Source organism: Aquarana catesbeiana, linkage group LG10 (assembly GCF_042186555.1).
Source record: "Aquarana catesbeiana isolate 2022-GZ linkage group LG10, ASM4218655v1, whole genome shotgun sequence".
NCBI classification, from domain to species: Eukaryota; Metazoa; Chordata; class Amphibia; order Anura; family Ranidae; genus Aquarana; species Aquarana catesbeiana.
Genome location: NC_133333.1, coordinates 12,210,061 through 12,354,239, shown reverse-complemented (window position 1 = coordinate 12,354,239; position 144,179 = coordinate 12,210,061). Strand labels below are relative to the sequence as shown.

The 144,179-nt window shown below is 43.1% G+C and overlaps 5 protein-coding genes and 2 pseudogenes across 6 annotated transcripts; 6 read left to right on the top strand and 1 right to left on the bottom strand.

Moving 5' to 3' along the window:
* Window positions 1-2,872: 2,872 nt before the first annotated feature.
* LOC141110339 (uncharacterized) lies at window positions 2,873-21,532 on the top strand. Of its 2 annotated transcripts, none has more exons than XM_073601636.1 (5): window positions 2,873-3,014; window positions 6,621-6,699; window positions 13,981-14,352; window positions 15,765-16,040; window positions 17,736-21,532. In XM_073601636.1, the coding sequence occupies exons 2-5, from the start codon at window positions 6,669-6,671 to the stop codon at window positions 17,900-17,902; spliced, it is 846 nt and encodes a 281-aa protein (XP_073457737.1). In that variant the 5' UTR covers window positions 2,873-3,014; window positions 6,621-6,668; the 3' UTR covers window positions 17,903-21,532. The 2 variants fall into 2 exon arrangements, with proteins under 2 accessions (XP_073457737.1, XP_073457738.1); XM_073601637.1 differs by lacking the exon at window positions 2,873-3,014 and adding an exon at window positions 4,198-4,333.
* Window positions 21,533-33,591: 12,059 nt separating this feature from the next.
* LOC141111526 (U2 spliceosomal RNA) lies at window positions 33,592-33,765 on the top strand (annotated as a pseudogene).
* Window positions 33,766-45,674: 11,909 nt separating this feature from the next.
* LOC141110338 (serine protease inhibitor swm-1-like) lies at window positions 45,675-52,182 on the top strand. The gene is made up of 4 exons (XM_073601635.1): window positions 45,675-45,815; window positions 45,949-46,026; window positions 48,929-48,952; window positions 51,423-52,182. Exons 2-4 carry the CDS (start codon window positions 45,987-45,989, stop codon window positions 51,821-51,823), a joined length of 465 nt encoding a protein of 154 aa, XP_073457736.1. The 5' UTR covers window positions 45,675-45,815; window positions 45,949-45,986; the 3' UTR covers window positions 51,824-52,182.
* A 3,188-nt stretch (window positions 52,183-55,370) lies between these two features.
* On the top strand, window positions 55,371-62,636 carry LOC141111482 (beta-1,3-galactosyltransferase 2-like; annotated as a pseudogene).
* Window positions 62,637-70,292: 7,656 nt separating this feature from the next.
* LOC141110337 (uncharacterized) lies at window positions 70,293-92,952 on the bottom strand. Its single transcript, XM_073601634.1, has 7 exons — window positions 92,929-92,952; window positions 91,084-91,134; window positions 82,038-82,516; window positions 81,805-81,873; window positions 75,617-75,889; window positions 75,149-75,350; window positions 70,293-72,070 (listed from the first exon to the last, which is right to left on the bottom strand). The coding sequence occupies exons 2-7, from the start codon at window positions 91,122-91,124 to the stop codon at window positions 71,959-71,961; spliced, it is 1,176 nt and encodes a 391-aa protein (XP_073457735.1). The 5' UTR covers window positions 91,125-91,134; window positions 92,929-92,952; the 3' UTR covers window positions 70,293-71,958.
* A 9,069-nt stretch (window positions 92,953-102,021) lies between these two features.
* Window positions 102,022-125,130, top strand: CASP9 (caspase 9). The gene is made up of 9 exons (XM_073601633.1): window positions 102,022-102,283; window positions 107,853-108,093; window positions 110,968-111,008; window positions 114,411-114,587; window positions 114,823-114,912; window positions 116,824-116,971; window positions 118,253-118,432; window positions 118,590-118,699; window positions 121,148-125,130. Exons 1-9 carry the CDS (start codon window positions 102,152-102,154, stop codon window positions 121,238-121,240), a joined length of 1,212 nt encoding a protein of 403 aa, XP_073457734.1. The 5' UTR covers window positions 102,022-102,151; the 3' UTR covers window positions 121,241-125,130.
* A 6,877-nt stretch (window positions 125,131-132,007) lies between these two features.
* Window positions 132,008-142,437, top strand: LOC141111480 (chymotrypsin-C-like; the record flags this gene model as incomplete). Its single annotated transcript, XM_073603772.1, has 7 exons — window positions 132,008-132,211; window positions 134,428-134,528; window positions 135,063-135,188; window positions 137,291-137,427; window positions 139,508-139,653; window positions 140,568-140,720; window positions 142,314-142,437. Coding segments are annotated over 7 exons (885 nt in total), but the record flags the coding sequence as incomplete, so codon positions are not given.
* Window positions 142,438-144,179: the final 1,742 nt, after the last annotated feature.

The following is a 144,179-nucleotide window of genomic DNA, read 5'->3' as shown; positions in this document are numbered from 1 at the left end:
TGAGCTCTATACAGTATAGCCTGTGCAGACAGCAAAGCTGTAGGAGAGGCTCAGAGATTCCACCCTCTACAGGCAGAAAATGACAGGAGGGGGCGGAGACAAGACCAGTCACCCTGCACAAGGAGAGATAGCAGAGCAGTGGGAGGGGCCCAACAGGCTCCACCCACTACAAGCTGCCTGCAGAAAACTGCTGGAGGGGGCGGAGATAACACCAGTCACCCTGCACAAAGAGATAGCAGAGCAGTGGGAGGGGCCAACAGGCTCCACCCATTACAGGCTGCCTGCAAAAAAACTGTTAGAGGGGGCGGAGACAAGACCAGTCACCCTGCACAAGGAGAGAGAGCAGAGCTGTGGGAGGGGCCCATCAGGCTCCACCCATTACAGGCTGCCTGCAGAAAACGGCTGGAGGGGGCGGAGATAAGACCAGTCACTCTGCACAAGGAGAGAGAGCAGAGCAGTGGGAGGAGCCCAGCAGGCTCCACCCACTACAGGCTGCCTGCAGAAAACTGCTGGAGGGGGCGGAGACAAGACCAGTCACCCTGCACAAGGAGAGAGAGCAGAGCTGTGGGAGGGGCCCAGCAGGCTCCTCCCATTACAGGCTGCCTGCAGAAAACTACTGGAGGGGGCGTAGACAAGACCAGTCACCCTGCACAAGGAGAGAGAGCAGAGCTGTGGGAGGGGCCCAGCAGGCCCCTCCCATTACAGGCTGCCTGCAGAAAACTACTGGAGGGGGCGTAGACAAGACCAGTCACTCTGCACAAGGAGAGAGAGCAGAGCTGTGGGAGGGGCTCATCAGGCTCCACCCATTACAGGCTGCCTGCAGAAAACTGCTGGAGGGGGCGGAGACAAGACCAGTCACCCTGCACAAGGAGAGAGGACAGCAGTGATCAGTCTTTATTACAGGAAGTCTCACACTGGATTACTGCACAGATCTGGAAGAAATACACATAACCAATGGATGTAGACCATATTTAGTTATCCCCGAGTTCAGTTAATGCTTTAAAGGGTAACTCCACTTTTGTATGAAAAAAATAGCAAATAAAAAAAAATATAGCGTATATAATCTCTTTACAAGTCATATTGTAATTGAATGTTATTAAAAATTCCCTTTCCTTTTCAATCTGCAGCTGCTGTAATTTTATGTAAAATGCAATATGGCCACCTGGAGGCGCTCTGTACACAGATGATGTACAGAGCCCCCCACAGAAATGTCATTTCCTGCTTGTGTGATTGGCTCACTGATTTTCCCAGAAGTCTGCACCAAGATACAAGTCAGATTTTGGGCATCCCCTGCAACAAAAATGTCATTTTTGGTGAGACACTCCCAAAGGGAAATCATGTCTAAAGTGACGCAGACCCTTCCACTCTCCTCATTAGAGGAATTGATTACTGATTGATAATTATAAAGTCACTCCCATTTACATTCACTGTGCACATGAATACAGAGAAACAAACGGCTATTTCTTCAGAATAACAAAAGATAGGAATCTGCTACAAAGTTTGTTACAATCCACACAATGTACAGAGATCACCCAGAGGGAAGAGGGGTTTTTTTCTCAGCAAAAGTGGATTTAGACTGGCCATACATTATACAATTTTCCTTCAGATGTACCAAAACCATGTAATATGAGGTCAGACCTAAACCCTTTCATGCCTAAGTCTATTTCTGACATTTGGTGTTTACAAGTTAAAATCCGTATTTTTTGCTAGAAAATTACTTAGAACCCCCAAACATTATATATATATATATATATATATATATATATATATATATATATATATATATATATTTTTTTTTTTTAGCAAAGAATCGAGAGAATAAAATGGCGATTGTTGCAATATTTTATGTCACACGGTATTTGTGTTTTTAACGCAACTTTTTGGGAAAAGGGAAACTTTCATGAATTTAAAAAAATCAAAACAGTAAAGTTAACCCAATTTTTTTGTATAATGTGAAAGATGATGTTACGCCGAGTAAATAGATACCAAACATGTCACGCTTTATAATTGCACGCACTCGTGGAATGGCGACAAACTACGGTACCTAAAAATCTCCATAGGCGACGCTTTAAATTTTTTTTTACGGTTACCAGGTTAGAGTTACAGAGGAGGTCTAGTGCTAGAATTATTGCTCTGAAGATCATGGCGATACCTCACAAGTGTGATTTGAACACCGTCTACATATGCGGGCATGACTTCCGCATGCGTTTTCTTTGCTGCGCGAGCTCGCGGGGACAGGGGCGCTTTAAACGTTTTTTTTTTCTTATTTTTTTTTTTTTCTTTTTATATTATTATATTGTGTTTTGAAACAAAATTGTTGACTTTTATTGCTGTCACAAGTAATGTAAACATCCCTTGTGATAGTAATAGGTGGTGACAGGTCCTCTTTATGGAGGGATCGGGGGGTCTAAAAGACCTCCAATCCCTCCTTTACACTTCACAGTATTCAGATCGCTGAAAATGGCGACTCTGAATATTGTATTTTTTTTTAAATCCGGCGCCATTGGCAGCCGGGTAAACCGGAAGTGACGCTGTGACGTCGCTTCCGTGTTTACATTCAGGAGACTGGAACGAAGCCGTTTAAAGTTTCATTCCAGTCTGTGGCTAGACACCGGAAGTGCCGGATGGCGGATCGGGTCTCTCAGTGGGACGGGAGACCCGGTCACATCGGCGAATGGCGACAGGATGTCCCCCCCCTGCTCCTCTGGGATAACAATCGAGCGGCTTTTAGCCGCATCGGTTGTTATCCCTGGAAAGCCGATCGCCCGCTCTAAAAAAAACGGTACCGGGAAGTGATTTTTACTTAACAGCTACATTGGTAAAATCAGTTCTGGTCAGTGAGAGCGTGGAAGAAAACATTCAATTGTTTTACAGCTCTGTTACTCTGCCTAGAAACTAAAATACCCGTCTGAAGTACGACTTCCTCTGCCGCTCTGCCGACGTGACAGACCTTAGATGTATTTCACTACAACAAAACACAACGTATAAGAAAGACTCCTCTCCGACCTGCTCAGGTAAGACCATGTTTGATTATTCCTCTTCTCCATCCCCGGAATTTATACATTGTTTCTTTGCTGTAGAAGAAGAATCACAATGTTCAAATTGGGGTCTATTTATCACTCAGGATTTAGAGATCCATCAACCAAGATTCACCCAATATTTTATTAGAACACGTGTGAATCTTTGGGTAAACACATTAATAAAACAGACCCCTAATAAAAAAAAAAATTTAAGAAAAGAGGGTGAAAATAGGCGCAGCACCGGAGTCTTTAAATGCAACGGGCTTAGCACAAAAGATAGGGATAGTTTTTGCAGCCCATATATCACCCTATAAGACCTGATTTACACCTATGCATTTTTAGTGCTTTTTGCATTTTGCAGATTTTGCTCTGCAGAACGTGTTCCACAGGAAACCATGCTAAATGGACTGTAGTGCAAATCTGCAAAATGCAAAAAGCACTAAAAATGCCATAGGTGTGAATCAGGGCTAATGAAGGAGTGAAATGACTTAAACACTATAATTTGTCATATTTTATATATATACTTTTTCAATTTACATAATATTATATATATAGTTACATAGTTAGTAAGGTTGAATAAAGACACCAGTCCATCCAGTTCAACCTGAGTGAGTGTCTACAACCCTGACCCTTGTTCCTAACCCTGTACATTGCACACTCACATCAGTCCCTACCCTCAATCAAAGGTCCCCATTCATATACTAGGGCCAATTTTGGACAGAAGCCAATTAACCTACCAGCATGTCTTTGGAGTGTGGGAGGAAACCGGAGTACCCGGAGGAAACCCACGCAGGCACAGGGAAAACATGCAAACTCCAGGCAGGTAGTGTCGTGGTTGGGATTTGAACCAGCGACCCTTTTTACTGCTAGGCGAGAGTGCTAACCACTGCACCACTGTGCCGCCCATTATATTATATATACTGTTGCAGTAGAATGAATATATATATATATATATATTTTTATATATTTACATATATATATATTTATTTACACATATATATATATATATATATATATATATATATATATATATATATATATATATATATATATATATATATATTTCATTTTTTGATTATAGGGTGAAAAAATATTTGTTTTAAATAAAAAAAAAGTCTGTCTGTCTCTGTCTCTGTCTGTCTCTGTCTGTCTCTGTCTGTCTGTCTGTCGCCCCATCGCTACTCGAACCGTGGATGGGTCCAAAAGCTGTGCCACCAATTACGTTCCTGACCAAAACAGCTCATTACGCCTACTGACCAGACCAACATCTGAAGTCTTTGGAGGAAAAGGCCCTGGCTGGGTGTTAGCCACAAGTGTGTAAACTCGTGCAGCTGGTAGGCGTGTACAGTACTTTGCGTGGTGGTGGATTCACTGTGTTCACATTTTAAAGTCACAAGATTTTTACTGAACCTTTGGCTGCCCATCCGTCTTCCATTGAAGGAACCACTAGAATCTTCAATAGTCATTGGAGGACTTTACATAAATCACATATTTCACAGTTTGGGGCTTCCTTAAACATTTTTTCACTTCTCGTTTATTTATTTATTATTTTTTGGTTTTTGTTCACATATTTGGGTAACATGTCACTTTAAAGAGGAAGTAAACCCTTGATGGGTGTTACTTCCTCTTTGTTTCCCTGCAAAGGTAAAGCATAATGGGCTACCATACATCACATAGTAGCCCATTATGTGTCACTTACCTGACACAGGAGCCTGCGATGTCACCGCTGTCCCCTCTGCTACGGAGCGTCCATCTTCTTTCCGGGTAGCCGATGACGTCACTCCTGCGCATGCGCATGGGAGCCGCCACTAACGGCATATCGCCATTAGCAGCGGCATGCTCAGTGCGCCGTAGACAGCGGTGCCTGTCTTTCTGCAAATATCTCCTAAACCGTGTAGGTTTAGGAGATATTTCTTGGACCTACAGGTAAGCCTTAATCTAGGCTTACCTGTAGGTCAAAGTGGTCTGTAAGGGTTTACTTGGGTGGACTTGGGTATAGGAGCTTCTTCTGTAAAGGGGGACACTAATGTGATGGGTGGGACTCTGAAGTGATGGGTGGACTTGGGTATAGGAGCCTCTTCTGTAAAGGGGGACACTAATGTGATGGGCGGGACTCTGAAGTGGTGGGCGGACTTGGGTATAGGAGCCTCTGATGTAAAGGGGGGCACTAATGTGATGGGCAGGACTCTGAAGTGATGGGTGGACTTGGGTATAGGAGCTTCTTCTGTAAAGGGGGACACTAATGTGATGGGCGGGACTCTGAAGTGATGGGTGGACTTGGGTATAGGAGCCTCTTCTGTAAAGGGGGACACTAATGTGATGGGCAGGACTCTGAAGTGATGGGTGGACTTGGGTATAGGAGCTTCTTCTGTAAAGAGGGACACTAATGTGATGGGCGGGACTCTGAAGTGATGGGTGGACTTGGGTATAGGAGCCTCTTCTGTAAAGGGGGACACTAATGTGATGGGCGGGACTCTGAAGTGGTGGGCGGACTTGGGTATAGGAGCCTCTGATGTAAAGGGGGGCACTAATGTGATGGGTGTGGACTCTGAAGTGATGGGTGGACTTGGCTATAGGAGCCTCTTCTGTAAAGGGGGACACTAATGTGATGGGCGGGACTCTGAAGTGATGGGTGGACTTGTGTATAGAAGCCTCTGATGTAAAGGGGGACACTAATGTGATGGGTGTGGACTCTGAAGTGATGGGCGGACTTGGGTATAGGAGCTTCTTCTGTAAAGGGGGACACTAATGTGATGGGCGGGACTCTGAAGTGATGGGTGGACTTGGGTATAGGAGCCTCTTCTGTAAAGGGGGACACTAATGTGATGGGCGGGACTCTGAAGTGGTGGGCGGACTTGGGTATAGGAGCCTCTGATGTAAAGGGGGGCACTAATGTGATGGGTGTGGACTCTGAAGTGATGGGTGGACTTGGCTATAGGAGCCTCTTCTGTAAAGGGGGACACTAATGTGATGGGCGGTACTCTGAAGTGATGGGTGGACTTGTGTATAGAAGCCTCTGATGTAAAGGGGGACACTAATGTGATGGGTGTGGACTCTGAAGTGATGGGCGGACTTGGATATAGGAGCCTCTTCTGTAAAGGGGGACACTAATGTGATGGGTGTGGACTCTGAAGTGATGGGCGGACCTGGGTATAGGAGCCTCTTCTGTAAAGGGGGACACTAATGTGATGGGTGTGGACTCTGAAGTGATGGATGGACTTGGATATAGGAACCTCTGATGTAAAGGGGGACACTATGATGAGGGACTCTGTGAAGTTAATGTCATCAAGGTGGTTGTGTCCATCATCCCAGGCTCAGGTTTCCCGTTGTTGAGGGACATTTACATTTCAGACTGGGGGGGAAGAGGGGGGCTCCAGATTTTAGATATTTTTAAGTGCGGTGAGATCCGGTCACATGACTCCGCTCACAAGATCCAAAAAGATTTAATGATATAAATAATACAGACTTGCAGTAATTGTGTCTTTTTATCTGCCTGAGGATCACCTCGACCTTGTATGGTGCAGAGATGTGTCCTCCTCCTCCTCTTCTGTGGTCACCACAATACGAGTCTTTGTATCATTTCTCTCTCTTCCTCCACAGATCTCGTGATTCTAGGAAAGGAGAGACCACAGGAAGAGGGTTCTGATCATGGCCGCTCTGTTTCTAATTCTAGCGTTCTGTAAGTATCACCTGCGCCGCGGTTTCCACGCAGTGATTTCTCAGCCAAAACCTTTATTTTACTGTAAAGCCCAAACTTCAGTAAAAAATATTTTTTGTTATTTTTTTAAAGAGGGGGGGGACAGAGCCCCCGTTGTTGGGATCTCTGGAGAGAGTTGGGCTCACTTCCCTTTTTTTGCAGGCAGCCTGTAATGGGCGGAGCCTGCTGAACCCCTCCCACTTCTCTGCTTTCCGCACAGGCTATGATGATGTCACTGCTACTTTTACAAGGTAATGTCTGGGTTTGCAAATGCTTATGTTGCACACGAAGTGGATTTATATCTTTTGGGGCTATTAAGGAGTACACTGTATTGTCAAAAGTATTGGGACGCCTGCCTTTACACACACATGAACTTTAATGGCATCCCAGTCTTAGTCCGTAGGGTTCAATATTGAGTTGGCCCACCCTTTGCAGCTATAACAGCTTCCACTCTTCTGGGAAGGTCGTCCACAAGGTTTAGGAGTGTGTCTAGGGGAATGTTTGACCATTCTTCCAGAAGAGCATTTGTGAGGTCAGGCACTGATGTTGGACAAGAAGGCCTGGCTCGCAGTCTCCGTTCTAATTCATCCCAAAGGTGTTCTATCGGGTTGAGGTCAGGACTCTGACCTCCCACCGGGAGACCCGAGCAACCAGCTAGTGGACCGGACAGCCGAGCCAAGCCTGGATCAGCTTTGATCGGCTATTCCTGATAGTTAGCCGGAAGCGATGACATGACATCACTTTTTCTGTTTACTCTTAAACGATTGGCGCCATTTATTAAAAACCGAAAACATTCAAAAACGCTGATCTCGATGTTTTGAATACTTTTAAGCGGAGAGGAGGGATTTGTGGTCTTATAGATCCCAGATCTCTCCAAAAAAGAGTACCTGTCACATTTTTTTTTTTTTGCTGTCAGAAAGGATGTTTATATTCCTGTGACAGCAATGAAGGGGTTAAAAAAAGCAACATTATAAAAATGTAAAAAAAATAAATAAATAAAATAAATGAATTTAGGGGTACTTTAATTTTTTTTTTAATTATTAATTATTTTTTTTTACACTGTTGCTTTTAATTTTTTTTTTTTTTTTATCACTTTTATTGCTGTCACAAGGAATGTAAACATTCCTTGTGACAGCAATAGGCATGCTCCCATGCTCGTGTGCATAGGCAAACGAGCGGGACGGTCCCGCACGCGCGCACACAGAGATCCTCCCACACATGTGAGGAATGTCAGATTATCGGTAGTAATTTTAGCGCCAGACCTCCTCTGTAAATCTAAAGTGGTAACCTGTAAAGGCTGTTCGAGCATCGCCAATGCATAGTGTAAAGGAAATTTGTAAGTTCTGTATATAATTGTATTCTATTTTGTATGTATTGCACACTGCCCTCACTGTGCACACGGCACTAATAGTGTTTTCATTACATGTTTTTTCGAGACCTGATTAGAATTAGCCTGCCTATGTTACGCCCCTTGTTACCATAGAGTACAATTGTAATATTAATGTGATACCTACGTAATCGTGTATAAAAACCTTCAATTGCGTCATAATAAAGCAGAACAGTTATTTGGAAAGATGATGAGTGTATCTTTTGTGTCTGTTGCCTACTGCAGTAGTTATTATTAATTTGGAACCACTAATCAATATGAGGATAGGAGTTGCCTATCTATAAACTCCCAGGTCAATAGTAAAATTGACATTGTTTGTTGCCGTTGCACAGGCGTGCGCAATTTTAAAGTCTGATATGTTTGGTGTCTATTTACTCGGCGTAACATCATCTTTTATATTTTACAAAAACAATTGGGTTATGAATTGTGTTTTTTTTTTTGCATTAAAATTCAAAAAAGTATTTTTTCCCACAAAATTGCATTTGCGCAAACACCGCGTGACATAAAAAATGGCAAAACCCACCAATTAATTCTCCAGGGCCTCTGCTTTAAAAAATATATATCTATATATATATATTTATAGATATATATTTATATATATAGATATATATATATATATATATATCTATATATATACCAAACCCACCCATTTATTCTCTAGGGTCTCTGCTTTAAAAAAAAAATATATATATATATATATATATATATATATACAATGTTTGGGGGTTCTAAGAAATTTTCTGGCAAAAAAAAAAATACTGATTGTTTCTGGTGAACAAAAAGTGCCAGAAAAGGCCTGGACTGGAGATGGTTATTGGTTAATAATAATAATAATAATTATTATTATTATATCCCCATTGGGGAGATTTGCCCCTCACTTTCTGTGTGGACACCCCAATAAGGACACACAACAATAATAACCTCACAGACAATCTAATGCGCATTGAATCTTAGACCTGGTGGATGATTTGTAGCTACTAAAGAGCAGGGACTCATAAATTGGTCCCTCATATAATATATGAAACTTTCCAAAATCGTGATGGGCAGCTCTCGGCTGTAGCCACATAATGTATTTATAACACCGTCCATCAACTAAAATGAAACTGACTGCCTGCCTGTGGAGAGGGGGAGGGGGTATTTTCACTCCGCGTGACCACATCCTAGCTACTCTACGTGACACATTCTGATGTGTTGTTTTCTCCACTGCTCACGCTATCATTTACAGCTAGCCGCAGAAGATTTTTCTTTTTTCAAAAACATTTTAAAAAAAATGTGTCTTTGCAAAGCCAGAGTTTACCTTGCTCTGCAGACCCACCACCACCGCCGGGCCAGGGTTGTGGGGAAGAGGCCTTTGCCCTTATCAGTCATGGGGCAAGGTGCTTTGCCAGGAGAGGGAAACCCATGTCAATGGCATGTATCCTGGTATAGTTCAGGGGAGGGGGGAGCACACTTGCTGTCCTCTCTTTTCTATGCCAGCCAGGCTGCATGCTTAGATAAGGGTCTGGTGTGGATTTGGGGGGGGGGACTCCATACTTTTTTGCGTGGTGCTCTCTGCCTAAAGGGTCTGGTATTTGAGGGGGGACCATATTCTTGTTTTTTTTGGGTGAGGTCCAGCGGCGGCCGGTAATATTTTTTTGGTGGGGGGCGGCAAACATTTTCCTACCCCCGGTCGGTCGGTCACCCGGCCACAACACTTAACCCAGGCTTAGCTTCCGGGCAACCGGCTTCCCCTGTGTCTCCTCTCCTCGCTATCTTCCCGTGCGTCTCCTCCCTCCTCCTCCCAGCGGCCAGCGTAGCTTCCCTCTGGGTGACCGGCTAGCTTCCCGTGCGTCTCCTCCTGGAGGCCAGCATAGCTTCCCTTTGGGCGACCGGCTATCTTCCTGTGCGTCTCCTTCCTCCTCCTCCTCCTGGCGGCCAGCGTAGCTTCAATCTGGGCAACCGGCTATCTTACCGTGTGTTTCCTCTCCTCACGTCTCCTCCCTCCTCCTCCCGACAGCCAGTGTAGCTACCCTCCGGGGGACCGGCTAGCTTCCCGTGCGTCTCCTCCTCCCGGCGACCAGCGTAGTCCTTTCGGGCAGTTGGGAAGCTTCCTGATTGGCCAGAAAGGAGAATTAGTGTGACACTAGCGAATATTCATTCGCTAGTGTCACACAACTGGGTGGGCTCAGAGCGCAGTGCTCTATGCCCCGAGCCTTAGGCTCTAATCACGTGCTTAAACCCCCCCACCATTGGAATCCATGCGTCCGGCACCCTGCATGTAGATTAGGGGGCCGGACACATGGATAGGGGGGGCGGCACCTGTTCACCCCTAATGGACGGGACGCCTTTGGTGAGGTCCCTATTAAAATACTTACCTCGCCCTAATAAGGATAATGGTCTGGCATGGACTCACACCTAAAGGTCCCCCCTTACAATTCATAGCAGACCCTCATCTAGGATAAAGGTCTGGAATGGATGTGGAGGGGAATCTCCCATCTGGTTTGCTTACAAACTGAACAAAGCGACCAGAAAATGTCATTTAGCAGCCAGAAATTAAAATTGTACTTTTTCTTTGTACATTTTTTTTTTTTGCATACATCATACAGATGTGCCATTTTATAGGCAGGTTTAAGGTATCCCCTATGCATGTTGAAAAAATTGTGTATTATTAATGTTGCCGATATATGAACAATATTTCTAAATGTTTTTTTTTTTACTTGGTACACAAAAAAGCCGGATGGGAAATGTCATTTAGTTATTTTTTATAAATGTTATTACATCATACAGGTGCTCCACTTCATAATCAGGTTTGGGTCATCCTCTAAGCATATTATTTATTTGGGCATTATTAATATTGCCCTTTAAGCCCTGATAAAAGAACTGCTACTCCTTCCAGGACAATGCCCAACTTCCCATGCCGTTTTTTTGATGTGGGATCACATAAAAAAAAAAAAAAACAAGCTGGCAAGAAAATGTGATTTAGTGGCAATTTTTTTTTAATCTATTTTTAAAAATTTTTTATAATTGCCATTTTTTCTGTATTCCATTATACAGTTGCACCACTTCACATATAGCTTTAGGACATCCCCTCAGCATAATAATTAAAGGAACGGGCTGATTTAACATTCTAATAAAATAACTGCTCCCAGCATTGGTACAGTTCTCCCCAGGACAGTGCCCGACTCCCCATGCACTTTGCTTGGTTTGTGGTGTCCCTGTTTTTTTATTTTTTTACATAAAAAAGCAGGCTGGGAAATGTCATTAAGTGCCATTTTTTTTTCTTTATATTTGTCATTTTTGTTGTACTACATCATAAAGGTGTGTCACTTCATAGGACGGTTTCGGGCATCCCCTGTTTTTTAAGGGAATTTTGCATTTTTAATACTGCCCTTTAAGCCCTGAAAAAAGAACTGCTCCTTATATTGGTACATTTCCTCCCAGGGCAGTGCCCAACTCCCCATGCCCTTTGTTTGATTTGTAGAGTATCCATGCCATTTTTTTTTACAAAAAAAAAACAAGCCGACAGGAAAATGTCATTTAGCGACAAATGGATTTTTTTTTTCTTTGTAAAATTCTTGCTGTAGTACATGGTGCAGATGTGCCATTTCACAGGCAGGTTTAGGGCATCCCCCGAGCATGGTATTTAAAGTAATTGGGCATTTTTAATGTTACCCTTTAAGCCTTATTTAATAGGCTGCTCCTCCACTGAATTGTTTTTTTTTTTTTATTGGCACATGTACACCAAGGCAGCAATTAGCTCCCCATGTCCTTTGTTTGATTCGTGGGGTCCCTGTGCAATTTTTTCTACATAAAAAAAAACAAGCCGGCAGGGAAATGTCATTTACTGGCCTTTTTTTTCTTTATTAATGTCATTTTTTTTCTGTATTCCATCATACAGTTGCACCACATCACATACAGGTTTGGGGCATCCCCTCAGCATAATAATTAAAGGAATTGGGCCGATTTAACATTCTAACAAAATAACTGCTCCCAGAGTTGGTACATGCCCCCCCCCCCCCCCTTTGTTTGATTTGTGGGGTCCCTGTGTAATTTTTTCTACATAAAAAAAAAAAAACAAGCCAGCAGGGAAATGTCATTTAGTGGCCATTTTTTTTCTTTATTAATGTCATTTTTGCTGTATTACATCATACAGGTACACCACTTTAAAGTCAGGTTTAGGTCATCTTTTAAGCATGTTATTTATTTGGGCATTTTTAACATTGCCCTTTAAGCCCTGATTAAAAAGAACTGTTACCGCTACCTGACAGTGCCCAGCTTCCCATGTCATTTGATTCATGGGGTCCTTGTGTCGTTTTTTTATGTAAAAAAAAAAAAAAAAAAAGCTGGCAGGGAAATGTCATTTAGTGTCTTTTTTTAATTTCTTTAATTTATTTTTTTACCGTTGTCATTTTTTTTTCTGTATTACATTATACAGGTGCACCACTTCACATACAGGTTTAGGGCATCTCCTAAGCATAATATTTAAAGGAATTTGACTTTTTATTGTTGTCCTTTAAATCCTAATAAAAGAGCAGCTCCCAGCATTGGTACATGCTCCCCCAGGGCAGTGCCCGGCTCCCCCTTGCTTGAATTGTGGGGTCCCTGTGCCATTTTCTACATAAAAAAACAAGCTGGCATAGAAATGTCATTTAGTGTCAAATGGTATTTTTTTTCTTTGTAACTATTATTAGACATGTGCACAGCCAAAAAATTCGTTCATTTTCGTTTTCGTTTCATTTGTTTTTTTTTTTTTTTTCGTTTTTCAGGTCATTCATTATGATCGCAATTCATAAATTCGTACATTCGTAAATTCGTACATTCGTAAATTCGTACATTTATTCATTCGTACATTTGTAAATTCGAAATTTCAAAATCCAAAAACCCGAAAATTCGAAAATCTGAAATAGTAACTAACTATTAAATTATAGGTATTGTAATTTCAAATTTGGCTGTCAGTGAATGTAACAAATATGAATTTATCCCAAGTTACGAATTATCCGAAATAACGAATGCTGCATCTAAACAAATGGAACGGAACAAATTAATAATAAATAATAATAATAAAAAGTTTTTATTATTATTATCGTTATTTATTATTATTAATTCATGACGTTCCATTCGTTTGGATACGGCATTCGTTATTTCGGATCATTCGTAACCTTAAATTTGTATGTGTTACGTTCACTAACAGCCAAATTTGAAAGGAAATTACAATACCTATAATTTAATAGTTACTAGTAATAGTAGTTAAGTTATTATTAGTTCATTATTATTTCAGATTTCAGATTTCCGAATTTACAAATTTACGAATTCATTAATTTACTAATGTCCGAATGTACAAATTTACGAATGTATGAATTTACAAATTTTTCAAATTTACGAATATTCGGAAAAATTCGTTAAACGGGTTTTCGTTAATTCGGATATTTCCGAATTAACGAATTTGTCGAAATTAGTTAAAAAACAAATTTGGAACGAAGCGAATTGCACATGCCTAACTACCGGTATTACTTTTGCTGTAGGTTTGGGGAATCCGCCAAGCATGTTATTTAAAGGAATCTGGCATTGTCAGTGTTGGCTTTTAAGCCCCATTAAAAGGGGTTCTCCCCCCCACTGAACAGTATTTAAAAAAAAAAGTTCCATCGGTACACGGAGCCACCCAGCTCGCCCCACTTTCTTTGACAACCCCTCGTTTATCAGCCTTGAAACTGGAAGGAATTAATTTATTAAAAGTGTAGCCACAGGGACAGGAAGTGAGAAGAATCGAATTTCCTGTCTACGTGGCAACGTTCCACTTTGTTGACTTCAATAATTACGGCTGATCTCTCTACTTTTTGTCCCAAGTTTTAATAGGTTTTGGAGTTCTTATCTTAATACACATTTTTCTACCATTGCAGGCACCAGAAGCTGCGCCGTAACCCTACCACAGCCCGCAGCTATAGCGGCCGAGGTTGGCTCCTCCGTGAATTTAAGTTGCGAATTTAGGCCGGGAACGGAGCGAGTGAGTGAGAAGAACCTCTACTGGTACATGCCGGGGCCCCAGGAAGACAGTGAATGGTTTGTGTTTCCCCATGTCGCCACGGAAATCCCCAACAACATCTGCAAAAACTGTGTATGGCGAACCAACCAGAACAACGACACGGATATGTCACTGACCATCGCTGATGTCAGACTGCTGTATACGGGCACATACGTATGTCACATGTCAGTGCGTGTTAACGGCAAGAAAAAGACCGTGTCCGGGAACGGTACCTACCTACTTGTACACAGTAAGCAAATACATGAACCGTGCCACGTATAGATTATATTGTAAACTGCAGGCATTTGAGGGCCCATTCACATTGTTAGCCAAGCTAAGCCTAGCTGGGACTTTGGTGTCTTCAGGTTGAACCAGAAGGGCAAGGCCTCTCAACAGGGGTCTCCTCCAGCAGGCTGGACTCTGTAACATGTACTGCAAGCTGTTCCTGCTGCACAGGCTTCAGACTATTTATAGGTTCTTCCCCACCTTCTGGGCCCGCTTCCCAAAGGATTGGCTGAAGTCCCCATAAATATTCAAGCTGTAGCCTCTACCCTCCCTCCCACTATGTTCCGGAAATCTCTAGAAGACAGGGAGAAGAAGCAGAGCAGCAGCCTGTGAAATCTTAAGCAGCCTCAACTAATAGAGCCCTGCTCCTCTGGTTACCAAAATTAAATTTACCTAGCAACCAAACTAAATCTAGGAGGGTGCTACAAGTAGATAGATAGATAGATAGATAGATAGATAGATAGATAGATAGATAGATAGATAGATAGATAGATAGATAGATAGATAGATAGATAGATAGATAGATAGAAGGTGTTGCTAGTAGACATGTGCAATTTGTTTTGTTCCGAATTCGTTCTTTAACGAATTTAAACAAATTCGTTAATTTGGACATATCCGGATTAACGAAAACCCGTTTAACAAATTATTCTGAATATTTATAAATTCATAAATTGGAAAATTTGTAAATCCGTAAATTCATTAATTCGTATATTTGAAAATTCGGGAATTAGAAAATCTGAAATAATAACTACTGTAGCTAATAATAACTTAACTATTACTAACTATTAAATTAGAGGTATTGGAATTTCCTTTTAAATGTGGCTGTGAGTGAACGTAACGAATACGAATTTATCCGAAGTTACCAATTATCCGAAATAACAAATTCCTTATCTAAATGAATGGAACGTAATGAATTATTAATAATAAATAACAATAATAGATTAATTTGTTCTGTTCCATTTGTTTCGATGCGGCATTCTTTATTTATAACAATTCGTAACTTCAGATAAATTTGTATTTGTTACGTTCACTAACAGCCAAATTTGTAAGGACATTCGAATACCCATAATTTAATAGTTAGGCATTATTAGTTAGTTTGTTATTCTTTAGAATTTTCTAATCTTCTTTCTTATTTTCAGATTTTCAAATTTATGAATTAAAGAATTTTCGAATTAATGAATTTTCGAATTAATGAATTAATGAATTTTCAAATTTTTGAATTTACGCATTTATGATAGATTAGATAGATAGATAGATAGATAGATAGATAGATAGATAGATAGATAGATAGATAGATAGATAGATAGATAGATAATTATAAAGACAGATCAGTTGATACTGATTATTTTCCTTTATCTTTTTTTTCTTCTAATGAAGGATCTCTGGATACATCCATCAATGTCACCACCAATAGTATCCTCTGTAGAAGTGAAGTACAAGAAGTGGAGAATGTATCTCTGATCTGGGACTATGAAGGGGGACGGATGGAGAATCTCACTTATCATCGAGCACTGAAGAGTTCCTATGAGATCAGCACTGAGCTCCATATTGGAAAGATCGAGTGCCGGGACCGGGAGAATGTGACCGCCGTTTGTTTACTCCAATACATGGGCAACACCCTGACTAACCGGAGTATAGAGTTCCCTTGTCCAGGTAAGCCCAGGTCCGGTGAAAGTGCCCAGGTTTCCTCCCAGATATGACTCTGTGTTATATAGATAGATAGAGAAAATTTCTTTATCTATCGAAATAACGAAATAACGAATGCCGTATCTAAACAAATGGAATGGAACAAATTAATGCTAAATAATAATAATAATAAAAAGTTTTTATTAACCGCTTGCCGACCGGCTCACGCCGATATACGTCGGCAGAAGGGCACGTACAGGCAGATTAACGTACCTGTACGTTGCCCTTTGAGAAGCGGCTTGCGGGCGCGCCCGCCCACCGCGATCTACGTCTCACGGAGAGGAAGAACGGTGATGTAAACAAGGCATTTCCTCCGTTCTGCCTCGAGACACTGATCACAGCTCCCTGTAATCGGGAGCAGTGATCGCTGTCATGTGTATAGTAGCCCCTCCCCCTCACATTTAGAATCACTCCCTAGGACACACTTAACCCCTACAGCGCCCCCTCCTGTTTAACCCCTTCACTGCTGGTCACATTTACACAGTAATCAATGTATTTTTAATCGCACTGATCGCTGTATAAATGTGAATGGTCCCAAAATAGCGCCAAAAGTGTCCGACGTGTCCGCTATAATGTCGCAGTCACGATAAAAATTGCTGATCGCCGCCATTACAAGTTAAAAAAATATATATATATATTAATAAAAATGCCTTAAAACTATCCCCTATTTTGTAGATGCTTTAACTTTTGCACAAACCAATCAATATACGCTTATTGCGATTTTTTTTTTTTTTTTTACCAAAAATATGTAGAAGAATACGTATCGGCCTAAACTGAGGAAAAAACATGTTTTTTTATATATTTTTTGGGGGATATTTATTATAGCAAAAAGTAAAAAATAATGCGTTTTTTTTCTCAAAATTGTCGCTATTTATTTGTTTATAGCGCAAACAATAAAAACTGCAGAGGTGATCAAATACCACCAAAAGAAAGCTCTATTTGTGGGGAAAAAAAGGGCATCAATTTTTTTTGGGAGCCACGTCGCACGACCGCGCAAATTGTCAGCTAAAGCAACGCAGTGCCGAATCGCAAAAAGGGCTCTGGTTTTTGGCCAGCGAAATGGTCCGGGGCTGAAGTGGTTAATATTATTGTTATTTATTATTCGTTTAGATGCAGCATTCGTTATTTATGATAATTCGTAACTTCAGATAAATTCGTATTCGTTACGTTTACTAACAGCTAAACTTGAAAGGGAATTCCAATCCATATAATTTAATATTCAGTAATAGTTAGGTCATTATTAGTTAGTTATTATTTAAGATTTTGGAATTTTCAGGGTTTTCGGATTGCCCAATTTCGAATTTACGAAATTTCAGAATTTACGAACTTTTTGAATATTCGGAAAAATCAGTTAAATGGGTTTTCGTTAATTCGAATATTTCTGAATTAACGAATTTGTCATAAAAAACGAATTGCACATAATATTCACACGGTTAACAAAGAACATGCTGATAGGAGGAGAATGCAGAAAGATTACCTAATCAGGCTGCTGCTAATCCATCACTGTCCAATCACTGTCCAGGGGAAGGATGTTACCTAGGTGTGTTGCTTTTCTGCGGTAGTGAAAAGTCGGGTCCCCAGAAATTAAACATTTTGGCAGCTCATAGTATAGAGGCAATAGACAGTTTTGGGTTCAATCTGCAATAATAATATCTTTTTCAGGTCGCGGGATGATGTCACAGCCTGTATTCCTCTATGTCATGCTCTTGGCAAGTTCACTGCTAATACTACTACTCGTCATCCTGGTGTCCTGTGTGAGGAAAAGGAGGAGGAGGAGGAGGAGTGAAGAATCGGACATTGTGTACACCAACATAGAAAACAACAAGTGACATAATGAAACCTCAATGAGAGTTAATATTTAAAGTGGCATTGATGCAAAAAAGAAAACGCAAAGCTATTCGCGCAGTGGAACTGCATGTACATTCGTTCTGTGTGAACTAACCAGCTGTTGTGAGAATGGGGCGAAATCGAATGTTCTTAGGCCTTTTTTTAGCCGAATGTTCCTCAGATATTTGGGGGCAGTGATAAAGATAGGTTCATTCATAATGGACATAGAGTGAGTCTGGGTTTACATCTAGGCGGGCTGCGCTTGATGCGTTTTTCCGGCGCATTTTGCATTTTTAAACCCACGTTTTTGATGCATTTTTGCATGCAGCTTTCATGCATTTTGCTTTTTGCACTTTTTTTGTTCTCTTTAACTAGTTGCCACCCGCCCACCGATAAAATGATGGTAGGGCGGCTCTCGTTCTGGGATGACGTCATATGACAGCGTCCCAGAATAGGCGCTCTCGCACGGCCACGGGGGGCACGCGGCGCGGCGATTGCCCCGTGCCATGTTGCTAGGACATGGCGCGCTGCTGATCTCTGTAAAGAGCCACGTCCGCGGCTCTCTAACCATGTGATCGGCTGTGTCCAATCACAGCCGGTCACATGTAAACACGGAGATGGCGGTAATCGGCGCTCCTCACCTCACACTGACAGAGTGTGTGGCGAGGAGAGAAATCAGCGGCATCTCCATGCAGGGGGACATCTACACATGTAATCAGGGCACTGATTACAATATAGTGTCAACAGTGTCACCAATTAGTGCCCACCATTGCCTACCAGTGGCAGCAATCAGTGCCCACCAGTGGCAGCAATCAGTGCCCACCACTGCCCACAAGTGAGACCAATCAGTGCCCATTAGCGATGCCAGTCAGTACTGGCTATCAGTGCCGCCTATCAGTGTTGCCCATCAATGCCCATCACTGCTGTCGATCAATGCCCATCAGTGTCACCCATCAGTGCCACCCATCAATGCCCATCAGTGCCCATCAGTATCGCCTGTCCGTGCCCGCCGATCAATGCCCAACAGTGCCGTCTATCAGTGCCCACCAGTGCCGCCTATTAGTGCCCATCAGTGCCACCTAACAGTGCCCATCAGTGCCGCCTAACAGTGCTCATCAGTGCCGCCTATTAGTGCCCATCAGTGCCACCTAACAGTGCCCATCAGTGCCGCCTATCAGTGCTCATCAGTGCCACATATCAGTGCCACCTATCAGTGCCCATAAGTGCAGCATTTTAGTGCCTCCTCATCAGTGCCACCTCATCAGTGCCCACCAGTTCAGCCTATCAGTGCCCATCAGTGCCGCCTCATCAGCGCACATCAGTGAAGGAGAAAAATTACAAAATTTACTGACAGAAACTAAGTAAAAAAAATGTTTTTTTCAAAATTTTTGGACTTTTTTGTTTTAATAAAAAATAAAATACCCAGCAGTGATTAAATACCACCAAAAGAAAGCTCTATTTGTGTGAAGAAAATGATAAAAAATGTGTTTGGGTACAGTGTAGCACGACCGCGCAATTGTCATTGAAAGTGCGACAGCGCTGAAAGCTGAAAAATGGCCTGGGCAGGAAGGGGGGTGTAAGTGCCCGGTAGGCAAGTGGTTAAACGCGTTGTATATTAGCTGGTTGCTAAGGAGTGGCCCGGGAAGCCGGCCACCATGTCCTTAACAACCGATCAGGTATCAGCTGTCAGCAGGGTTCCCCGCTGACAGCTGAATGTAAAAAATAAAAAAAGAAATTGCCTGCAAAATAAAATCACAAAAAAAATGGCGTAGGGACCCCCCAATCCATACCAGGAAAAGCCCCCCTGCCCGAAAGCCCCCCCCATATGTCCCCTTCATTTTCTAATCTGCTGGGCTGCATGCTTGGATAAGGGTCTGGTATGAATTTGGGGGGGGGCGCCACACTTTTTTTGTTTTTTTTTGATGTGCGGATCCCCTCGTAATCCATACCAGACCCGAAGGGCTTGATATGGATTGGGGGGGGGGGGAATCCCACGTTATTTTTTTCAGATTTTTTTTATCAGGGCATATAGTTTAGCCTCAGGGTATATAGCTCAGCCTCAGGGTATACAGCTTAGCCTCAGTGTATATAGCTCAGCCTCAGGGTATACAGCACAGCCTCAGGGTATATAGCTCAGCCTCAGGGTACACAGTGCAGCTTCAGGGTATATAGCTCAGGGTATATAGCTCAGCCTCAGGGTATATAGCTCAGCCTCAGGGTATACAGTGCAGCCTCAGGGTATATAGCTCACCCTCAGGGTATATAGCTCAGCCTCAGGGTATACAGCACAGCTTCAGGGTATATAGCTCAGGGTATACAGCGCAGCCTCAGGGTATACAGCGCAGCCTGAGGGTATACAGCTCAGTGTTAAAATAGCAAAAATGTATTTGCTATGGTCACGCAATTGGGTGGGATCGTGGCGCAGAGCCCACCCTATTTTGAAGCCTTTTAGAGCCTCTTGCTCTAATCAAGTGCTTAAAAAAAAAACATCCCCGCCCACCCCCGCCATTGGAGTCCATGCACCCGGTGTCCCGAAAGGGTCCGAGCGCATGGTTGGGGGGGGCGGCGCCCGTGCGCCCACAATGCAGGGGCATACCATTGATTGCTCTTCTGGTGAATGAGCCCAGGAGCCACAAACATTTTGTTACTGTGGCCAGGGAAGTAGCTGATCATATACGACCTTTCTCATAGACCCATGATATCTCTTTAAAGAGAACCTGTCATGCCCATTATGTTATCACATAGGATAGGGTCTTTACACTAAATCAGTAAAAAAAAATAAAAAATGTTTCCAGCCCCCCCACACACACACACACAAGGGTAGGTGCACACATTGAGTGTTCCTGCATATGAATCCGACAATTGAACTACACATAGCAGCTATCTCTATGCATGCTGTGTGGGCAATAGAGTGAGGGCAATATTTCTAGACCACCATTCACTGTTTTTTTATACTGATGACCTGTGAGGGCTTTTAAATCGCCACCTATGGGCCACTTTGGGTACATTTTTTTTGTTGCTGTTTCAATGCTTGAGTGTTTGCTATCTAATTACTTGACACAACCTCATCTTTTATATTATATCAAAAAATTGGGTATTATATTATTTAACAACTAATATTAACTTTAGCATAGTTTCTACTCAAAATACGGGTTTGATAAACCGTTGTGTTAATATTGTGTGACATAAAAAATTGGAACCTCCACCATTTTATTCTCCAGGGTCTCTGCTTCCTTAGAATATATAATATTTCGGGGGTTTTAATCTGCAGGCCTAAACATGTATTTAAATATGTGTACAAAAAAAAATGGCTCTGGCAGCGATAGGGCTAAAACCTGATGAACTGTAGATAAAGAGTAAAGCCTCGTACACACGATCGGATTGTTGGCCAACAAAACCGCAGACTTTTGTCTGAAGGACCCAAACTTGTTTTGCATACACAGGGGCACACAATTGTTGGCCAACAAATACGAACGTAGTGACGTTATTTTTTTGGTGGAATAATAATGATTTGATTTGGTATATTTTCTATATTTTTGGATGCACTTTTTGGTTAAGTTCTATTGGCAGATATCATGTCTAATTTTATTTGTTTTCTTTTTTTAATGCACAATAAAAAAAATTGTGGAGAATACTTGGCTATGTGTTTTACTTCAAATGACAGTTTGGGAGTCGGCAGTTACATTTTATAAAATACAATGTAAAATTAATAAGGGACACCAACATAGTTGTATCTTTGATCTTAAAAACTACGGGATAATGGTGTTGTGGTAACTTGCCCAAATAAAAAAATTTAAAAAAGCATAATAATATTATTCTTGATATCACTAGAAAAAAAAAGCCTTTGAAAATTAGTTTGCAATAACTCCATCAATATCACCAGCAAAGCAGCTTCATTATTATCCCATTAAAGAAGAAGAGAATTGTGCGCTGCATTTGGAGATGTCACAATTTGCCGCGTTGCGAATGTTAATTCTCCATTATGAACGCTAGTTTACAAGACCGGCCGCTTAAGGCTCCCCCCTGCTCATGCGTGTTTGGTACTTTGGACTTTTGTCCGACTGACTTGTGTACACACGCTCGGAAAATCCGACAACAGACATTTGTTTGCGGGAAAATTTGAAAACATGCTAGCCAACATTTGTCCGCGGAAAATCTGACAACAATTGTCCGATGGAGCGTACACATGGTCGGATTTTCCACCAACAGCCTGTCATCGAACATTTCCCTGACAGAAAGTCCGATCGTGTGGCTTAATGGTTTCATTGTTTTTGTCCTGTTTAAATTTACATTAAAATTAAGTTTCTGATACAAAGTGTGGCGATTATTTTTTTTTTTTTACAAATGAAAAAAAGGATTTTTACATTTTGTGGGTTTTTTAATGTATCACTACAAAAAAAAGAAAAGAAAAGGAAAAATGGAAGAAAAATTTTATGTGAATATTTAAAAAATAAAATAGAAATAAAGGTATTTTATTTTATTTATATAAAAGAGGTATTATAGCTCGGGGAAAAGAGGGGTAAGGATCAAAAGTTTATCTTTGGACAGTATAAACAAGGACACCTCCCACTCTACTTCCCCTAGCCAATCACATCTTGGTATTGAAAAAAGTAAAACGTGGTAAAGTGGGCACTGCCTATTGGCTATGGAAGTTGTCCATCATCTAGGTCTTCTCAGGGTCCATTTTCACAGTGCTCTTCCTGGTCTCATCTGTATCTTCTTATGGTCATTTTGGCATGCCAATGTTTCTTCCTAGCAATGTGGGTACTGCCTATTGGCTATGGAAGTTGCCCATCATCTGGGTCTTCTCAGGGTCCTTTTTGCAGTGCTCTTCCTGGTCATATGGGCACTGCCTATTGGTTATGGAAGATATCCATCATCTGGGTCTTCTTATGGTCCATTTTGGCATGCCCATGTTTCTTCCTAGTAATGTGGGTACTGCCTATTGGCTATGGAAGTTGCCCATCATCTGGGTTTTCTCAGGTTCCTCTTGGCAGTGCTCTTCCTGGTCACATGGGCACTGCCTATTGGTTATGGAAGTTATCCATCATCTGGGTCTTCTCTGGGTCCTTTTTGCAGTGCTCTTCCTGGTCACATTGGCACTGCCTATTGGTTATGGAAGTTATCCATCATCTGGGTCTTCTCTGGGTCCTTTTTGCAGTGCTCTTCCTGGTCACATGGGCACTGCCTATTGGTTATGAAAGTTATCCATCAGCTGGGTCTTCTTATGGTCCATTTTGGCATGCCCATGTTTCTTCCTAGTAACGTGGGTACTGCCTATTGGCTATGGAAGTTGCCCATCATCTGAGTCTTCTCAGGGTCCTTTTTGCAGTGCTCTTCCTGGTCATATGGGCACTGCCTATTGGCTATGGATGTTGCCCATCATCTGGGTTTTCTCAGAGTCCTCTTGGCGGTGCCCATGTCTCTTCCTAGAAACATAGGCACTGCCTATTGGCTACTGAAGTTGTGAATCATGTGAGTCTTGTCAGGGTCCTTTTTGCAGTGCCCATGTCTTTTTCTGGTAACATGTGCCCTGCCTTTTGGCTACAGAAGTTTTCCATCATCTAGGTCTTCTCATGGTCCATTTTGCAGTGCCCATGTTTCTTCCTGGTAACATGGACATTGCCTATTGGCTATATAAGTAGTCCACCATCTTGGTCTTCTCAGGGTCCTTTTTGCAGTACCCATATCCCTTCCTAGTAACATGGGCACTGCCTATTGGCCGTGCAAGTTGTCCATCATCTTGATGTTCTCAGGGTCCGGTTCACAGTGCCCATATCACTTCTTTGCAACATGGACACTGCCTGTTGGCTATGGAAGTTGTCCATCATCTTCTCAGTGGTCTTTAGTCCTTAGGGAACTGGTGCTGTGACATCACGGAACGGATAGCCAGTAACAAGACCAGGCTGGACAACAGCAGAGACCAGCAAAGAAATCATTAGGTTTTATCTTTTTTCATCTGTCTGTAATTCAGCTTTAAAAATTGCACAAATACATCTAAGAATCTAGTGTTTGAGAAATCCCACCGGAAACTAGTTTGCTTGTGATAATAATAATAATTATGACACATTTTGTGATGGAGCCTCCTAGGCAGGAGTATAAGAGTAGCAACAGTTTAAAATGTATGCTCCTTCCCTGAATTATAATACATAATAGTATCATCTAATAATAGCATAATAATCGGGAAAACTAGTTCCGGTCCACCATGCTGCAGGTCATAAGTACATCCAGTAGGGCGATGCCTGATACTGGTTTCCAGTAAATGCTTTAGGCTAATTCAAGACAACATTTATATTATTGGTGTGCACAGTGCTGTTAATGCAACATGATTTCAGTATTCTAAAGTCTTATCTGTACGAGATGAAAGCTAGCTTGTGATATAGCTGATTGCATATTGGCTTGGTTCTCACTGCAGAATGACACTAGATGGCCAAAAAGATTGGACGCTGAGACGTTCTAAAGTGGTGGAGCCTTCACCACATCTGCTGCTGGTGGTTCCCACAATAGAATGAGAACAGAATGCCAGAAGCATAGTGGAATAAATGAACATGGGATGGTAGGGGCAAAGATGGATCTAGAAGGGCAGGGTGGGAGAAATGAGAGAGGGAAGGTCAGGAGCAGTGTGTTAGCGATGAGCATGGTAAAGTAGAATGGGAGAGATGAGAGGTGGACAGGAGCAGAGATGGGTAGAAGGGTAACAGCAGATTGCAGGGTATGAACATGGGTGGACAGGAGCAGAGATGGGTAGGAGGGCAGGAGTAAAACAGGAGAGGTGAGAGCAGGAGGACAGAAGGAGAGATGTGTAAGAGAGCAGGAGGACAGGAGCAGAGATGAGTAAGAGAGCAGGAGGACAGGAGCAGAGGTAAGTAGGAGGGCAGTAGCTGAATGGGAGAGATGAGCTTGGGAGGATAGGGGCAGTGATAGGTGGGAAGGTAGGAGCAGAGTGGGAGAAATGAGCGGGGGAGGACAGGGGTAGAGATGGTTGTAGAAGGGCAAGAGTAGAGTCGTAGAGTGGGAGAGATGAGTACAGGAGGACAGGAACAGAGATAGGTAGGAGGGCAGGAGTAAAGTAGGAGAGGTGAGAGAAGGAGGATAGGAGCAGAGATGAGTAGGAGGGTAGGAGGACAGGAGCAGAGATAGTTTGAAGGGTAGGAGGACAAGAGCAGAGATTGGTAGGAGGGCAGGTAAAGACGTCCCCTCACCTCTGGCCACATACTCGGGGACGGCTCGGCTGAACTCAGAAAGCCTCGGAAAGGCTCAGGAACATTTTTTGTAAACCTTTAGTAGATATAACAAAAAAACACCCTCTGATGTATGTAAGAACACCTGAGGTTACTAATTTTAGTTCAGTATTGGTTGTGCAATCTTGATGTACGAGGACATTTATTAAATGGGTGTGCTTTACCGAGAACGTGCTAATTACTATTACTATTGGCTCCTATAAATGGCATACAGCTGAGCCCATTCCAGTAACCGGGATACAGAAATCACTCCACAGTCCACACCTGCAGATCAACCAGGTAACATTTCTCATAATATCAGTGATGTTCCATTGCTATAGAATATTTAAGGTTAGGTGGGGCTGAGATGGAGTTTTGACCTTGCCTTTTGTTGACCGTCTCTTCATCTTTCCTCTGTGTTTTATTTTAGGTGACCTTTTGGTGGCCAGATTGGACGTTTTTTTAATCAAACATGGCGTCCTTCAGCCTCGCAGTTGTCTTTGTGGTGGCAGGTACGTTTTTCGTTTCTTTTTCAAAATTCAGGAGTTCAACTCCAAATGGGAACCACCCAACTTCTCCTCATAATAAAATTCTATCTAAAGCCTTCTTCATATTTTTTGAATACTGCAGGAAAATATAATATCAAGCTGGCACTGACACATGTCCATTGAACTTTTAATTAAAATTTAAAAAAATGTGTTTTTCTAAATTTGTTTCCATTTAAAATAAGTATAAGTAAAAGGTTATATTTAAATAATAATATATCTAGAACAGGACACCCACATTTACCCATCAAATGCTCAGGTTTTGGTTTCCTGCTTTGCAGAAGTACACAGTGGTTATGCTCTACCGCTCCTTCTCACATTACGAGTCTACGCGGGGTTGCCAACCTCACACAACATTTTTTACTGACAAAACATGGGCAATTTACTGGTGGAGCACATTTTTTTTACTGCCAACCTGAGAAATTTTAGAACTCCTATTGAAAACTAACACAGTGGATATCGCCGGAGGTCGGACTTCTGGGGGTACTAAATGATATCATTCCTCGCACTCATGTTAGGATGTTGATACGTATTTTATTGTTTTATGCACGTAAGACAATTTTATTGCATTGGAAAGATACTGAACCCCCTTCAGCCCAAGCCTTCTTCCGTATTGTTCATGGGACTCTCCCAAAATTTAAGTTGATATACAAGAGTAGGGCATGCCCTAAGAAGTTCACCAAGATCTGGCAGCCATGGCTGGATGTTTCAAAGGACTTCTGGGGGGATGTCCTCTCCTCGCAGTTATCTCAGTGAGGAGGCGAGGGGATATGTTCTTAGCAAACAGTTGTGTGTATGGGTGTGTGTATGAATGGTGCGACGTTGTTCTGGTTGGGATATTACTGTTTTATACAGCTGTGCTACTTCATGAGTTCTGCTATATCATCATGGATCTAAATACCTATGACATACATGTATGTAGAGCAGTCTGTATTATTGGTTCTTTTATTATTTCATCGTTTCTGTATGATTTTCATTGTAAAAATCCAAAAATAAACACCTTTAAAAAAAAAAAAAACACAGTGGATATCGGAACAGTATAAACATGATATGGAAATACTGAGAATACCTAGAACAAAGTCATTTGCTTGATTTACACTTAAAAAAGTCAACATAGCATGAAATTATCAGCCCCTGATATTTACTGGCAGTTGTAAAAAAATCACAGATCTTTACAAACTGTCAGTAAATTTACTGGCGGTTGGTAACCCTGAAGTCTAGGGATCAGCGGACTCATTGAAAACAATGCACCCCCCATGGGGCTGATGTCTTATTTCATCAGCTGTTAAAAAGTTTGGGTAGCTCACCTGATGTGGTCATTAGAAAGGGCCCACAACATCTCCGTGCTGAGTTCCTGGGTCTGTACACCTGTTGTGCGCATTATGAGGGGTTCCCACCATCCCTGTGCTGTGCCCATTATGAGGGGTTCCCACCATCCCTGTGCTGAGTTCCCGGGTCTGTACACCTTCTGTGCCCATTATGAGGGATTCCACCATCCCTGTGCTCAGTTCCCGGGTCTGTACACCTTCTGTACCCATTATGAGGGGTTCCCACCATCCCTGTGCTGAGTTCCCAGGTCTGTACACCCGCTGTGCCCATTATGAGGGATTCCACCATCCCTGCTGATTTTTTAACATTATATTTTATTATGAAGAATGTAACAGGATCATCTAAGACACACACAAAAGTGGGCTGTAACACACATAATTCCCAGGTGGACAGGAATTGGAGATTCAGGAATTATGGCAAGGAGACCTTGATGTTGGAGCATCCAAGACATATAAGAAATTAGGCCAGGGTGGTCTTAGCCCACCAGGCTCCATCTATAGCTAACATATCACTTTTGTTGGGACTACCCATATATTAAATAAGAATATTTAGTAAAATTAGTAATAATAACAAATATTTATAAATATATAATAGAAAAAAAATGTGTTTGAATAATACTAATAATATTAATAACAATAATAAAAATACAAATAATGACTTAAAATTATAAATGAACACCTTTAAAATAATAATTATTATTATTATTGTTGTTGTTGTTGTTATTATTATTATATTTACATATTGATAGTGAGGTAGTTATAAGAACATATGGAGAGGTTTTTGAGAATAACTTGAGCGCAAACCTGAGGGAGATGTGTGCAAAATTATCAATAGGTCAAACAGTTCTATTAATTAATATTCTTGAATTTCTAAATAAAGGGAGCCAAATGGACCACAATGCAGATCAAGTTCTTCAGATTTAAACCATTAGATTTTTTTTGTAGGCTTGATAGAAAACTTTACAATAAATTGGCCTTCTGGCTGAGTAGAGTAATGAGATGGTGGGAAGCAAAGGGGAGCAAAGTTTTTTTTTTTTTCTTCTGATAAATTTGAAGTAGTCTAAGCTAGGCAAGGAGACCTTGATGTTGGAGCATCCAAGACATATAAGAAGTCAGGGGCGGTCTTGGCCCACCAGGCTCTATCTATAGCTAACATGTCGCTTTTGTTGGGCCTACCCATATATTAAATACGCTTATTTAGTTCATTATCTAAACTAGTAATAATAAAATATATTTATAAATATATAATAAAAATAAATGTAATTAATACTAACTTATTAATACTAATAATAATAACAAAAATAATAATAATAATGACTTAAAATTATTAAATAAAAACCTTTAAAATAATATTAATACATATTGTTATTATTAAGATTAATAATAATAATGAATGCTTATTATTATTATTATTGTTATTATTATTATTGTTGTTGTTTTTATGGTGTTATTTTTATTACATTATTTCCCACATTTACATTTTGATGGTGAGATAGTTATAAAAACATATGGAGAGGTTTTTGAGAATAACTTGAGTGCAGACTTGAGGCAGATGTGCCTAAAATAATCAATAGGCCATACCAAATTCTATTAATAAATATTTTTTAATTTCTAAGGGGGGGCAAATTTATGCAGATTAAGTTCCTCGGATTTAAACCATTTTTTTTTTTTTTTTTTTTTTTTGTGGGCTTGATAGAAAATCTTGCAATAAATTGTCCCTCTAGAGTAATAAGATGGTGGGCAGCAAAGGGGAGCAAAGAATTTTTTTTTTCTTCTGATAAATTTGAATTAGTCTAAGCTAGGCAAGGAGACCTTAATGTTGGAGCAACCCAGACATGTAAGAAGTCAGGGGCAGTCTTGGCCCACCAGGCTCCATCTATAGTTTAACATATCACTTTTGTTGAGCATACCCATATATTAAATAAGATTATTTTCTTTAATATTTAAATTAGTAATAATAACAAATATTTATAAATATATAATATAAATAAATGTGAATAATATTAATAATATTAATAACAATAATAAAAATAAAAATAATGACTTGAAATTCTAAATAAACACCTTTATTATTATTATTATTATTATTATTATTATTATTATTATACACGATTTATATAGCGCCAATGCAGCGCTTTACAATGTAGAGGGGGAAACGGCACAATTACAGTACAGTTCAATACAGAAGGGACAGGAGGGCCCGGCTCGTAGAGCTTACATTCTAAAGGGAGGGGGTGATGGTACAAAAGGTAATAGATGCGGGGAATGATTTGATGGGGGGTGGCTCGGGGACAGTTGTTAGGTGGGTGTGGGATAGGCTTCCCTGAATAAATTAGTTTTCAGCGATCTCCTAAAGGTTGACAGGTTAGGGGCTGATCGGACATACCGGGGCAGGAAATTCCAGAGGATGGGAGAGGCTCTGGAGAAGTCCTGAAGGTGAGCATGAGAGGAGGTAACAAGGGAGCAGGAGGTCCTGGGAGGAGTGGAGGGGACGATTTGGGCGATATCTGCAGATGAGATTGGTAATGTAGCTGGGGGCGATGTTGTGGATGGCCTTGTATGTTGTGGTTGGCATTTCGAATTTTATACGGTGGGGGAGGGGAAGTCAGTGAAGAGATTGGCAGAGAGGAGCAGCAGTCATGGATCGGTTAGTGAGGTGTATTAGTCTAGCAGCAGAACTCATAGTAGACTGAAGGGGGGATAGCCTGCTTAAGGGTAAGCCATTAAGGAGAGAGTTGCAGTAGTCAAGGTGGGAAATAATCAAGGAGTGAATAAGTTGCTTTGTGGTGTCATTAGTCAGGAAGGGTCGAATTCTGGAGATGTTGCGAAGGTTAAAGCGGCAGGATTTAGCCAGTGATTGGATGTGGGGGCTGAAGGAGAGGTCAGAGTCAAGGATTACACCCAGCACCCTGGCATGTGTGGAGGGACCAATGGTTGTGCTGTTGATCATAATGGTAAAGTCATGGGGGGAGGGGACCGGGAAGGAGGAAATATTACAAGCTCAGTTTTAGAAAGATTGAGTTTGAGAAAGTGGTCCATACCGATATGTCATTCTGTAAGTTTGAGATGCGTGAGGAGAAGGGGGGGTGAGTTGAGAAGTGGAGAGATAGATCTGGGTGTCATCGGCGTAGAGTTGATATTGGAAGCCATGGGAGGTTATCAACTGGCCCAGGGAAGAGGTATAGAGCAAGAATAGGAGGGGCCCAAGAACAGAGCCTTGGTGTACCCCAACAGAGAGAGGAAGAGGAGCAGAGGAGATGGAGTTGTAGGTGACACTGAAAGTGCGCTGAGATAGGTAGGAGGAGAACCAGGATAAAGCAGAATCACAGAGGCCAAGGGAGTGTAGTTTGCTGAGGAGGAGCAGGTGGTCAAGTGTGTCGAAGGCAGCAAAGAGGTCTAAGAGTATGAGTATGGAGTAATGGCCATTGGTTTTAGCAGTTAGTAGGTCATTGGTGAGTTTTAGGGCAGTTTCAGTGGAATGTTGTGGATGGAAGCCGGACTGTAGGTGGGTCGAGAAGGTTGTCCATGAGGTAGCGACTCATTCGGTCATGGACAAGGCATTCGATGAGCTTGGAGGCAAATGGGAGCAGGGAGATGGGTCTTAAGTTATTCAAACAGGTGGGGTCTAGTAAGGGTTTTTTAAGCATGGGAGTAACCAGTGCATGTTTGAGCAGGGAAGGAAAGGTACCGGAGGAGAGGGAGAGGTTGAAGATATGGAGTTGGGGTGTTTAGGATAGAGTGGGAAGGTGGTCGCAGTAATTGTGAGGGGACAGGGTCCAAGGGAAAGGAGGTGAGGTGGGCCATGGAGAGGAGTTTATCAACTTCATCGGTGGTAACTGGGCAGAAGGAGGAGAGTATTGAGTGCGGTGTTGGACCTGATGTGTTGGGTAGGGGAGGAAGTTGAATGCTGGAGATCTCCTTGCAAATCATGTCGATTTTGCTTTTGAAATGGTTGAGCGGTAAGCAAGTTTATGGCTGGGGGCAGTGGGGGCTGAAGTAAGAAATTAATGGTAGAAAAGAGTTGACGAGGTTTGGATGAGAGGGTTTTGATGAGAGTGTTGTAGTAGGTGTGTTTAGCAGTGTGGAGGCAGGAGTTGTATTTGGGAAGGACAGATTTGTAGAGAGTAAAGTCTTGCAGGGACTTAGATTTTCGCCATGCTCGCTCAAGAGCACGGCTGCGTCTCTTGAGACTTCTGGTGTCGTCTGTTTGCCAGGGTTGTGGCAGATGGGGTCTGGTTCTGCGTGTAGAAAGAGGAGCAATTACGTCTAGGGAGGATGACAGCGTGTTGTTGTAGATGGAAGTGGTTAGGTCTGGGCAGGACAGGGGTGCGATTTTGTCGTAAAGGCCATCAGTAGCAGAATGAAGAAGGGAATAGTTGAGGTTGCGGGGGTTTCTGCAGGTTAGTGGTTTGTGGGTTGGTAGCATGGGAGGTAGGAGACAAGGAGAGTGTGAAACAGATAAGGTTGTGATCAGAGAGAGGAAGGGGGGGAGTTAGAGAGGTTGCAGCGATGGGAGAATATGAGGTCGAGAGTATTGCCGTTGGAGTGAGTGGTGGTTTGTGTCCATTGTGTTAGGTTAAAAAGAGGAGGTTAGGTTGAGCAGTTGAGAAGTGGTTGCAGTATTAACATTGATTGGAATGTTAAAGTCACCTAGGATGATGGCAGGTACTTCAGAGGGGAGAAAGTAGGGTAGCCATGCAGAGAAGTCATCCAGAAAGCGTGACACTGGTCCAGAAGGCGATAAATGACCGCGACCCTCAGACAAGCTGGAGAGAAAAAAAAAAACGTTTAAAATATTATTATTAATAACTTTTATTTGTGAGCATTACAAAAAAAAGAATAAATATAATAAATAAAGTTGTAAATTAAAAAAAAAAAAAGTTTATTTGAGGATGGACACTTTCACATGTATAGCTAAAGAAAGTTAGACCGTTGATTCTTTTTAATCTGCAATAGAAAATGTCACAGCGGCTGCAGCTATTAATGTGTTTCTGTTTCTCTTACAGCCCTCCACATTCAGACTATTACAGGTGAGTGACATGTTACCATTGGTCCAATTCACAACACTAATGCATTTAAAAAAAAAAAGTTTTATGACTTATATTGAGTTGAAAACCAAATATAATATGCAAAATATGATTGCCACATCAACACACATGTACTGTGTGAATATATATATATATATATATATATATATATATATATTAAAATATATATTAAAAAATATATATCTAGATATTAAAAAATATAGATAGATAGATAGATAGATAGATAGATAGATAGATAGATAGATAGATAGATAGATAGATAGATAGATAGATAGATAGATAGATAGATAGATAGATTCAACCTTACCAACTATTTAACTATGTAATTTATTGTATTTTTCTTTTTTTCTATTTGTTGAACTAGATGGACTTCTCCTGTATATATCATCAATAATTATAATGAACCAAAGTAACATTTTTTTCTTTCTGTTTATTTTTGTTATTAAACAGGTGTAGGTGTATGTCCAAAACACAGCCACTATAAAGAGGTGGAAGGATGTGAGATAAGATGTGACCGTTTGCTGGCTCCCATTATGCCTTTAGATTGTCTTGAAACTAAGAAGCACAGGGACTGCCGGTGTAATGACGGATTACTCCCGCAGAGCGGCACCTATGGCTTAACCGTCGTCTGCGTTAGTCCACAAGAATGCCAAGCCAACTGCAGCGCCAACATGCACTACGAGCCCTTCGGATCCCCCTGCCAGGCCACCTGTAATCAACCAACAGTTCCTGAACCCTGCCAATTTCCAGGAGGCCCGAGGTGTGTCTGTAATAACGGGTACATCATGGATCAGAACCAGCAGTACAAATGTGTGAAGCCCAATGAGTGTTCACCCGTGCATAAACCTTAGACCATTTATGGATCTTCTTACTATCCACTAATTCATCTCTAAAGGAAGTCATCATGGGCACAGGAAGTGAGAAAAAAATCTCTCTAGCATGGACAAAACAGCAAAATGAACACACCTTTTCAGTAGAGTGATGGAAAGGTTAATCTGCTTATATTGTGCCATATTTGTTTCTTTCCTGCACCCCCAACCCCTCCACATCATCAACTTAATAAAATGTTTTTAATTAAAACCTTTCCGTTTCCATTGCCTACGTTATTTTGAACCCAGCGATGTCATCATTGGCCCTCCATGCCTCTCTATCCAATGCAGACAGATCGTGGCTGGTAGGAGAAGCTGACGGGGGGCTGTACATAGCTTTGTAAAAAACATCACAACACCCCGCCTTAGTACTTTGCTCAAGGGCCCTCAGTTCTGATGCAAGCAGTGAGCTGGTTCTTGGGAGCAGTAATGCAAAAATGAAAATGCCTTGATTGGTGGATGTCATTGTGGAAGAGTGGGCGTCTAGCACCCCTAGAGGCAGTTGAAAAGCCAGTTCTCGTGCAGGGGGCCTACTGTAGGCACGAGAAGTTGGATTGTCTCTTCCTGGTAGCTGGAGTACTCATCACTCTATTGCAACCTCTGGGTCCTGCAAAGATTGAGAAAGGCCATGTGGCCCAAGACAGCAGAAACTTTACAGTCATTGGATGGTTCACCTGGTTTATCGCTTCTCAGCCTTTTGACTAAGATCAAGTGTAGTGTCTGTTCTTATCAGTTTTAGAAAGGGAAAACGCAGTGCCTCCTATGGCCAGGGGAGGGGCCTGACGCAATAAGGTGGGAACGGTGGAAGGTCCTAAGTATAAAATTGATGCGCTTTAAATAAATAGTGCACAATATGCTGCTGCGACTAAGCTTAAATCCAGGAAAAAAATGCATACATGTGAATAAAATAGATAAATAATTATGGTGGTAATACATGTGTTAAAATTGCCAAAATAAATCTTCAAATTGGTGATGTGACGGTTAATATAAATAAAATAATAATGACACTCTGAGTACAATGTCCAGGCAGAGATAAATAGTGGGGGAAAGTAAAAATAATTAAACAGTTCCTTCCCTTAATCCAGATTGATTGACTCACTGGGTTAGATCGTTTGTATCAGGATATTTAGTTTTTCTTGCATCCCACTTTAGCCATAATACTGCTGGTGATTCGGCTCTCAGGATAAAGGTTTTATGCAAAGCAAGCAAAGAAAAAATAGATCATTGTGCAGTGAACTTACTAGATAGTACACAAGCAAAACAGGGACAAGAAATACACTCACAAACTCCAGGTCTATTAGAAGCATTCAAATATTCAGATTGCAGTCAGCTGCTGTGGACGAGGCTTCCCATAGAGAAACCGCTGCTGTTAACCTTCAGGTGTATTGCAGCACTGAACGTCTTAAGCTCCTCCCACGCGTTGCATCACTGACACGTGACTTTCTCAAGGATCCTTGAGAAAGTCACGTGTCAGTGATGTAATGTGTGGGAGGAGCTTAGCACGATTCAAATATGCAGATTGCAGTCAGCTGCTGTGGACGAGGCTTCCCATAGAGAAACCGCTGCTGTTAACCTTCAGGTGTATTGCAGCACTGAAGCACTCAACCAGGAGTGTGAAACGCGTCAGATGAGTCTGTACATTCTGCCAGATTGTCTTGTATTTTTGATGATCCAATTTTTATAATAAAGACATTTTTTTAACTTCATCCGGTGTGCGGCATCCAGATTCTCCCGTTTAAAGCTTTGCTCTACCTTGCATTTAGCCAGCACCTGGGACTCTTCACCTGGGATTCACATTAATCACACACCTGGGTTTGGATCTACCTGAGTGGTGAAACACTTTCTTTGTTTCGATGCCAATACTTTCGGTCAAGTACTCGCTGATACTGAGTAACGATACTTTGGGGTAAAGACTGGGTCTTTATTTTCTATTACTGTTCAGAAGTTGACATAGAAGTACTTTGTTTACTTTTGGACATTAACTTGACCTATCCAGAATGCTGATCAACTCCCTTGAATCTTAAGGGAACAGACTGCACTGTGGGAAGCCTATAAAAGGGATGGGAGCGGCCATCTTAGGTCTCTTGCACACGCATGGCCAGCCTGGGAGGACCTGTGTGAAGTCTCCAGCACAGCGCGGCCTACCTCCACGGAGCAGTGATCCGAGCAGCGGCACTGTGATTCACCAGAGAGCTGGACTGACAGCGGGGCAAGACTGGAAAGGAGTCTGAGGAACCTGTCCGAGACATCTGGGGGTTCCGGACCGTTTTATAGTGTGGAGCGGAGCAGAGCAGCAGTGCCAGCCGGCCAGGGACAGAACCCTGAACATCTGTACGGAGTCCTCTGACAACACTGTCCTGGTTGGGTGAGAGGGCTGTTGCCCGCAAGTTCCTTGATGCACTTTTATACATACGTGTACACAAGGCAGAGTTGCTGGGACCCTTAGTTCCACAAGCAGATTCAAGAGGATTTAGTACTGAATCTCTAACATTAAAGTTAGTTAAAGTGCCACAACACCAGAGCCTGGTCTTCATCTTCTTAGTATACTTTGATGAGGAGTCATTAATCCTTGGATTACAAAATTACCTTGTTTGCTAGCAGAAGAAAAGAAGATAAAGAAAGTCTGTTCAGTAACACAAGGCCTTGTGTCCCCTCACCATATTGGGATAGTGTGATATTATTAGAGGGAGTTTCCAAATTGTGGTATTATACTTAGTCAAGTTATCATTTGGTTTAGTATAGTCAATACGCGCGCAGGAAATAGGACAGTGCTCAGAGTGAGATAGATTCACTCTGACGGTTATCCTATTCGCTTTCTATATAATTCATACGTTACTTCAGACATTTTTATACCTGAATTATATTCTTGTAATATAAAGTTAAGTTGACTATCAGACTATGTTGGTCTGATGGTACAACTATTGTAATACACCCCTTTAAAGTAATTACAGTAAACAAAGATTTACTTAAGTATAACTGTGTGGGTGTTATTTTCTTTGTATCCTCAAGCAAGTGAAGATCCAGGTAAAGACAAACAGGTATACTATATTGTGCACTGTGAATTTGTTTCAAGGTTTTGTGGTTATCGCACACTATTACACATGATGGAACCCGAAGTGTCAGAGGTAAGGGTAGCTCCAAGGGTCTGGGATGGCCAGTGGGAAAACGAACAAATTAGCAGCTCCTATGGGGCTAGTGCGCTACATTGGTAACATGAGCACTCCACTACCTATTGGCTACTGTAGTTGTACAGAATCTGGGTCTTCTCAGGGTCCTTCTTGCAGTGCCATTGTCTCTTCCTGGTAACATGGGCACTGCATATTGACTACTGACGTTGTCCATCACCTGGGTCTTCTCAGGGTCCTTTTTGCAGTTCCCAGATCACTTGTTGGTAACATGGGCACTGCCTATTGGCTACTGAAGTTGTCCATCATCTGGGTCTTCTCAGAGTCCATTTTACAGTGCCCATATCTTTTCTTGGTACCATGGGCGCTGCCTATTGGCTACTGAAGTTATACATAATCTGGGTCTTCTCAGGATCCTTTTTGCAGTATATTTGTCTCTTCCGGGTAACATGGGCACTCCACTACCTATTGGCTACTGTAGCTGTCCATCATCTGGATCATCCCAGGGTCCTTCTTGCAGTGCCATTGCCTCTTCCTGGTAATATGAGCACTGCCTATTGACTACTGAGGTTGTCCTTCATCTGGGTCTTCTCAGGGTCCTTTTTGCAGTTCCCATATCTCTTCTTGGCAACATGGGTACTGCCTATTGGCTACTGAAGTTGTCCATCATCTGGGTCTTCTCACAGTCCATTTTACAGTGCCCATATCTCCTTTTTGTAACATGGGCAGTACCTGTTGGCTATGAAAGTTGTCCATCATCTGAGTCATCTCAGGGGTCTTTAGTCTTTAAGGACTGGTGCTGTGACATCATGGATGGCCAGTAACAAGACCAGTCTGGACAATAGCAGAGACCAACATAAGGAAGACCCTGTTCAGGATCAACCAACGGAAGGCTACTGGCCCTGATGACATACCTGGATGTGTGCTGAGAGACTGTGCTGTACAGCTGACAGATGTCCTTACAGATATCTTTAAAATTTCGTTAAGCCAGGCGGTTGTCCCTATGTGTCTTAAATCCACCATCATAATTCCAGTACCAAAGAAGACACCTGTGTCTGGTTGAATGACTATCGTCCTATAGCACTAACTCCAATAATGATGAAGTGCTTTGAGAGGTTAGTCATGCATCACATTAAGTTCAGTCTTTCAAACACGCTGGACCCATATCAGTTTGTATACTGTCCAAACTGTTCCACGGACTATGCAGTATCTTCTACTCTTCACTTGGCCCTTAGCCACTTAGAACAGAAAGACTCTTATGTTAGAATGCTGTTCATTGACTTTAGCTCAGCATTTAATACAATAATTCCTCAGCAACTTATCACTAAATTGAACTCGCTGGGCCTCAACCTGCCCCTCTGTAATTGGATCCTAGACTTTTTAACCGGAAGACCTAAGTCAGTCCGTGTTGGCTGCAGCACATCGAGCACTACCACACTGAGCACTACCACACTGAGCACTACCACACCGAGCACTACCACACCGAGCACTACCACACTGAGCACGGGTGCCCCACAGGGATGTGTGCTCAGTCCGCTGCTCTTCACACTGCTGACCCACCACTGTACTGCCAAGTTCAGCTCCAACCATATCATCATGTTTGCGGATGACACAACTGTGGTGGGTCTCAACAGCAACAATGATGAAACACTCTACAGAGGGGAAGTGGAACAAGTGGTTAAGTGGTGTAGTACAAACAACCTGTTCCTTAATGCAAGCAAAACAAAGGAGGTTGTGATGGATTTCAGGAGAAATTCTGTTGATCACTCCCCCACTGACCTTCAACAGCCTGACTGTGGAGAGAGCAAGCAGTATTAAATTCCTGGGAGTGCACATCTCAGAGGATCTTACCTGGACAACCAACATCACGTCACTAACCAAGAAGGCACAACAGTGCCTATATTTTCTCCGCCGCCTTAAAAAAGCCAGTCTCCCCCCACTCATCCTTACTACATTTTATAGGGGAACCATTGAATGCGTGCTGACCAGCTGCATCATTGTCTGGTATGGGAACTGCAGTTCCGCTGACCGCAAGACCCTGCAGCGGCTAGTGAAGACGGCTGAAAAGATTATTGATGTCTCTCTCTCCTCCATCCTGGACATTTTCCATACACGATGCTCCAGAAAAGCTACCAGTATCGTGAGGGATCCTACTCATCCCTCCAACAGTCTCTTTCAGCTCTTGCCATCAGGTAGATCAGTGGTCATCAACCCCTGTCCTCAGGGCCCACTAACAGGCCAGGTTTTATGTACTACCTTGGGGGAGATGCAGACTAGAATACTGCAATCACTGAGCAGCAAATGATATCACTTGTGATGTATTTCAGTTATCTTGCAAACCTGGCCTGTTAGTGGGCCCTGAGGACAGGAGTTGATGACCACTGAGGTAGAAGGTACTGGGGTATCCAAACCAGGACTGTCAGACTGTTCAACAGTTCCCCCCCCCCCAGCTGTGAGAGCCTTCAACTCCAATCCTCTTTGAAACCTCTTCTATTCCTCTATATTACTCTTGAATATGCACTAGATACCATAGGCGTGCGCAAGGGGTGTGCCAGGTGTGCCTGGGCACACCCTAATCCTGGAGTTGGCAACCCATCAATTGTGGGCAGGTGATAGGTAAGCCACGATCCTTACTTGCCGACTCCCAGAATCTGGACAGGATAGGCGGCTGGAGTGGAAATTAAGGGACCAATCTGTATTTTCTTCTGCAGCAGCTGAAAGTAGGCTTCTCCTCCTCTTCCTCTCGCCGATATTCAGCTGCCACGGGAGGAAAATAGAGGGGATTGGTAGGTACCAATGTATGCCACCCCTATTGTCCCAGTTCCTTTTCTTTCTCCTCCCCCATTGTTTTAGGATGACGAGTGGGGAAGAGGCTGGTTAATATGTCATAAAGGCATATGTGTTGGAGCTTTGAGGTGCACACCCTAATACAATAGGCTGTGCACACCTATGCTAGACACTTTTATAAACACTTGCTGCTACAAAGACTTTTGGAAACATATAGTATATGTACAGTTACGTAGTTCCAAGATGTGTATTCCTCACTGTGTTTTTATTCTTTGTACATCTAGTATAATTATGTTTAATTTGTATGTAGCACCGTGGCCTTGTGAGATACGATATTTTGTTCTACTGTATGTTCTGAATCTTACGTGTATTGGAATGACAATAAGGCTTGACTTGACTTGACTTGACCAGCAAAGAAATCATTCATTTTACCTTTTATATCTGTCTGTATTTTAGCCTATCCATTATATGTGTATCAAATAATAACAAGCACATCAAATAATTGAAAGGTGCATCAATCATAAACATATATAATTAAACTCCTCTACATATCCCAATAAGTGTAATGATCCTAATGGTGCTTTCAATTATATAAATAGCAGTGGAGTAGATACACATATATTACATACAGTGACTATACAATGAATAAATAAATTGCAACTTTTTAATTGTCCTTCAAAATTAATCCAAGTTGTGATGCAGTCCAAAAGGTGAATCAATTACTCTCCACTTGAATGTGCCAATCTTTCAGTGAGTCCCACCACCATTCAAACAATGTGCTCACCTCACCATTTGACCTCTCATATCAGGTTAAATCACGCTTTCCTCTACTATGGGACACAAGAGACTGGGCTCCTCTGCACTCCTCCTACTCCTCCTGAGCAACTTCTGGTATACTGGATCTGGTCCTGTCATTCACGTGTGTGGCCCTTTAAATCCACGGCTCCATAACTCTATGCAAACTCATACAAGAAAAGGGCATCTTCATGGGGTAGCCTACTTTACAAACCACTGGCAAAAGGCGGGTCCGATCCATTCTCTTGCATGAACACCACAGTCCGTCCATATCTCTATTTTGTAGGATTTCTTAAAAGTGGAAGTAGCTTTGTAGCCAACTTAAGCACATATAATGGTCTTCCTTCATATGAAGTTCCAATTGAAACCATGTGATCAAGGTTTGAGCGAGATCTATTCATGTGGTGCCTCCATTTCTCAATCTCTTCCAGTGTATGATAGTCTCCATAGTCATACTTTAACCTCTTGCTTACTGGGCACCTAAACCCCCCTCCTGCCCAGACCAATTTTCAGCTTTTTGCGCTGTCACTCTTTGAATACAACATTGTACACATACAACATTGTACACATATGTCATTTTTATCATTTTTTTCCCCACAAATAGAGCTTTCTTTTGGTGGTATCTGATCACCTCTGGGTTTTTTATTTTTTTGTTAAAAAAATTTTTAAATGACCGAATTAAAAAAAAACAAAACAAAACCGTTTCATATTTTTTTAATAAATTTTGCAAACAGGTCATTTTTCTCCTTCATTTATGTACGCTGATGAGGCCGCATTGATGGGCACTGATAAGGCGACACTGATGGGCACCGATAGGCCTCACTGATGGGCGCCGATAGGCTGCATTGATGGACACTGATAAGGCGACACTGATGGGCACTGATAAGGCTACACTCATGAGAACTGATAAGGCGGCACTGATGGGCACCAATAGGCGGCACTGGTGGGCACTGATAGGCGGCACTGGTGGGCACTGATAGGTGGCATTGGTGGGCACTGAGAGGTGGCACTGATGGGTGGCACTGATGGGCGGCACTGAAGGGCATTGATAGGTGGCACTGATAGGTGGCACTGATAGCTGTCACTGATGGGCACTGATGAGTGGCAGCGATGGGCACTGATTGGCACTGGTATGTGACACTGATAGGCAGCACTGCTAGGTGGCACTGATAAGGCACTGATGGGCACCACTGGTGGACATTAATAGGTGGCACTTGTGGACACTGATAGGTGGCCCTGATTTCTGGCACTTACCTATTGTGGGCACTGTGGACCCTGATTGGTGGGCACTAATTTGTGGCACTGGCAGGCGGTACTAGTGGGCACATGAGGCACTTCCTTTTCGGGATCGATGTCCCTGCAAACAGAAGTCGGTGATCGGCTTTCTTTCTCCTCACTCTATCAGCGTGAGAAGAAAAAAAAAAACAATTACCGATCCTCTGTTTACATCATGTGATCAGCTGTCATTGGCTGACAGCTGATCACGTGGTAAGGAGCCGGGATCGGCCAAACAAAAAAAAAGCTACAATTTTGAAAAAATTTTAAAATTTTTGCTATAATAAATATCCCCCAAAAATATATAAAAAAACATTTTTTTCCTCAGTTTAGGCCAATACGTATTCTTCTAAATCGCAATAAGCGTATATTGATTGGTTTGCGCAAAAGTTATAGCGTCTACAAAATATGAGATAGTTTTATGGCATTTTTAATAATAATTTTTTTTTTTTAGTAATGGCGGCGATCTGCGATTTTTATCATGACTGCGACATTATGGCGGACACATCGGACACTTCAGACACCATTTTGGGACCATTGTCATTTATACAGCGATCAGTGCTATAAAAATGCACTGATTACTGTATAAATGACACTGGCAGGGAAGGGGTTAAACACTAGGGGGGGCGATCAAGGGGTTAAGTGTGTCCTAGGGAGTGATTCTAACTGTGGGGAGGATGGGCTACCACTGACATGACAGCGATCACTGCTCCCAATGACAGGGAGCAGTAGATCTCTGTCATTACACAAGGCAGAACAGGGAAATGCCTTGTGGAATCTCCCCATTCTTCCTCTCCACACCGCAGTCGCGGGCTGCTGGAGAACATCGAGTTCCAGGGACCCGCGGGCATGCTTCCTCTGCAATAGTGCAGTCCCGCTATAAGTTGCTGATCGCCGCCATTGCTAGTAAAAAAAAAAAAATTAAACAAAAAAACAAATGAAAAAAAAAAAAATATCCCACAGTTTGTAGACGGTATAACTTTTGTGCAAACCAATCAATATACGCTTACTGAGATTTTTTTTTCTTTCAAAAAACATGTAGCAGAATACATATTGGCCTAAATAGATGAAGAAATTAGATTTTTTTTTTTTGGATATATTTTATAACAGAAAGTAAAAAATATTGTCTTTTTTTTATTTTGTTTTTTTTGTTTATAGCGCAAAAAAGAAAAACCAGAGGTGATCAAATACCACCAAAAGAAAGCTCTATTTGTGGGGAAAAAAAGGACATAATTTTTTTGGGGGGGTACAGTGTCGCATGACTGCGCAATTGTCAGTTAAAGTAACGCAGTGTCGTATCCCAAAAAAAAGGCCTGGTCATGAATGGGGGTAAATCTTCCAGAGCTGAAGTGGTTAAATTGTCTAGTAGTTGAGCTTTAAAGTGGTTGTAAAGGCAGAAGGTGCATTAAGATAAAAAGCCTTCTGTGTGTAGCAGCCCCCCCCCCCCCCCCATACTTCCCTAAGCCCCCTCTCTATCCAGCGATGTCCTCCGGGACTCTCCCTCCTGATTGGCACCATTGTCTCCCTACTGCTGTCAATCAAACTCAGTTAGCCAATCAGGAGAAAGAGAGGGGGGGGCGGGAACGAACCACCGCTGTGTCTGAATGGATACACGGAGCTGCAGCTGGGCTCAGCTGTTTGCTGTGGGGGGGCACTCAATAAGAGGGAGGGGCCAGGAGTGCCGAAGGGGGACCCCGAGAAGAGGTGGATCTGGAATACTCTGTGCAAAACCACTTCACGGAGCCGGTAAGTATAACCTGGTTGGTAATTTAATAGAAAAAAAACTGAGACTTTATAATTGCTTTATTAATTACATAAATACATGTAAGATTCCAGTTTTTAGAAATCCCGCCGGAAACTAGTTTGTTTCTAATGACAATAACAATTGTGACACATTTTGTGATGGAGCCTCCTAGGCAGGAGTATACGAATAGCAACCTAATAATATCATCTAATTATAATATAATAACGGAGAGAACTAGTTCTAGACACATGGCCTGACCATGCTGCAGGTCATTAAGTTGGGCGATGCCAGATACTGGTTTCCAGTAGATGCTTCGGGATAAATCAGGAGGACAATATGTATAATAATGGCGTGCAAATTGCTAAATCAACAAGACTTCAGGTTTCTAAAGATCTCTCTGTACAAGGTGAAAGCTAACTGGTTGATACACCTGATTTCATCTCGGTTTGGTTCTCACCACAAAGTGACCCCCAATGCAACCAATAAGATCGGTTGGGGGTTTATGATGCTTCGCAAGAGAGAGGGTCGAAAAAGGGAAAATGCCATCACTGCTTATTTAGCTGATCATCTGCTTCTGGTGGTTTCCACACCACTGGTCAGTGGCGGCTGGTGCTTAAAATTTTTTTTTTGGGGGAAGGGGGGGGGGGGGGGGCGCAAACAAACTGAAAAATTCTGAAATAAAAACCCATCAATTGCAGCCTCACTGTGCTATCAATCAAAGCCACTGTGCCCATCAATTGCCGCCACTGTACCATCAAATGCATCCACTGTGCCCATCAATTTCCGCCAATGTGCCCATCAAACGCAGCCACTGTGCCCATCAAACGCAGCCACTGTGCCATCAAATGCAGCCACTGTGCCCCATAAAATGCAGCCACTGTGCCCCATCAATTGCCGCCACTGTGCCCATCAATTGCCGCCACTGTGCCCATCAAACGCAGTCACTGTGCCATAAAATGCAGCCACTGTGCCCCATAAAATGCCGCCACTGTGCCCATCAATTGCCACCACTGTTTCCCATCAATTGACGCCACTGTGCCCCATCAATTGCCACCACTGTGCCCATCAAATGCTCCCACTGTGCCCATCAATTGCCGCCACTGTGCCCATCAATTGCCGCCACTGTGCCCATCAATTGCCGCCACTGTGCCCATCAAACACAGCCACTGTGTCCCATAAAATGCCGCCACTGTGCTCATCAATTGCCGCCACTGTGCCCATCAATTGCCGCCACTGTGCCCATCAATTGCCGCCACTGTGCACATCAATTGCTGCCACTGTGCCCATCAATTGCCACCACTGTACCATCAAATGCAGCCACTGTGCCCCATAAAATGCAGCCACTGTGCCCATCAATTTCTGCCACTGTGCCCATCAAACGCAGCCACTGTGCCCCATCAAACGCAGCCACTGTGCCATCAAATGCAGCCACTGTGCCCCATAAAATGCAGCCACTGTGCCCCATCAATTGCCGCCACTGTGCCCATCAATTGGCCGCCACTGTGCCCATCAATTGCCGCCACTGTGCCCATCAAACGCAGCCACTGTGCCCCATCAAACGCAGCCACTGTGCTATCAAATGTAGCCACTGTGCACCATAAAATGCAGCCACTGTGCCCCATCAATTGCCGCCACTGTGCCCATCAATTGCCACCACTGTGCCCATCAATTGCTCTCATTGTGCCCATCAATTGCCGCCACTGTGCACATCAATTGCCGCCACTGTGCCCATCAAACGCAGCCACTGTGCCATCAAATGCAGCCACTGTGCCCCAAAAAATGCAGCCACTGTGCCCCATAAAATGCCGCCACTGTGTCCATCAATTGCCGCCACTGTGCCCATCAATTGCTCCCACTGTGCCCCATCAAACGCAGCCACTGTGCCATATCAAATGTTGCCAGTGTCCCCCCCCGCCGGCCCGCCGTCTGCACTTACCTCTCTCAGTGGGACAGCTCCTTGATGTCTTCTCCCATCTTCTCTTCCCATCCTCTGCTATGATTGGACACCTGGCGTCCAATCACAGCACCTGTCATTTCAGCCGATCAGGTGAAGGTTAACAGATCCGAGCACCTGATTGGCGGTGAGGCAGTTTAGTGTTAGGAAAGCGAATATTCATTCGCTTTTCTAACACACAGCTGAGTGACCTGCCAGCGCCCAGCATGGTGCACGCAGATCACCTTTTTTTACGCCTATTAGAGCCTATGGCTCTAATCAGGTGCTTCAAAAACACTCCCCGCCGCGCCACCCTGTGCCCAAAAAGGGGCCGGGCACCTGAATAGGGGGTGGCAGCGGCGGCCATGGATAGATTCATGCAATGCATGAATCTATCTATTGGTGGTAGGGGGGTGGCAGGAGAGAGGGGGCGGCGCCCGTGCGCCCTTATGGATGCACCGCCACGGCTACTGGTTGTCAACTGTTGAGCAGTGGCAATGGTATCTCTACAACAGGGGCAGTAGGTACCATTGGGGCAGAGATGAGAATGGAAGGCCAGGAGCAGGGTGGCAGAAATGAACGTAGAATGGCAGGAGCAGTGATGGTTCTAGTAGGGCAGAGGCAAGGCAGGAAAGATGAGAATGGAAAGATCAGGAGGAGGATGGAAGAGATAAGCATAGGAGGGTAGAGTGGGTGAGATGGAAGGGGCGGCATAAGAACTGAGTGGAAGAGATCAGCATGGTTGGACAGAATGGAAGAGATGAGTGTTGGAGGACTCGAGTAGAGATGGGTAGAAGGGCAGGAGTAGGTGGGAAGAGATCAGCATGGGCGGACAGAATGGAAGAGATGAGTGTTGGAGGACTCGAGTAGAGATGGGTAGAAGGGCGGGAGTAGGTGGGAAGAGATCAGCATGGGCAGACAGAATGGAAGAGATGAATGTTGGAGGACTCGAGTAGAGATGGGTAGAAGGGCGGGAGTAGGTGGGAAGAGATCAGCATGGGCGGACAGAATGGAAGAGATGAATGTTGGAGGACTCGTAGGACTAGTAACTAGAACATCTGCGGTTATTAATTTTAGGGCAGAACTGGTTTTGCAATCCTTCAAGGAACAGGGAATGTATTAGCTGGGTGTGTTTTAGGGAGAAGGTACTAATTATTACTACTCTTGACTCCTATAAATGGCATACAGCTGAGCCCATTTCACTAACTAGGACTCAGAGATCCCTCCACATCTGCATTCTAACCAGGTAACATTTCACATAATATCAGCGATGTTCCATTGTTATATACGGTAATAATTCAGGTTATGGGTTTTTTTACTTTACCTTATGTTGACTATCCTCATCCTCATCTTCCCTCTGTGTTTTATTTTATTTAAAGTGACTTATTGAAGGCCAGATTGGACATTTCCATCAAACATGGTGTCCTTCAGCCTTGCCGTTTTCTTTGTGGTAGCAGGTAAGTTTTTTTTAGTTCTTTTTCAAAAATCAGTAATTCAACTTCAGATGGGAATCAGGACCCAAATCTCCTCATTATTGAATTACATATAAAGCCTTTTTTATGTTTTTGAATACAGCAGGATTTTATTGCAATTTTCCTTTACTTCCTGCCCCAGAGACACAACAGAATATCAAGCTGGTCACACACGTGGCCATTGAACTTTTCTTTTCATTTTTCTTTGTTTTTTTTTTGTTTTTTTTTTTATTTATTTTGTTTTTCTTTGTTTTTTTTGTATTTTTTTTTTATGTGCTGTTACTTTCTGCCCTGAAGAACCAACAGAATATCACGCTGGTCACGCCACGTGGCCATTGAACTTTTAATTTCATTTTTCTTTTGTTTTTTGTTTTTTTATTTCATTTTTCTTAGGTTTTTTTTTTTTTTCTCTTTTTTTTGTTGTGTTACTTTCTGCCCCAGAGACACAACAGAATATCAAGCTGGTCACGCATGTGGCCATTGAACTTTTAATTTCATTTTTCTTTTGTTTTTTGTTTTTTTATTTCATTTTTCTTAGGTTTTTTTTTTTTTTCTCTTTTTTTTTGTGTTACTTTCTGCCCCAGAGACACAACAGAATATCAAGCTGGTCACGCATGTGGCCATTGAACTTTTAATTTCATTTTTCTTTGGTTTTTGTTTTTATATTTAGTTTTTTGGGGTTTTTTTTCCCCCTTTTTTTGTTGTGTTACTTTCTGCCTCAGAGACACAACAGAATATCAAACTGCTCACACATGTGGCCATTGAACTTTTCATTTTATTTTTATTAGTTTTTTTATTATTTAGTTTTTTCTTTTTTTTTTTCTTTGTTATTTCCTGCCCCAGAGACACAACAGAATATCAAGTTGATCACACATGTACCCATTGAACATTTCATTTATTTTTTCTTATTTAATTTTTCAGTTAAATTCGTTTTTTTTTGTTTTAGAGTACAAAAGTAAGGTTATTTATCATTTATAAATAAGTAAATAAGATTATTATAATTATTATTATTACTATTATTATTTACTATCTATAGCTAACATGTCACTTTTGGTGGCCCATATATTAATAGGATGATTTACTTTTTTATAATTTCATTATTGTTTATCATCTATAGCTAACATGCAACTTTTAGTGTCTTACCCATATATTATTAAATATAATTTACTTTAATATTATTATTATTATTATTATTATTATTATTATTATTATTATTAATCATTTATAGCTAACATGTCATTTTTTGGTGGGCTTACCCATATATTAATAAGATTATTTACTTCATCGTTGTTATTATTGATATTGTGATTATCATTAATATTATTTATCATCTATAGCTAACATGTCAGTTTTGGTGTCTTACCCATATATTATTAAAGATTGTTTTTATTAGAATTATTATTATTACTATTTGTATTTACAGCAAATACATTTTGTTGGTGAGGTGGTTATAAGAGCATATGGAGAGATCTTTGAAACGTACTTGACTGCAGACTTGAGATTTGCCTAAAATTAATCAATAAGTTGTGCAGTTTTATCAATAGATATTCTAGATTTTCTAAAATAAGGAGAGAAAAACGGCTCAAAGTTATTCAGGTTGAAACCATTTAATTTAATTTTTTGTGGGCCGGTTAGAAAATATTTAAATAAATTGTCTCTCTGGCTGAGTAGAGTAATTTTTATTTTAATTTTTTTTTTGTAAATTTTAATTAGTCCAAGGGAAAGAATATTCTTATGGCCTGATCCTCAGAAAATGGTTAGACAGAAAGACCCTGCGGGGTTGATTTAATAAAGGCAAATAGACTGTACACTTTGCAAAGTGCAGTTATAATATTATGGCAATTACAGTAAATAGTAAAAGTAGGAAACAGTAATAATGTAACTCAGAATTAAAAAAATAAAATTAAAAAATAAATAAATAAATGTGAAAAATAACCCATTCACAATATTTTACAATAAGGTCTTTTTTATTTGTTATTATTTTTATTTTTTTATTTATTATTTTACAATAAAGTATTTTTTGTTTATTTTTTTATTACAAAATTATGACAACTACAGTAGAAATAGTAATAATAGATAGGTCCTACAGTCCTATCAGTAAATATTCTGGAATTTCTAAATAAGGGGAGAGAAATCTAGTTCTTCAGAATGAAACCATTTTTGTGGGCCTGACAGAAAACCTTGGAACAATTTGGCCCTCTGGCTGAGTAGAGTAATGAGATGGTGGGTAGCAAAGGGGAGAAAAGAGGTTTTTTTTTTTTTCTTTTTATAAAACCAAATTAGTCTAAGCTAAGTGAAAAGGAAGTGGTATTTAAAGCCATTCTAATGGCATTTTGGGTTATACTCTGAAGATGGTTAATATTATGTCAATCACAATAGGAATAGTAATAATGTTACTTAGAAATTTAAAAAAATAAATAAATAAAAAAGTTTTGGTGGAAAATAACCAATTCAACAGATTTTTATAATGAGTTATGTTTCCATATAAATACTTTTATTAATATTGTAAAATCTTTTTTTCTTTAATTTTATACAAAAATATTTTTGTTTGTATTTTATTAAAGTGTATTGTTATTTGTACTGTCTACCCTCAAGTTGTAAAGCGCTACGTAAACTGTTGGCGCTATATAAATCCTGTATAATAATAATATAATAATAATAATTTTCTGAGCATTATATTACAAAAAAATAAAACGATAAATAAAGCCAAAAATGTAAAAAACAATACAAAAAGATGGCCACTTTCACATGTATAGCTAAAGAAAGTTAGACTGTTGATTCCTTTTATTCTGCATATAAATAATTCTAATAATATAATATAATAATATTCTTCAGGAAAATGTTACAGCGACTGCAGCTATTAATTTGTTTCTTTTTTCTTTTACAGCGCTCCACATTCAGACTATTACAGGTGAGTGAGATGTTACTATTTACAAAGCCAACGCACCAGGATAGAGATCACGATTTTCAAAAAAGTGACAGATGCGTGACAGTTTTTTTCAGTTAACCTCTTCAGCCCCGAAAGATTTACGCCACTTCGTGACCAGGCCATTTTTTTTGCGATACGGCACTGCGTTACTTTAACTGACAATTGCGCAGTCGTGAGACGCTATACTCAAATATGTCCTTTTTTTTTTTTACCACAAATAGAGCTTTCTTTTGGCGGTATTTGATCACCTCTGCGGTTTTTATTTTTTTGCGCTATAAACAAAAAAAGAGCGACAATTGTGAAAAAAAAAACAATATTTTTTATTTTCTGCTATAAAACACATCCAATAAAAATAATTTAAAATTAAAAAAATTGAATTTCTTCCTTAGTTTATGCTACATATTTTTGGTAAAAAAAATCCCATTAAGCGTATATTGATTGGTTTTGTGCAAAAGTTATCGCGTCTACAAACTATGGGATAGATTTATGGAATTTTTTTTCTTTTTTTTACTAATAATCAGTGATTTTTAGTGGGACATTGCAGCGGTCAAATCGGACACGAACTGACAATTTTTGGGGACCAGTGACACTAATACAGTGATCATTGCTAAAAAAAAATGTCACTGTACTAATAACATTAATGATAGGGCAGTACAACCGACCCTGTTGTACCGGGCCCGGCCCCATCAGCTCCACGGGGGGCCCCCGGACAGCATTACAGTTCATTACTGAATTAAGAAAAAAAATAGAGCTTGCTAAACTTCTCCCCTGTTCCTACTTACTTATGGGGGGATGCAAATACATTTTCCTGGGCCCCATCAGGTCAGCATTGGGGGGAGAGAGTTGTGGAGGGACTTTTTAAAAATTTTTGGGGCACATGTACATCATTCTGCACCGCTACTAAATTAGTCCCGACCGGCGGAGTGATACTATGATTCCCCGCCTTGCTCCTGCCTCCTGTCCTTCGACTAGGCACAAGCTCGTCTTCCTCAGGACCAGCTTGTGCCTCTTAGAAATGTCGAAATAAAACCTTCATTGTGTGTTCACCTTCCAAGACCCATGAGTGCCGCGCTCTCTTTTGGATTATATGCACTACAGTCTTTGCACGCACCCGGGCCCATTTTTTAGCTCTGATATGTGTGCAGTGGCAAACATTGGATATTTCATATATATATATATATATATATATATATATATACACACACACACACACACACACACACATATACATATATACTATATTACCAAAAGTATTGCGACGCCTGCCTTTTCACACACATAAACTTTAATGGCATCCCAGTCTTAGTCCGTAGGGTTCAATATTGAGTTGGTCCACCCTTTGTAGCTATAACAGCTTCAACTCTTCTGGGAAGGCCGTCCACAAGGTTTAGGAGTGTGTCTATGGGAATGTTTGACCATTCTTCCAGAAGCGCATTTGTGAGGTCAGGCACTGCTGTTGGATGAGAAGGCCTGGCTCACAGTCTCTGCTCTAATTCATTCCAAAGGTGTTCTATCGGGTTAAGGTCGGGACTCCCGACCTCACGGACTGACGCAGGCCAGTCAAGTTCCTCCACCCCAAACTCGCTCATCCATGTCTTTATGGACCTTGCTTTGTGCATTGGTCCAAATCATTTGGTGGAGGGGGGATTATGGTGTGGGGGTTGTTTTTCAGGGGTTGGGCTTGGCCTCTTAGTTTCAGTGAAGGGAACTCTTATGGCGTCAGCATACCAAGACATTTTGGACAATTTCATGCTCCCAACTTTGTGGGAACAGTTTGGGGATGGCCCCTTCCTGTTCCAACATGACTGCACACCAGTGCACAAAGCAAGGTCCATAAAGACATGGATGAGAGAGTTAGGGGTGAAGGAACTGGACTGGCCTGTGTTCAAGCCGATTGAACACCTTTGGTGTGAATTAAAACGGAGACTGTGAGCCAGGCCTCCACGTCCAACATCAGTGCCTGACCTCACAAATGCACTCCTGGAAGAATGATCAAATAATCCCATAGACACCCTCCTAAACCTTGTGGACAGCCTTCCCAGAAGAGTTGAAGCTGTTATAGTTGTAAAGGGTGGACCAACTCAATGTTGAACCCTACGGACTAAGACTGGGATGCCATTAAAGTTCACGTGTGAGTAAAGGCAGGCGTCCCAATACTTTTGACAATATAATTTCTGTATATATATATATATATATATATATATATATATATATATATATATATATATATATATTTCCACTAGAGCATATTGGACCATTCTTTATAGTGTTTTGTTTTTTGTTTTTTTGGCTTCCTCTTGACCAACTGTGGATATAAGATTCTGTATATGGAGTTTTTTTTTCCCTTTGCTATGCAATGTATTATATTATTTTATTTACATTATATTATATTTATATTTATATATTTTCTATTCATTTGCTTTTTTTAAAAATCTTTTTATATATTAAACAGGTAAAGGTGTATGTCCAAAACACAGCCACCTTAGAGAGGTCGGAGGATGTGAGCTAAGATGCGACAAATTGCCATCTCCCGGTACACCTGTAGAGTGTATTGACACTAAGATGCACAAGGATTGCAAGTGTAAAAAGGGATTGCTCGCGCAGAGCGGCACCAGTGGCTTCACCATCAAATGCGTCACTGCGCAAGAATGCCAAGCCAACTGTGGCGCCAACACACACTACGAGCCCTTCGGATCCCCCTGCAAGGCCACCTGTGAAAAGCCAACTGGTACTGAACCCTGCAAATTACCAGGAGGCCCGAGGTGTGTCTGTAACGATGGATACGTCATGGATCAGAACCAGCAGAACAAATGTGTGAAGCCCAATGAGTGTTCACCCGCACATAAACCTTAGACCAGTGATGGATCTTCTTATTATCTACAAATTCATCACTAAGGGAACTCATCATTGGAGCAAGAAGTAAAGAAAAGTCCCTCTCGAAAAAGGAGAAGTAGAGTGATGGAAGGGGAAGTCTACCTATATTGTGCTTTCTCTGGTTCTTTCCTGCAACTCCCCCTCCCACATCCCCCCCATCATCAGCATAATAAAATGTCTTAATTCAAATCTTTTCTTTTTTCATTGCCTAGGTAGCAAGTAAATAAATAAACCTCCCAGTACGGCTATTTACTAGGCTGCAGCTAGAGGGAGCTCTCATGATTTGTAGTGTGTGTGACTGAAACCAACAAGTTCACATTAAACTACGAAAGCAACAATGTGATATGTCTTCTCTCTCGTTAGGGGGAGGCTTTTGTGAAATATCAGCAGGGGGAATCTGTGCCACGCAGGATGATTAGGGCGTGCCCAGGCACACCCGGAGCACCCCCTGCACACGCCTAGGCCTCACACACTGATCACAGATAATCCTGTAACATCTACATTATTTTCAGACCAACTTTTTTACATTTTTATTATTGTTTTTATTTTTTTTTATGGGGCTTTATTGGGGAGGCTTTTGTGAAATATCAGCAGGGGGGAATCTGCCGCATGGGGTGATTAGAGTGTGCCCAGGCACACCCGGTACCCCCCCTGCGCATGTCTATTCCTCTCACTCAGATTACAGATAGTCCTTTAACGCCTACAGTATTTTCAGGTCATATTTTTTACTTTTTTAACAAATCTTTTTAAGGAGCCCCATTGGGGGGCTTTGGTGAAATATCAACAGGAGGAATCTGCCGCATGGGGTGATTAGAGTGTGCCCAGGCACGCTCGGCACACCCCCTGTGCATGCCTATGCCTCGCACTCAGGTCACAGATAATCCTGTAACACCTACATTATTTTCAGCCCAAATTTTTTTAATTTTTAAAAAAAAAATTTTGGAGCCCTATCAAAAAGACACAAAGAAACCCTCTGACGGGACTTTTTAGGGCAATGACTCCAAAAATAGTGTATGCAGACAATAAAATATAGAAAAATATAGTTTACTACGAATTCTAAAAAAACATCAATACATAAAAGCTTTTGTCAAAACTGGATGATAAATTGATGTCATAGGTAGAAAAGCATAATCAAACCACTGTTTACAACACTTGTGTGCAACCGTACAGAGTGAAGCTCTACGCGTTTCGAGGTTTATTAATTCCTCTTCGTCAGGAGAAAAATGGTGTCGAAATATATGCAATCTACAATTCATAAAGATACGAGTAAATACAAAATATATGCATACACAAATTAGGACACAAAAATTTGTCCAAAGATAAGCACTATGTATATTGACAGGACTGCCATGTAAAGAACACAGGAAAAAGCCAGCAAGGGGCCAAACGATTTGGACCGGTGCACAAAGCAAGGTCCATAAAGACATGGATAAGCGAGTTTGTGGCAATGAGTGTTTTTATTACATTTAACTTTCAGAGACCCCATTAAAATCCCCCTTACTTCAAGGTTCCCATAAAAGTCCCCCCTTACATGATGGCCCCTCCTTACATCTGGGTCGCCATCAGAAACCCCATTAGAATCCCCCTTACATAAGGGTTCCCATCAAAGTAACCCCCCTTACAAAAAATCCCCTCCCCCTTACATTTGGGCCACCATCAGATTCCCCATTAGAACCCCCCTTACATCAGGGTTCAAATCAGAGTCCCCCCTTACATCTGGGTCACCATCAAAGTCCCCACTATATTCACTCTTACATCAGGATCCTCATCAGAGTCCCCTCTTACATGAGAGTCCTCAAGAGGGCCCCCCCCCTCACATTAGGAAACCCATCAGAGCCCCTTTACGTCAGAGTCCCCTTTAGGGTTCACCCTTACCTCACACACTTACAGCATGGCTGGTAGCCTGGAAAGCCCAAGAGCATTGCTGTAGCAGCATGCAGAAACATAGTAGATCCAGACAGAGGAAGTACCGTCATCCTTTGAATGCTGGGGTAAGCACATGATTGGTTGTTAGGATGCTGGTGGTCCTAGCAAATGGCTTTAAAATGAGTGCAGCGAGAGGGGACCTGTGCTAAAGACCAGGATGGGGGGGGGGGGGGGTTGTGGATGTTGGGGAGAAACGGAGACCATAGGCGGAGCTGAAGATCTGTGTGAGGCCAATGACCCTAGCTAAGAGCCAGATAAAGTCCTGCAGTGGGACTAATTTTGCCATACTTTTGGAGACCCCCAAGTTTCAAGGACAAGCACATCATAAATTATTCTTGATCAATCCAGAAGACTTCAGATCCTTATGGACATAAGGCAATCATAGGGCAGCCTGACTGGTAAAGTGTGACTTGTGTTCACTCCTGACTTTGCAGATACCAATCGATCCCAACAGAAGAATTCCTCATCCAAAATAGTTTTTTCTCTAAACAGGCTCTTTTGTTTTTTGTTTTTAAAGATAAGATCAGCTCCAGCTTTCTCTTTACAGGTCTTGAACATGACCATCCTGCATATTTTTTTTTCATAATATCTCTAAAGTCCTGTAGTTGGATTTAACAACACCCATATTCAAGGGCAGAAGAGGTAAGCAACCTAAGAAAAAAATGGTCACCTTGGCGGGATGGCGCCGGACTCCTGGATCCTCGGACGGACATTCCTTCATCCCCTTCTTTTCTTTTCTCTTCCTGCTTTTGCTCTTTTAAGATTTTCTTTCCAAATTGTTTTCGATAATAATGTTGGGTTTTGTACCCTGACTCTTGATCCTATCAAAGGTTTAGCACAGTACGGAAACCTGTCATATCTTCAAATTTATATTATTGAAATTGTTGATGGGTTCACTTTGGGTTTATACCCTTGAGTCAACCCCTGGCGCCTAGTAGCCTAACAGTTGTGAATATTACCTGCTTGAATCATGGGATTATAACGGTATCCCTTGACTTGATACTACTGTATGCATTTATCGTTCTTGATAGCCTCAGTAATCTGAAAATGTCTACTAAATTGTATTACTCTCTGTTGTAAAAATTAATAAAAAACCATTAAAACAGAAAAAAATGGTCAAAATTAGAAAATTTTGTGGCTGCCCTTCTAATCTGCCACTCTATGCTCTGGCCCATGAGTTTAAATTGGTAAAAAATAGCCCCACCCCTGAGGAATGCCCTAAACACTGAAATTCCTCTTTCTTGTGTCAAAAACTACATCTATTGGGTGCAGCCCCAATCATCTTTATAGAAGACGGTGGCAGCCAGTGTCACCTGCCGAATGCGGCATATCCTCTTTTATATGTGGCTATCCAGTGGCCCTTTCCAGGTTTTGACAGATATCCGAGGTGAGTTAAACAAACATCTTAGCTTCGTCTCCTAACCGTATCTATGTAAAAGGTGATAAATCAATGCATTTCTAAAGACATGTAGAAAATGATTAACAACATACACAACGAACGGCTCACATGTCACCCAACTAAATTGTTACATTGTCTTTATTTATTTTATAGGCGGTTTCGGTGACACAAGCAGATGGAAACAAGTGAGCAGAAATCTCCATGGATGACGGCACTTGCTTGTTGAGTTCTACATGGAGGAGGTATGTTATTATCTTGCATGTCTACAGTATATCTCTTCTGCCAACAGTAATTACCTGTTGTATTTTTTTTTTTTTTGTTTATTAAAATTTAAATGTAAAAAAGTTAGAATTTTTTTTTTTCTGATTGGCTGCTATTGATGCACAATGCTGAACTATTAGAATCATTTATATGACTTAGTATTAGTAGTGCTGTTGTTATTATCTTAATGTTTATTTTACTGTTTTTATCTTTGGGAGCATTCAGCCTCATTGTTTCTAATTTAGTCAGATGTTTTTGTTACAATATTGTTAGAAAAAAGTTTTACAATGTATTTAGTTTTTTTTTTTTATTTTGTATTTCTACAGATTATACAGATCATCTCTGTCGCCAAAGCTTATACTGTATGACTTTTTTTTTTTCATATACATTTTGAATCTGGGTAGAATTCCAGTACATTGCTTTCAGAGGTGTTTTGTAGTATACAAACTTTTTTTTTTTTTTCCCATAGTTTTATAAAAAAAAAAAAATTAACGTAAAAGGCAGGTTAAACCACAGCTCAACATATAAAATGTTATAACTTACAATTGTATAATAAAATTGTCACATATTAAAAAACATATGTGTGTACAATTATGTAAGTTAAAATCGTGCAGTGTTTATTTTTTTTCTCAATTGATTGAAGTTGTTAGGTTCTACAAATACAGTGTGATTGTGAGATGCAAAAAAGGGAAGAGTATATCAGATACTAATTATATATATACATACACAGTATCTCACAAAAGTAAGTACACCCCTCACATTTTTTGTAAATCTTTTCTTCTATCTTTTCATGTGACAACACTGAAGAAATGACACTTTTCTACAATGTAAAGTAGTGAGTGTACAGCTTGTATAACAGTGTAAATTTACTGTCCCCTCAAAATAACTCAACACACAGCCATTAATGTCTAAACCACTGGCAACAAAAGTGAGTACACCCCTAAGTGAAAATGTCCAAATTGGGCCCAAGGTGTCAATATTTTGTGTGGCCACCATTATTTTCCAGCACTGCCTTAACCCTCTTGGGCATGGAGGTCACTAGAGCTTCACAGGTTGCCACTGGAGTCCTCTTCCCCTCCTCCATGATGACATCACAGAGCTGGTGGATGTTAGAGACCTTGCGCTCCTCCATCTTCTGTTTTGAGGATGTCCCACAGATGATCAATAGGGTTTAGGTCTGGAGACATGCTTGTCCAGTCCATCACCTTTACCCTCAGCTTCTTTAGCAAGGCAGTGGTCGTCTTGGAGGAGTGTTTGGGGTGGTTATCATGTTGGAATACTGCCCTGCGGCCCAGTCTCTGAAGGGAGGGGATCATGCTCTGCTTCAGTATGTCACAGTACATGTTGGCATTCATGGTTTCCTCAATGATCTGTAGCCCCTCCAGTGCCGGCAGTCATGCAGCCCCAGACCATGACACTCCCACCACCATGCTTGACTGGAGGTAAGACACACTTGTCTTTGTGCTCCTCACCTGGTTGCCCCCACACACGCTTGTCACCATCTGAACCAAATACGTTTATCTTGGTCTCATCAGACCACAGGACATGGTTCCAGTAACCCATGTCCTTAGTCTGCTTGTCTTCAGCAGTCTTGGCAATCTTCTTATAGCCTAGGCCAACTTTATGTGGAGCAACAATTGATCCTCAGAGAGTTCTTTGCCATGAGGTGCCATGTTGAACTTCCAGTGACCAGTATGAGAGAGTGAGAGCGATAACACCAAATTTAACACACCTGCTCCCCATTCACACCTGAGACCTTGTAACACTAACAAGTCACATGACACCGGGGAGGGAAAATGGCAAATTGGGCCCAATTTGGACATTTTCACTTAGGGGTGTACTGACTTTTGTTGCCAGCAATGGCACGTATTGATGTGCCATCCTGGAGGAGTTGGACTGCCTGTGCAAACTCTATAGGGTCCAGGTGTCGCCTCATGCTACCAGTAGTGACACTGACCCCAGCCAAATGCAAAACTAGTGAAAAACAGTCAGAGGAATTCAGTGGCCTCCACCTGCAAAACCATTCCTGTTTTGGAGGTCGTCTTATTGTTGCCCATCTAGTGCACCTGTTGTTAATTTCATTAACACCAAAGCAGCTGAAACTGATGAACAACCCCCTCTGTGTACACCCTTCCCCCTCCGTATACACCCCTCCCCCCTCTGTATACACCCCTCCCCCCTCTGTATACACCCCTCCCCCCTCTGTATACACCCCTCCCCCCCCTGTATACACCCCTCCCCCCTCTGCTACTTAACTGACCAGATCAATATCCTAGAAGTTTCATTGACTTGATGCTATACTCTGATTAAATAGTGTTCCTTAAAATTTTTTTGAGCAATGTATTACTTTTTTTGTTCTTGGGCTTGGGAAATCTTTTATTCTTCATGGCAGCTTTGTTATATATTATTTTTTTTTATTATTATTATGGGTAACACTATATACCAACACACAGCAACATATTACCGCTAACACACAGCGTTTTTGTGCATTAACTGGTGTCAGCCCTGCCCAGTTTTTTTTTCCAAACCACTCGGACTCACTTCTACTCTCCTACAGTGGCGGTGCATCCATAAAGGGCACAGGAGCGCCCCCCCCCCCCTCTCCTGGCACCGCTCTGTCACCATAGATAGATTCATGCATTGCATGAATCTATCTATGGTCACCGCTGACACCCCCTATTCAGGCGTCCGGCCCCTTTTCTGGCGCCAGGCACCTGAATTACAGAGGTGGGGGATGTTTTTTGGAAGCACCCGATTAGAGCCATAGGCTCTAATAGGCGCCCGAAAAGGTGAACAGCGGGTGCAATGCTTTGCATTCGCTGTTCACTCAGCTGTGTGTTAGCAAAGTGAAGGAATTCGCTTTCCTAACACTGAACTGCCTCTCAGCCAATCAGGTGCTTGGGTCTGTTACCTGTCACCTGATTAGCTGAAATGTCAGGCGCTGTGATTGGACGCCTGATAGAGAGGATGGAAGAAGACATCGAGGAGCGCGCAGGACACCGCCACTGACCCGCTGCGAGACAGGTAAGTGCCGGGCGATGCACACTGGCAGCATTTGATAGGGGAACAGTAGTGGCAATTGATGGGCACACTGGCAGCATTTGATGGGGCACAATAGCGGCGATTGATGGGCACACTGGCATCATTTGATAGGGGAACAGTAGTGGCAATTGATGGGCACACTGGCAGCAACTGATGGGTACAGTAGCTGCGTTTGATGGCACAGTGGCTGTGTTTCATGGCACTGTGGCTGTGTTTGATGGGCACAGTGGCTGCGTTTGATGGGCTCAGTGGCTGCGTTTGATGGGCACAGTGGCTGCGTTTGATGGGCTCAGTGGCTGCGTTTGATGGGCACAGTGGCTGTGTTTGATGGGCTCAGTGGCTGCGTTTGATGGGCACAGTGGCTGTGTTTGATGGGCACAGTGGCTGCATTTGATGGCACAGTGGCTGCGTTTGATGGGCACAGTGGCTGCATTTGATGGGCACAGTGGCTGCATTTGATGGCACAGTGGCTGCGTTTGATGGGCACAGTGGCTGCGTTTGATGGGCACAGTGGCGATGCACACTGGCAGCATTTGATAGGGGAACAGTAGCGGCAATTGATGGGCTCACTGGCAGCATTTGATGGGGCACAATAGCGGCAATTGATGGGCACACTGGCATCATTTGATAGGGGAACAGTAGCGGCAATTGATGGGCACACTGGCAGCAATTGATGGGTACAGTAGCTGCGTTTGATGGCACAGTGGCTGTGTTTGATGGCACTGTGGCTGTGTTTGATGGGCACAGTGGCTGCGTTTGATGGGCTCAGTGGCTGCGTTTGATGGGCACAGTGGCTGTGTTTGATGGGCACAGTGGTTGTGTTTGATGGGCACAGTGGCTGCGTTTGATGGGCTCAGTGGCTGCGTTTGATGGGCACAGTGGCTGTGTTTGATGGGCACAGTGGCTGCATTTGATGGCACAGTGGCTGCGTTTGATGGGCACAGTGGCTGCATTTGATGGGCACAGTGGCTGCATTTGATGGCACAGTGGCTGCGCTTGATGGGCACAGTGGCTGCGCTTGATGGGCACAGTGGCTGCGTTTGATGGGCACAGTGGCTGCATTTGATGGGCACAGTGGCTGCGCTTGATGGCACTGTGGCTGTGTTTGATGGGCACAGTGGCTGCGTTTGATGGGCTCAGTGGCTGCGTTTGATGGGCACAGTGGCTGTGTTTGATGGGCACAGTGGCTGCATTTGATGGCACAGTGGCTGCGTTTGATGGGCACAGTGGCTGCATTTGATGGGCACAGTGGCTGCATTTGATGGCACAGTGGCTGCGCTTGATGGCACTGTGGCTGTGTTTGATGGGTACAGTGGCTGCGCTTGATGGGCACAGTGGCTGCATTTGATGGCACAGTGGCTGCGCTTGATGGGCACAGTGGCTGCGTTTGATGGGCACAGTGGGTGCGTTTGATGGCACTGTGGCTGCGTTTGATGTTTTTTTTTTTTCAGTTTGTTTGCACCCCCCTACAAATTTTGAGCACCAGCCGCCACTGCTCTCCTATCTCCCCAATATAGAGACTTAACCCGGGTACACACAGGCCGAATGTTGGGAGACATTGACCGGCTTCTTGAGATAGCCCAGGAAATCAGTACAGTACACGGAACAGCTCCTAATTTATTACATGATTGATGAATATTATTTGCATTTGTTGAACAGAAATAACTGAAACATGCTTTATATGTACCAAAGAGTGCAAATAGGAAAAAGTAATTGCTGGAGTTTAGCTGCACCTTGGGTGTATTTATATAAAAACTTCCTTGTAAACCTGCCCATACTTGTTCCGTTTTTCAAACCTTTGTTCAATGTATTTGCCCACCAAACTTAAACACTCCAAGGAAGAAAAGCAGAGGCATAAATCCTGTGAAACACAAAGCATGTATACACTATATTGTCAAAAGTATTGGGACGCCTGCCTTTTCATGCACATGAACTTCAGTGGCATCCCAGTCTTAGTCCGTAGGGTCCAATATTGAGTTGACCCACCCTTTGATGCTATGACAGCTTTAACTCTTCTGGGAAGGCCGTCCACAAGGTTTAGGAGTGTGTCTATGGGAACGTTTGACCATTCTTCCAGAAGAGCATTTGTGAGGTCAGGCACTGATGTTGGACGAGAAGGCCTGGCTCGCAGTCTCTGCTCTAATTCATCCCAAAGGTGTTCTATCTAATTTCTTTAATACATTTAGGCAAAAACTGTATCCTGGCTGCATGTCTTTGGTTAAAAAAAAAAAAAAATCCCAATAACTGTAAATTGATCGGTTTGTGTGAAAGTTTTATGCCCCGTACACACGGTCGGATTTTCCGACGGAAAATATGTGATAGGACCTTGTTGTCGGAAATTCCGACCGTGTGTAGGCTCCATCACACATTTTCCATCGGATTTTCCGACACACAAAGTTTGAGAGCAGGCTATAAAATTTTCCGACAACAAAATCCGTTGTCGGAATTTCCGATCGTGTGTACACAAATCCGACACACAAAGTGCCACGCATGCTCAGAATAAATAAAGAGATGAAAGCTATTGGATACTGCCCTGTTTATAGTCCCGACGTACGTGTTTTACGTCACCGTGTTCAGAACGATCGGATTTTCCGACAACTTTGTGTGACCGTGTGTATGCAAGACAAGTTTGAGCCAACATCCGTCTGAAAAAATCCTAGGATTTTGTTGTCGGAATGTCCGATCAATGTCCAACCGTGTGTACGGGGCAAAAGCGTCTACAAACTATGGGATATGTACTGGAATTTGCACAGCTATAGGCACCATACTGTAATGGCGGTGATCAGTGACTTATAGTGTGACTGTGATAGTGTGGCGGACAATCTGGCGATAACAGACACTGGCTGGAAGGGTCACTAACTGACATCACCAGTGACGCTAATACAGTGATCAGTGTGAATACTATACACTGTCACCGGCAGGGAAAAGGTTAACATCTAGGGGCAATCAAGGGGTTAACTGTGTGCCTAACCAGGGTTTTTTTTGTTTTTTTCAGCAGGAACACAGGGGAATTCAGCTCCTGCACCTCCATGTAATTGTAAGGGGTTCTGGGGTGTGCTGGAAGGTTTATTGATTCTGGCTGCTAGGGGATCTATTGTCACTGGAGAGAATACATTTTTTGGATGGTGATCTATTGTTGCTGGGGAGGGGGGGGGTCTACTGATGCTGGTGGGGGATATTTTGTTGCTGATGGGAGATCTATTGTTGCTGGAAGGGGATCTACTACTGCCAGGGGTCCGTTGTTGCTGGGCTGCGGGGGATTTGCTTTACTGCTTTTTCTTTGTTATCATTACCAATTCCATACAGATTACTTAGCACTTCCATATACAACTACATAATTAATGAGCCCGACAAATGCAAAGACAATGTTCCATTCCTTATTCTACTAATTACCGTGGAAAGAGAGCAGAAGGAAGCCCGGCAGGCCATCTGGCAGACGTGGGGAAAAGAGGACCTTCTACCTGAAGTCAGGTTACTCCGACTCTTTTTTTAGGCAGGGACACCAAGTGGACAGATGATGCTAAAAGGTCCCTTCTGGAGGAAAGTCAAGCATATCATGATATCATTCAACAAGATTATTTGGATACCTACAATAACCTAACCACGAAGGTCCTCATGGGCTTAAATTGGGTGGCCACATATTGTCCAGGAGCCTCCTACATATTGAAAACGGACAGTGATATGTTTATTAATACTGAGTATTTAATAACCAGTCTTCTGAAACCAAATCAGCCCCCGAGATTTAACTATTTTACAGGATATCTGATTGCCAATGACCCACCAATTCGCAACATAAAGAAAAAACGGTACGTGTCCCCAGAGGAATACCCAGCGGACAAATACCCCGTGTTCTGTTCTGGGACTGGCTATGTCTTCTCTGCAGGATTGGCAAGTAAAATTGTTAAGGTCTCCCCAGCCATTAGGTGGCTTCATATTGAGGATGCCTATGTTGGCCTTTGCCTTGAACATTTAGGGGTTCAACCAGTGGCACCACCAAAGGAAACCGATTTCAATGTCCGTAAGGTGACGTATACTGACTGTGGATACAACCAGCTTGTTTCCTCCCATGGATTCCGTCCTGGGGAGATCATATCTTTCTGGAACCGACTGCAACAAAACAAACATTCCTGTGTCTTAGTCGGGACAGATAACCCTCCATCATAATAGCACAGAAAATTTGGATTGTGTTCTCAACTCTCGTTGTAAAAATCTCAGTAGCTAGCTTTCAATAAAATTCATCGGAATTTTCTAGAATTCTCTAGTTTTGGTGTTCTCAAGGAAATTATTATGGTTTTGGGTCAGTTTGAAGGTAATTTATTATTTTTAGGAATATACTAATGAAAAAACGAATGCTTTTTAATGTGTGTGTGTTGTTTTTTATTACTATCCATATGCAATATGTATTTTACAAATTTTCCTAAATATCTTACATGAGCACGGATTCCCCAAGAGCTATGGCTTATCTAAAGAGAAACAGGAAACTTTAATAATTTTGGTCAATTTTAATGTAATTTTTTTAAGAGAATACATTTTTAATGAATGCATTATAATGTGTTTTTTACAATATATACAGTGGGGACGGAAAGTATTCAGACCCCCTTAAATTTTTCACTCTTTGTTATATTGCAGCCATTTGCTAAAATCATTTAAGTTCATTTTTTCCTCATTAATGTACACACAGCACCCCATATTGTACACACAGCCCCCCATATTGTACACACAGCCCCCCATATTGTACACACAGCACCCCATATTGTACACACAGCCCCCCATATTGTACACACAGCACCCCATATTGTACACACAGCCCCCCATATTATACACACAGCACCCCATATTGTACACACAGCTCCCCATATTATACACACAGCACCCCATATTGTACACACAGCCCCCCATATTATACACACAGCACCCCATATTGTACACACAGCACCCCATATTGTACACACAGCACCCCATATTGTACACACAGCCCCCCATACTGTACACACAGCACCCCATATTGTACACACAGCACTCCATATTGTACACACAGCCCCCCATACTGTACACACAGCACCCCATATTGTACACACAGCACCCCATATTGTACACACAGCACCCCATATTGACACAAAAACACATAAATGTTGAAATTTTTGCAGATTTATTAAAAAAAAAAACTGAAATATCACATGGTCCTAAGTATTCAGACCCTTTGCTCAGTATTTAGTAGAAGCCCCTTTTGATGAGTCTTTTTGGGAAAGATGCAACAAGTTTTTCACACCTGGATTTGGGGATCCTCTGCCATTCCTCCTTGCAGATCCTCTCCAGTTCTGTCAGGTTGGATGGTAAAAGTTGGTGGACGGCCATTTTTAGGTCTCTCCAGAGATGCTCAATTGGGTTTAAGTCAGGGCTCTGGCTGGACCATTCAAGAACAGTCACAGAGTTGTTGTGAAGCCACTCCTTCGTTATTTTAGCTGTGTGCTTAGGGTCATTGTCTTGTTGGCAGGTAAACCTTCGGCCCAGTCTGAGGTCCTGAGCACTCCGGAGAAGGTTTTCGTCCAGGATATCTCTGTATTTGGCCGCATTCATCTTTCCCTCGATTGCAACCAGTCGTCCTGTCCCTGCAGCTGAAAAACACCCCCACAGCATGATGCTGCCACCACCATGCTTCACTGTTGGGACTGTATTGGACAGGTGATGAGCAGTACCTGGTTTTCACCACACATACCGCTTAGAATTAAGGCCAGAAAGTTCTATCTTGGTCTCAACAGACCAAATAATCTTGTTTCTCACCATCTTGGAGTCCTTCAGGTGTTTTTAGCAAACTCCATGCAGGCTTTCATGTGTCTTGCACTGAGGAGAGGCTTCCGTCGGGCCACTCTGCCATAAAGCCCTGACTGGTGGAGGGCTGCAGTGATGGTTGACTTTCTACAACTTTCTCCCATCTCCCGACTGCATCTCTGGAGCTCAGCCACAGTGATCTTTGGTTTCTTCTTTACCTCTCTCACCAAGGCTCTTCTCCCCCGATAGCTCAGTTTGGCCGGACGGCCAGCTCTAGGAAGGGTTCTGTCGTCCCAAATGTCTTCCATTTAAGGATTATGGAGGCCACTGTGCTCTTAGGAACCTTAAGTGCAGCAGAAATTTTTTTGTAACCTTGTCCAGATCTGTGCCTTGCCACAATTCTGTCTCTGAGCTCTTCAGGCAGTTCCTTTGACCTCATGATTCTCATTTGCTCTGACATGCACTGTGAGCTGTACGGTCTTATATAGACAGGTGTGTGGCTTTCCTAATCAAGTCCAATCAGTATAATCAAACACAGCTGGACTCAAATGAAGGTGTAGAACCATCTCAAGGATGATCAGAAGAAATGGACAGCACCTGAGTTATATATATGAGTGTCACAGCAAAGGGTCTGAATACTTAGGACCACGTGATATTTCAGGTTTTCTTTTTAATAAATCTGCAAAAATGTCAACAATTCTGTGTTTTTCTGTCAATATGGGGTGCTGTGTGTACAATATGGGGTGCTGTGTGTACAATATGGGGTGCTGTGTGTACATTAATGAGGAAAAAAATGAACTTAAATGATTTTAGCAAATGGCTGCAATATAACAAAGAGTGAAAAATTTAAGGGGGTCTGAATACTTTCCGTCCCTACTGTATATGCAATCTTTGTAATAAATGTATTCCATGACAAAGAATTCCCCAAGAACTATGGCTTATCTAAAGATAGACAGAAAACTACAATGGTTTCGATCAATTTTAATGTAATTTATTATTTTTAAGAGAATACATTTTTAATAAAAAATGCATTTTAATGTGTTTTTTGATTTACAATATGTATGCAATCTGTGTTTTACTAATAATACATCTAATAGTTACATGACAACTGTGGTTTATCTGAAACGAGACAGAACACTATAAAATGTTTGTGTCTGTTTAAATGTAATTTATTATTTTTAAGTATATACATTAAAAACAAATGCATTTAATATGTTTTTTTTTTACTATCCATGTGCAATATGTGTTTTACTAATTATAAATCTTTTACTGAGCAAGAATTCCCTAAGAACTATGACTTATCTAAAGAGATAAAGAAAACTATAATGATTTTGGTCAATTTTAATGTCATTTTTAAGAGAATACATTTTAAATGAATGCATTTTAATGTGTTTTTTTACTGTATAAGCAATCTGTGTAATAAATGCATTTCATGACAAAGAATTCTGTGAGAACTATGGCTTACCTAAAGAGAGACAGTAAACAATAATGGTTTTGTGTCAATTTCAATGTAATTCATTATTTTTAAGAGAATACATTTTGAATGAATGTATTTTAACATTTTTTTTACTATATACAGTATATGCAATCTGTGTTTTACTAATAATAAATCTATTACATGACTAAGAATTCCATGACAACTATGGCTTATCTAAAGAGAGACAGAACACTATAATAGTTCTGGGTTAGTTTTGATGCAATTTTTTTTTAAGTATATATATTTTTATATGAATGCTTTTCAATGTGTTTTTTTTACTATACGTAAGCAATATGTGTTTTACTAATTATAAACATTTGACATGACCAAGAATTCCAAGAGAGCTATGGCTTATCTAAAGAGAGGCAGAAAACTATAATGAATTGGGTCAATTTTAATGTAATTTATTATTTTTAAGGGAATACACTTAAAACTAATGCTTTTCAATGTGTTTTTTACTATACTTTTGCAATGTATGCTTTACTAATTATAAATATTTTACATGACCAAGAAATCCCAGAGAACGATGGCTTATCTAAAGAGAGACAGTAAACTATTGGTTCTGGGTAAGTTTTAATGTAATTTATTATTTTTAAGAGAATACATTTTAAACTAGTCCTTTTTATGTGTTTTTTTTACTATGCAATCTAATATATATATATATATATATATATATATATATATATATACATAGATATATATATAGATAGATAGATATAGATAGATATATCTATCTATATATATCTATATATAGATATATATATTTATATATCTATATATAGATATATATATAGATATATATTTATATATATATAACATGACAAAGAATTCCCTGAGAACTATCTGGCTAACTGGCTTAGCTAAAGAGAAACAGAACACTATACCAGTCGTGGGTCAATTTTAATGTAAATTATTATTTTTAAATACATACATGTTGAAACACATGCTTTTTAATGTGATTGTTTTGTAACTATACATATGCAATATGTGTTTTATTAATTATAAATCGTTTACATGACCAAGAATTCCCAGATAACTATGGCTTGTCTAAAGAGAGGCAGTAAACTATATTTGTTTAGGATCCGTTTTCATGTAATTATTATTTTTAAGAGAATACTAGTGCTTTTTAATGTGTGTTTTTTTTTTTTTTTTTTTACTATACGTATGCAATCTAATAATAAATATATTATATGACAAAGAATTCCCTGAGAACTATGGTTTATCTAAAGAGAAACAGAACACTATAACTGTTTTGTGTCAATTTTGATGGAATTCATTATTTTTAAGTGAATACTGTACATGTTGAAACAAATGCTTTTTAATGTGATTTTTTTAACTATACGTATGCAATATGTGTTTTACTATATAAATTATAGTTATAAATAGTATAAATCTTTTACATGACCGATAATTCCCAGAGAACTATGGCTTAACTAAAGAGAGACAGTACACTATAATTGGTTTTGGGTCAGTATTGATGGAATTTATTATTTATAAGAGAATGCAATTGAAATGAATGCTTTTTATGTGCTTTTTAACTCTATTTTTACTCTATGTATGCAATTTGTGTTTAAATCTATTACATGACAATTAATTCTTGGAGCTCTAAGGCTTCTCTAGTGAAAGACAGAACACCATATTGGTTTGAGGCGATTTTCATTTAGTTTTTACTACTATATAGTTTAGACTATACATTTGGCTTTTTTGAAATTTTTGTTTTACTAATAATAAATCTATTACATGATCAAGGATTCCCAGAGCACTATGCCAATAAGCCAGAGCACTATGGCTTATCCAAAGAAAGACAACACTGTAATGCTGTAATGGTTTTGGGTCAATTCGAATGTATATTGTTTTATATACTATACTATATTAGTTTACTAATATATATATATATATATATATACTAATATATTATATATATATATATGCAGTATTTTTAGTATACATATATATATATATTTTATTTATTTTATTTATTTCTGGTACTTATATAGCACCGTCAATTTACGCAGCGCTTTACATATACATTGTACATTCACATCAGTCCCTACCCTCAAGGAGCTTACAATCTAAGGTCCCTAACTCACATTCATATACTAGGGACAATTTAGACAGGATCCAATTACCCTACCAGCATGTCTTTGGAGTGTGGGAGGAAACCGGAGTACCCGGAGGAAACCCACGCAGGCACAGGGAGAACATGCAAACTCCAGGCAGGTAGTGTCGTGGTTGGGATTCGAACCAGCGAGCCTTCTTGCTGCTAGGCGAAAGTGCTACCCACTACACCACTCTGCCGCATATATATAAAAATACTGTGTTTAGAGAGAGAGAGAGAGAGAGAGAGAGAGAGAGAGAGAGAGAGAGAGAGAGAGAGAGAGAGAGAGAGAGAGAGAGAGAGAGAGAGAGAGAGAGAGAGAGAGAGAGAGAGAGAGAGATTAGTGGTACAGTATATCTTTACAGAATAGGGACCCTAAGATTGGACTATTTGACTGACCTTTCCTCCTTTTTGCCCCACAACATGGCAATTTTAGGACAGAGAGTGATATTGTGTGAACTGTGATTTCAAATGACCAAGAACAGGGGATGCAAAGCAATGTGCAAAGCTGAGTTTATCATAGATGATTCTAGCCAACTTCAGACGCCTTACCTAAAAACTGCCACAAGATGGCACTATTGACCACCAACAGCTTACACACATTCTTCAAAGCTTAGCTTTTTTTCTTTTTTCTTTTTTTTTGGGGGGGTAATTATGATGTTCAATTATCATAAAAGAATTTATAGAGATCTCCTAAAATAAAGTAAAGAGTAAAGGTGAACCTGCAGATTCTCAGCCCGTAGTGTGTGGCCCCCTAGAGGTAATCCTTAGGGACTCCCGCCGCTGTGCTTGGTGATACTCTAAAGTGGATCCATCATCAGATATGTTTGTTCAATGTGAGAGCAGCATACAGAGTAATAATATGTCAGGGTAACACTTCCGGGTATTTGTTACCACTCAGGTAACAGCACTCCCTGACTGACCTTAAAAAATGCAGCGCATAATATACGTGTAGATAAATAGAAACAAGTGAATTATTTCAAATAAGTGCTTCAAAGAAGAGAAAAAAAAAAATAATTGAAGAAAAATCAGCCTGATGGCCTGTGCTAAACATAAAGTCAATAATAAATGAACAATAGTGTCCCGCAACCCTGGGAGGTGAATAGACTCCAAAGCTTGGTGTTGTTCAGATGGTTGTCCCAAATTAAACTTCATGAAAATGGAACTCCGGGGGCCACCTGGAAAGTCCTCACAGCAAGACCAGGATGCAAATCAGGTAGACGGAGACGTCACTTAAAAAGCTCAAGTGAATACTTGACTTATTGCAAGGATATGTGGAAAGAAAAAACATGCCTCCACATAGTGCAGGTAAAAAAACGGGGAGTATTTTTATTTCTAAAAAAACACCATTTAACAATTAAAAAAACGTGATCACGATGCATTAAAATGAATGGGCAACATGGAGGGTGGTGTAGAGCCTGGGTCTGGGCTCAGGAGTTCCAAGTAGATTCGAGCCTGGAGGATTCCAGTGAGGAGATGTCGCTTTCCATGCCCTGAGTGGCATAACGCTCATGCGATTCCCTGTCGCTGACATGGGAATCAACGGGATCTGGTAAGAGTTTTCCTACATACCATCCTTCCTACCATCCTTTTTACCATTGCCTCATCCCTTTATCTTGATCCGATTTTCATGAAGTTTAATTTGGGACAACCATCTGAACAACACCAAGCTTTGGAGTCTATTCACCTCCCAGGGTTGCGGGACACTATTGTTCATTTATTATTGCCTTTATGTTTAGCACAGGCCATCAGGCTGATTTTTCTTCAATTATTTTTTTTTTCTCTTCTTTGAAGCACTTATTTGAAATAATTCACTTGTTTCTATTTACCTACACGTATATTATGCGCTGCATTTTTTAAGGTATATGTTTTGACTACGTTTACTCTGTTTACCTTTTTGTATTATTATTAAACAAGTGAGATTTAGCTGTACTTCTGTCTCAGTCTGATTCAGGGTTTCTGACAGGTTCTCTAACAAACCTCTGAGGGACAGATGAGGAGGAAAGAGGGACGGAGGGATTTTGTTCCAGCTGGGAGCTAGGCATCCCAGGTGTCTTTAGGAAGGGAGGAGGGGAGGAAGGGTTTTCTCAGCTAAGCACACCCTCATGTCTGCATGCTTGAGCTAAGGGCAGATGGATTCCAGGAAGTAAATGCTACACGAATCATCTGCCCTTTTTCAAGACAGAGAATCTAGGGGGGTGTTCTTCAAAGTGATTTTTCAGCAAAATAAAGCACAGAGACTTCGATGGATGGGGGGCGGGGGATTGCATTGAATAATAAAAATGTATTAAATAGCGGTTTTGGTTTGTGTTGCTCAGATGTAGTGTAGTTCCACTTTAATAGCTCAGTGTCCTCTCTAATATTTTATCAGATATATTGTAACAAAGGCATGCAGAATGTGCTACTCAGGTCTGGCAGTCCTGTTATCAAACCATATAATAAACACAGTAAACACGAAAAAGACATAATGCAAAAATATCAGATAATCAATCGATAGAGTTTATTATAACAGCAGAAAGACATTACAAAGTAGCAACTTAACTCTACTCTAAATTCATATACTAAAAGCTCAATTATTATTAACCTCATTATGTATTACTTTTATACACTACTAAATGCTGCAGCAAGGGTTAAGAGACTCTTTGCTGGCAGCACATAGGAAAGTCAGACCGCAGCTCATCTTTACACAAAGCAGCGGTCCGGCTCTCCGGTGGTCTGACTCTGCTCAGGGAGTGATTTGCGAAGTGTTAGAAGGGAGTGTTGGGCCACTGGAGAGCTGGGACGCTGCTTTGTGTAAGAGAGAGCCGTGATCTGACTCTCCTACGTCCTGCCAGCAAATAGACATGCATTTTGTGTGATGTCCACACCCCTCCCCCCCTTTATTTACCCTTTTTTATCTAAACAAATGCACCTGAAAGGAAATGCACATGTCTACCAGTAAAAAAGTATTTGAAGGCAAGCCATAGATGATTAGATTTTTTAACTGCAAAATAAAATTGCTTGCTCCCCCCCCCCCCCCCATCTTCCCAGCATGCAGAATACAATGTTTACTGCTAGCGGCTATAACGGGCACTACCACCGGCCAAGCGCGACCCATTAAGTTGAATGGAGCCATGCTGCAACCAACCCACAACCATGTACAATGCATGCAGTTGTGCCGTGGGGGGGGGGGGGTGAGGCATTTATGGGCTAAAAAGAGAGGTGACATATCGCCTCATAACCACCTGTCAAATGCCCCTGAAAGGCAATCCAACCGCGGATCACGTTTCAGAAGGGCAGCAGTCCTTGCCGCTGGTGTAAATGAGCCCTTCCCATGGGTTAACTTCCAATTTAGGTCTAGGAGGCGGTAAAAGCAGTACCTGATCCCCCACAACCTCCAGTACAGAACAAGGGGCAAACTGAGACAAGATGGAGGAGCAGAGGAGGGACTAAATATCCTCCCAGCAGCCAGCATTAGGTTATGACTAATTGCTAGAAACTGCCGGATGCTGACAGACATCTGCTGGTGGACACTGGAACTACAACCTACAGGTGTGGGAATGCAGAAGACCCTGCAAGAGCAAAGGATCGGGAAAGCAAATCTGCTATATTCACTCTTATAGAAATAAACAAGCAGCTATCCCTTGCAGTGCAGGAGCAATCTCTCAGTTTTGCTGTTCCCGGAGTTCAGCTTGCTGCAATGGACAAGAACAATGCAATGCCTTACGGCTTCACTTCATGCCATTGCAGTGCATAAAAACAAAAAAACATGTATTTTTACGCAACTCAACGCGTTTCGACACACCGAAACAGGTTGCAACAGGCAACACATACAATTATGTCGCCGCTTTAAAAAAAAAACAAGGAAAAAAAAACAAGCACTGCAACATCAAGAAGGGTTCTGTAGTCAACCAAGAAAGCTGGGAACAATGAAATTGCTAACAATCAAGCATATGAAGTATTTAGCTCACAGGATTTCTTGCAGGATCAACACTAAACAAACAGATATGAAAATTTTAAAATCACTGATGTGCCGCGGTGTACAATGAGAGCCTCTGCTGTGCAGGATTTCAACATCAAGAGCCGCATCCACGCAGTTCATATAAACATCCAACACAAAAGCAGAGGCTACCGAAAAACTGCGCTTTCTTAAAGGAGAATCCTTAAGCTGTAGCTGGGTGTTCAGGTCCGTTCCCGACCCGAGAGTTTCCCATGGTCTCCAGCTCATCTGGATCTGCTGGTGGAGGTCCGTTCTGGCAGTTCCCTTTACATAGCCTGAAATCACAATAAATCAATAATCTGAGGATTAATGCAACCAGGATTTAATAAAATAACATTTGCAGTGGGCCCCATCCAATTTAGCCCTGCCCCTTCCCTGCACTGCAAGGGTTAAAAGCTGAATTCCAGGTATGGATACTTTCATATACAGTTGTGCTCGAAAGTTTGCATACCCTGGGCTAATATTGAAAATATGACTGATCGTGCCAATCATTTACGTAACTCCTTTGCAGACCACGCTGTAGCCGAATGACTGCTAGAGGGCGGCCGCTCTTTGTCGGGAGGCCGTCATATGACATCCTCCGGTGCTCGCGCTGCCTGCCCGGCCCCTACGGCGCACTTCGGCAAGTGATCTGTGATCGGGTAAAGAGCCAATCACACCGGCTCTTTACCCCGTGATCAGCTGCATCCAATCACAGCTGATCATGGATGTAAACAAGATTTGCCGGTTATTGGCAATCCTCCCCTCCTGGCAAATCCACACAGGGGATATCTGCATTGACAATCAGGGCATTGATCATCAGTGTCCTGATTATCAGTGCAACCCCAACAGTGCCCACCAGTGCTGCCAATCTGTGCCAATTAGTGCCTATCAGTGCTGTCAGTCTGTGCCAAACAGTGCCCACCAGTTATGCCTGTCAGTGCGGCCCATCATTAATGCCTATCAGTGCTGTCTATCATTGCCACCTATCAGTGCCCATCAGTGCTGCCTATCAGTGCCAACCATCAGTCCTGTATATCAGTGCCACCCATCAGTGCCACATATCAGTGCTGCCCATCAGTGCAGCCTGTCAGTGCCCTATATCAGTGCCATATATCAGTGCAACTCATCAGTGCCGCATATCAATGCCACATATGGGTGCCACCTATCAGTGCCCATCAGTGAAGGAGAAAAATTACTTACAAATTTCCACAATTTTACAACAGAAACTATGGAAAACATATTTTTTTTTTTATCAAAATGTTGGGTCTTTTTTCGTTTATAGCACAAAAAATAAAAATCCCAGTGGTGATTAAATACCACCAAAAGAAAGTTCTATTTGTGTGAAAAAAATTATAAAAATTTTGTTTGGGTACAGCAATGCATGACCGCGCAATTGTCATTCAAAGTGCGACAGGGCTGAAGGCTGCCATTTGGCCTGGGCAGGAAGGGGGTGAATGTGCCCGGTATTGAGGTGGTTAAGAATAGTGATCATGTGAAGCCATTTTTATCACATAGATGTTTGGCTCCTTTTTAAATCATAATAATAACAGAAATCGCCCAAATGGCCCTGATGAAAAGTTTCTATCCCCTGGAATGTTTGGCCTTGGTACAGACACGCAAGGTGGCACACACACGCAGGTTAAAGGGCAATTAAAGGTTAATTTCCTACATCGGTGACTTTTTAAATTGGAATTAGTGTCTGTGTATAAATAGGCAATGAGTTTGTTAGCTCTCATATGGATGCACTGAGCAGACTGGATACTGAGCCATGGGGAGCAGAAAAGAACTGTCAAAAGATCTGCATAATAGCGTAATGGAACTTTATATAGATGGAAATAATATAAAAAGTTATTGAAAGCCTTGAAAGTGCCAGTCAGTACTGTTCAATCACTTATTAGGAAGTGTAAAATTAGGAGATCTCTTGATACCAAGCCAAGGTCAGGTAGACCAAGAATGATTGCAGCCACAACTGCCAGAAAAATTGTTCAGGATACAAAAAGAAAAAACCCCACAGGTAACCTCAGGAGAAATACACTGTCTTTTTACAGAGCCGCCTGTATTTCTCCTGAGGTTACCTGTGGGGGTTTTTCTTTGTACTCCGAACAATTCCTCTGGCAGTTGTGGCTGCAATCTTTCTTGGTCCACCTCTTGTATCTCTTGTATCAAGAGATCCTCAAATTTTTCACTTAATAAGTGATTGAACAGTACTGACTGGCATATTTTTGGATATCTTTTTATATCCTTTTACCATCTTTATAAAGTGCCATTACCTTGTTATGCAGGTCTTTTGGCAGTTCTTTTATGCATCCCATGGTTCAGTGTCTAGCCTGCTCAGTGCATTCAAGTGAGAGCGAACAAACTCATTGACTATTTATACACAGACACGAATTGCAATTTAAAAAGCCACATATGTGTGAAATTAACCTTTTAATTGGCCTTGTAACCTGTGTGTGTCTGTACCAAGGGCAAACATTCCAGGGGGTGGAAACTTTTCATCAGGGCCATTTGGGGGATTTCACGATCAGTCATATTTTCAAAAGTATTGCCAAAATTTCACAAATTCTGCCAGGGGATGCAAACTTTTTAAGAACAACTGTAGTTATTTTTGGTCCAGCTTGGACCAATGTACCTATGTACAGTATATACCGTACCTGTAGGATCCCCCTAGAAGAGATCACTTAAGAAGACACCGCTACTACAATGAGCTCCATTCGTTTTGATGTCTCAAGTGCAGTAGCTGACCTACTACTTACTGAACACATTAAGACACATGGCCGGCCTTCAGAGATCAGTGGTGGTCCACAATCTCCACCTTGCCCAATCAGAGAACACTTTGGGGAGGGAGGTGGGTGGTATTTACTAAAACTGGAGCACACAGAATCTGGCGCAGCTGTGCATAGTCACCAATCAGCTTCTAACTACAGCTTGTTCAATTAAGCTTTGATGAGAAAACCTGGAAGCCGATTGGTTACTATGCAGAGCAGCATCAGATCCTGAGTGCACTGGTTTTTCGTAAATCTCTCCCTTTGTATCCACTGAGAAAATACATGTTCTCACGCTATATTCTCTGTTATTCATTAATCAACAACAAAAAAGAGTAAATGAGAAAAGTACCACAAAATGGCCACTAGATGGTGCTGAGAAGCATACTTATAGCTTATGATGCTCTGCACCATCTAGTGGCCATAAAGTGTACTTTTCCCACAGTTTTTTTTCAATGAATAATATTTGATTTGCAGAGAATATAGCCTGAGAACATGCGATTTTGCCCCATTGGAACAAAATGATTTGGCATGCAGGTTCAACAGGCGAACAGCTATGCAAACTATTTTTATAAATACAGCCCTTTGTGTTGCAAAGTCATGCCTTACCTGCCTCTGAACACACACAGCCCCACCACTATAATTGCAGCGGTGAGCACCAGTATTCCTAAAACGATTAAAGCAATTTCCCAGCCAGGCATTTTTTCAGCGGTAAGCGGAGCTGGCGGGTTTTCAGTAGGTACAGAAGGGGTAGTCAGAGCTTCTTCAGGATTGAATTGTTTTAGAGCTGATTCTAGATCCCTGAATACACCTAGAAAATAAGAGAATTAAAAAAACAATATTGTAAAAAATAATAATAATAATAATAATGAAATAATAAAAATAGCAAAAATAAAAAACGACAGAAACCAGTGGGGAACTACCAGGGTTACAAAGGTCGCACTTGCAGACTGGGCCCTGGCGTTCTGCCACTGGGCTTGGAGGGAAGGGCCCTGGCCGGGGGTCAAGGAAGGGGGGGCCTTCATGGTTTCTTGCACCGGGGGTCCTGAAGGTTCTATTTACACCCATGACATCTACCTTCATATTTGAATGGAAAGGTTTGCATCTCTCCAGCTTCCAGAAAGTAGGAGTCGCTCTTCTCCTTGTGATCAGTGAACAGAAGCAGTGACGTCTCGTTGATGAGGAAGACCCAGTCTCCAGCACAGGAGACTCTCCTCTGGGACATGTTTACCGAGATCTCACACAGATCTGTTCTCCCTTTTGTAATAGCCAGGATTGTATTGGTGATGCTGCTGTGTGCAACAACGCTGTAGACATGGCACCCTTCTTTCACATTGTCCACTGGAAAGCCTGAAAAATAAAGTAAAAGAAAATCAGAGCTGTAATGGAGTGTGAATGTCTGATGCACTCCAAGCAAATATATACAACCTCATACTGTAGTCAGTTCAGCCAGGTCACTTGTACGTCTTGTCGTGGAAAAACCCACTATACGCTTTTGCGCTATTAAGCGCCCATTTCGTCTAATGGTATAATGCATCTTACCTATCACTCTATTTCCCGCATATCCACAAGCAGGGCTTTTTTTCTCAGACAATAGGTGCAGGAACTCCCCCTTTTCGAGTCACCCCTTTTCTCCGTCCCTACCCACCTCCGAGCACCATCCCTTGGTTCCATCCCCTACCCACCTCCGAGCACCATCCCTTGGTTCCATCCCCTACCCACCTCCAAGCACCATCCCTTGGTTCCATCCCCTACCCACCTCCGAGCACCATCCCTTGGTTCCATCCCCTACCCACCTCTGAGTACCATCCCTTGGTTCCATCCCCTACCCACCTCCGAGCACCATCGCTTGGTTCCATCCCCTACCCACCTCCGAGCACCATCCCTTGGTTCCATCCCCTACCCACCTCCGAGCACCATCCCTTGGTTCCATCCCCTACCCACCTCCGAGCACCATCCCTTGGTTCCATCCCCTACCCACCTCCGAGCACCATCCCTTGGTTCCATCCCCTACCCACCTCCGAGCACCATCCCTTGGTTCCATCCCCTACCCACCTCCGAGCACCATCCCTTGGTTCCACCCCCTACCCACCTCCGAGCACCATCCCTTGGTTCCATCCCCTACCCACCTCCGAGCACCATCCCTTGGTTCCATCCCCTACCCACCTCCGAGCACCATCCCTTGGTTCCACCCCCTACCCACCTCCGAGCACCATCCCTTGGTTCCATCCCCTACCCACCTCCGAGCACCATCCCTTGGTTCCACCCCCTACCCACCTCCGAGCACCATCCCTTGGTTCCATCCCCTACCCACCTCCGAGCACCATCCCTTGGTTCCATCCCCTACCCACCTCCGAGCACCATCCCTTGGTTCCACCCCCTACCCACCTCCCAATACCGTCCCTTCTAGACAATACAGAACCAAGTATCATTTTGTGTTGCTAAGTAATTTGTATGGAATTTGGTAATGATATCAAGAAAAGCAGTAAAATAGATCCCCTGCAGCCAGCAACAAAATTTCCCCCCCCCCAGCAATAGACTCCTGGCAGCATCAACAGATCTCTGCACAGCCAGCATTAATAGACTCTCCGGCAGCCATCAACAATAGACCCCCTCCCACCAACAGTAGATCTCTTTCAGCAACAACTGACCCCCCAGCAACATAAGACCCACCCCCAGCAACAATATGTCCCCCACCAGCAACAATAGACCTCCTTAGCAACAATAGACCCGCCCTGCAAAAATATATCCCCTCCAGCTAGAATAGATCCCCCAGCAGTGAGCATCAATACCCTGCAGCACACCCCAGCACCCCTTTACCATTACATACAGTCAGTCCAGAAGGTGCTGGAACTGCGTTCCCCCTGCATTCCCGCTGAAAAAAAGCCCTGTCCCCAAGTAAACAGACATGACCACAGCTTACGTCCTCATCTCAGCACCGCACTGGGTCTTTTATTCAAAGACAACAAAAGCAATGACGAACAGGAAGTGATCGCCCCCAACAGCCAATCGCTTCCTCCATGGGAAATGACCTCACAGGATATGAATGTCAACACAGGAAATCCTTCCAACAGGATGAGTTTATACAAAATAATGGCTAGGGGAGTCTTATGGGCGTGTCTGGGCAGGGAAAGTGTGTATGTTTTACCTGGAAGCCATGCTCTTCAACTAAAAAAAAGGAAGCCGCATGGTGTCAGGAAAGAAGCAAGTACCAGCCTCGCCAATATCGGTAGAGCGGCACCCCGGCGCATCCCTGGGCACAATACAGCGGAGCGGCTAATGCGCATGCGCAATTCAGTGGAACGGCAATAGGGCACGCACAACCTGAGCCTCCCACTGCCTATAAAAGCCACTCTGTGCCATGGCCAAGTTGCTGGTTTGTCTTTCAGCTTCCTGTGTGTTTCCTGCTTGTATCCTGATTCTTGATTACCCGTTGTGACCCGGATTGACCCTGACTTACACTGATCTCTTCCTGCATCTGACCTTCGGCTTGCCTCTCAGACCTCGTGACTTGCCTCCTGTGTTTGACCCTCGGCCTGTCTATGGATATCGCTTCCTGTCTCCAGTGATTGACCCTCGGCCTGCTCTCAGACTCTGCTATTTGTCTCCAGTGCTTGACCCCTGGCTTGCTCACAGACTCTGCCTCCAGTTACCTGTGTTGGACCCTCGCAAGAGGTTACCTCTCTCAGCATCTCGGCCTCAGTGAGTACCCATATCTGACACATGGCTAACAAACATGAACTCTGTCCCTGACCATAACAATTCAAAAGCTCCCGTTTTTACCGTTGGCGTGAATCCTTTTTCTGCACTGTTCAGAGAACAACGCATACCCAGAGTATACTACCGTTTCTGCTGATGGGAGATTATCTGCAGGTGCACGCTACGCGTCCCACCATGTGTTGATTAGGCACACAGAGACACACGAGCGTACATCCCCTAACCGATAATGTCTTTGCAGAGTGAACACCCCCCCCCCCCCCCAGACGAACATCTGTGCGTCGCACAGGGGCCCTTTTGCTGCAGCTGGAGAGGAAGTCAAGGGGAACATGGTTCCACTACGATTTCCTGGGTCACTGGGGAACCTGTCCTATTGGATGCTGCTGCCCTATGCGACTCTGGCAGCCATCTTGGGTCAGGCAGAGCCTATTTAAAGACCTGGCTCCCAGGCTCGGCACGCATTTTTGCGAGTGGGTAGGGTAGAGGGAGGTATCCTGTCTGTTAGGGACAGAACTAATGGCAGAAAAAGGTTCCTGGTGAGGAGGGAAAGAGTAGGGATTGCAACTCTTCTGGACAACTCCTCACTTGGACACGAGACAGCCTGGCCACATTCTGCCCCTGCCTCAGTTTGGCTGATACCTCTTCTGTACACACTGTTGAGTACTCTCGATGTTCCCTCCGGATTTGCTGTGAGCTGTTTTTGCATTACTTCAATACTAATTCTTTACATCGTACTTGGACTGTGTGCATTATTGCCGCCACACCACGCTGCACCTCACCTACATGTCTCTGTACTGAGTTGCCCCCAACCCCAGTAAAGTTGAATTAAACCTTACAGTAGGCTCTGTTGTTAGGTCACCCCCCCCCATCCTCTGATATCTCTCTATGGCTCTCGGACTATTATTGGCCTTAGCCCCCAATTTGTAATGCAATTTGACCGTTCAAAATGGCATGACAAGTCGCACCCTATTGCCGGCAATGAAACCATTCAAATCATTGCTATTCAAGTTGCAGCGACGTTGAAAAAGGTTCCTGCACTACTTTTTGGGGATTTCATTGTGACTTGCATAGACATCTGTTAAATGAAGTCGCAGGACGCAATGATATTGGAGGTGCAAATCGCACTGATCTGCGGCTTTGAAATCATGCTGAAGTAGCACGATTTCAAAGCTGCACTGATGTGAACCAGTGCAATCTACACTATATTACCAAAAGTATTGGGACGCCTGCCTTTACACGCACATGAACTTTAATGGAATCCCAGTCTTATGCCCCGTACACACGGTCGGACTTTGTTCGGACATTCCGACAACAAAATCCTAGGATTTTTTCCGACGGATGTTGGCTCAAACTTGTCTTGCATACACACGGTCACACAAAGTTGTCGGAAAATCCGATCATTCTGAACGCGGTGACGTAAAACACGTACGTCGGGACTATAAACGGGGCAGCGGCCAATAGCTTTCATCTCTTTATTTATTCTGAGCATGCGTGGCACTTTGTCCGTTGGATTTGTGTACACACGATCGGAAATTCCGACAACAGATTTTGTTGTCGGAAAATGTTATATCCTGCTCTCAAACTTTGTGTGTCGGAAAATCCGATGGAAAATGTGTGATGGAGCCCACAACAAGGTCAGAATTTCCGACAACAAGGTCCGATCACACATTTTCCGCCGGAAAATCCGACCGTGTTTACGGGGCATGAATCCGTAGGGTTCAATAATAAGATGACCCACCCTTTGCAGCTATAACAGCTTCAACTCTTCTGGGAAGGCCGTCCACAAGGTTTAGGAGTGTATCTATGGGAATGTTTGACCATTCTTCTAGAAGCGCATTTGTGAGGTCAGACACTGATGTTGGACGAGAAGGCCTGGCTCACAGTCTCCGCTCTAATTCATCCTAAAGGTGTTCTATCGGGTTGAGGTCAGGACTCTGTACAGGCCAGTCAAGTTCCTCCACTCCAAACTCGCTCATCCATATCGTAATGGACCTTGCTTTGTCCACTGGTGCGCAGTCATGTTGGAACAGGAAGGGGCCATCCCCAAACTGTTCCCACAACGTTGGGAGCATGAAATTGCCCAAAATGTCTTGGTATGCTGACGCCTTAGGAGTGCCCTTCACTGGAACTAAGGGGTCAAGCCCAACCCCTGAAAAACAACCCCACACCATAATCCCCTCTCCACCAAATGATTTGGACCAGTGCACAAAGCAAGGGGCAGGTACCCCACCTGGTAAGGATAGGACTAGCGGCAGGGAAAGGTTCCTGGCGAGAAGGGAAAGTGTGGGGCTTGCGACTTCTCTGGACATCTGTTTACTTGGGCACAAGGCGGCCAAGCCACATTCTACCCCTTTCTACAGTCCGGCTGTACTCTGCTCTCTATCTACTGTTAGGACTGCGAGTGTTCTTGACTCAGTTGGGTTATTTGTGAACTGTCTTTGCAATACTAGTTCTTCATTGCACTGGGACTAAGTGTGTTATTGTTGCTGCACCCCACCTACAGGTTGACTTGCACAACTCCTGGCTGCACTTGGTCCTGACTTGTAGTGTATTTCACTTTACATTCACTTCTTATTTGGATGGCTGGATTAAGTGCTCACTCAGTTTCAGGGAAATGGAGCTTCCTCCTTCCAAAACTCCTGACTGCTTTGACTACTCGCTGACCCAGCCTGTCTTTTTCTTGTAGGGTTCTCAGCTAAGCCTAGATGAGACCTTAATGGCTGCACCAAACTCCTGAGGCCTCTTTCCTTCTCCTCTCTGCCCCAAGGGCAGAGCCCCCAGAACAGGGGTCTCCTCTCCATGGCTGGACTCTGCTCCCAGACTGCTTGTCCTCAGAGTATTTATGGGCTTTCCCTCCGCCTTCTGGGCATGCCTCCCCAGGGATTGGCTGGTGATCCTCAAATATTCAGACTGCTTGTCCTGCTCTTCCTCCCACTATACTTCTAAAACACTCCAGAACACAGGGGAAAGCAGAAGACCAGTGCCAGCGCTGGGCTCAGCCCTTCCTTCTCAAACCTGGCCGCTCAGCTGTCGGGTAAGTGCCAGCTCCAATCTCTCCACAGTGACTCACCTGTTGATGATATCCTGCTCGTCACTCCTGCCTACTTAAGCCGTCCAGTCCAGATGATCTCTGCCGTCACCTTGGTCACATCTCTAGAGACGCTCTCCTGTGTTCCTGTTAAAGACTTGCTTGGCTGACATTGCTTCTGGCTCCAGATCCTGCTTGCTGTTCTACTACGCTCATCTCTGGCTCCCTGACGTTTTGGCTTATCTGACTATCTGTTCCGGTTCCTGAACTCTGGCTACATTTTGACTACGTTTACTCTGTTTACCTTTTTTTTTAATTATTATTAAACAAGTGTGATTTAACTGTACTTCTGTCTCAGTCTGAGTCATGGTTTCTGACAACCAGCAACCTGTGAAACACTGCACAGCTCCTAACACAATTAAAATTTGTTCCTCTGCCTACAGAGCAGCTAACTAAATTTACCTAGCAGTCTACCAAACTAAGACGGTGCTACTTATATATGACATTAAGGTTTACTTACATTGTGTGACCCCAATGAAGCAGAAGAACAAAAGAAGGACCAAACAGGAAACCAGTTGAAATATGTTACCTGCCGGGAAAAAAATCACAAGAAAATATTTATTAGAACATTCTGACTTAAACCCAGTACATCGTGTAAGCAGTCAAAAAAGCCAAAGACAGCCCAATTCAAGGTGTAATGGGGAAAAGGGGTGGGGGTGCTGACTTGTTTTTGAAGATGGAAGATTTACGTACCAGACTTCAATGGAAGTTGGAATGAGATGGACCAGCTTTGTGTGTCATCACTTGATAGATTCGGTTGGGCTTCTTTCTTCTCTTTTGAGGGACGTTTCTTTTTCGGTCGCTGTTTTTTCTTTTTTCCTTTGACGTCACGTTCCGGTGAAAGCTGGTCCTTTTCTTCTAAGAGGGTTTGTGTGCTCATCTCCTTAATATCGCTTTCCTTTTCCACTTCTGGTTCTGGTTTCACCTCTGAGCTCTGCTCAGAGTATCCTAAGTCTGTCTGGGTTTCAACGCTTACTTTAATTGTGTGAAGGTGACCATCCTTAACCCCAGAAGAAGCAGCCCATTCCTTGGGCAATCCATCATTTTCTTCCACTGGTGGTGTCTCTCCCTTATCACTCGCAACCTCCAGCGATTCGATGGTCGTTGACTTCTCGGCTGTACTAACTCCAGACCCACCTTGGGGATGGTCTTTCACCGTTTGATTATTGGACCTGTATAAAATATTAAACTTTTTCATTAGATTTTTGTATTTAAACCCTAGTTTCGAAATCTAGAAATCCAAGCAAAACTATGATAGACTAAAACTGGCCATAGATGGGCAATTTTCTTTCCTGCAACCCGTGGGTTGCAGGAAATAAAATCTCTAAAGTCCCCCATCAACACAGTCAGTTGCGGGGGACCCGTCCCGGCCGGGAGAACACGGTGATTATTGCTAGTGGCTCTAGCCGCTGACAATAATTGCATGAGAAATCCATCAACTTGAGTACAATCAGCCTGCCCATACATGGTTTGAATCTCGTCCATTCCCTTCTGAACCAGCCAAGATTTGAACCGTCTGTGGCCAGTTTTAGACTTGGTGACATGACAGGAAGAAAGCAGAAGGACCAAAGATCAAAGAGACCAAAATCTTTTAATATTCCTCGAAAAGTATGCAGGGAGGTGCAGTTAGCTACTTTGCCACTAGGTGGTACTGTACCAGAATAGTGTCTGGTGACAGCAGAGAGTGTCACCAGGTGCTAGGCCCCTTGTAGGTAGAACCCTCCTACAGTTATGTCAGGTGAGCCAGTGCCCATGTATAAGTAAGGTAGAGAGGAGCACAGACAGACTTGGGGCATGGTAGCTAAACACCCTTTTAATATGTGGATGTAACCAGCCCACATAGGCTCTGGAGTGGGCAGGAGGACAGGTGGAGTGGAGTGGACCTGTATGCAGGAAGAGCCAGCTGTAGTGTCGCTCCTGGAGTGGGGGCTAGGACTTATTGCAAAAGACCTTTTAGGCCAGGTTAGAGATCCCTGTGTGAGGTTGATTCTCTGGAGGGTTCCCAAAAGAGATGTACCTTCGGGAGGAGGTGACTACAGAGAGCATGGTCCTGTGCGTACTAATGACCCCAGGCAGAGGAGAGATTATAAGGGAGATGGCTGCTGAGGTACTGCACATGCTTTCACTTGTGACTACTGCTGACCATCCACTCAAAGTGATTGACTGTGTAATGTCAACTGACTCCAGAATGTATGTCCTGGTGATGTGACTGTAATGCCGTTTCCTGATTTCAACCAGTAAAGTGCAGCAAAACGACTTCTTGTGTGGACATTTCTTATTTGGGGATACAAAGGTCTATGGTTAGGAATGTCATGTGAAGGCCTATGGCAAGGAGCAGGGCACAAGATGGAGGAGGCCCACATGGAAGATAAATATATTTCCAATATATTGTAAATATATGTCACATATACATACCTCCCAACATTTTGAGATGGGAATGAGGGACACCTACTAACAAATATAGGCATAGGACACGCCCCCCTGCCACACCTCCTTAACGGAGAATTAACCAAAAAAAATGGTTAATTAAATCCAGAAGGGCTTTTTGTACCACTATTATTTCTTATATTGGCTTTTAAAATCTACAAATGCAGCAATTTAGAAATCAGATGAAAGGTTTAGCGCTGGGAAACACTTTTTGAAAGATAAAAAGTACATTTTATATACAACTATATAGATCAGACCAAAATGAGGGACAAATGAAAGGGAAAGAGGGACAGAGGGACATTGCTCCAAATCAGGGAGAGTCCCCCGAAATCAGGGACAGTTGGGAGCTATGCATATACAGTATATATATTTTTTTCTAAATATCTTGGAAATATATTTGTCTTCCATGTGGGGGGGGGGTTCAGCCTCAGCAGGAGGGACAGTGTTTGTGCAGGGAGGGACTGCTCTTGGCACCAAAACCAGCTAACCATGAAGCCCCTCTTACAAGTATATCAAAGCTGCTAGACTAAACTTATAGTTCATGGTTGAAAAAAGTCAGTTGCGTTCATATGGAGCTCTAGGGAATCCATAGTTTATTATTATTATTATTATTATACAGGATTTATATAGTGCCAACAGTTTGCACAGTGCTTTACAACATGAGGGCAGACAGTACACTTACAATACAAATCAATACAGGAGGAATCAGAGGGCCCTGTTCATTAGAGCTCACAATCTAGAAGGGAGGGTCAAGTGGAAACAAAAGGTAATAACTGTGGGGGATGAGCTGATGGAGAAAATGAAAATACAGTTGTTAGGTGTGGGTAGGATTGGCTTCCCTGAAGAGAAGGGTTTTCAGGGATCGTCTAAAGGCTAAGAGAGTAGGAGATAAGTGGACAGATTGGGGTAGGGCATTCCATAGGATTGGAGAGGCTCTGGAAAAGTCCTGGAGGCGAGCATGAGAGGAGGTGACAAGGGAGCTAGAGAACAGGAGGTCTTGAGAGGAACGAAGAGAACGAGTAGGTTGGTATTTAGAGACTAAGCTAGTGATGTAGCTGGGGGCAAAATTGTGGATGGCTTTGTACGTAGTTGTTAGAATTTTGAATTTAATTCTTTGGCCGAGCGGAAGCCAGTGGAGGGATTGACAGAGAGGAGTAGCAGACACGGATCGATTGGTAAGGTGGATGAGTCTAGCAGCATTCATGATGGACTGAAGAGGTGATAGACTATGTAGAGATAAGCCAATGAGGAGGGAGTTGCAGTAGTCGAGGCGAGAGATGACCAGCGAGTGAATTAAGAGCTTTGTTGTGTCATTGGTTAGAAAGGGGCGTATTTTGGAGATGTTGCGGAGGTTGAGGTGGCAGGATTTGGACAGTGATTGGATGTGTTGCTTGAAGGAGAGTTCAGAGTCTAGGACTACACCTAGAACCTTGGCATGCGGGGATGGGCTTATAGTTGTGCCATCGATTTTGACAGAGAGATCAGGGGAAGGGGCATATGGGGGAGGAAAAATTATAAGTTCGGTTTTGGATAGATTGAGTTTGAGGAAGTGGTGAGACATCCAGACTGATATATCTGAGAGTAAATGACTGATACGTGAGGAGACAGAGGGGGTGAGCTGAGGGGTAGAGAAATAGATTTGGGTGTCGTCAGCGTAGAGGTAGTATTGGGAGCCATGGGAGGCTATCAGTTGACCCAGGGAGGCGGTGTAGATTGAAAATAGGAGAGGTCCAAGAACAGAACCCAGAGAAAGGAAGAGGAGAGGAGGAAGAAGAGTTATAAGAAACGCTAAAGGTGCGGTTGGATAAGTAGGAAGAGAACCAGCGAAGTGTACAGTCACGGAGACCAAAGGCGTGTAGTTTTTTGAGGAGGAGGGGGTGGTCAACCGTATCAAAGGCAGCAAAGAGGTCCAGGAGTAGGAGTACAGAATAGTGTCGATTGGTTTTGGCCGCTAGTAGATCGTTTGTTAGTTTTAGAAGAGCGGTTTCTGTGGAGTGTTGAGGACGAAATCCAGACTGAAGGGGATCAAGAAGGTTATTATCAGCAAGGCGGGCGCTCAGTCGGTTGTAGACCAGACGTTTGAGGAGTTTGGATAAGAAGGGGAGCAAGGAGATGGGGCGTAGTTTGTTAAGATTGGATGGGTCCAATGAGGGCTTTTTAAGTATGGGTCTGACAAGTGCATGTTTTGGAGAGTTGGGGAAGATGCCAGAAGAGAGGGAGAGATTGAAGATGTGGGTTAGAGAGTGTAGGATAGAGCCAGAGGGTGCACGTAGCATTTGTGAGGGAATAGGATCCAGAGGGTAGGTGGTTAGGTGGACATTAGCAAGTAGTTTAGCAACTTCGTCTGTATTGGTGGGGTTGAAAGAGGGAAATAATGATTGTGCCTGTGGGCATGAAGTGTAAAGCGTGGAGGGTGTCGGAACAGTAGAGATCTCTGCGCGAATTGTATCAATCTTCTTTAAGATCCACTAATGAGAGTATCAGGCCAAAGATCTAAAAGTCCAAAATCATTTAACTTTGTTAACAAATGTTTTGGGTAAAAGAATATATAAAGTGTGGCGCTAAAAGTAATGTCATCGGAAAAATATATTAATAGTGATATCTACATAGATAGAGGTACACAATCCTGAGGTGTGCACCAAAAACACTGGTATTAATTTTATAAGGTGTATACGGAGATAATGACCTCCCCAAATGTGCACCAAATACGCTGGTGATGATCCTAAGAGTGTATAGAGAGATATTGATCTCCCCACCCAAAATATCACAAAAGCAAAATCAACAATGATAAGAATTACATATACAGTGGTATAACTACATCCATATACCGAGTAAGTGAAAAAAGTGGGCTGATATCCAGTATAACAGCATTGAATAAAATATCTGAAATAATTGCCTAAGGGTCGGTTCACACTGGGACGACTTGGGATCCGACTTGTACGCCCTCAAGTCGCCCCAAGTCGCCCCAGAAAGAGATTCACATTTAAGTGAATGGGAGCGTCTGAATAGACACTACTGAAGTCGCTCCGACTTCAGAGCGTACTCCCTGTACTACTTGGATCCGACTTGGTAGGCGACCTGTACCATAGAAATCAATGGAAGTCGCTTCCAAGTCGGATCTCTCTCTCAAAGTCAAGCGACTTTGCAGGGAAAACCCCTCCCTCCCAGAGAGCTGATTGTCCTGTGATTGGCCACAGCCGAAGTCGCCTGTCCTGGAGGCGACTTGAAGTCGCGTTGTAATTTGCTAAAGTCGCGCTGAAGTCGCGCCGAAGTCGCGTTGAAGCCGCGTTGAAGTCGCCGTGCAAAGTCGCGTTAAAGTCGTGTTGCCCCTGTGTGAATCGAGCCTAAAGGTTCAACTACAAGGTATAAACATAAAAAAGAGAAAAAATATAAGTTCAGAAACAACACAGTGATGTGTATTGAATAACCTATAACCCAAAAACAGACCAAACTACAGAATCAAAAGTCCATCAGGGTAGTAAGTATAAAAATATTTATAGTCCACCACTATGTAATGGGATGATTCTGGATCGCTTCATATCAGCCTAGGAGCAAACAGTCCTTTTAAGGCCCCTTTCACACTGGGGCGGTTTTCAGGCGGTATTGCACTAAAAATAGCGCCTGCAAACCGCCCCTAAACAGCCTCCGCTGCTTGTTCAGTGTGAAAGCCCTCGGGCTTTCACACTGAAGCGGTGTGCTGGCAGGAGAAGAAAAAATCTCCTGCAAGCCGCATCTTCGGAGCGGTGAAGGAGCGGTGTATTCACCGCTCCTAAACCGCTCCTGCCCATTGAAATCAATGGGACAGCGCGGCTATACCGCGGTAATACCGCGGCTATAGCCGCGCTATACGAGGGGTTTTAACCCTTTTTCGGCCACCAGCGGGGGGTTAAAACCGCACCGCTAGCGGCCGAATACCACGGTAAAGCAGCGCTAAAAATAGCGCTGTTTTACCGCCAACGCCCCCTACTGCCCCAGTGTGAAAGGGGCCTTAGTGTGGTAAGCAAGAGTTGTTAGACATATCCCTGCACATAGGTGGCTTCTTCCCTTAGTATTGTGATATTGGCCCAGAAAAATAGATACACAACGCCCTTACCAGACAAGGTGGACTCACAGGCCCTTGGCGGTGAGTCAAACGAGCTTGTACCGTCAGGCGGTGTGGCACTGTAAAACCGTGTGGCGGTCCTGGGTAGGATCTCAACTGATGTCACCGAATGGCACGTCTCTAGCCAAGTGGAGCTCAACAGATGTCATCTAGTGGCGTATCCTCGGCAGGACTCAGCTAGAGTCCGGGGTCGGCCTCCATCATCAGATGAAGAGATGATTTCCTCAGCGACCGTTACCATATGGATAAGTAAAAAGGAAAAAACTTCCACATAGTGTAAATCTTTCTCTGTGAGTCCACCTTGTCTGGTAAGGGCGTTGTGTATCTATTTTTCTGGGCCGATATCACCATATTAAGGGAAGAATCCACCTATGTGCAGGGATATGTCTAACAACTCTTGCTTACCACACTTAAAAGGACTGTTTGCTCCTAGGCTGATATGAAGCGATCCAGAATCATCCCATTACATAGTGGTGGACTATAAATATTTTTATACTTACTACCCTGATGGACTTTTGATTCTGTAGTTTAGTCTGTTTTTGGGTTATAGGTTATTCAATACACATCACTGTGTTGTTCCTGAACTTATATTTTTTCTCTTTTTTATGTTTATACCTTGTAGTTGAACCTTTAGGCAATTATTTCAGATATTTTATTCAATGCTGTTATACTGGATATCAGCCCACTTTTTTCACTTACTCGGTATATGGATGTAGTTATACCACTGTATATGTAATTCTTATCATTGTTGATTTTGCTTTTGTGATATTTTGGGTGGGGAGATCAATATCTCTCTATACACTCTTAGGATCATCACCAGCGTATTTGGTGCACATTTAGGGAGGTCATTATCTCCGTATACACCTTATAAAATTAATACCAGCGTTTTTGGTGCACACCTCAGGATTGTGTACCTCTATCTATGTAGATATCACTATTAATATATTTTTCCAATGACATTACTTTTAGCGCCACACTTTGTATATTCTTTCACACATTTACACTGGTCAGGTTGTTGTGTTGGCTGCTTCACTTTGTAGGAGTTGGCGCAAATCTTTTTACACAAAATGTTTTGGGTGTTCTTCCCCTTCAGTAGAGCTAATAAATGCTGGACTTAATAGGGTGCTGTTAGTACTTGTATAAATATAATAGTAGGGGTTGCAAACAAGATGTGCTTTAACTGCAGACTTTCAGCTTTAATTTGAGGGTATTTACATCCAAATCAGGTGAACGGTGTAGGAATTACAACAGTTTGTATATGTGCCTCCCACTTTTTAAGGGACAATTGGCTGCTCAGCTGTTCCATGGCCAGGTGTGTGTTATTCCCTCATTATCCCATTTACAATGAGCAGATAAAAGGTCCAGAGTTCATTTCAAGTTTGCTATTAGCATTTGGAATCTGTTGCTGTCAACTCTCAATATGAGATCTAAAGAGCTGTCACTATCAGTGAAGAAAGCCATCATTAGGCTGAAAAAACAAAACAAACCCATCAGAGAGATAGCAAAAACATTATGTGTGGCCAAATCAACAGTTTGGAACATCCTTAAAACGAAAGAACGCACCGGTGAGCTCAGCAACACCAAAAGACCAAGAAGACCACGGAAAACAACTGTGGTGGATGACCGAAGAATTCTTTCCCTGATGAAGAAAACACCCTTCACAACAGTTGGCCAGGTCAAGAACACTCTCCAGGAGGTAGGTGTATGTGTGTCAAAGTCAATAATCAAGAGAAGACTTCACCAGAGTGAATACAGAGGGTTCACCACAAGATGTAAACCATTGGTGAGCCTCAAAAACAGGAAGGCCAGATTAGAGTTTGCCAAACAACATCTAAAAAAGCCTTCACAGTTCTGGAACAACATCCTATGGACAGATGAGACCAAGATCAACTTGTACCAGAGTGATGGGAAGAGAAGAGTATGGAGAAGGAAAGGAACTGCTCATTATCCAAAGCATACCACCTCATCAGTGTAGCATGGTGGTGGTAGTGTCATGGCGTGGGCATGTATGGCTGCCAATGGAACTGGTTCTCTTGTATTTATTAATGATGTGACTGCTGACAAAAGAAGCAGGATGAATTCTGAAGTGTTTCGGGCAATATTATCTGCTCATATTCAGCAAAATGCTTCAGAACTCATTGGACAGAGCTTCACAGTGCAGATGGACAATGACCCAAAGCATACTGTGAGAGCAATCAAAGAGTTTTTTAAGGAAAAGAAGTGGAATGTTATGCAATGGCCAAGTCAATCACCTGACCTGAATCCGATTGAACATGCATTTCACTTGCTGAAGACAAAACTGAAGGGAAAAATGCCCCAAAAACAAGCAGGAACTGAAGACAGTTGCAGTAGAGGCCTGGCAGAGCATCACCAGGGATGAAACCCAGCGTCTGGTGATGTCTATGCGTTCCAGACTTCAGTCTGTAATTGACTGCAAAGGATTTGCAACCAAGTATTAAAAAGTGAGAGTTTGATGGATGATTGTTAATCTGTCCCATTACTTTTGGTCCCTTAAAAAGTGGGAGGCACATATACAAACTGTTGTAATTCCTACACCGTTCACCTGATTTGGATATAAATACCCTCAAATTAAAGCTGAAAGTCTTCACTTAAAGCACATCTTGTTCGTTTCATTTCAAATCCATTGTGGTGGTGTATAGAGCCAAAAAGATTAGAATTGTGTCGAAGTCCCAATATTTATGGACCTGACTGTATAAAAGAAACTTGAAAAAGTTCCAAAAAACATAGATTCTTGCTGTGAGAAGAAAAAAGCGTGCTTGCTCCACCATCGTGAAATCAGACTGGCCGCTTACCAGAAACTCATGATCCCCCGTTACAGAGGATCAGAGAAAGCTGTTTGTTAATACTACTCGAACCACGACCAATGGATCAGAGAACTTATACCGAGATGGGACATCAAAGACTGCAGGGTCAGGCTAAAGATGTTCACACTGACAGGTACTCAGACATCAGCCCACAGCATTGCAGATATGGTCATGGAAGGAAAAAAAGGCTCCATATAGTGTAAAATCATTGACTTTATTGGATAAGTAAAAGGTTAAACTCACATGTTAGTAGACAATAGTAGGCATGTAGTGTAGTCTGGAGCGCCAGCCTGTTTGTTGGAATTCTACATTAATTTTGTTTTTTGTATTGTATTTCTATCAGGTATCTCCCCCTCTGTCCATTCTTCTTATTGCTCACACTTACCCAGTTTCTTGAACAGGTTTATTCAGGGGCTCCCTGGCCATGACTGATGTTCTGTTAAGACATTAAACATAGAGTATAAAATTATCACCATTGAACAATCATTTGAAGCTGAATAATGAAAATCATAATGAAGAAATATCATCACATTACCAAAGATTTGAATCAAAAATCATGATGAAAAAAGCACATCAGTATTTTCCACCTCTCTCCCCCTATCCTCTCTCCTATCCTCTTCCCTCCTCTCCTCTCTCTTATCCTATCCTCTTACCTCCCCTCCTCTCTCCTATCATATTCTCTTCCCTCCCCTCCTCTCTCCTATCATATTCTCTTCCCTCCCCTCCTCTCTCATATCATATGCTCTTCCCTCCTCTCCTCTTGCCTTTCCTATTCTTTTCTCTCCCCTCCTCTGTCCTATCCTATCCTATCCTCTTCCCTCCCCTCCTCTCTCTTATCATATGCTCTTCCCTCCTCTCCTCTTGCCTTTCCTATTCTTTTCTCTCCCCTCCTCTGTCCTATCCTATCCTATCCTCTTCCCTCCCCTCCTCTCTCTTATCATATGCTCTTACCTCCTCTCCTCTCTCCTATCCTATCCTCTTCCCTCCTCTCTCCTATCCTATTCTTTTCTCTCCCCTCCTCTCCCCTATCCTATCCTCTTCCCTCCTCTCCTCTCTCTTATCCTATCCTTTTCCCTCCTCTTCTCTTTCTTATCCTATCCTATTCCCTCCTTTCCTCTCTCCTATCCTATTCTCCCCCCCCCCCCATCTCCCCTATCATATGCTCTCCCCTCCTCTCCCCTATCCTATCCTCTTCCCTCCTCTCCTCTCTCTTATCCTATCCTCTTCCCTCCTCTTCTCTTTCTTATCCTATCCTATTGCCTCCTCTCCTCTCTCCTATCCTATTCTCTCCCCCATCTCCCCTACCATATGCTCTCCCCTCCTCTCTCCTATCATATGCTTTTCCCTCCTTTCCTCTCTCCTTTCCTATTCTTTTCCCTCCCCTCCTCTCTCCTATCCTCTTCCCTCCTCTCCTCTCTCATATCCTCTTCCCTCCTCTCCTCTCTCCTATCCTATCCACCCCCCCACCTGCTCTCCCCTATCATATGCTTTTCCCTCCTCTCCTCTCTCCTTTCCTATTCTTTTTCCCTCCCCTCCTCTCTCCTATCCTCTTCCCTCCTCTCCTCTCTCTTATCCTCTTCCCTCCTCTCCTCTCTCCTATCCTATCCCCCCCCCCCGCTCTCCCCTATCATATGCTCTTCCCTCCTCTCCTCTCTCCTTTTCTATTTTTTTCCCTCCCCTCCTCTCTCCTATCCTCTGCTCTTCCCTCCTCTTATCCTCCCTTTATTCTGACCCTCTTTTCCCCCCCTATCCTCTCCTCATCCCTTCTCCTCTTCCCCTCGTTTCTATCCTGTTCTCTATTCTTGCTCTTTCCTTTCCTTTCCTTTCCACTTTTCTATCATCTACTTATCTCTTTCCGCCCTTTTGCTCTCTCCTATCCTCTCCTTCCCTTCTCTCCTCTCCCCTATCCTCTACTCCTCTCTTCTCTCCCTTCTCCTCTTCCCCTCTCTTCTCTCCTTAATTTCCTTTTTATTTTCCTATCATCTACTTATCCCCTCTCATCTCCCCTCTCCTCTTCCCTTTTCCTCTCTCATTCTCTCCTCATCCTCCCTCATCGCCTCTCTTCTCTCCCCTCTCCTGCCCTCTCTACTCTACTTTTCCCCCTTCCTCCTCCTCCTCTTCTCTTTTTTCCCCCTCTTCCCCTGTCCTCTCTTCTCCTATACTCTTCCCCTATCCATTTCTTTCCCATCTTTCCTTATACTTCCCTCTCCTCTCCCTCTCCTCCTCTCACCTCTTTTCTCCTCGCTCTTCCCTCCCCTGCTTTCACTTCTTACTTTCAGTTCTCCTCTAAGTCAAAGTTCATCTCGCAAATATGTAAGAAATTCAGATACTGTAGTTCTAAATACTATACATGTACTCCAGACTGCCAGCCAACAATCGTAATATGCTTTATGCTACCGACACCCTTCCGTTCGATGCCCTACCACCAAGCTGACTGTTTCAAGGGGTTAGGCTCTCTTTACCGCCTAAAACCTCTTCTGCTCTGTTTTGGCGCCAAAGAGGTGTGGCGGGGCTACTCAGGAAGCTATGAATCAGATTTTTGGATGGCGTCCAGCAATGACCAAGTAGAAAAGCAATTTTTCATAAATTCATCATTTTTGATAAAACTATATAAGTGTTTTACTGTACATGAAGAGTTAAAGGGCTGAAACAATGTAACATGCAGGAATCCTACACGGCAGATTTTCTTGATATATCAGATTCCAGCAGACGGTTTACTGCTCTGAGTTCTCCGTTCCCGCACACCCAGCAGAGCACCGAGTAAACAAAAGATTACGAATGATTTAACCGTTTCCTTTTATATAAACATATAACACGAAACTTATACAAAGTAAGAAAAGACAATATAAAACAAAGACTTACTCAGCGCAGCTCAGCTATGGGAGAACACCGCCACACTCTAAGCCAACGCCCTAATGAAGCAATAGATAGGCCAGTTGGGTATGTAGACAACAGGAAGCACATAAAAAATAGTATTACTTTTCTGCTCTTCCTTACTAGCTCTGCAGATTACTGTATTGTCGCAATAAATGTCCAAGGTTTTACCATAAAAGGTCATCTAAATGTTCGTTCACATGAGTGGCTGGGTTGGCGTGCTAGGGCTACTTCACACAAACAATGAATCATACAGCAGCCTACACATTACCCACCTATAGCAGTAACAAGCATTTTGGTTGCATTGTAAAGGAATTCATGTTGGCTCAGGCAACGTTCCTCAAATACCCTATGAGATGTGTTTTCTCAAATTTGTACAAGACTTAAATGGGGAATGATCACTGTTGACCCTTTGCAACCGCACCTTAACCACTTCAGCTCTGGAAGATTTTACCCCTTTCACAGGGTCACCCCTTGTCGCCACCCTCTACCCCCTTCTGAGCACCGTTCCTTGATTCCACCCCCTACCCTCCTCTGAGCACCGTTCCTTGGTTCCACCCCCTACCCTCCTCTGAGCACCGTTCCTTGGTTCCACCCCTCACTCTCCTCTGAGCACCATTCCTTGGTTCCACACCCTACCCTCCTCTGAGCACCGTTCCTTGATTCCACCCCCTACCCTCCTCTGAGCACCGTTCCTTGGTTCCACCCCTCACTCTCCTCTGAGCACCATTCCTTGATTCCACCCCCTACCCTCCTCTGAGCACCGTTCCTTGGTTCCACCCCCTACCCTCCTCTGAGCACCGTTCCTTGGTTCCACCCCTCACTCTCCTCTGAGCACCATTCCTTGGTTCCGCCCCCTACCCTCCTCTGAGCACCATTCCTTGGTCCCCCCCCTACTCTCCTCTGAGCACCGTTCCTTGATTCCACCCCCTACCCTCCTCTGAGCACTGTTCCTTGGTTCCACCCCTTACTCTCCTCTGAGCACTGTTCCTTGGTTCCACCACTTACACACCTCTAAGCACCGTTACTTGGTTCCACCCCCTACCCTCCTCTGAGCACCGTTCCTTGGTTCCACCCCCTACCCTCCTCTGAGCACTGTTCCTTGGTTCCACCCCTTACTCTCCTCTGAGCACTGTTCCTTGGTTCTACCCCTTACACACCTCTAAGCACCGTTCCTTGGTTCCACACCCTACCCTCCTCTGAGCACCGTTCCTTGGTTCCCCCCCCCCTACACACCTCCTGTACCGCACCTTTTGCAGTCTCCAAACTGCGGCCTGGGGCCAAATGTGGCCTTTTGTTTGATGGGGGAATGTAAACAGTAAACATGTAAACAGACTTGCCGTTAACCAGCAAAACTCTCAGTACATTGTTTACACTGATAATCATGGCACTGATCATCAGCACAGCCCCTTCAGTGCCGCCTATCAGCATAGCTCCCAACTGTCCCTGATTTCGATGAACTGTCCCTGATTTAGAACAAAGTCCGTCTGTCCCTCATTCCTCCTCATTTGTCCCTCATTTTGGTCTGATCTATAAAAATGTATATAAAATACACTTTTTTTCTTTCAAAAAGTGTTGCCCAGTGCTAAACCTTTCATCCAGTTTCTAAATTGCTGCATTTGTAAATTTCAAAAATAATATAAAGGAATAGTAGTGGTAAAAAAAAAAGCACTTGGGGGTATAACGAATAATTCGGGGGTATAATTCCCCTTTAAGGGGGCGTGGCAGGAGGTGTGTCCTTTGCCTACATACTTTTGCTAATAGATGTCCCTCATTCCCATCTCAAAAATTTGGGAGGTGTGTATCAGTGCCCATTAGTGCTGCCTGTCAGTGCTCACCAAGGCAGCCTATCAATGCTGCATATCAGTGCCCATCAGTGACACCTATCAGTGCTCATTAATGCCGCCTACCAGTGCTCATTAGTGACACCTATCAGTGCTCATTAAGGCCACCTATCAGTGCTCATCAGTGTCACCTATCAGTGCTCATTAAGGCCACCTATCAGTGCTCATCAGTGTCACCTATCAGTGCTCATTAAAGCCACCTATCAGTGCTCATCAGTGTCACCTATCAGTGCTCATTAAGGCCACCTATCAGTGCTCATCAGTGCCACCTATTAGTGCCCATCAGTTCCTCCTCAGCAGGACTCTGCACTGAGAGTGTCTCTCTTATACAGCCCAGAGCCTGCACTGACAATTCCCCCTGCCTCGCATGGATGGGAGAGGAGGGAGCTGATCTGCTCTTTCTCCTCCCACCCCTCTCTTCCTGTGTGCACCGCGGGAAGTGTGAAATGCAGCAGTTAGTGTTGCTTCCACTACCAAAGGAGTGAACTCTTTCTCTGATTCTAACCCTCTCACATGTGTTTTCTGGGGAACTGTATCAAATGCTTTTGCAAAATCCAGATACACCATGTCTACGGGCCTTCCTTTATCTAAATGGCAGCCCACCTCCTCATAGGTTAATAGATTGGTTTGGCAAGAAGGATTTTTCATGAATCCATGCTAATTACTGCTAATGATACCGTTTTTATTGCTTAAATCTTGTATATAGTCCCTTATCATCCCCTCCAAGAGTTTAAATACTATTACTGTTAGGCTAACTGGTCTTTAATTCCCAGAGATGTGGCCCTTTTTTAAATATTGGTGCTACATTGGATTTTCTCCAATGAGATAGTGTACCATTCCTGTTCATAAAAATTAGGAACAATGGTCTGGCAATTACTTGACTGAGTTCCTTAAGGACCCTCGGGTGCAAGCCATCTGGTTCCAGTAACTTAATAATGTTAAGTTTATCAAGTCTATTTCTAATTCTGTCCTCTGTTAGCCATGGAGGTGCTTCCTGTGACGTGTCATGAGGATAAACACTGCAGTTTTGGTTACTGAAGCCCCCCGATTCCCTCGTGAAGACTGAGGAGAAGAATAAATTCAATACCTTCGCCATCTCTCCATCCTTAGTAACCAGATTCCCTCCAACATTCTTTATGGGACCAATATGATCTGACCTCCCTTTTTTTACTATTTATGTACTTAAAGAATTTCTTGGGATTTTTTTTCTCTCCTCCGCTATGTGCCTTTCGTGTTCTATCTTAGCAGCCCTGATTGTACCCTTACATTTGTTGCATTCTTTGTAAAGTTGGAATGCTGAAGATGATCCCTCAGCCTTGTATTTTATGAAGGCCTTCACCTTTGCTTTTATATGCATTTTTACATTGGAGTTAAGCCACCCAGGACTTTTTTAGCTCTTTTAAATGTATTTACAATTGGAATGCACTGGCTAATACACTTATTTAGTATGATTTTAAAGCATACCAATTTTTCCTCCGTGTTCGTTGTTTCTAAGATGTAATCCCAGTTTATATCTTCTAGCAAAGATCGTAGTTTAGGGAAGTTGACTCTTTTGAAATGCAGTATCTTCTATTCTCCTTATGTTTCCTATTATAGTGTGATTTATACTAAAACGAATTGACCTGTGATCGTTATTTCCTAAATTGCCCCGTATTTCCACATCCGTGATCAGGTCTGTATTGTTGGTAATCAGTAGGTCTAGTAACGCTTTGTTTCTAGTTGGTGCATTTACCATCTGATCAATGAAATTGTCCTGCAAGACATTTAGAAACTGGCAAACCTTAGATGAATGCGCGGTTCCCTCCACCCAGTCTATGTCTGGATAATTAAAATCCCCCATTATGATGACACTTACCATTCTTGCCACTAATCCAAATTGTGATAGGAGGTCCGCCTCAGCCTCCTCCCTCTGGTTAGGGGGCCTATAACACACTCCCAGTATTACTTTCCCTTTAGTTTCCTCCCTTCGTAGCTCTACCCATAAGGATTCCACCTCCTCCCTAGCTCCCTTAGTGATGTCATCTCTCATATTCACTCGTACATCATTTCTGATATACAGGCATACCCCTCCCCCTTTTTTACCCTCTCTAGCCCTGCGATATAGGGAATACCCTTGAATGGTTGGCAGCCAATCATGAGAACTGTTAAACCAAGTCTTTGAAATTCCTACAAAATCTAAATCCTCCTCAAACAACAGTATCTCTAGTTCACCCATCTTGTCCGCCAGACTCTTGGCATTGGTGAACATGCCTTGTAGTTTAGACTGGTCGCATACTATCCTCTTATTGGGTGTTCTGAGGTTGCAAATAGGACTTGTTACTATACTTACCTCGGGTTTAGGTGCTTTAGTCAACCTACCACTAATGCCCCCAATACTACCCTCTGGAATATGTTCCGCGCTGACTATCTCTACCTCTGGACCCTCCCCCCTGTCATCTAGTTTAAAAGTCCATCTAACTTTTTGGCCATCTTCACTCCCAGCAGATCTGCACCCTCCTCATTTAGGTGCAGTCTGTCCCTTCTATAGAGCTGGTAACCGACTGAGAAGTCGGCCCAGTCCTCCAGGAACCCAAACCCCTCCTTACTACACCAGCTCTTCAGCCACTTGTTTACTTCCCTAATCTCCCTCTGCCTTTCTGGTGTGGCTCGAGGTGCCGGTAGAATTTCTGGCAATACTACCTAGGAGGTCCTATTCCTCAATTTAGCTCCTAAGTCCCTAAAATCGTTTTTTAGAACACTCCATTTGGTGCTAACGTGCACCATGACAGCCGGGTCTTCCCCAGCCCCTCCCAGTAATCTGTCCACCAGATCCGTGGTGTGCCAACTCGAGCGCCCGGTAGACAACATACAGTTCGGCGCTTCAGGTCTCTGTGACAGATTGCCCTCTCTGTCCTTCTAAGAATTGAGTCCCCTACCACCAGAATCTGTCTTTCCTTTCCTTTGGCTTTATTCCCACCTTCACTGGAGGAGTTCTTCCCCTGGCAGCTAGGGGAGTCACTCAGCTCCAGCAGTGCTGGTCCCTGACTGGTTTCACCAATGTCACTCAATGGGGCGTACTTTTTGGGATGTTCCAGCCCAGGACCAGCCTCCCTGGCACTTTCCCCCCCTACCCTTCCTGACTGCCACCCATCTACTCTGCGTTGGTGCCTGCCTCTCATCTCCACCCGCCTCTGTGCTGGCCCCTGCCGGGTACGTTCCGGCTCTCCTTTAGTAAGGAGGGTCTTCTCGGTGCTGACAGTTGCTCCCCCAGATTCAGAACCTGGGCTTCCAGGGAAACAATATGCTTACATTATTATTATTACAGTATTCGCCCTTGATCAGATGATTAAGGAACGCATAAATGCCGCAAGATGTACACTGAGTCGCATCTCCACACCCACCGGGCATCATACCTACTAATTTAATGAGGATTGGGGATTATACCCTGTCCAAATTAACTAAAAGCTAGCTTCCTGACACTAATACTCAACAATGCAATACACAGGTTCTCAACAAGACAATACACAGGTACTCAACAAGACAATACACAGGTACTCACAGCACATGTGCACTCACAGCACTCAGTCCACGTGCACTCACAGTTTAAGTGCACTCACAGTCCATATGCACTCACAACACTCGTGCACTCACAGCACATGTGCACTCATAATACATACACACACTACTCAGATACTCACAATACACAGGTACTCACATGGGCACTCTCTGTCCACCAGTACTCACAGTCCACGGGCACTCCCAGTTACACCACAACACTCAGTCCCCTGATAGTTTCTCAGCTTCTCAACAGTGCTCAATACTCAGTATGCCACACAGCTTAGTTTATCCAGTACTTTATTATACCACAATACTCAGCACTACACAGTTATACCACAATACTCAGTTACCCAACAGTACTCACTACTCAGTTATACCACAATACTCAATTACTCAACAGTACTCAGTAGTACCACAATGCTCAATGATACTCACTACTCCATTATATCACATATACAGTTACCCACAATATTCAGCAGTACTTAGTTCCTCACACTACACCCTCCTCAGCCAGCCTCCCCCCTACACACAGTCAGTCAGTCTTCTATTAGCTTGTGTCTCCTCTGCTCCTGCTCAGCCTCCCTTACAATCTGTCAGCGTTCGGTCTCCCTTGGTCAGCCTACCTGTCACAACTACCTCCGCTTCCCAGGTTTACCTGGCTCCCTCCCCTTATGTCTGCGGCTTACACGTACACGCCGCGGCCTCTCCTGGTTACCCTGTACAAGTTAAGGCAGTTCGGAAATAAAAGAATATTATATACACGTATGTACAATGAAATACCACTTGAACATGACCTGAAAAGATAAGCAAGAGTTAAGCATTAATTCCTTACAATACTTCTAAAGGGAAACCTTTAATCCTAAATGAGAGATTAAGCAAACAAGAATGGTATGAGGGCCCTTTAAGCAGTAATGACAGCAATGTCCCAGTTGCAGGCCTGATGGTCTTCAACGGCAGTCGGAGCTCATTAACGATATCCAATAAGGTGCAGTAACAGGGCAATGGTATTTCTTGATATGGTTGAAGCTAAAGGTGTCTATGTACAATGTTCAAATCGAATTGCAGTAAAGTATTCCCAAGGTAAAGCTGTCTGTACACAGTGTCCAAGTGAAGCAACAAAGAAAGGTTTGCAAAGGTGGGCAATTGCTCTCTCAACAACGAACAGGCCAATTAGTTGCCTTCCGAACAGCGACTCCCGTAGAGGCGTCCTTGCAGTAGATCCTCTTGTGACAACCATCTTATGCGAAGCACGGAGCGCGGGTTGTCAGACTTCGGAGTAGATGCTGGATAGATGTCTGAAGAACAGCAAGCAGTGCTAGGCCCTTCTCGACTGGGTTGGAATGTTGTAAAACATCTTAGGCTGCGACCTCACTCTTTCTGTACAGAGAGGCCTCTCACACACAAGGCCTGGGAAGAAGAGAGCACGGGGCGGATCTCTGGCCTCTTTTATAGCTTTACCTAGCAATCTCCCTGATGGTAGCAAAGACCCCTGGGATATGTAGTCCGAGTGTATAGTCATGCAGAGGAATAGCCATTCTGAGGAACTACTAATCCCACAATTCCTTTGCTTTGGCCCACAAATATGATGTCAGTTAGTGATGCTGGGCATTAGAGGGACAATTACGATCTATAGAAATGACCAGGGAATCACTGTACTTTCCAATTGTAGTCCACATTGCTACACGGGTGTTCCAGCACTACCAGCAGTCCCGGTCCAGGACCACCATAACACCAAATCCTGGGTTTGATGTGGACTGGTACACCACAGCAAAGCATGGATGAAATATTAACCACTTCCCTCCGGAAAGGCTGCCATATGACACCCTTCGGTTGAAGTGGAGATATCTGGATGATGGGTGCAGCTACAGGCATCATCCAGATACACTATATTGCTAAAAGTATTGGGATTAGGTTGCGCCCACATATGTAATCGACGTTCTGACCACACCTAGGAGGTATCGCTGCGAAATGTTTGAGTGAGAGCAATAATTCTAGCACTAGACCTCCTCTTTAACCCTAAACTGGTAATCTTTAAAAATGTTTAAAGCGTCGCCTATAGAGATTTTTAGGTACTGTCGTTTTGGGTCATTCCATTAATTTTCACGGTTCTAAAGCGTGACATGCTTGGTATCTATTTACTCAGCATAGCACCATCTTTTATATTTTACCCAAAAATTGGGTTATCTATGGTGGGGTCTTTTTTGCCATAAAATTAATTCAAGTGTTCTTTTTTTCCAAACAAATTGCCTTTAAAATACCTAGTGACATGTAAAAATGCAACAACCTCTATTTTATTATCTAGGGTCTTTGCAAAAAAACACATATTTAATGGTTGGAGGTTCTGAGCAATGGTTTAGCAAAAAAAAAAAAAAAAAAAGGGTGTGAGGAGTAAAGCAACAGTTGTTGCCCATCTGACATGAAAATGGGTTATGGAGACAGTTTCCAGAGACATGCATCCTAAAATGTTTATTATTTGGATTATTACTGCCCAGGCTGGGGCTTCTCCATTCACTTCAATGGGATGACTATATTTGGGGGAAGAGCTGTGGTCACGGTGTTTCGTCAGATTTGGCGACTCGTCAGAATGTGTAACGGAAGTGACGTTCCATTGCCACCATCTTGCTACACCCAGCACTCCTCCATAGTAGGAATACACTGAGGAGGGGAAAGCGGACATCTTGTTACACCCTCCGGAGTTTTGCATCCTACACTTATTTTTAACCACAAACTGAGGTTATATAGTGAAATACTGTACTTAGAATTCTGTGTGACTGGTTAGATGTTGAATTTTCAAAGCAGGGGCAAGCCTGCTGATCTCATAAATTTGCTAATCTGACAGAATTTCGCTGCTTTTAAAATTCAACATCTAAACATTCATATGGATTTCTAAGTACGGTATTTCACAATATAACCTCAGTTCATTGTTAAAAATACGTGTAAAATGCGAAACTCCGGTGGGTGTAACAAGATATCCGCTTTTCCCTTCTCAGTGAATCATTACTATGGAGGAGTGCAGGGTGTAGCAAGATGGCGGCGATAATACGTCACTTCCGTTACACATTCTGACGGGTCGCCTAATCTGACGATACAACGGCAATTGACAGCATAGGGAGGCGACGCTTGTACGAGCCCCTGGAACGCAAGTGCGGCGTGTGTAATGACGTCGCGTATTTACGTCACAAGTGATTGGCTGGGAAGATGGAAGACAGGGACAGGCAGGCGCTGAGGAGTAACAGGATGATGCTGGTCACCTCTCTGCAGCTGGGGGATATCTGGGACCATCTGGTGGAGAGGGGGGTGTTCACCAATGACATGATAGAGGAGATCCAGGTGAGGACTCTGTGACAGGGAAAGCTGCCTTATATAGATGGCATTGTTGTTGTCAGCTGTCTCTGGTTTCCAAGGAGAGACAAATCTGCCCTAGAAGTGTCCCTGGTTACCAAGGATACACCAGACTGCTCCTAGAAGTGTCCCTGGTTTCCAAGGATACACCAGACTGCTCCTAGAAGTGTCCCTGGTTACCAAGGATACACCAGGCTGCCCCTAGAAGTGTCCCTGGTTTCCAAGGATACACCAGACTGCTCCTAGAAGTGTCCCTGGTTACCAAGGATACACCAGGCTGCCCCTAGAAGTGTCCCTGGTTACCAAGGATACACCAGGCTGCCCCTAGAAGTGTCCCTGGTTTCCAAGGATACACCAGACTGCTCCTAGAAGTGCCCCTGGTTACCAAGGTTACACCAGACTGCTCCTAGAAGTGCCCCTGGTTACCAAGGATACACCAGACTGCTCCTAGAAGTGTCCCTGGTTACCAAGGATACACCAGACTGCTCCTAGAAGTGTCCCTGGTTACCAAGGATACACCAGACTGCTCCTTGAAGTGTCCCTGGTTACCAAGGATACACCAGGCTGTCCCTAGAAGTGTCCCTGGTTTTCAGGAATACACCAGGCTGTCCCTGGATGTGTCCCTGGTTACCAAGGATACACCAGACTGCTCCTAGAAGTGCCCCTAGTTACCAAGGATACACCAGGCTGCCCCTAGAAGTGTCACTGGTTTCCAAAGACACACCAGACTGCTCCTAGAAGTGTCCCTGGTTTCCAAGGATACACCAGGCTGCCCCTAGAAGTGTCCCTGGTTTTCAGGAATACACCAGGCTGTCCCTGGATGTGTCCCTGGTTACCAAGGATACACCAGACTGCTCCTAGAAGTGCCCCTAGTTACCAAGGATACACCAGGCTGCCCCTAGAAGTGTCACTGGTTTCCAAAGACACACCAGACTGCTCCTAGAAGTGTCCCTGGTTTCCAAGGATACACCAGGCTGCCCCTAGAAGTGCCCCTGGTTACCATGGATACACCAGACTGCTCCTAGAAGTGTCCCTGGTTTCCAAGGATACACCAGGCTGTCCCTAGAAGTGTCCCTGGTTTCCAAGGATACACCAGGCTGTCCCTAGAAGTGTCCCTGGTTTCCAAGGATACACCAGGCTGCCCCTAGAAGTGCCCCTGGTTACCATGGATACACCAGACTGCTCCTAGAAGTGTCCCTGGTTTCCAAGGATACACCAGGCTGTCCCTAGAAGTGTCCCTGGTTTCCAAGGATACACCAGGCTGTCCCTAGAAGTGTCCCTGGTTTCCAAGGATACACCAGGCTGCCCCTAGAAGTGTCCCTGGTTTCCAAGGATACACCAGACTGCTCCTAGAAGTGTCCCTGGTTTCCAAGGATACACCAGGCTGTCCCTAGAAGTGTCCCTGGTTACCAAGGATACACCAGGCTGTCCCTAGAAGTGTCCCTGGTTTCCAAGGATACACCAGGCTGCTCCTAGAAGTGTCCCTGGTTTCCAAGGATACACCAGGCTGTCCCTAGAAGTGTCCCTGGTTACCAAGGATACTCCAGGCTGCCCCTAGAACTGTCCCTGGTTTCCAAGGATACACCAGACTGCTCCTAGAAGTGTCCCTGGTTTCCAAGGATACACCAGACTGCTCCTAGAAGTGTTCCTGGTTTCCAAGGATACACCAGGCTGCCCCTAAAAGTGCCCCTGTTTACCAAGCATGCACCAGACTGCCCCTAGAAGTGTCCCTGGTTTCCAATGATACACCAGACTGCTCCTAGAAGTGTTCCTGGTTTCCAATGATACACCAGGCTACTCCTAGAAGGGTCCCTGGTTTACAAAGACAGACCTGGCTTTTCTTAGAAGTGTATATGGTTTCCAGGGACAGGCCAGGATTTATGTAGAAATGTCCAAGGATTCCAAAGATAGACCAGGCTTTGTCATCTTCCAAAGTAGAAGCTGACAGCAGGAGCATAGATTGCAAGGCAGCTCTGCAGGCATGACCGGGTCTCTTTAAAGTGATTCCAAAGCCTAAAGGTTTCTTAACTGAATGCTTTCTCTGCATTAAGGTAAAAGACCTTCTGTGCATAGACCCCCCCCCCCCCCCCTTTACTTACCTGAGCCAAATCCCAACCCATTGCTGTGTACGGGAGCAGCGTCTCACTCCACACTTTCCCTCCTTACAGAGCAGATTGATAGCAGCAGGGTCACTGGCTCCCACTGCTGTCAATCAAATTCTGTGACGAGGGTTGGGGGGGTGCGGGGCTGAACCACCATGCCTGTGTCAATAGATGCAGCTCGAGAATGAGCCTGCATGAGTGCCCCCATAGAAAGCGGCTTTCTACGGGGGCACTTGCCGAAGAGGAGGAGCCAAGACTCAGGCGGGTGGCATAGCAAGCTGCTGGCTGAGGGGGCAATCGATAGGAGGGAAGGGCCAGGAGTAGTAAATAGGGACCTGAGAAGAGGAGGATCAGGGCTGCTCTGTGCAAAACCAACCTCATAGAGGAGGTAAGTATAACATGTTTGTTATTTTTTTACATTTTTTTAAAGCGAGACTTTACAATCACTTTAAAAGCTTCAGATTATACCAAGATCGGTGTGATCCAATGTTTTTCTCAAACCACGAAGAGTTTGTTTACAACTGCGAAACCGGAATTGATGAAATGCTCAGCCTCCAGGTTCATAGACCATAGAGATGATCGGAGCTATTCTGGTCTCCGATCAGCTCTATGGTCAGCCAACGGAACCGCCGGCTGCACTCTCGGGTTCCCTGATGGGGATGGGATAGCCCAAGAGAGTCGCAGAAGGCAATGGAAGTAGGGGGGAGCCCCCTCCTGCTGCTTGTAAAAGCAATCTAGTGGCTAATTAGCTGCTAGGATTGCTTTTACAAGAAAGCTGGCTGAAAAAAAAAAAAAACGATATCGGTATAATGCTTGCAGCTGCAGTGGTGTACCAGTACATTGATGGACTTTACTGGTACACCACTGGTCGTCAAGTCTGGTAAGAAGAGGCTAATATGTTTCTGTGTGCAGTCCTAGGACAGTCTCCTTCTGTCATCTTACCTTGTACAGAGCTGAAGCTGCCAGTGAAGAGCACACATTCCAAGGAAGCTCCGCACTCTGTCCAGGTTATAATTAGGAGATGATAAGAAGACGCTAAAATGTTTCTGTGTGCGACTCCCGGGACAGCCTCCTCCTGTCATGTCAAATAGCTGAAGCTGACCGCACATTTCAGAGAAGCTCTGCACTTACAGGGTCTCTTTTTAAAATGTCCAGGTTAATTATCCACTTCCAGCCCAGGCCTATCCTGGCACTCCTTTCCTACATGTAAATATCATAATTTTTTTTTTTTTGCTAGAAAATTACTCAGAACCCCCAAACATTATATTAAGACCCTAGGGAATAAAATGGCGGCCGTTGCAATTTTTTATGTCACACGGTATTTGCGCAGCAATTTCTCAAACACAATAAAAAAAAAAAAAAAAAAACACTTTCATGAATTAAAAAAAAAAAAACAGTAAAGTTATCCCAATTTGTTTAATGTGAAAGATGATATTACGCAGAGTAAATAGATACCTAACATGTCACGCTTTAAAAGAACGCACACTCATGGAATGGCGACAAACTACGGTACTTAAAAATCTCCATAGGTGACACTTTAAACTTTTTTACTGGTTACATGTTTCGAGTTACAGGGGAGGTCTAGTGCTAGAATTATTACTCTCCCTATAACATTCGCAGCGATACCTCACATGTGTGATTTGAATGTTGCTTCCATATGCGGGCGCGACAACGTATGCATTCGCTTCTGCGTACCAGCACGCAGGAACAGGTGCGCTTTTAAAAAAAATTTTTTTTTAATATGTTGATATTTAAAATGCTAAAAATACAATTTTTTAACAGCAAACCAACCCCCTGAGGAAGACCTTGACTATTCAGGTCGAAACGCGTTGGAATCCTATACAACTGACATTTGATACACAATGCTGTGTATAATTTTATGTTTGCATTCTTTGTGTACTTTTGAATGGCAATATATCCCCCGACCAGAGCTCATATTTTAATGGCAATGTGTTTATGTTACGATGATAACTTTTCAATAAAGAACCTTTTTTGACTATTTCTTTAATCTACTAACCCTGCTGTGGAAAAACCCCACCGGGGGGGAACCTTCCCATATTGTATCTCAATCGGGGCAGCAGCACCAATATCATTAACAACGTGTCTTTCCCATGTTGTCATTTATTTTATTTTATTTTTTTGTGCAATATTTTATTTATTTTAGGTAGATAGGTAATAACAAACATAGCATGAGATACAATGACAACATAGAACATTGAGTCTGTGTCTTCGTACATGTTAACCAGATGATAACATTAGAACATTGATAAAGGAAACGTAGGGGAGAATAAACTCCCATCTGACGCGCATGGCACAGGCAGTTATGGTACAAGTATTTACAAAGAAGAGTAATGATTGCGGAAGGGGTCTTAGAGGAGTACCCCAGGAGGCCCCGACCACATATCCTTAGATGACTTAAAAGGAAAGAGATGAGAGACATCAAGGAGGAAAAGATATAAGAAAAAAAAAAAAGGAGAAAATAGAAAGAGGGAAAGAAGAATGTAAGGGAAATAGCAAAGGGGGAGAGAGGCGTCTGTTCCGCTACGGGACAAGGGACTTTTTTTTTTTTTTTAACTTTTTCCCTTTTTACATTTTAAAATTTTTTTTTTTTATCACTTTTGTTCCTATTACATGGAATGTAAACATCCCTTGTTATAGGGATAGCATGACAGGTCCTCTTTATGGAAAGATCTGCGGTCTATAAGTCCCCACATCTCCCCTCTATGCTGGAAAGCCTGAGATTAAAAAAAAAAAATCGATCCAGGCTTTCCAGCTAAAAAAAAAAAGTCAGTGTTTACATCTGCCGGCTCCGTAAGTGACATCATGTCGGCGCTCGCGGCCTCCTAGGATCATGCAGATGGCCGGGGATTATCTGGTTCACGGTCAGCTCTATGCTAAATGGCCGCCGCCGGCTGATTCATTTTCCGGCTCCCTGATAGCACAAGGGAGCTGGGAGAAGCACCGGATGGTGGTGGTGGTGGGGGGTGGGGGTTGTCCCTCTGCCTGTAAAAGCCATCAAGTAGCTGCACAGCCGCTATGATGGCTTTTACTTTGCAGGGAATCAGCAGCGCAACAAAACAATATCTGGATGATGCCTGCAGCTGCATCTATCGTTCAGATATCTCCACTTTAACCTCCAGGATGTCATATGAGGTTAAATGAAGAGATGCTGAGATGGTGGTACAAATACACAAGACATAGACCAGGGGTCTCCAAACTAAGGCTCTCCAGTTGTTTAGGAACTACAATTCTCATCATGCCTAGTCATGTCTGTTTGGGACGTGTAGTTCTGAAATGGCTTAAGGGCCGTAGTTTTGAGATCCATGCCATGTGTTTGTTGGCATCTGTTTTCTCTACTCTATCAGATACGAGACTCCCCGGCAGATGAAGCGTTAAACATTTTTTTGGGAACTTGCAGAAGAAGTAACATTTTTTTTTTTCTTTTTTCCCCCTAGAGAGCCGGGACACGCAGAGATCAGGCTCGCCAGTTACTGGTGGAATTGGAGACTCGGGGTAGCCAGGCCTTTGCGCTGTTTCTGCTTTGTTTGAATGAGACCGGACAGCACAGCCTTGCGGATGCCCTCCTGGAAGGTAGTGGAGGCCGTGTGATAAAACCAGTGCCCATATCGCCAAAACCAGTGCCCATATCACCAATACCAATCTCCCAACTTCCTGCAGGGAGACGTGATCTTCCATGTAAGTTTTTTTTTTTTTTTTTTTTCTAAATTTATTAAAAATAGTTAAAGCTGTAGTAAATTCATTTTAAAAATGTAGATATGTCATAATTTACTATAAGACCTACCCTGAAAATAAGACCTACTGTGATTTTTTTTCTAGGAGGGCTGCAATATAAGCCCTACCCTGAAAATAAGCCCTAGTTTTAAAGTGGTTGTAACATCCTATAATCCACTCTATTACAGTATTATATAATGTACAATGTGTGTGTTTCTGTATTATAATTGTGACAAATACCTTCGTTATAGCACTCGGCGCTCAGCTGACCTACCGCTGCTCTCCTCCTCTTGTCCCGCCTGTCAGCAGGGATCTCGGCCCCTCCCTCGAAGCGGGGAAGAGAGCTCTGGCGGGTCAAGTAAGCGCCAAGCGGCACTGTAACGAAGGTATTTGTCATAATTATATTACAGAAACGCACACATTGTACATCTATAATACTGTAATAGAGTGGATTAGAGTTTACAAACACTTTAACTCCTAATGCTAAATGCTAATGACTCCTGAGCAGACAGGCAGGGAGGGAGAGGAGGAGAGAAGACTGGGGGCACAGGAACTGGCAAATACACATTGCATGATAAGACCTATCCCGAAAATAAGCCCTACTGTGTCTTTTGTTGCCTAAAATTAAGACCCAGTCTTATTTTCGGGGAAACACAGTAGTATGCACCATATAGTATTACATTAGGACAGGCTTACCTTTTTATAATGTGCCCTCCAGTGCTGTGATGTTACTGATGCCTCTGGTCCCGGGTGCATCCATCTTCGTCCCGGTCTTCCCTCTGGATTCCATCTCTTCGGCTGTGAATTGCTGTGCCCCAATGACGTCACTCCCGTGCATGCACATGGGGGTCACATCATCTCTATACAGATCGGACAGATAGGGCCCCTTCTGCCATAAAGGCCTTACCTGTCAGCATTTTTTTTAAACACCTTCCCGCCCGGGTCGTCAATCTGCTATAGGCCGGACGGGAAGGTGTATAGAAAAAAAAAAATGCTTTACCGTTTTGACTGGACGTCCTATGACGGGGAGGGGCTGCAGCACGGCGATCGGTGGTGCGCTGTGTACCCTGGACCTGCTTCTTTAGTGGATGGTCGGCCTAGGGAGGGCGTGGACGCGGCTTGCTCCGGCTATCAGTCGCATGCTGAAAGGTGGAGCTAGCTGTCAGTCAGGCGGTGGGGTTTTTGACAATGTCATTATCACATTATCATGGTCAGGGACTGCAGACGTAGTACAATCCCTAGGATAAGTAATGGATAATGGCCGATAGGCCCTCTTACCAGACCCATCAAAACTACAGCAGTGATCCCTCAGGCTGGACGATCGCTCACTCTGGGTTCCCTCGGGGGTGACTCTGGTCAGTAGTGTAGCATGTCTGTACCCTGGCAGTGGCTCAGTCTTTCTCTCTGTGGTGGTGCTAGGCAGCGTGGCTCTCTCTGGCGCGCTGGGCAGCGTGGCTCTCTCTGGTGGCACGCTGGGCAGCGTGGCTCTCTCTGGTGGCGCGCTGGGCAGCGTGGCTCTCTCTGGTGGCGCGCTGGCCAGCGTGGCTCTCTCTGGTGGCGCGCTGGGGAGCGTGGCTCTCTTTCTGGTGGCGCTGGGGAGCGTGGCTCTCTTTCTGGTGGCGCTGGGGAGCGTGGCTCTCTTTCTGGTGGCGCTGGGGAGCGTGGCTCTCTTTCTGGTGGCGCTGGGGAGCGTGGCTCTCTTTCTGGTGGCGCTGGGGAGCGTGGCTCTCTCTCTGGTGGCGCTGGGGAGCGTGGCTCTCTCTCTGGTGGCGCTGGGGAGCGTGGCTCTCTCTCTGGTGGCGCTGGGGAGCGTGGCTCTCTGGTGGCGCTGGGCAGCGTGGCTCTCTGGTGGCGCTGGGCAGCGTGGTTCTCTGGTGGCGCTGGGCAGCGTGGTTCTCTGGTGGCGCTGGGCAGCGTGGCTCTCTGGTGGCGCTGGGCAGCGTGGCTCTCTCTCTCTCTCTCTGGTGGCGCTGGGCAGCATGTCTCTCTCTCTCTCTCTCTGGTGGCGCTGGGCAGCATGGCTCTCTCTCTCTCTGGTGGCGCTGGGCAGCATGGCTCTCTAGTGGCGCTGGGTAGCGTGGCTCTCTCTCTCTGGCTTCCGCCCAGCACACGCCTCTTACTTTGTCCTATAGCACTCACTCCCTCAGCTTTTTTCCAGGCTGCAGCCTCTCAATCTCTCTCTTGATCGAGCTGTAGCCTCTTCCCTGTGGAAAATGGAGCCGCCAATCTTCGGGACTACATGTCCCATGATGCTCTCCTCTCCTAGTCTCCTTTGATGCGCCCTCAGTTATGGCCAATAGGGAAGGAATGGAGTGGGCAGGAAGCCAGGCGGCGAAACCTAGTGAGAGCTGCCGCCTCTTCTCCCTGACGGGAAAAAGGGGGGGGAGAGCGGGGGAAACCTCTGACAGCCCACAGCTCGCCTTTCTCCTGACACAGCGCCGCCGAGTTCTCTGCTGGACTGAGCAGGGAAAAGATCCCGCAGTCACACTACACTGATGGGGGGGGGGGGGGGCTTGACAGCACCTTGATGGTGTCACCTGACTGGTGACTGCCCGCACCCCCATAGCGACGCCACTGCGCTGAATTTAACAGTGCCGATCCAAACCCTGATTCTAGGGGGGGGCAAGTGACCCCCTCTTGCCCCTACCTGCGGACGCCCATGCTGTAGAGTGTTATTAGTTTTGTTGAACAAATATAACGACCCCTTTCTGGTATCTGCCATGTTGATGCTCCTTATCAGTATAGCTGCTGCCACGTTAATATCGTGATTTTTTTTTTTTTTAATTTCATTTTTTTTTTCATGCTTCAATATTAATTTTAATTCTCTTCTTTCCTCAGCTAATCCAGTTGTGAGGACTAAAGTCATGGATATAGAAAAGGTTGGTGTCGTTTTGTACTGTGTGGCTTATTTTTTTACATAATTTTGCATATTTTACAAATCATAAAGGGCTCGTTCACGTCTGTGTCAGTTCTCTGTGTTTTATGTGGTGTTTTTAAAGCTTTATAACCGTCCTTCAACGCCTGCCATGAATATTACAAAGGTACCCCACAGTGCTGTTCACAGCGGAGCGGTGGTGTAGTGTTGTGTTAAGGAAAAATTAAGCAGCCTGTCGCTTTCATGAGGCATTGACGCTTGTCAGCCGCCGCCATGGTTTTCAATAGTAATGCTCTGTAACCGCTTGCCGACCGTATACAGTACATATACGGCGGCTCTCCTTTGCAAAATCACCAACCTGTACCTGATTTTGCACTTCCGGGTCTGGGGCGCACACGTGTCGCCGGTGACAGGCTCCTGCTGTGATTGGACACAGCAGGAGTCGATCAGCGCATCCAACGGACTCGATGCCCGCCGAGAACCGACGATCCTTCCTGAGAGAAGCGGAACAACGGTGTCCTGATGTAAACAAGGCAGATTGCCGTTCTGTGAGAAGAGAAGGCTGTAAACCTGCGTTTCTGCTAAGAAGGAAGACAGATCTCTGCCTTCCCACAGTACAAGCCCCCCCCCCAGTTAGCAAGCACTCACTAGGAACACATTTAACCCTTTCATCGCCCCTGATGTTAACCCCTTCCCTGCCAGTGTCATTAGTACAGTGACAGTGCATATTTTTAGCATTAGTAGTATCATATTACAGTGGAACCTTGGTTTTTGAGTAACGCAGTTAACAAGCGTTTTGAAAGACGAGCAACTTTTTTTTTTTTTTAATTCTGACTCGGTTTGCGAGTGTTGTTTCGCAAAATGAGCAGAATTCAAGCTAATGGGCGGTGCAGTACCGCATTGGCAAGATGTGCGGGGGCGCCGGGGACACTCGGAACGTTTCGGAGCCGTTCAGAAATACTCGGAATGACTCGGAGATACTCCATTCCCGAGTGTTTCCAAGGCTTTCCGAGTTCAGCCGAGCTGTCCCCCAGTATTTCCAAGGCTCTCCGGCACCCCCCCCCCCCACCTCTGGCCACATGTGGTATTGCATGTAATAGAAGTCAATGTGGAACGAATTATCTTCGTTTCCATTGACTTCTATGGGGAAACTTGCTTTGATATGCGAGTGCTTTGGATTACAAGCATTCTCCTGGAATCCAAGGTTCCACTGTAGTAGCATTAGTATTGGTGTCACTGGTCCCCCAAAAAAAGTGTCAAAAGTTTCACTTAGTGTTCGATTTGTCCGCCGCAATATCGCAGTACCGCTAAAAGTCGCTGATCGCCGCCATTACTAGTAAAAAAAATTATAAATAAATAAAAATTTCTCTAAATCTATCCCATAGTTTGTAGACGCTATAACTTTTATGCAAACCAATCAATATACACGTATTGGGATTTATTAAAAAAAAAAAATTTTGGAAATGTTTTATGGCAGAAAGTAAAAAAAAATGTATTTTTTATCTCAAAATTGTTGCTTTTTTTTTTTTTTTTTTTTTTTTAGTTTTTAGCGCAAAAAATAAAAACAGCTGAGGTGATCAAATACCACCAAAAGAAAGCTCTATTTGTGGGGAAAAAAGGGACATAAATTTTGTTTGGGTACAACGTCACACGACCGCGCAATTGTCAGTTAGGAACTAAACCTCCCATCTTTTAAATTTTACCTATAGGTAGTGTAAATATCTCCTAAACGTGCGACATTTAGGAGATATTTACTGTACATGCAGCCAGTGACGTCCAATCACAGCTGATCACATGTAAACAAGGAAATGTCGGTCATCGGCGTTCCTCTCTTCGCACTGACAGCGGCGTTTCCTCACAGGGGAGATCTGTACAGATAATTAGTGCCCTGATCATCAGTGCAGCCCCAGCAGTGATGCCAGTCAGCGCTGCCTTTCAGTGCCCATCTGTGCCACCTAGACATGGCACTGGAAAAAAAATAAAAAAATAAAAATTAAAGAAAAATTGATCTTTTGCTTTAAAAAAAAAAAATAGTTTACTTTTGCCCTAGACCAGAAGTGACATCACGACTTGCTTCAGTCCTCCTAGATCAGGGATTTGCAATTAGCGGACCTCCAGCTGTTGCAAAACTACAAGTCCCATCATGCCTCTATCTCTGGGTGTCATGCTTGTCGCTTTCAGAGTCTTGCTATGCATCATGGGACTTGTAGTTCTGCAACAGCTGGAGGTCCGCTAATTGCCTATCCCTGTCCTAGATCATAGAGGTCTCTTCTCACCTCTGACCAGCCGCGTCAGATCTTTTGTCGGGCTCCCCAGTAAAAACGACCCCCCCCCCCCCCCCCCCCCCCCTTCCGCGGCACTGAAGGGCACTGATGAGGAGGCACTAATAGGTGGTACTGATAGGTAACTGCTTGTTTTGCTATCAGTACCCATAAGTGCCAGCTATCAGTGCTGCATATTAGTACCTCCTCATCAGTGCCCTTCAGTGCCATGTCATCGGTGCCCATTAGTGCATCCTCATTGGCGCACATCAGTCACTTATTTACAACATTTTATAACTGAAACTAAGAAAAACTTTTTTATTTATTTATTTTTTTTTTTTTTTCAAAATTTTCAGTCTTTTTTTTGTTTTTGTTTTTTAGCAAAAAAAATAACCCCAGTGGTGATTAAATACCATCAAAAGAAAGCTCTTTCTGTCTCCAAAAAATATGACAAAAATTTAGTTTGGGTACAGCGTTGCATGACTGCACAATTGTCATTCAAAGTGTGGCGGCTCTTTTTTTTTTCTCTTCTCTCTTTCTTTTCTTTTGTTCTTTCTCGTTTAACTAATGGCCGCATATATATCCGCTGAGAATAGAATTGATTAGTGTTAAGATTTACTCTGAGATACGGCAAGCAGCTAAAACGTCTCTGTTTATTTGTATAAAAATTGTTGAAAAAATTAAATACAGAATAAAAAAAAGAAAATTGGCCTGGGCAGGAAGGGGGTAAAAGTGCCTGCTATTGAAGTGATAGACATATATTGAAGATATGAAGATATAGACACTATAGAGCAGGGATATGCAATTAGCGGACCTCCAGCTGTTGCAGAACTACAAGTCCCATGAGGCATAGCAAGACTCTGACAGCCACAAGCATGACACCCAGAGGCAGAGGCATGATGGGACTTGTAGTTTTGCAACAGCTGAAGGTCCGCTAATTGCATATCCCTGCTCTAGACAATATATGAAGATATATTGAAGATATAGACACTTATTTTCAATGTTTTACATAACTGCAAAAAAAAAGGGGGCTGGCCTGAAGTCATCAAGCAGGACTACATTTTCTAACTAAATTAAGCTTATTTGGGAACCGGTTCTCTTTAAAAGAAAAATAAAAAACCTTCTCTTTGAAATCGTGTTTCCAGGATTATCCGATGATCTTCGATCCGTGCGGTTATTGCCTGATCATCAATAACATGGAATTTGCAGAATCCACCGGACTGTCCTTCAGAGGCGGCTCGGATGTTGATCGGCAGAAGATGGAGATGCGGATGAGATCGTATCGCTTTGAGGTGTCGGTGAAGAATAATCTGAAAGGAATGGTCAGTGTGTTATTCTCCCTGATATGTCCTATAGGACAGTGATGGTGAACCTTGGCACCCCAGATGTTTTGGAACTACATTTCCCATGATGCTCAACTACACTGCAGAGAACATGAGCATCATGGGAAATGTAGTTCCAAAACATCTGGGGTGCCAAGGTTCACCATCACTGTCCTATAGAAATAATAGCGGTATAACCTGCTGATGGGTGATGTTACTATACCCTTATCTGCAGGAAATCCATGAGGAGCTCCAGCTTCTGGCCGCCAAAGATCACAGCAAGAGGGACTGCTGCCTGGTCATCATCCTGTCCCATGGCTGTGAGGTGAGACGCTCATACGGATGTACTATTAATATCTATCAATTTATTTATTTTTTTAGCAGAGACCCTAGAGAATAAACTGGCGATCGTTTACATTTTTTATGTCACACAGTATTTGTGCAGGGGGTTTTCAAACGCATTTTTTTTGAGAAAAAAATACACTTTAATGAATATTAATGCAAAAAAAAAAAAAAAACCACACAATACATACCCAATTTTTGATAGAGCTGCATGATTCTGGCCAAAATGAGAATCACGATTTTTTTTTGCTTAGAACAAAAAGATCACGATTCTCGTGGCATAAAATCTTTCACATCATACAAAAACAATTGGGCTAACTTTACTGGTTCGTTTTTTTTTTTTAATTCATTTAAGCGTCATTTTTTCCCAAAAAATTGCATTTGAACGACTGCCGCACAAATAGTGTGACATAAAATATTGCAACAACCACCATTTTTATTCTCTAGGGTTTCTACTAAAAAATATATATATAATGTTTTATATATAATAATAATATTATTATATATTATTATTTATATAAATAATAACAATGTTATATATAATAAGGACTCCAAACATGCTATAGGAGTTGTTGGATATGAGAAACATGCTATAGGAGTCATAGACTGAAGTCACAGGAGCTCTGCGGGCCACAGGTTGGGCACCATGGCTTTAATCCCTTCTCACCATAACCTGTATAGTTTTACTGTCTATGGGCATGCTGCAGTACATGGTAAGAGATTATGGGCATGCTGCAGGTCACGGTCAGTGACTATGGGTATACTACTGGACAATGGTCAGAGACTATGGACAGGATACTGGACACGGTCAGAGACTATGGACAGGATACTGGACACGGTCAGAGACTATGGACAGGATACTGGACACGGTCAGAGACTATGGGCATGCTACTGGACACGGTCAGAGACTATGGACAGAATACTGGACACGGTCAGAGACTATGGGCATGCTACTGGACACGGTCAGAGACTATGGACAGAATACTGGACACGGTCAGAGACTATGGGCATGCTACTGGACACGGTCAGAGACTATGGACAGAATACTGGACACGGTCAGAGACTATGGGCATGCTACTGGACACGGTCAGAGACTATGGACAGGATACTGGACACGGTCAGAGACTATGGACAGGATACTGGACACGGTCAGAGACTATGGGCATGCTACTGGACACGGTCAGAGACTATGGACAGAATACTGGACACGGTCAGAGACTATGGGCATGCTACTGGACACGGTCAGAGACTATGGACAGAATACTGGACACGGTCAGAGACTATGGACAGAATACTGGACACGGTCAGAGACTATGGACATGCTACTGGACATGGTCAGAGACTATGGGCATGCTACTGGACATGGTCAGAGACTATGGGCATGCTACAAAAGATGGTTAAGGACTGCAAACATGCTATAGGAGTTGCTAGAGACTAGGGACATGCTTTGGGAGTCATAGACTGGAGACACAGGAGTTTTGAGGGCCACAGGTTGGGCACCTTGGCTTTAGTCCCTTCTCACCATAGTCTGTGTGGTTTTACTGTCTTGTTGGGTCCCGAATCCTACTCCATAGAAAACATGGTTTCCATACACCACACTGATGGTGATCATAAAGCCTAAAACCAGCTGTATTCAGAGAATCTCACAGTGTGCGGTGAAGCCATTTCAGTCCAGGAGAGGAGCCGGTACACCTGTGCAAGACTGACGGGAAGGATAGAGGTCCGATTTAAGGACTTGGGTTATTTTGGGGAAGGAAGTTTATTTATGTTGCTGTAAATGTTTTACATTGAGGTGCCATTTTACCAGATACATGTAAGAATCTCAGACAGGACAATGAAGTTGTCAAACTGATGGGGCTGCTAATTTAAAACGAAAGAATATCTTTCTTCTCAGACGCGGCACACGCGGTTTCCGGGCGGTGTGTACGGCACAGATGGTGTAAAGATCCCTGTGGAGAGAATTGTCACCTACTTCAACGGTCATCACTGTCCAAGTCTGGGGGGAAAACCCAAACTCTTCTTCATCCAGGCCTGCGGAGGCGGTAAGGAGGACAATAGGTGGTTCTAAAAGTGGACTTCTCATTATAATTCACACTTCACATGAATCTATAGGTCACTTTTTGCATTGCAGAAGAATCATTTGTTTACATTATTTTGAGTGAAAAGGTGGAGGTGGTTATAGAGGCATTTGCCTCGCAGTTTTTTTTTTTTGTTTTGTTTTTTTGTTTTTTTCATCTTTGGTTTTTGGTCTCTTTTATTATTCAAAATGTGCACTCATTTTCATTTACAAAGAAAAAAAATTCTCATCCTTCCCCACTCTTTTTTTAAAGACACCCTGTCACTAATTTAAAAAAATTGCAGGCAAAAGCACAGAAAAATCAAGAAATTTAAACGCTCACCAGCAGCTGCACAACCACAGCTGTTTGCCCTGATTTGGCAGGCGTGTGGGTGAGCGGCCCCTGATGAAGACAGTGTCTGTTTTGGGGGAAGCTCACCAACATACCTGTCAATTAACCTGTTCCTGACTACGCTATACCCGAAAGACGGCTACAGCACAGTCGGCCAGTTCTGGGGGGGCGTTCATGGACGTCCTCCCAGAACTGCGCCTCCCCTGTTTCCAGTGTGCTGTGTGATCTCAGATGCCAATCACAGTAGCCCTTTACCGTTTGATCAGCTATGTCCAATCACTGACGGGCACTGATAAGGAGGACTGATTGTAAAACAAACTTGCCAGTTTGCCTCCCAAGCGTGAGGAAAGGAGAGCTGGTAACCAGCAATTCTGACAGCACACATTTACACTCTGCCCCCTCATCTGTGCCCCCTCATCAGTGTCAATCTGTGCCGCCTCATCAGTACCCCCTCATCTGTGCCCCCTCATCAGTGTCAATCTGTGCCCCCTCATCTGTGCCGCCTCATCAGTGTCCATCAGTGCCCCCTCATCAATGCCGCCTTATCAGTGCAGCCTCATCATGTGCCCCTAAGTGCCACCTTATCAGTGCAGCCTATCAGTGCCCATCAGTGAAGTAGAAAAATAACTTATTTGGTACATGTTGTAACAGAAACTAAGAAAAAAAATTTTTTTCTTCTAAATTTTACATCTTTTTTTTCATTTGTTTAGCAAAAAATAAAACACAGAGTGATGATTAAATACCACCTAAAAAAAGTTCTATTTGTGTGGAAAAAATGATACAAATTTCATATTCGTACAGTGTAGCATGACCGCGCAATTGTCATTCAAAGTGTGAGAGCGCTGAAAGCTGAAAATTGGCCTGGGCAGGAAATGTGATATATAATTTTGATTTTGATTTTTTTTTTTTTTTAAGATGAGAAAGACAGAGGCATATCGGTGGAATCTGCAGACCCCCCCGGGAAATTTGACAATGATTCCTTGCAGTCTGATGCCACTGCTGTCCGTCCTGATGAGGAAGAAGGAGACGAAACGGACGCGGTGGCGAGCCTGCCCACCTCCAGCGATATTCTGGTCTCCTATTCCACCTTTCCAGGTGTGTACAGACCACAATCTGAGGCCTTCCATCGGGAAGGAGGAATCCGCCGCCATCAGCTGCCATTTATAAATCTCCTCTCTGTTGCTTTGTTGGCTGGTGGCAGATTTTATTATAAAACATTTCTTTTCTCTCAAGCTGTCAATCTTTCCATCAGGTTACGTCTCCTGGAGGGATAAGAAAAGTGGATCGTGGTATGTGGAGACGCTGGATGAAGTCCTGGAAACATACGCTGCGTCTTTAGACTTGCAGACTCTGCTGGTCATGGTTAGTGGGTCACCGCTTCTGGCTTTTTGTTGTGTTTGCTGTTACATAGGCAAAGCACAGGTTTTCTTTAACCACTTCATTACCGGACCGATTCTGACACTTCTCACATACTGTACATGTAAAATTCTTCTTTACATCACATGGTATTTACAAAGCGTTTTTTAAATGCAATGTAAAAAAAAAAAAAAAAATACGCTCTAATGAATTTTCTTGCACACAAACACAATATAATACACATTTTTTTGAAAAAATATATAAGATGTTACTATTCAGCTGTTCAGTCAATCTGCTATAGGCTGGCGGGACTCTCCTCCTTCTGAGAGGACGTCATATGACTTCCTCCCGGTCACGCCACTTGTGCACGCCCTCAGGTGGTGAGCCGTGTCCCTTGCATCACCGATCAGGGTAAAGAGCCAATGACATTGGTTCTTTGCCATGTGAGTAGCTGTGTCCAATCACAGCTGATCCCCTGTAAACAAATGGCGGTTATCAGCATTTCCTTTCCTCAGCGCTGTCACTGTGTGGGGAAGGGAAAGCCAATAACCGGCTTTTCTGTGATAGCAGACATATACACTGATCATCCATGCAGCCCCATCAGTGCACCATTTCAGTGCCGTCTTATCAATGCCTCTTCATCAGTGCCATCTCATTGGTGCCCATCAGTGCCACCTCATCAGCTTCCATCAGTGCCGTCTCATAAGCGTATATTGTGGTGAGCCATATCCTTTGGACACAGTGCATCACTGGTCAGGGTAAAAAGCCAATGACATTGGCTTCCTTACCATGTGATTAGCTGTGTCCAATCACAGCTGATCCCTTGTAAACAAATGGCGGATATCAGCATTTCCTTTCCTCAGTTCTGTTACTGTGTGAGGAAAGGAAAGCCAATAACCGGCTTTCCTGTGACAGCAGACATTTACACTGATCATCCGTGATGCCCCATCAGTGTAGCACATCAGTGCCTCTTCATCAGTGCCTCCTCATTGGTGCCCATCAGTGCCTCCTCATTTGTGCCCATCAGTGCCTCCACATTGGTACCCATCAGTGCCTCCACATTGGTGCCCATCAGTGCCTCCACATTGGTGCCCATCAGTGCCTCCACATTGGTGCCCATCAGTGCCTCCACATTGGTGCCCATCAGTGCCTCCACATTGGTGCCCATCAGTGCCTCCACATTGGTGCCCATCAGTGCCTCCACATTGGTGCCCATCAGTGCCTCCACATTGGTGCCCATCAGTGCCTCCTCATTGGTGCCCATCAGTGCCTCCACATTGGTGCCCATCAGTGCCTCCACATTGGTGCCCATCAGTGCCTCCTCATTGGTGCCCATCAGTGCCTTCTCATTAGTGCAGCATATCAGTGCCACCTCATAAGTGCACATCGTGGTGAGTCGTGTCCTTTGGACACAGTGCATCACTGGTCAGGGTAAAGAGCCAATGACATTGGACACAGCTACTCACATGGTAAGGAGCCAATCACAGCTGATTCCATGTAAACAAATGGCGCTTATCAGCATCTCCTTTCCTCAGTTCTGTCACTGTGTGAGGAAAGGAAACCCAATAACCGGCTTTCCTGTGACAGCAAACATTTACACTTGTCATCCATGCAGCCCCATCAGTGCAGCATATCAGTGCCTCTTCATCAGTGCCACCTCATTGGTGCCCATCAGTGCCAACTCATCAGCTGCCATCAGTGCCTTCTCATCAGGGCAGCCTATCAGTGCCACCTTATAAGTGCACATCGTGGTGAGCCGTGTCCTTTGGACACAGAGTATCACTGATGAGTGTAAAGAGCCAATGAGATTGGTTCTTTACCCTGTAATTAGCTGTGTCCAATCACAGCTGATTCCGTGTAAATGAAAGGCGGTTATCAGCATTTCCTTCCCACACGGCTCCCAGGAGACAGCAGGAACCAGTGGGAACGTGCAGCGCGAGTTGCGCATGCGCAGTAGGGAACCAGATTCCCATACCGAAGATGGCGGCGGCAGCACCCGAGAGCCGAGGGACAGATCAGCTTCGGGTGCCGACATCGCGGGCGCCCTGGACAGGTAAGTGTCCTTATTTTAAAAGTCAGCAGCTGCAGTATTTGTAGCTGCTGACTTTTTAAAAAAAAAAAAAATTGGCGGAACTCCGCTTTAAGGTGTGACAGAGCTGAAAGCTGAAAATTGGCCTGGGCAGGAAGGGGGTGAAAGTGTCCGGTAGGCAAACGGTTAAATGCAAGACACAGGCGGCTATGTTAAAAATTATACAGGAAATTTGGAGCAGAATATTTCAGGAATATTTTTGTATAGCTTTTGAGCTAAAGGAGTAAGGGGGGGAAAAAAGGGAATATATGTGCAAATGTTCGTGCTTTGCAGCTGGTGTGTGTGTGTGTGTGTGTGTGTGTGTGTGTGTGTGTTTGTCTAAATTGTGTTTTACTTGTTTTTTTTGTATTTTTTTTTCTGTGCAGGTGGCAGATGTTGTCTCATCAAAAGGAACTTATAAACAGATCCCCGGATACTTCAATTTCCTCCGCAAACGGTTCTTCTTTAAAACGGATTAGAGAAGATTTTGTTTTTGATTTTTGGTTTTGTATTGATGCCCTGGATCATGTGATTGCCCTGTAGCTCCAGACTTAAAGGATAAGTTCACCTTTGGAACAAGTTAAATGTTCCATCCGTATTTGGGGTGGAATATATAACATGTTCCAGCTCCTGCATCCTCTTCCCCACCGTCCCCCCCCCCCCCTCCTCCCTGTGACAGTGGAGGGGGGGATCTTCTCCTCACACCCGCTGTCACAATTTAACCACTTGCCCAACCAGTCATGTACCCGCAGCTGCAGGCATCACCCCAGTACCATTATTTGTTTAGAGCTAGTGGTCGGCTCGCTTGTAAAAGCAATCCTACTGGCCCAACTAGCCACTGGATTGCTTTTACAAGCAGCTGGAGGGGACGTTCTCCCACCGCTTTTCGTGGCTTTACCAGGATCTCACGGGGAGTCCCGATCGACCAGCCACTTCCACTGGCTCATCACACAGCCTGATAAAGACCGCCTTTCTTTGGCTTTTCGGCTATGGAAACTCGGAAGCAATGACCTGACATCACGTCTGGTTTTACCTGGATGTCAACGGCTCCATTTTCAAAAAATCAAAAGCATTTAAACACACCGATCTTGGTATAATCAAATGCTTTTAAGCATAGAGGAGGGATTTGGGGTCTTATAGCCCCCAACTGTCTCCATAAAGAGGACCTGTCACATGCCTATTGCTGTCAAAAAGGATGTTTTACATTCCTTGTGACAGCAATAAAAGTGGTAAAAGGAAAAAAAAATTAAAGTGATAGTGTAGGAAAAAAAAAAGATTCATTAATTAAAAAAAAAAAAAAAAAACTGCTCCCACCCCAATGCTCAATGCTGCGAATATCAGAATGAGGGCAGTAAATCTAACACTAGACCTCCATGTTTAAATCTAAAGTGGTAACCTGTAAAGGCTTTAAAGCATCACTTATGGATAGTAAAAGTTACGTCATTTGTCGCCGTTGTATGGGTGTGACCAATTTTAAAACGTTGAAGGAATTCCTCAAAAGGGTCCAAAGCTTTATTCACATGGTCACATTACAGTACACGCATCATGTTTTCAATTTTAAAGCGTGACATGTTTGGTATTTACTCGTAAAATCATCTTTTATATTTTACCAAACAATTGAGTTATGTATTGCGTTTTTTATTTTTTGCATTAAGATTCAAAAAAGTGTAATTTTTTTCCCCCAAAAAAATTGGGCTTGAAAAAAAAAACGCTGCACAAGTATCATGTGACATAAAAAATTGCAAAACCCACTAATTTATTCTCTAGGGCCTCTGCTTTAACCACTTCAGTCCCCGGAAGATTTGGCTGCTCAATGACCAGGCCATTTTTTGCGATTCGGCACGGCGCCATTTTAATTAACAATTGCGCAGTCGTGCGACGTTGCACCCAAACAAAATTGACTTCTTTTTTTTCCCACAAATAGAGCTTTCTTTTGGTGGTATTTGATCACCTCTGCGGTTTTTATTTTTTGCGCTATAAACAAAAAAAAGTGCGACAATTTAAAAAAAAAAACACAATATTTTGTACTTTTTGCTATAATAAATATCCCCAATTTTTTTTTCAATAAGCAAGTTTTTTCTCAGTTTAGGCCGTTATGTATTCTTCTACATATTCTTGGTAATAAATATCACAAAAGGCATATATTGATTCGTTTGCGCAAAAGTTATAGTGCCTACAAAATAGGGGATAGATTTATGCCATTTTTATTATTTTTTTTTTTTTTCTTACTAGTAATCTGCGTTTTTTTTTTTTTTTTTTTGGCTTTTTTTTTAATCGTGACTGCGACATTATGGCGGACACATCGGACACTTTTGACACATTTTTGGGACGACTGACAATTATACAGCGATCAGTGCTATAAAAATGCACTGATTACTGTAAAAATGTCACTGGCAGGGAAGGGGTTAACACTAGGGGGCGATCAAGGGGTTAACTGTGTTCCCTGTGTGTGTTCTAACTGTAGGGGGAGGGGACTGACTATAGGAGATGACAGATCTTGGTTCCTAGCTATTAGGAACTCACGGGGGTTCTAAGAAATTTTCTAGCAAAAAATACTGATTGTTACAGGTCAAAAAAAAAAAAAAAAATGAAGTGCCAGAAAAGGCCTAGCCTTCAAGTGGTTAAAAACCTACAGGGTTGCATCATTCGGAGTTCTGTGAATGAATAAACTACATTACAGTGATGGAGAACCTCGGCACCCCAGAAGTTTTGGAACTACGTTTCCCACGATGCTCAATAACACTACAGAGCACATGAGCATCATGGGAAATGTAGTTCTAAAACATCTGGGGTGCCAAGGTTCACCATCACTAAACTACAAGTACCATCAGCCACCGCCGCCTTCGGCTTGTAATTCTCAATGGACTGAAAGGGCGCTGGTGAGCATTCTCATTGTTCATTGATTCTTTCTGCCAAAAAAATAAAATAATAATAATAAAAATAAAATAATAATAATATATCCCATCTTTTTTTCCAGGTAAAAAAGAAAATGTAAATTTATTTTACACTGGAGCCTGTAAAGAATTACTGATCGCGGGTGCAATGCCAGGATCCTGCAGACTCTCAATACCACATCTGCCCGCACCTCTGATACCTATATACCCTGCACCTCTGATACCCATATACCCCGCACCTCTGATACCCATATACCCCGCACCTCTGGTACCCATATACCCCGCACCTCTGATACCCATATACCCCGCACCTCTGATACCCATATACCCCGCACCTCTGATACCCATATACCCCGCACCTCTGATACCCATATACCCCGCACCTCTGATACCCATATACCCCGCACCTCTGATACCCATATACCCCGCACCTCTGATACCCATATACCCCGCACCTCTGGTACCCATATACCCCGCACCTCTGGTACCCATATACCCCGCACCTCTGGTACCCATATACCCCGCACCTCTGGTACCCATATACCCCGCACCTCTGGTACCCATATACCCCGCACCTCTGGTACCCATATAACCCCGCACCTCTGATACCCGTATACCCCGCACCTCTGGTACCCGTATACCCCGCACCTCTGGTACCCGTATACCCCGCACCTCTGGTACCCATATACCCCGCACCTCTGATACCCATATATCCCACACCTCTGGTACCCATATCAGAGGTGCGGGCAGACGTGGTACTGAGAGTCTGCAGGATCCTGGCATTGCACCCGCGATCAGTAATGCTTTACAGGCTCCAATGTAAAATACATTTAAATTTTCTTTCTTACCTGGAAAAAAAAGACGTGCATATATTATTATTATTATTATATTATTATAAAAGGTGAACTTATCCTTTAACTGACGCACTCCCAGGAGCTCCTGTACAGCCGGTGCCATAATTTCAGGATCTGGAAATGTTTCTATTATTCCGGTACACAATGCTAACTTTTTTTTTAGCATTAGACTCTGATCAGTGAAAGTCAGCTGACAAATTTTATGGACAGTGCAAAATGCATTTTTGGAAAACCTGAGAATGCAAGCAGTCTTGTTTCCGTTTTTTTATTTTTATTTTGGATATGGTAAAGAATCGTGCACCTTTTTTTCAGATTTTTCTTTGCTTTGTTATTTGTAGGCACAGGACTTTATCAATGATGTGTGTGGATTTACGTCGTCCTTCCTTTCTACAGTCTTCCTTATCGTGAGACCCGACCAAACCAACATCTGTGTCACGTCTCACGTTGTAAGGACACCTTCAGATTGGGTCAGCCTTTTCCATCCTTGGTGAAGTCTCTTCTCTCTCTCTGGGCAAATAATGAGCTCCTTCACCACAAGCACTTTCCAATCATCATGGATGAACTTTGTACATTTTTTTTTTTTAATTTAAATGAAAGAATAAAATATATTTTAAAGCTGAAGTTTATTGTGCTTGTATTTTGCATCTCCCAACAGAACCCTGCTTAGGCATGCTGGTTTCCGGGTAAATGGACGCAAGCATGCTGCGCCCACACGTGCGTGCATCCAGTTTCAGAACTGGCGCCAAACGCCCTGTTTAAAGGTAAAAGCAGTGACAGTGATGGTTGCTGCCCATAAAGACATGGATGAGCGAGTTTGGGGTGGAGGAACTTGACTGGCCCCCACAGGGTCCTGACCTCAACCCGACAGAACACCTTTGGGATGAATTAGAGTGAAGACTGCGGGCCAGGCCTTCTCATTCAACATCAGTTGTCTGACCTCACAAATGCGCTTCTGGAAGAATGGTCAAACATTCCCATAGACACACTCCTAAACCTTGTGGACGGCCTTCCCAGAAGGTTTGAAGCTGTTATAGCTCCAAAGGGCGGGGCCAACTCAATATTGAACCCTACGGACTAATGCCCCGTACACACGGTCGGATTTTCCGACGGAAAATGTGTGATAGGACCTTGTTGTCGGAAATTCCGACCGTGTGTACACAAATCCGACGGACAAAGTGCCACGCATGCTCAGAATAAATAAAGAGATGAAAGCTATTGGCCACTGCCCCGTTTATAGTCCCGACGTACGTGTTTTACGTCACCGCGTTCAGAACGATCGGATTTTCCGACAACTTTGTGTGACCGTGTGTATGCAAGACAAGTTTGACCCAACATCCGTCGGGAGAAAATCCTAGGATTTTGTTGTCGGAATGTCCGAACAAAGTCCGACCGTGTGTACGGGGCATAAGACTGGGAGGCCATTAAAGTTCATGTAAAGGCAGGTGTCCCAATACTTTTGGTAATGTTCATCATTTTTAGCAGGGGAGATTGGAAAGTTATTTCTAGGGTTCCTTTGCGTTGAGAAAGGCTGCCTTAGTATTTTAGAGTTTTGTTTTGTTTTTTTTTTTCTTTTTTTGAATGCCTCTGAAAACAAATAATGTATATTGTCTATGTATATATAAAAAGAATATTTAATGAAAAAAAAAAAATGTTTTCTCTTGGCATGGGGTAGAATGTGCTGAGAACGGAGCCACCTGCTCCATGACACATGAACATTTGTTTCTGTAGCCTTGACCCCCACCGAAGCCCTTTTCCTCGGCCAAGAAAAACACACAGAAGCCATAGTAAGATGTTTATTCCAATCTCACCTCCTGTGTATGCCGCCTCTAATTATAGATTGGCTGTAAGAGTCATTCGTTGTAAATAAGGACACAATAGTTCCTGACGGCACCTTACCAACATTATTTTTTTCCTTCTATTACTTGCCTTACAGGGTGAGGCCTCATTCACATGGGCATTGCGTTTTATATGCATTTATAGAACATTTCTAAATGCATGTATTCATTTTCATTCCAACCAGAAACTGCACATTTACTGTGCGTTTTTGCATGCATGCACAGTGACATGCATTACATGCATTTGCGATGCATTTTTTCCTAAGCTTGCATTCCCTTTTGAGATCACTTCTTTCTTCTTTGGGCTTTTATGTGCATTGCACTGCATTTCTGTGCATTTTGACTGTCTATGCAGTTTGAGTGCAGTCAAAGATGCATCCCACCAGGGCTGGTGCAAGGATTTTTGACACCCTAGGCGAAACCTCATTTTGCTGACCCCCTTTGGCTCCACCCCTGACTCATCCCCCTTTCCTCTGCCCATGTAAACCCCACCTTTTTAATGCAGTGCCCATCAAGTGCAGCCTCGCCAGCGCCCATCAAGTGCAGCCTCACCAGCCCCAATCAAGTGCAGCCTCACCAGCCCCAATCAAGTGCAGCCTCACCAGCGCCCATCAATGCAGCCTCACCAGTGCCCATAAATGCAGCCTCACCAGTGCCCATAAATGCAGCCTCACCAGCACCCATGAATGCAGCCTCACCAGTGCCTATCAATGCAGCCTCACCAGCGCTCATCAAATGCAGCCTCACCAGCGCTCATCAAATGCAGCCTCACCAGCGCTCATCAAATGCAGCCTCACCAGCATTCATCAAATGCAGCCTCACCAGCGCTCATCAAATGTAGCCTCACCAGCGCCCATCAAATGAAGCCTACCAGCGCCCATCAATGCAGCCTCTCAGCACCCATCAATGCAGCCTCACCAGCACCCATCAGATGAAGCCTACCAGTGCCCATCAATGCAGCCTCCCAGCGCCCATCAATGCATCCTCACCAGCGCTCATAAATGCAGCCTACCAGCACTCATCAAATGCAACCTCATCAGCGCTCATCAAATGCAGCCTCACCAGCGCTCATCAAATGTAGCCTCACCAGCGCCCATCAAATGCAGCCTACCAGCGCATAACAATGCAGCTTCTCAGCACCCATCAATGCAGCCTCACCAGCACTCATCAAATGTAGCCTCACCAGCGCCCATCAGATGCAGCCTACCAGCACCCATTAATGCAGCCTCCCAGCACCCATCAAATGCAGTCTCACCAGCGCCCATCAATGCAGCCTCACCAGCACCCATCAAATGCAGCCTCCCAGCGCCCATCAAATGCAGCCTCACCAGCGCCCATCAATGCAGCCTCACCAGCACCCATCAAATTCAGCCTCACCAGGGCCCATCAAAGGCAACCTCACCAGCGCCCATCAAATGCAGACTTACCAGCACCCATCAAATGCAGCCTCACCAGCGCCGATCAAATGCAGCCTCACCAGCACCCATCCATGCAGCCTCACCAGTGCCCATCAATGAATGTTTGCTTGCTTCCATTCATTCGGGAGTCGGGACACAGACACAGTCCTCCGCCGCTGACTCTATGTGAACGGAGCGGTGGCTGCCTGCTGATGCTGAGACTTAGTTGCTTGCTGCAGAGAGAAGAGAGCAGGAACACCAGTGGCCAGGCACTATGATTGGCCGGAGCCGCCATGGCATCTCTTCCGCGCATGCGTTCGGGAGCCGCCGGTCGCGGCACGGGCCCTGAAGAAACGGCACAAGCGGGCCGCTTCTTCAGTGCGCATGCGCCGATGACGTCGGCGGCAGCTTATATCGTAAATATCTCCTAAACGGTGCAGGTTTAGGAGATATTTACAGTACCCACAGGTAAGCCTTATTATAGCCTTACCTGTAGGTATGTGAAAACGAAAGTAAACTGCGCTTGTGTAAACGTATTAACTTGTGAGATACGATCACAAAAGTAATGAATGTATAGTAAAAGTGTTGTGCGCATAGCATGCCATTACACGGGTACAATCTTCCTCGGTCCAAAGACAAGGACGTTGGTTCAATCCAAATGTGATAACAGGAGATAAACCTTTTACCGGACCGGTTTCGTTACAATAGAACTTCTTCCAGGGGGACCTGTAGGTACAATTAAAGAGGAAGACTTTACTTCCTCTTTAACCACTTGTTGACCAGCCGCTGTCATTATACTGTGGCAGGTCGGCACGTTCCCGCAAACCGTTGTAGCTGTACGTCGGCCCTTTTCAGCTGGGATAGCAGGCGGGCGTGCACGAGCCCGCTGCACTGCGGGGGTTGCTGATGCGTGTGGCCGGCGGTCGCAATGACCACGCGTGATTGCGGGCACGAGAGCCAGAACAGGAACGTGTGTGTGTAAACACACAAATCCCCGTTCTGTGAGGAGAGGAGAGAGAGATTGTGAGTTCCTACTAGCTAGGAACAACGATGTGTCATCTCCTCTAGTCAGTCCCCTCCCCCTACAGTTAGAACACGCTGAGGGAACACAGTTAACCCCTTGATCACCCCGTAGTGTTAACCCCTTCCCTGCCAGTGACATTTACACAGTAATCAGTGCATTTTTATAGCACTGATCTCTGTATAATTATCAATCATCCCAAAAATGTGTCAAAAATGTCCGATCTGTCCACCATAATGTCGCAGTCACGATAAAAAATCGCTGATCGCCGTCATTACTAGTAAAAAAAAATTAAAAATAATAATAATGCCATAAATCTATCCTGTAGTTTGTAGACGCTATAACTTTTGTGCAAACCAATCAATATATACGCTTATTGCGATTTTTTTTTTTTTTTTTTTTTTTTACCAAAAATATGGAGACAAATACATATCGGCCTAAACTGAGGAAAAAAAATTGTTTTATATATTTTTGGGGGATATTTATTATAGCAAAAAGTAAAAAATAATGCGTTTTTTTTTTCAAAATTGTCTCTCTTTTTTTGTTTATAGCGCAAAAAATAAAAACCACAGAGGTGATCACATACCACCAAAAGAAAGCTCTGTGGGGAAAAAAAGGACGTCAATTTTGTTTGGGTGCAAAGTCGCACGACCGCGCAATTGTCAGGTAAAATGACGCGGTGCCGCATCGCAAAAAGTGCTCTGGTCAGAAAGGGGGGAAAATCTTCCGGGGCTGAAGCGGTTTAAAAAAAAAAATAAAAAAATTTTTTATTTTTTTTTTACCATTTTGGGCCAGTCTTCCTTTAGATAATAATAATAAAAAATAAATAAATAAATAAATAAATCAGGAGATATCCATTACCATTTACCACAAAATGAAAGCCCATCTGTCCTAAAAAAAAAAAAAAAACAAGATATAATCCACCTGGATGATATGTACGGTTTAACTAACACATGTCAAAGTTGCAAAAAATGTGCTTAGGCATTTAGATTTCTTTTACCTGCGAAGGGATTAAATGTATAAAAAATATAAAAATAAAAATAGAAATGAATGCCAGAAATGTGATGTACTACCCAATAGGATATATAAAATGTGGATGCAATTTAAGGTTTCTAAAAGTTGTCATATAATAAATACTAGAATAACTGTTGCAGATCAAGTAGTTGGCTAATGAAAATAAAATACAACAGTTCATACATTTCAAACAGTAAAGATAAAAAAACAATAAATAATCATAAAACAATAAATAATCATAAATACTAATATAAGGATCGTGTAGTTTAGCAGACTCAGATGATAGGGATCAATGTAATAACTCAACACTAGACGGGAAGAGAGGGAGATATTTAGACTTGGCTATTGTGACGTCATATTTCAATTTTAAATTCACGCATTCCCTTCTTCACTTCACACAAACTGAAAGAAAAGCTGGATCTCCAATTTCCGATTCTCCATAAAATAAAATTTTCCCTCCAGCATCAACTATTGAGAAGCGCTTTGTGTAAATAAGCCCCACTTATTCACACTTCAGGTGTAACTCCGATGTAGATGGGGGTATTGGCCCCTGTGAATATCTCAGAATTTATGCACCTGCTTTAACTTATTAGTTTTATAATCTTATCTTTTCAATGAATAATGGCCCCTAGCCTGTATCCCGGCCAGAAATCTGGACTGTTCCTGTGCCCGCCATTATCGTACCTGCAGTAGGTGGTCCAAAAAAAATCAGCTGGTTTGTGTATATAAGGAAGGCGTTGGACATGATCGATCCATTCTACAAGTCACTGATACAATGTTCAGGTTCGTGGTGCTCGCAATCTGCCTTGGCTACGGTAAGCTAAAGACTTGTCCTTGTGTTTTTGGGGGAACTCTTTTGTAAAATACTTCCCTACTAGTTGCCATTAAAATAAAACACATTTATGGCTGAATGCTAGGAAATAGGTTTAGCCAGGTAGAGCCTGCAAATTTTGGCTGTGGGATTACAAATTGGCTGGTCTTGCTGATGGGATTACCAATTGGCTAGTCTTGATGGTGGGATTACCAATTGGCTAAAAATCTTGATGGTGGGATTACCAATTGGCTAAAAATCTTGGGGGTGGGATTACCAATTAGCTAAATATTGGCGGTGGGATTACCAGTTGCTAAATCTTGGTGGTGGGATTACCAGTTGACTAAATCTTGGTGGTGGGATTACCAACTGGTTGAATATTGGCGGTGGGATTACCAGTTGCTAAATCTTGGAGGTGGGATTACCAATTGACTAAATCTTGGCAGTGGGATTACCAATTGGCTAAATCTTGGAGGTGGGATTACCAATTGGCTAAGTTTTGGCGGTGGGATTACCAATTGCCTAAATCTTGGTGGTGGGATTACCAATTGACTACGTTTTGGTGGTGGGATTACCAATTGCCTAAATCTTGGTGGTGGGATTACCAATTGGCTAAGTTTTGGCGGTGGGATTACCAACTGACTAAATCTTGATGGTGGGATCACCAATTGGCCAAGGTCAAGCCTTGGTGGTGGGATTACTAATTGGCTAAACCTTGGCAGTGGGATTACTTATTGGCTAAATCTTGGTGATGAGATCACCAATAAATGGGTCATCTTGAATCCGCTATTCTTTTATCTTTTGGTATGTTTAGGAGAATGAAATAAACAGCCTCCGCTCTGGTCATATTGTATCATTTTTAAATGTATGTGTAACCCCACTACCAGTTGCTAATCTGCTACAGACACTGATGACCTTCAAAAACAATCAATTATATGGTTTTTCATCACCTGCCACCACACTGGGCTTTGGTTAATAAAATAACGCAAAAGAGCCAAGATGTGTAATAATCCACAGCAGCCAGAATTGTGAGAAGTTTGGACACCGGTATGTACAATATACTAGAGTATTAAAGCAGAACTAAACTGTATCTGAGCTCCACAAACTGTAAATGCTATTTAATTTATTTTTAATATTCAATGCAAACTTATTTTGCTAAGAAATTACTTTAACCCCCCCCCCCTTACATTACAAATCCTGGAATCCATCTGCCTTAAGCTCAGGCAAGCAGGCGGGGGGGCGGGGGGGTGCATGGCTAAGAAAGCTTCTTCTTCCCTTCTTAAACCCAGTAAATTATAATATACTCTCCTATCTATTTACTAATGCTAGCAGTATGAGGATTAAAAATAGTTCATGTTGATTGAGAGAGTTTAGTTCTGCTTTAAGGTGCCAATAAATATCATAATCTGATCATTCAATATTAAATTTAGGAAGCAATCAAAAACTTGTAGAAATAGTTTTTAGTCATATTTTTCAGCTTGAACTGAAACAAATTGAATTTGACAACCTGGATTATATTTTGTTTCTCTTTGTAGCCTACAGCTGTGGCGTGCCAGCTGTACCACCCAGCGTTGCCAGGGTAGTTAATGGCGTAGATGTAAGACCACACAGTTGGCCATGGCAGGTATGCTCAATAAAGTACATTTCTTCAAGTTACAAAATCACTTTCATTCAAGTTCTGTCTTGAAATGTATCCTTCTTTAACTCTTTGCGGAACTCCTTTATGAATGGCTGTCAAAGGTAGGCAGTTGCACTACAGAGAAAAGGGGAGGAGATTGGACAATAACATTTTGCAGATGCTTATAAAGAGATAAATCGCATCAATTTTTGAATTAACTGAGAGAGACAGGGAGATGCATTTTACCTTAATTGGACAAATTGTTCTAGTAATTTAAATATTCACTTAAGACCAATAAACGCAGATCGCTGATTGGTCACTGCACTTTGAGTGTAAAGGTATGCCTACTCAAATGATAGTTAATTATGTGTGATCCCCTTAGATTACTGTGTGTGTACGCAAATATCAGATTGGAGAATAATTAATGGATAAATGATTGGACGTGTTTGAAAATTTTAGTTTGTTCATAGCCAGGTGAGAGCAATGTATGGAGATATATAAATGTAAAATACAGCGCTAGATACCATAAAAGGAAAAAAAAATAAAAATAAAAAGCAGCTGCCTAGAAATGTGAGATACACACAAATACAGATATAAAATTCAATAGAGTGTGTCCGTTCTGGACTTTATTCACATCACTATTATATATATATTCCTTTATTTTTTATTTTTCTTAGCGCTGCTCTATTGAATGTATGGAGATGTCTACCATCAACTGTACAGTAAAATGATGATGGAGGTTAGGAAATGATTGCAAGAGACTTAATATCATATTATTAATGTGTGTCATTGATGATAACAGCTAACTGCTCTCTAGTGTCTCAGCTTATGCTTTTAAAAAAAACAGGATCATAGAAGTTTGATCGGTGCAAATAATAAGCAGTTTTGTGTGTGTATACATTAAATCATTTGTTTTAAAATAATCCAATAGTATACCCAGGCACATCATGCAAGTTTGCCACTATGACCTTTGACTTTCTACTGTTCCCTGGATATCCTTTTAAGGGGCTGTAATGGGGTTAAAAGTCATCCCAAGGATTGCAAAAGCTTAATTCCTTATTGTTAATGTGTGCCACTAATGATAGCAGCAACTATCTGCTCTCATCTCTTAAATAGTGCTATGGATGTTTGATCAGTGCAAATAATAATCCGTTTCGGTTGACTGTGTATATGTTTTAAAGATTTTTACAATATATCTATAGTATAACCAGGCACATCAAGCAAGTTTGCCAATATGACCTTTGACTTTCTACTGTTCCCCCATGTACTTTAAAGGGCTGTAATTGGGTCAAAAGTCACCCAAAACCCCAAGAATTGCAGAAGCCTAATTCCCTATTGTTGACTTGTGTCACTGATGATAGCAACAACTATTTGCTCTCATCTGTTCAAAAACAGTGACATGGATGTTTGATCAGTGTGAATAATAATCAGTTTTGGCTGACTGTGTATGCCTTAAAGAATATTTACACTTTTAAAATATCTCTATAGTATAACCAGGCACATCAAGCAATATGACCTTTGACTTTCTACTGTCCCCCTGATGCCCCTTAAGGGGCTGTAATGGGGTCAACAGTCACCCCCAAGTTCCAATTTTCTCTTGCTGTGTCACAAAGCTGTCTGCAGACCACGTGCTCTCTGCATACACAGTTCTACCAAAGAAAGCATCTATGGCATTCTTTTAGATGCACATGCTCCACAGGCTAATTCACAATTTGCTTTCATGGATCAACACTGAAAGGGCCATGCTCTGGTTCAGCAAAAGCCATGAGATTCTGTAAAAATTAAAAACAGTTTAAGGGGTATTCACTGCTATGAAAAATAACATTTGCTCTCCTTTTGGGGAGCATTATTGACACACATTTCTAGAATCGCCTAAAAAAGTCCTGTTTAATATTCCACCAAAGTCACCTTTATATCAGTACCAGGATGACATGTAAGATGCTTCACAATAATAATGAATTCAATCTTCCTTCACTTCTTTAGATCTCCCTGCAGTACCTGGGATTCAGCGGAGCCTGGGGACACACTCATTCATTACAATGCAAAATTACATTTACCTTGAAGTCCCCTCTCTCCTTTTTGGAGAGCATCAATTACATTTCTAGAATCACCTGAAAGCCTCCTGTTTAATATGTCACTGAAGTCACCTTTGCATATCAGTACCAAGCTGACAGAGGATTTTGCACAATAATAATAAATTCAATCTTACTTGTCTCCTTTAGATCTCCCTTCAGTACCAGGGATCCAGCGGGAACTGGGGACACACCTGTGGTGGCACCTTGATCTCCGAAAACTGGGTCCTGACCGCCGCCCACTGCATCAGGTGACTTTCAGATGCTGAAATTAAAATATTATTCCCAAAAATTCTAGTGAATCTTGGTATTTGCAATATGGTATTTGCAATAAAAAAGAGGAATGTCCTAAAAGACAATTAACATAGAGCTGCTATGTAAGTTAAATTTGATGTTATAAAAATGCTTCTGCACGTCCTTGCGTCAATGGCAGTTTGGAGACATGTGCACTGGTTGGCTCGCTACTTTTGAAGAACAATGCATTCATTTTAACGGCATGTCATGGAATAAACAAAAATCCAGATGGTTGCACTTTGTTGTATCTTGTATAAAAAGCAACATGATACAGCAACCAAGCACTGTGGGGAACGAGAGAAAAAAATCAACGCGCTTCCCACTGCTCAAGCACTTTATCATCCACAGTTGTACATTATCCACACCTCAGCTAAGAAAACTGTGGACAAAGAATTATGTCAGCAAATAAAAGATTAAACATCAGGGAACATCCGATGTTTGCATGGCACTGGTGCAAAAATACTCATCCAATTTCACTTGTGTTTTTCCAGCTCCTCAAGGACATACAGGGTTTATCTGGGCAAACACAGCCTGCAGACGGCAGATGAAGAAGGTTCTGTTGCCATTTCCACTGAGAAGATCATTGTCCATGAAAAATGGAACTCTTTTCTCATCGTGTGAGTATGAAAAGACTTCGGAATACACAATCTGGGATGGGTTGTGTTTACGTATTTCTTCCCTGGTGTAAGTTAAGGCTAAATGTTAATGGTCCTGGTCTTCAGTCCCAGCTAGTCCTGTGGCCCTCAACACTAACTAGCCCTGTACTCTTAATACTAACCTTCCATTTAACCACAATACTAACCCTCCCCGCAACCCTAAAACTATCCCATCCTCATAATAGCGCTCAGATGAACCCTTTCTGTAACTATAGCCTAACCCTCCTTGTAACCATAAGGGCTGATGTAAGACTGGTGACTTTGCAGCTAGAGACAAATCACGCTGGAGAACCTTCCACTTACCCTTGATAATTGTTTTTTTGCTGGCCCACAAAGTCTGCAGAGTCTAGACTGCCACCATCAGGGCAGGGGGGGAGTGACATCTCAATAGCCCTCCTAGTGAGACCTATTCTATAGAGACTGGTTGGAAATTTCTTAGTGATCCGTTGTTGGAAAATTGTTACCTGCAACAGGTTTATCTGTGGGAGATGACCTTAACACTAATCTTCCCATTAACACTAACCCTCCCTGTAATCCTAACACTATTCCTCCCTGTAACCCCAACAATAACCCTCCTTGTAATCCTAACACTATTCCTCTCTGTAACCCCAACAGTAACCCTCCTTGTAATCCTAACACTATCCCTCTCTGTAACCCCAACAATAACCCTCCCTCTAATGCTAACACTATTCCTCCCTGTAACCCCAACAGTAACCCTCCTTGTAATCCTAACACTATTGCTTTCCTGTAACCCCAACAATAACCCTTCCTGTGATCCTAACACTATTCCTCTCTGTAACCCCAACAGTAACCCTCCTTGTAATCCTAACACTATCCCTCTCTGTAACCCCAACAATAACCCTCCCTCTAATGCTAACACTATTCCTCCCTGTAACCCCAACAATAACCCTCCTTGTAATCCTAACACTATTCCTCTCTGTAACCCCAACAATAACCCTCCTTGTAATCCTAACACTATTCCTCCCTGTAACCCCAACAATAACCCTCCTTGTAATCCTAACACTATTCCTCTCTGTAACCCCAACAATAACCCTCCCTCTAATCCTAACACTATTCCTCCCTGTAACCCCAACAATAACCCTCCTTGTAATCCTAACACTATTCCTCTCTGTAACCCCAACAATAACCCTCCCTGTAATCCTAACGCTATTGCTCCCTGTAATCCCAACAATAACCCTCCTTGTAAACCTAACACTTTTCCTCCCCGTAACCCTAACAATAACCCTCCCTGTAATCCTAACACTATTCCTGTCTGTAACCCCAACAGTAACCCTCCCTGTAATCCTAACACTATTCCTCCCTGTAACCCCAACAGTAACTCTCCCTGTAATCCTAACACTATTTCTCCCTGTAAGTCCAATACTAACTCTCCCTGTACCCCTAATACCAACCCCCCTCATAAATCTAACCCTAACCCTCCATGTAACCCTAACATAACTGTAATACTTGCGAGCCCTGTAACTTTCCTTGTAACCCTAACACTGAATCCTCTGTAACCCACACTAACCCTCCATGTAATGCCAATAAAACCCCACACTTTTACTGCCCCCTCAGCTGCTACCCTCCCCTTTTTACTGCAGAGGCAGCAGCAGGGGGTGTACACATGTGCTTTCGGTGGGCATAGCGCCCATTGAAGGCAAACCATTTCATTGAATGGGGCTGTTGCAATGTGGCTCACTAGTGATAGGGTCAGGGAGTTAAAGCAGATGGTGAGGAGGCAATAGCACTGCCAATGTGAATGAACCCCAACACTAATGCTTCCTGTAAGCCTAACACTAATTTCTTTCTGCAACCCTAACACTAACCCTCCCTATAGTACTCTCCCCTGGTGATTCCTGGTTTGCATGCTCAATTCTCCCAAGCTGGGTTCCTTCATTCTAAATATTAATGCAAAGCAAAATATCACTTGAGAAGACCTGCTGACTAATTACAGTAATTTCCAGTACTAAATGAATACACAGTGTCTGTCTGCTTTTATCAGGTCCAATTTACTGCTTTAAACCCACAATACCCATGTGACTGATGTATGTGTGTTCTTTCAGCAACGACATCGCTCTGATCAAGCTGTCCCAACCCGCACCAGTCAATGAGATCATCCAGCCCGCCTGCCTGCCCCCTACTGGCGCCCTCTTGGCCCATGATTCAAACAGCTTTGTAACTGGATGGGGTCGTCTGTACAGTAAGCAATGTCTTTACGATTAAATAAAAATTCAAATCTATAGTGATGGTTCTGATATTTAAAGTGAACCCGTCAGCCATTAAAAGCCCTTCCTAAGAAAAAGAAGCACAAAATGTCTGCGGCTAATTTTGTTCATGCATATCTATAGGCACAACTTACCTTTTAGTTTTGAATGTGGAAGAATCAGAACCTCTGTCTGGGTTTTGTTATTGCTGTGTCTCTGCTGGAGAGATTCACCTCCTCTGTATATCTTGGTATCTCTGGTACCGACAGTGATAGGAAATCCAACATTTTACAGCTATCACTGGAGCAGGAATTGAGGGGAAGTCTTCCAGTGACAGTTGTGTGAGAGAGGATTTCCCTTCACTTCGGAGAGAGTTCCTCTCACTTCCTGTTGTGGCTGCAGAACAGGAAATGAGGGTTAAGTCCCCCCAAATGAACAATGACAGCAAACAAAGCCTGACCCAGTTTCTAATCTTCCCTCTATTATAAACTAAAAAATGGTATAGCTTCATTACCTGTACAATCCTGTCTGTATGGTACTTTAAACTAACGGTTCAAATGGCCCACCCATAGCGTCAAACCAGTCCCTGTGCAGTGAGACCCACCCTTCCTTCCATCCATTTTATTTCTATTATTTTGTTTCTTATCTCCATTTCCTTTAAATGTTTTCCTTGCTTCCATTTAATTTCTATTCTTTCCATCCTTTTCCTTTCCTTTCCTTTCCTTTCCTTTCCTTTCCTTTTTCTTTCCTCTTTTCTTTCCTTCCATTTTGTTTCTGTTTGTTTCTTCCTTCCCTCCATGTTCTTTCTATTATTTCCTTTCTTTTCTTTCCTTTCCTCTACTTCCTTTCTATTTTTCCTTCTTTTCATCCATTTCCTTTCTCTCTTTTTTCCTTCCTTCCTTCTTTCCTTCCTATTCTTTCCTTTCCTTCACTTTTATCTCTATTATTTTCTTCTCTCTCTATTTCCTTTCCTTTTTTTCTTCTCTCCTTCAATTTTGTTTCTATTTTCTTCTTCCTTCCCTCCATGTTCCTTCTATTCTTTCCTTCTTTCCTTTCTCTCCATTTTATTTCTATCCTTTTCTTCTTTCCTTCTGTGTTCTTTCTATTATTTCCTTTTCTTTTCGTTCCTTTCCACCATTTCCTTTCTATTTTTCCTTCTTTTTCTCCATTTCTTTCACTCTTCCTTCCTTCCTTCCTTCCTTCCTTCCTTCCTTCCTTCCTTCCTTCCTTCCTTCCTTCCTTCCTTCCTTCCTTCCTTCCTATTTTTTCTTTCTTTCCTTTCCTTCCATTTTATTTCTATTCTTTTCTTTCTTCCCTCTATGTTGTTTCTATTATTTCCTTTCTATTATTTTACTTCCTTCATTTTTATTACTATTCTTTTCTTCTCTCTATTTCCTTTCCTTTTTTTCCTTAATTTCTTTGCTCCTTCAATTTTGTTTCTATTGTTTTCCTTTCTTTCTTTCTTTCTTTCTTTCTTTCTTTCTTTCTTTCTTTCTTTCTTTCTTTCTTTCTTTCTTTCTTTCTTTCTTTCTTTCTTTCCTTCCTTCCTTCCTTCCTTCCTTCCTTCCTTCCTTCCTTCCTTCCTTCCTTCCTTCCTTCCTTCCTTCCTTCCTTCCTTCCTTCCTTCCTTCCTTCCTTCCTTCCTTCCTTCCTTCCTTCCTTCCTTCTCCTTTATATTCTTTTCCTTCCTCCTTTCATCTCCTTTCTATTCTTCCCTTCCTTTCTTACATCTCCTTTCCCTCCTTTCCTTCCTTTCTTACATTTGCGTTCTCTTCTCTTCTTTCCATTTCCTTTCTATTCTGTCCTTCCTTCCATTTGCTTTTCTGTTTTTACTTCCTTCCTCCCTTCTTCCCTCCCTCCCCCTTTATGGTTTCAAACACTCCTTGAATTTGAATTTGGATGCAGTTAGGCTTTAAATATTACCTTCAATAGAGACGGCTTTGTCGGCCTTACACCCCGCCTATAGTCAGTAGCTCCACTTGAGGTTAGGTTGAATTTTGGTTGATCTTCCAGTTATCAGTAGCAGTCTCCCCCAGCTCTCGATGGTCAAATATCATTGTGTGCTTTGTTTTTCAGCTGGTGGACCCATCGCTGATAACCTTCAGCAAGCTCTCCTCCCAGTGGTGGATCATGCTACCTGCTCCAAGTCTGACTGGTGGGGCAGGCAGGTCAAGGACACCATGGTCTGCGCTGGCGGTGACGGCATTGTCTCTGCATGCAACGTAAGTCGCAGCCCTCCTTAGTGCTTAGTTCAATATAGGGGAAAGGGATACCACCACTTCAGGCCGGTCGGCAGAAACACAAACCTCTCCTCTGGAATCAGAGAGCCCCAGGTGCTGGCTAATGCGTATAGCAAATGAAGACGAACGGGAAATCTCTGGACAGCCGCACTCCGGAAAACAAATATTTTCTTTTATTGAAAAGTTGTGATCACACTGTACAAGCCACAGCAAAGCGATACAGACAAGAACTGACGCGTTTCACACTACGATGAGTGCTTACTCATAGCTTTATTATTGAACTAGTGCTTAGTTCAATATAGGTCACCAAATTAGAGAGTCATACTATTTCTGATAGGTTAGGGTGAGCCAATAGTGTGGCACCACATCCTACTGAATCATAGTAAATAGAAAATACTTAATAAAACTGACTTTTAAGGTGTCCAAGGATTACAGAGTAATAGTTAAAATGATATACAATTTAAGTGCAATAAAATTGTATATAGTTTTAACCATTAGTCCGTAATCTGTGGGCACCTTAAAAGTGCATTTTACTGAGTATTTACTTTTTTTTTTTGTAAAATTTGAGATTCAGGCAGATGAGTTGTTCACCCCTAAGTGGGGAGAAGCAGATTCAGCCTACTACGTTGGTCATGCGATTTCCATTGGAAGGGAGTTTCAGTCTGAAACTCTAAACTCTGTTCCTCTGTTCCAGCAGAGGTCACATGATCAACTGCCTAAGATTTATTGATTACATAAGCAGCACTGGTGCGAAACCAGAGCAGCATTTTCTACCGCAAAAACACTATTTAGCCCTTCTTTCATTTTTTTAAATAATTTAGATGTCTTTATGGATCCAACATGTACACTTGTTACTTTTAAATCCCTGTATCTAATGATTGCATTGCACCCTGCAGGGTGATTCCGGTGGTCCCCTGAACGTTCAGGCCGGCGACGGATCCTGGGAAGTGCACGGCATTGTCAGCTTCGGCTCCGGCCTCAGCTGCAACTACGAGAAGAAGCCAACCGTCTTCACCAGAGTCTCCGCCTACATTGACTGGCTCAATGATGTAAGCCCGACTGACAGCAGTCAGCTCAAATGATTGCCTACCTGTGCTGATGCTGCTTGCATAACGAAAAAAAAAGAGAGAAAGGATGTATTAAGAACTGCAAAGCTGCATTAATTTGTGTCTTTTATATCTGCTCAGAGTAAAACTTAAAATATACATATAAAGTATATTTAAACAGGGCTTTTTTTTCGGGTGAACTTGGTGGAACTTAGTTCCACCACCTCTGGCTCAGACCATTTGGTGCCTGCTCACCACAATCACTTGTAAACACAGAAGTCCGGTTTCTGTGTTTACAAGTGACAGCTCTGCACTCTGTGTGTAACCCACCTGAACTCTGCACTCTGTATATAATACAATCCTGGTATTTAATGTCCCTGTAGGACCCTCCTACTGTTCATGAAATTTGACTGACCACACCCACTATTTGATGTGATTTGAAGGGTGTGTGTGGGTGGAGGGGTTTTGGGGGGTCGTGGTTGAGTTCCAGCACCTATTGTTTGAGAAAAAAGCCCTGTATTTAAATAATACAATAAGGTCTTGTTCTCTAAAAAGAGGGCATGCACACAAATCTATAACAGTGCAGTGAGAAGGAAGCCATGTTTCTCCATTTCGGTTAGATGTTTAGAGAAACATAAACGTTGCTAAGTTGTAAAGGTTACAAAAGAACATCCTCAGCATTTCTTAAAGAGGTTCTTCAAATACTGTAGCTGCTGACTTTCAATAAAAGGACACTTACCTCTTCAGGGATCCAGCGATGTCCTCAACTGGGCCGGTTCTTCGCTGGTCTTCGGTTCCTCAGCACTATAATACTAACTGTGGGATAAAAGGACACTTACCTGTCCAGGGATCCAGTGCTGTCCTCTCCCGGGCTGGTTCTTTGCTGGGCATTGGTTCCTCAGCACCATAATACTAACTGTAGGATAAAAGGACACTTACCTGTCCAGGGATCCAGTGCTGTCCTCACCCGGGCTGGTTCTTTGCTGGGCATTGGTTCCTCAGCACCATAATACTAACTGTAGGATAAAAGGACACTTGCCTGTCCAGGGATCCAGTGCTGTCCTCACCCGGGCTGGTTCTTTGCTGGGCATTGGTTCCTCAGCACCATAATACTAACTGTAGGATAAAAGGACACTTGCCTGTCCAGGGATCCAGTGCTTTCCTCACCCGGGCCGGTTCTTCGTTGGTCTTTGGTGACAGCACCATAATACTAACTGTGGGATAAAAAGACACTTACCTGTCCAGGGATCCAGTGCTGTCCTCACCCTGGCCAGTTCTTTGCCAGTCTTTGGTTTCCCAGCACCACCATACTAACTGTGAGAGGCCGGCCGTGACCATTTGCAGCTTCACAGCCGGCTCCCTGCTGCACATGAGCAAGCCGCGCTGCGTCTTGTAAATGGTCCTGCAGCCGTCTGTGAACTGTGCGTGCAAAATCACATACCTGTCGCCCCATAGTACATGTACATGGGGAGGTCGGCAAGAGGTTAATACAAGGAAAGAGGAAGGAGCATTTGAATAGATGAAGAACATTGGATTACATATGTCATATAGGGTGTAATATAATATGTTTCTGATATACATTCCCTTTTCTTGCAGAAAATGGCCAACAACTAAAAGACTTCTCCCATGGTGGGACCGCAGCATTCTCCATCAGCCATTTTATTATCTATTCTAGATGAGTCTTAGAATTTATGAATTAATAAAGATGAATGCGCAAACAGATCTGCCTTGTCTCTGAATCATTTTGTCGGTTGATGTTGCTTCTTTTGGTTCGGTTGTGTTGCAGGCTTAGTTCAGACAGCCTTGTCCTGTAAAGGAGCAGCCAATCCCATCTCATTTCGCCGGGTTCAGATTATAGATCATTTATGATTGGCTGCTGGGGTTACTGGTACGTCACGCTGCACATGCGCACTGGCACGCCCGCTGGTACACGCAACGGCCCGGGTTATCGTGCTCATTATGACCAATCATGGCGATCACATGATTACAATGTAAGCAAAACTATCCGGATTGGCTGCCATTCATAACAGCTTGCTTGCTGTTGTGGTGCTGCGATTGGCCCACAGCTATCACATGGTACCTGGCACCCTGTACCATGTGATTAGCTGTAGCCAATCACAACGTCACAATAGTAAGCAAGCTGTTATGAACGGCTTCCATTCATGACAGTTAAAACGAATGCTTATAACAGTGATCATCACTGTTATAAGCAATAATAGTGTAAAAAAAATCCCCGAGTAGTACAGTATCACTATGGCGAGATTGACCTATTCTGATAACAGTATGTTAAAAAAAATATATATATACTTTTTTTTTTAAATGTTTAAAAATTTAATACAATTTTTTTATAAAAAACTTTTTAATACTGTCACCAGTCAGTATCCCTGATCACTGCCACACCAGTCATATGATGATGCTGTTTTGCACTGGTGACATATAAATATTTTTATTTAATTTCTTAATTTTCCAAAAAATTGAGACAATTTATAAAAAACTCACTATGCCTCTTACTAAATACCTTGGACTGTCTACTTTCCAAATAGGGGTAATTTAGGGGGAAAAACTCACCATGCCTCTTACTAAATACCTTGGACTGTCTACTTTCCAAAAAGGGGTCATTTGGGAGGGCATTTGTTCTGTCCTGACATTTTCGGGCCTCAAGAAATTAGATAGTCCATCAGCACATCAGGATTGATCAATTTTCAGATATATATCCCAGTAGAGTTTGTGGACGCTATAACTTTCCTACAGACTAAATAAAAAACACTGATTTGGGTTATTTTCACCAAAGAAATTGGTCTAAATTTATTAAAGAAAGATTATTTGTTTGCAGAATTTTAGAACAGAAACAAGAAAAACAAGGGTTTCAATTTAAAACTTTTCTGAATTTTTTAATTTATATACTAAAAAATAAAAAACCCAGTGATGATTAAATACCACCAAAAGAAAGCTCTAAATGTGTGAAGAAAATTATATAAATTTATTTTGGGTACACGAAGGGGGGGGGAACCTTCCGGAGGTTGGGTGGTTAAAATAACTACAGTGCCATCATCCATCTACATAAGAAGAAGGGGTAATGTAAATTCAACAGTATGTTTTAAGTATCACTTTAATACAGCGAGCAACAACCAACTAGTCCTTTTATGGTGGGAACTGATTTATGTGGGTTGTGTAAGGGATAGACCACTGTCAGTCTTCCTCTGCTGTATCCAAATTGGGGAGATTTCCCTTCACTTCCTTCCTCAGTGAAAACCATGGTGAATACATACATAAAGATGATCATTGTAAGCACCCCTGTCAATGATATAAAACCAAACACAAGGGGGCGCCTCCATCTAGGTGTAGAAATTTATTAAAAAGAATAAAAGACAATAAAAATGCACTCACTAATTAATAGTGGCTCAAGAATTGTCATTAACCCATATAGACCTCCATAAGATCACAGTGAGGCTCCAGAGCAGC

Bases quoted from the DNA above. Each gene is read 5' to 3' on its own strand.
- LOC141110339 (XM_073601636.1), top strand. From the start codon at position 6,669: ATGGCCGCTCTGTTTCTAATTCTAGCGTTCT. The intron at 14,353-15,764 runs GTAAGCAAATAC...CTTCTAATGAAG, and splicing joins TACCTACCTACTTGTACACA to GATCTCTGGATACATCCATC. The intron at 16,041-17,735 runs GTAAGCCCAGGT...TATCTTTTTCAG, and splicing joins TATAGAGTTCCCTTGTCCAG to GTCGCGGGATGATGTCACAG.
- LOC141110338 (XM_073601635.1), top strand. From the start codon at position 45,987: ATGGTGTCCTTCAGCCTTGCCGTTTTCTTTGTGGTAGCAG. The intron at 46,027-48,928 runs GTAAGTTTTTTT...TTTCTTTTACAG, and splicing joins CGTTTTCTTTGTGGTAGCAG to CGCTCCACATTCAGACTATT. The intron at 48,953-51,422 runs GTGAGTGAGATG...TATATTAAACAG, and splicing joins CCACATTCAGACTATTACAG to GTAAAGGTGTATGTCCAAAA.
- LOC141110337 (XM_073601634.1), bottom strand. From the start codon at position 91,124: ATGGCCAGGGAGCCCCTGAATAAACCTGTTCAAGAAACTGG. The intron at 81,874-82,037 runs GTACGTAAATCT...TTTTCCCGGCAG, and splicing joins CCAACTTCCATTGAAGTCTG to GTAACATATTTCAACTGGTT. The intron at 75,351-75,616 runs GTAGATGTCATG...CTTATTTTCTAG, and splicing joins CTTTCCATTCAAATATGAAG to GTGTATTCAGGGATCTAGAA.
- CASP9 (XM_073601633.1), top strand. From the start codon at position 102,152: ATGGAAGACAGGGACAGGCAGGCGCTGAGGAGTAACAGGATGATGCTG. The intron at 111,009-114,410 runs GTTGGTGTCGTT...TCGTGTTTCCAG, and splicing joins AAGTCATGGATATAGAAAAG to GATTATCCGATGATCTTCGA. The intron at 116,972-118,252 runs GTAAGGAGGACA...TTTTTTTTTAAG, and splicing joins CATCCAGGCCTGCGGAGGCG to ATGAGAAAGACAGAGGCATA.